The following is a 144179-nucleotide window of genomic DNA, read 5'->3' as shown; positions in this document are numbered from 1 at the left end:
GGCACTTCAAAGGGATCTGTTGAGGCTGGGTGAGTGGGCGTCAACGTGGCAGATGAGGTTCAATGTGGCCAAGTGCAAAGTAATGCACATTGGGGTCAAAAATCCCAGCTACAAATACAAGTTGATGGGGTGTGAACTGGCAGAGACTGACCAAAAGAGAGATCTTGGGGTCATGGTAGATAACTCACTGAAAATGTCAAGACAGTGTGTGATTGCAATAAAAAAAGGCCAACGCCATGCTGGGAATTATTAGGAAGGGAATTGAAAACAAATCAGCCAGTATCATAATGCCCCTGTATAAATCGATGGTGCGGTCTCATTTGGAATATTGTGTACAATTCTGGTCACCACCCCTCAAAAAGGATATTATACCATTGAAAAAAGTCCAGAAAAGGGAAACTAGAATGATTAAAGGATTGGAACACTTTCCCTATGAAGAAAGGTTAAAACACTTGGGTCTCTTTAGCTTGGAGAAACGTGGACTGCGGGGTGACATGATAGAGGTTTACAAGATTATGCATGGGATGAAGAAAGTAGAGAAAGAAGTCCTTTTCTCCCTTTCTCACAATACAAGAACTCATGGGCATTCAATGAGTTAAAATGGATAGAAGCAGTCGGGTTAAAATGGATAGAAGAAAGTACTTCTTCACCCAAAGAGTGATTAACATGTGGAATTCACTGCCACAGGAGGTGGTGGCAGCTACAAGCATAGCCAGCTTCAAGAGGGGGTTAGATAAAAATATGGAGCAGAGGTCCATCAGTGGCTATTAGCCACAGTGTGTGTGTGTGTGTGTGTGTGTGTGCAATCCTCATTTTAGTTCTGAAACAGCAGCCTCCCCTCTTCCCTTGTCAGGTGGCAAACCAATTTTGAAACCGGGGTCTTTCACAATCAGTTTTATGCTGTTCAGAGGAAAAATTAAAAAAAAATACTATTGCATATACCTAATCCTTTGGGTCCCATTCACTGGTATTGGGAAAACACAATTCAACTGGCCACTGTGGACACTAAGATTCACAGTGCTACCCTTAACAGAGTTATGTCCATCTAAGCCCATTGACTTCAAGGGACTAAGAAGGGAGTACCTCTCCTTAGGATTGCACTGTTAAGAGTGCTTCTTAGAACACGCTTGGATCCTCAGCAGTGATCAGTGGCACAGCTTCCATATCAGTGGTCATGCCATTTTATGACACCAGCAATCAAACTGTAAAGAGGGTGATTTCATGAGAGCTGGCACCTTCTCATTTCACCTACAGCTGTGTGAAAGTTCTTTGCCACTTCTTCCCTGTTGTCTTTCTCATGTTGGTGGAAAGTGCCATGAAGTCACAGCTGACTTATGGCAATCTTGTAGGATTTTCAAGTCAAGAGCCATCATACATGGTTTGCCATTGCCTGCCTCCAGGCCTGAAGCTACAGGGGGGGCCTGTGGAGGGCCTGCCACCTGACTTCCTGTCATGGTCCAAACTCAGGTGTCCTGACCTTCTCTCCTTCCCTCTGCCACTGCCATAGGGGTGAAAGATGAGAGGCTGTGGGCCACCCCTTCTCTCCCCACATGATTTAAATTGCACGGGAAGGGTACCTAGGAGCAACTGCTGCTCCTCCCGGCCCTTTAAATGGCATAGGAGAGGCAGCAGCTGCTCCTGGTAGACTTGCCAATCCCCAGGTTCCAGCAGGGGTTCTTCCACTTTCCCAGGCTCCTTCCCGCCCCCAGTCAGCTGGCCAGCGGGGGGAAGCTCCACCCCCAGAGGACCATGTGCCTTTCCCCCTCCGGAGGCTTCAGTCTCCGATTGAAAGTCTTCCTCTTGGGATGGTGTGTCTGTGTTACTTGGAAGAACTTGGTAGCAACTCGTGAGTAGAGAGGCCAATCTCTCGCTTCAGAGTCACCAGAAACGGGGTAGGAGGGGGGAAGGGAAATGTCTGCTGAGCACTTCATTATTCCCTATGTGGAGATCAATTCTCATAGGGTATAATGGGGAATTGATCTGGAGGATTTGGGGGCTCTGGGGGAGCTGTTTTTTGAGTTAGAGGCACCAAATTTTCAGTATAGTATCTAGTGCCTCTCCCCAAAATACTTCCCATGTTTCAAAATGATTGGACCAGAGGGTCCAATTCTATGAGCCTCAAAAGAAGGTGCCCCTATCCTTCATTATTTCCTATGGAAGGAAGACATTTAAAAAGTTGTGCTGTCCCTTTAAATGTGATGGCCAGAACTCCCTTGGAGTTCAATTATGCTTGTCACACCCTTGTTCCTGACTCCGCCCTCAATGTCTCCTGGCTCCACCCCCAAAGTCCCCAGATATTTCTCGAATTGGACAATTCAATATTTCTCGAATTGGACCCTAGCTCCTGGGTACCCCTCCCATGCAATTTAAATCATGGGGGAGGGGAGGGGTGGCCCCTGGCTCTCAGTTTCACCCATGTGGCCCCTCAAGTGATGGTAGTGGCAGGGGGCAGGAGGGAAGGTCAGGCAGCCTGAGTCAGGTGCCCTGAGTCACAGTGGCAGTGGTCAGGGGAGGGGAGCCATTAAGTGTTCCCTGACTTTTTTACATGTCCTGCAGCTTTTAAAATCCTGGCTACAGACCTGCCTGCCTCTGCACAGCAGCCATAGTCTCCCTTGATGGTCTCCCATCCAGCTTTGTAGTCTTACCAGAAATATCTAGATTGTAGTAGTGTCTTGGTAATGCACAGATTACCTTACTGATTGCCAGGGCTTTGTTTGTAGAACAAGCCCAGCAGGGACTAATTTGCATAATAGGCCACAACCCTGATATCATCACTGTTTTACATAGGGCTTTTTGTAGAAAAAGCCCAGCAGGGACTAATTTGCATATTAAGCCACACACCCTGACACCAAGCCAGCCGAAACTCCATTCCTGTGCGTTCCTACTCAAAAAAAGCCCTGCTGATTGTCATTTGTGGGGGAATCACTTAGCTGTTGTTACCAACAGCAAGGTATCAGACTAGGATCTGGGAAACCCAGGTTTGGAGCCCCATTCTGCTATGGAAGTTTGCTGACTGACCTTAGGAAAGTCACACAACATTCACCCTAACCTACCTCTGATGAAAGGAGTTTTGACTCTCGAAAGCTTATACCCCCAAATCTTGTTGACCTCTTAGGTGCTGCTCTTGGTGCCAAATCTAGCTACCTCACATAATTGTTGTAAAGACAATTAAGCCACTTTGGGTCCACATTTTTGGTGGAAAGTGGAGTATAAATGAAGTAAATAAATACATTTAATGGAAACAAGAGCTCAGCCATTTGCTATGAAAATATATAACAAAGATAACTTTCCATGGAATATAAAATATGACTTAACCACTTCTCACTGGCTTTGTATCAACTGTAGTCTCTTTGTTTGTTTCACCAGTGAATTATGCACTGGTAAAAAAATTTAAGTGACAAATTTTGTATTGCACAATATCCAAAACTAAAAAAAACTTGGCTGAGATGTCTCTACAAATCTGTCATTGCTATTACAAACAGTTGACACCTGTACTTACAGTTTCCTTTCCAGTGCCATTTAAGTGGCTTTCAGAGCAATTTGGCCCTGTTTAACTCAGTCAATGCTCTACTGTTTGGGGAATCCTGGCAAAGCACCCTAAGTTGCTGAGTGATTAAGTGGCTCACCACTGCAAGGACCTGGCATAATGCTTCTTTCCACAATTTCCCCCCTGTTGTTCCCCACATCTTGCTTTACAAAAATGCCCAGAATGCTCTTATTAAACCCAGGTATCTTCAGAGGATGCAGCCCCGTGGCGCAGGATGGTAAAGCTGCAGTACTGCAGTCCTATGCTCGGCTCATGACCTGAGTTCGATCCCAGTGGAAGCTGGGTTCAGGTAGCCGGCTCAAGGTTGGCTCAGCCTTCCATCCTTCCGAGGTCAGTAAAATGAGTACCCAGCTTGCTGGTGGGAAAGTGTAGATAACTGGGGAAGGTAATGGCAAACCACCCTGTAAAGTCTGCCATGAAAACATCACGATGCGACGTCACCCCAGAGTCAGAAATTACTGGTGCTTGCACAGGGGACTACCCTTATCTTTACCTTTATGACCTTTTTTAATCTTTGCAGGAGCTGGTTCAGACATCATGGCGATTGTTCATATTAGGAGAAACATACTCGTGATGTTCGCAGTTGCTGGCTTCTCAATATGCACAGATCAGCATCTGAAAAGAACTATTTTTGAGGGGATGTTGACTTAAAGCTTTAAATATACACTTAAAAATGGGATTGGTGAGCATGCAGATGCCATTGAATCCAACAACTGTTTGTATTGCAATCTAGTGGACAGGATTTTACTTCATAATACAAGCTGAGTTCTTGAATATTCAGGAATCCAGCACTTCAATTGGTGTCCAACACCAGCCATTTTCATGCCTTGCTTCTTGACTGTTATCTGACATGATCAGGAGAGATGGATGTCAGCAGCGGGAAACCAGGAACTCTCTTCCATAAAAAAAAAAAATACTTCTTTAAACTGCTGATGCATTGTGACATTGTGTCACCCTGCATCAGAGCACTCTCTGTAAGCCAGTTCTCTGTGCCTCTTGGGCGTTGTCCACCATCAGCTTGGTATTAAACTGATTTAGATGCTGCCCAAACAGACCCAAATGGACATTTACACTTGCTGCCCTCTGTATACAAGTCCCAGGGAACATTTACATGATCCCCTGCTAAACTGAAGTTTTCTAACATTTCTTTTCATTTGTCTGATACTTGTAACAGGAGGGCATCCCTACAGTTCTTCGCCAACCATATTTTATGAGTATTTGAAGCCAGCTATTGGTGTGATGACTGAAATCCACACAGATCGATTCAGGGGGGTAGCTGTGTTGGTCTGGAGCAATAGAACAACGTTTGAGTCCAGGGGGCACCTTTAAGGCTAACAAAGTTTAATTCTGGGTATAAGCTTTTGGCACACATTATTTACTTTTCAGCCTTCTTTAGATTGGTTCCATGGAACTTCTGCTTCAGCTTTTACTGGGTAAATCCAAGTGGGCAACCTTATTCCCTCGTCTGAAGAAGTGTGTTAGTCTTAAAAGCGCAACTTGACTCCTGCTTTGTTTTACTGGGTAAGTTTTCTAATGATGAAAAAAGCTTTTGAAAGAAAGCAATCTATAAAGTTGCTCAAATTGTAGCAGCTGCAGCAAAAAATGTGTTGTTGGGGGCCAATTAAACATTGCCTTGACTACGTTTCCTAAACTGTGTCTCTTACTGTTTTAATATTTTGCTTTTTTTGTATTGGTGTGGCCCTCCACTAAATTCACTCTGCAGTCCATAATTACTAGTGCAGAACAGCATTCCATAATTCTGTAATACTTTGTGCCAGGCTCCCCTGTCAGTGGGCCAGAGCCTGAAACTGGTGTTGGCCTAGAATGAGGCTCAAAAGTGTGAGAGAAGAGGGTGTTCAACTTTACTCCTCACCCCCTCTCTTTAGATGCCCTTCTCCTCTCCCTGAAAGCCTTGAGAGAGGTCTGGCCCTTCCTCCCTGGCTTACCCTAGGACAGCTTTTTAAAGATTCGCCTAGACCCAACTACCCTTGGTGACATCACTTCTGGTGTGCATCAGAAGTGATGTCATTGCATCACTAGTGATGCAGAATGCTCTGGTATTTGGGCAAAAACTATGATAATAATGGCTGGGCTTGCAGAAAGGGCAGGACCCAGTGCCAATGTCTTCTCCTCTGTGCTTTCTGCCCCACCCACCATCTAATGTGCCTAAAAGGTCAGTGTGTTTCACCCATGCAGACTCTTGCCCCTCCCTTCCACCATGATTGACTTTTCCCGCCATGCCTCCCTTGAGTGTGACTGCTGCTGTGACTCCTGCTTCCTCCTGGAACTGGAAGATTCCTCTTAGAAGCACTGCACAAACAGCTAAAGGATTTGCAAAGGATTGCAAAGAGTGCAGAGATCCTTAGTCTGGTGTGGTTAGAAACTGCCTTTAGAGACCTTAAGAGTCAGTCAAAAACTCAAGACAAGTCCTGGCATTTCAAGAAAATGGGTTTGGGTACTAGAAAGAGTGTGCCAGCTTTCTGAAAACCAAAAGAGTCAGAGAATACTCAAAGAAAATGTGCTGGAATGTTTGGGGAAAACAACAAAAGCCTCTCAACAGAAAGATTTAAGTCATTGTGAAAAACTTAAGAAACTCATTAGCCTGAAATATAAGAACTCAAGTATGTGCATGTTCTGGTTTTACCTCAGAGTTATCTATATTGAGTTACCTCAGACATCTTACCCCTGATTTCACCTCTATGTTGAATAAAATATTTTGTTATTTGGAATATGTAAAGTACTGGGGTCGGCGCAGTAAGAGACCAGAGTCGGAGAGTGATTTCAGCAAGCTTTACTTCAGGAACACCAACACAGACTGAGCTCTATTCAAACCTCCCGCTCCTTTTATACAATTCTTGCCCCCTTCTGATTGGACCTTAACTATGTACATGGATTGGCTATTTACAGAGGCCTAAGGGCCTATCAGGGTACAGTATGAGCCTAGATGTTGATTGGCTACTTATGTTTCAATCCTTCCCCTGATTGGGCACGCTTAGGCCTTCTCTGGAACCCTGGTGTGGAGTACAAGCTTGGCTTGTTCAGCTTCCCTCCAAAAGTAACAGTTCCCTCCAAAAGTAATAGTTCTCCATTTGAACCTAGGACACAACACCCCTCCCCCCATAGTTCCAGCTATCAGGTGACATAGTCCTGGAGATATGCCGGAGGGCGGCGGTCTCGTGTCGAGCGTCGGAGCTCCGAGGGGACTGGGCGTTCTGACTCGGTTGGTGGTTCCGCGGCTGCAGAGCTGGAGACATCTGGGACGGCGGCCCCGGAAGACCTGGGTTCAGCTGCGCGGTCGGGGGTCTCCTCCTGCTGGGCCGAAGCGGGCTCCACGGAACCCTGTTCTGTGTCAGGCTCACGGGGACTTACGTTGTCCGGATCTGGAGCCTCTGACCTTGGCTCCCCGGCAGGCAGGCGACCACGGAGTTGGTCGATGTGTCGCCTCAGGAGATGTCCACCCTCCAAGGTCACTGCATAGGAGACCGGTCCTGTGACGTGGTCCACCTTTCCAGGGAGCCAGGCGGGGCCAGTGGTGGCATAGTTCCGTGCCCACACTGTCTCACCTGGGTAGAACCCTCTGGGGGCTTTAAGGTGTTCCGGCGCCGGTCGCCTGTCTGGGGCTCGGTCAGGGTGCAGCTTGTCCAGCAGGGTGGTGATGCGGCGGCCCATGAGGAGTTCGGCTGGACTGCGACCTGTGGAGGCGGTGGGTGTGGTCCGGTAGGCCATTAGGAAACACGCCAAGTCTTTTGGCCAGTCTGAGGGGCCCAGACGGTTCAAGGCCTCCTTTGCTGTGCGCACCATCCGCTCTGCCTGGCCGTTGGTGGCTGGATGAAACGGGGCAGAGCGAATGTGCCTGATGAGGTTCCTGGCTAAGAAGTCCTGGAACACTGCGGACGTGAATGCTGTGCCGTTGTCGGTGACGATGGTCTCCGGCAACCCGTGGGTTGCAAAGATGGCCCTCAGAGCCGTGATGGTTGCCTGCGATGATGGCGAGGGCACCTGGACCACCTCCAACCACTTGGAGTATGAATCCACTAGTATGAGTAGAGTCCGCCCATGGAAGGGGCCAGCAAAGTCCATATGCAGTCTTGACCAGGGGGTTTTGGTGGATTCCCATGGTTGCACTGGGCCACGTGGGGGGTCAGGCCTTGACACCTGGCATGTCGGGCACCTTTTAACCCAAGCCTCAATTTCTGCATCGAGGCCGGGCCACCAGACATAGCTTCGTGCGAGAGCCTTCATGCGGACTATGCCCGGGTGTGCCTCGTGCAGGGCTCTAAGCACTTGGTCTTGCAAGGGTTTGGGGATGACGACTCTGTTGCCCCATAGTAGGCAGCCTTTGTGGGTGGATAGTTCGTCTTTCCGGGCTGCAAACGGAGTAAATTCCGGCCCAGTTGAGCCCTTGGGCCACCCCCTCCCCACCCAGTCCAAGACACGGGAGAGGACTGGATCACGAGCGGAGCGGGCAGCAACGTCGCGGGCGAGCAATGGCCTGTCCGGAAGCATGTCCATCAGTAGGATCTGATGAGCCGGGGCTGGATCGGGATCCACGTCAGGCAAGGGCAAGCGGCTCAGGGCGTCAGCATGGCCCATTGCCTTGCCTGGGCGATGCACTAGGGTGTAAGTGTAGCCGGCTAGAAAAATGGACCAACGGAGGACCCGTGGGGACAACACCTGAGGGGTCTGCCGGTCTGATGCAAAGAGGCCCAAGAGGGGTTTGTGGTCCGTATAGAGGGTAAAGGGCCGGCCGTAGATGTAATCATGAAATTTTTTGACGCCGGCCACAACTGCCAACCCTTCTTTGTCGATTTGGGCGTAGTTCCGCTCCGCCGACGAGAGGGTCCGCGAGTAGTACGCGATAGGGACTTCGGTCCCATCAGGGAGTCGGTGGCCCAGAACTGCCCCCACGCCATAAGAGGATGCGTCGCATGCAAGGACCAAGGGCAGGGTCTCGTCGAAATGGGCAAGGACGGAGTTGGACATCAGGAGGCCCTTGATATCCTGGAAGGCTTTAGCGTGCTGGCGGCCCCACGCCCAGGGTCGGTTCTTGTCTAGAAGCCGGTGCAGGGGTTCGGCCACCGCTGCCTTGTGGGGGAGAAAAGCATGATAAAGGTTTAGGAGGCCGAGGAAGGCCTGGAGTTCTTGCTTGTTGGTGGGCGCTGGAGCATCTCTGATGGCACGCAGCTTGGCGTCGGAGGGGTGGACCCCCTGGGCATCGATGGAGAACCCCAGGAATTCCACCCGATCCACGCCCAGGAGGCACTTCTCCCGTTTGACCTTGAGGCCGGCTGTTTCAAAACGTTGTAGGACTCCTCTAAGGCGGGCGGCGAATTCTTCAGGCGAGGCTGCAGCGATCAGCACATCATCGAAGAATGGAGTGACTCCGGGATGTCCTTTTAAAAGAGAGTCCATGAGTTCCTGGAACAACCCCGGAGCCACACTCACGCCAAATTGCAACTGCTTTACTCTAAAGGCCCCCCGGTGGGTCACAATTGTTTGGGCGTTGGCCGTGGCCTCATCCACCGGCAGCTGTTGGTAAGCTTGGGCCAAGTCCAACTTGCCAAAAATTTTTGTGCCAGCTAGGGTGGCTAAAACGTGGCTGACGATGGGCACAGGGTATGCGTGGGCCTGAAGAGCCTTGTTGAGGGTGCACTTATAGTCTGCACAAATCCGCACTTCCCCACTGGGCTTGACTGGAGTCACGATGGGCGTTTCCCAGGCTGCATGGGTGACAGGCTCTAGTATTCCCTGTGCAATCAGTTTATCCAGTTCCTCCTCAATTTTAGGCTTGAGCGCGAATGGAACTCGCCGTGCTTTAAGCCTAATAGGCCGCACTGTGGGGTCGAGGTGTAGTGTAACCGGGGGACCCGTGTAGCAGCCCAAGGTGCCATCGAAAACGGCCGGGAACTCTTCGCAAACCTTGTTAAAGTCCACTCCGACAGTCTTATTGACCCCCCTGATCTCTATTCCCAGGGGCTTGAACCAGTCGAGACCCAAAAGGTTTGTAAGGTGGTTCTTGACCACTAGCACTTGTAGCTGGCCCTTGAACCCCTTGTATTCGACTGGGACCGGGCCCACTCCCAAGATAGGCACCTTATTCTTCTGGAAGTCCACTAAGGTAAACCCCGGGTCCCTGAGACGAGGCCTCAGCCTGGTGGGGATTTTAAAAAATGTCTCTGCCGCTATAATAGATGATGCTGACCCAGAGTCCACCTCCATTTGGCAGGGCACCCCCCCGATCTCTACATTGACCCGGATTTTGGAGGGCCTGACTGGCGAGGGTAGGTACTGTACCGGGTATTGGTGGGCGTGGAGAGCGTCGGTCTCGAAGTCTGGCTGGCCTTCGGAGTGCGCAGATCTTTGCGGGACGCGTGCTCGGGATGTGGATCTGCAGGCGCAGGCGATGTGGCCTTCCTTGCTGCAGAGTCGACAGGTGGCATTCCAGAATTGGCAGGTCTTTCGCTCGTGCTGGCCCCCGCAGCTTGCAGATGCAGGTGGTGTCTTGTGTCTCATGCCCTGTGGGGTATGGGTGGTCTTCCTTCCTGCTGAACGATAGCCGGTTTGTAGAGCTTTGTCCTTGTCTGAGTCCTCTGTAGATGGCTCAGGGTTGATCTGGTGTGCCGCAGCCTGTCTTGTCAGCCGTGGCCCTGCTGATCTGCCCTTCTCCCAGCTGGTGGCCACATCAATTGCCTTTGTTAGGTCGCACTCGGAGAGGGACAGGAGTTTCTGTACTAGTTTTTCGTCCCTCAAGCCCCATACAAACTGGTCGAGAAGGGCTTCGTTGAGGTCTGTGAAACTGCATCGGCTTGCCACCCGGCGCAGGCTTGTCAAGAACGCCATCGTGGTTTCGCTTGCCTTCTGTGTCCTTTGTCAGAAGTCCCAGTGCCGGGTGAGCTTGGTTGGCTGGGGCTGGAAATACTTCTCCAGAGCGCTGATGATGTCGTCCACCGGCGTCTCTGAGAGCTTCCTGGGTTGGAGAAGAGCCCTGGCTAAGTCCACGGTCTCCGTGCCACACGTACTGATAAGCAGAGCTCTCTGCATGGTAGTCTCTGTAATCTTCCGGAAGGTCAGGTATGACTGGAAGCCTTCGACCCACGAGTCCCACAGCTCGGGGCGATCGATGCTAAAGGGCTGCAGGAGGTTGGCTGGAGCCTCCATTCTTGGCAGCGTGTCTGGGCGGCTTGCGAGATGGGGTGTGCGCAGAGCGGAGGTGGGGACCCAGATGGCTTGGATTTAGCCACCTTTCCGTGTTCCTGGTTCTGTTGCTGGTTCTTACTGGCATCCCATCCTCGTCGCCAGTGTAAAGTACTGGGGTCGGCGCAGTAAGAGACCAGAGTCGGAGAGTGATTTCAGCAAGCTTTACTTCAGGAACACCAACACAGACTGAGCTCTATTCAAACCTCCTGCTCCTTTTATACAATTCTTGCCCTCTTCTGATTGGACCTTAACTATGTACATGGATTGGCTATTTACAGAGGCCTAAGGGCCTATCAGGGTACAGTATGAGCCTAGATGTTGATTGGCTACTTATGTTTCAATCCTTCCCCTGATTGGGCATGCTTAGGCCTTCTCTGGAACCCTGGTGTGGAGTACAAGCTTGGCTTGTTCAGCTTCCCTCCAAAAGTAACAGTTCCCTCCAAAAGTAACAGTTCTCCATTTGAACCTAGGACACAACAGAATATAAAAACTTTTCAAGTGCCATTTAAGTCACATAAGTTAAAGGGGGCTTCCATTTCTTCCCTCAGGTTCCTGGGCTGAGCGAACAGCCAAAAGATTATACTGGGACAAGGTGGGACAGCTAGAGTTCTTCAGCAAAGAAGAAAACACACTATTAGGGTAGCTCAGTATCAGAAGGGAAATAAAAATGGAGGGGAAATCTTGCATCTAAGGGAATAAAGTGGACAGGGCTGTCATATACCTCCTTCTAAGGTTGCCAGTCTCCAGGGTATGGCTCTAGGATCTCCAAACTCTACTGTTGCAACTGATCTCCAAACAATAGAGATCAGTTCCCCTGGAGAAAATGGCTACTTTGGAGGGTGAACTCTATGGCATTGTACTCTACTCCCCAAACCCTGCTTTCCATAGGCTCCACCCCCAAAATCCCCAGGTATTTCCCAATCCAGAGCTGGCAACTTTAACTCCTTTGCAGACTGCCAGGTTGCTTCCTGGAGCCCCCAACAGGCCAGCTGTGGTTACCAGGGTGCTTGAGAGACTTTGGATTTCTGATATTTCTAGATGCCATTTCAGGTTTATTCTTTCTCAAAATATCAACTATGACTAAACAAACTGTAGAAATGGACTAATCTAGAATCAGTAATCATTGGTCCTGTTTGTCAACATATCTTTTAATGGCATCAGTTTGGTTTTTAGTAGCTTGTTTTAATTTTGTCATTTTGTTTTTATTGCCAATTTTTTAGTGTTTTTGCTTTTAGTTTAAAACATTCTTAATCATTTCTTTGGAGAGGTAGCTTATAAATTTTCTAAATAAATAAATTGGAAGAACACGAGGGCATATAAAAAGTTGTAATCCCCCCCCCCCCAAAAATATAATTTTTATGCAGATGTCACATTCTTTGACCAGTTTCCAAGAGCAGCAAAAATACTACAGCAGTTGCATATCAAAAGTATTACAATGTCCACTAGTAAATGCTATCAGAGTTAGCAGTCAAATACAAAATATCATTGCATATCTATTGTCAAAATCTGGCAGATACTATTGTAACTAATCTTAACTGTATCCTAAATAAGCCTGTTATCTAGTCCTAAATAACTGGCATTTCCCTGTAGAAATTCTTCTACAAATATAAACTGAAAAGACAATGATTGTTTGCAAGGACTGGTTTAAACCTCCTTTGCTTTTAGCAGTGGCTGAGAAGAGGTCAAGGAGTTACAAAAACTGATTATCTCCAAAGAATTATTGCCAAATTGGCACTGTCTTCCGGCCAAAGATAATAGGCTTGGCAGTGATACTATCTATCGCATTTTCCCTACTTTCAGGTGAGATAAAAGTTATGGGAATGGAGAGGGGAGAGTTATGTTCATCCCTCACTGAAAGGAATGTTTGCTTTTCTTTCCAAAAGTTGAATCCATCGCACATCATAGACTTCCAGGGCTGATTCTCATGACTTTCTGGCACTAGACTGGCTGTTTCTTTTCTATTTGGACTGCCACTTTTTACTAGCTTACATTTTGATGTGACTATGGTGGAGTGATTTGCTAAGTTTAAAATGTGGTGAGCTTTATTCATCCAAACACATGCCACCACTTGTCTTTCAAACACATGCTCCGCTTATATCATGAACATGTGAAGCTGCCTTATCCTGAATCAGGCCACTGGTCCATCAAGGTCAGTATTGTCTACTCAGTCTGGCAGCAGCTCTCCAGGGTCTCAGGTAGAGGTCTCTCACATAACCTATTTCACATAATCTTTCACAAACCTACCGAGAGCCAGTTTGGTGTAGTCGTTAAGTGCACAGACTCTAATCTGGGAGAACCGGATTTGATTCCCCACTCTTTCACATGCAGGTGCTGAGTGACCTTGGGTCAGTCACAATTCTCAAAAGAACGGTTCTCTCAAGAACAGTTCTCAAAAGAGCTCTTTCAGCCCCACCTATTTCAGAGAGTGTCTGTTATAGGGAAGGGAGGGGAAAGGAGATTGTAAACTGAGTGACTCTGAGTGAAGAGTGGAGTATTAATCCAATCTCCCCCTCTTCTTCTTCTTCCTTATCCTTTTCACTGGAGATGCTTGGGATTGAACCTGGGGCCTTTTGTATGTCAAGCAGATGCTCTACCACTGAACCACAGCCTTTCCCCAATACATACCACTTCTACACACATATTCATAAACCTGATTCTCTCATACACACCCAAACACCTTTCCTACAATTCATGCACATAATTTACATACTCAGGGTTAGTTCAGAAATTATGTCTGATTACAAAAAAAAACTTAGAATAAACCTCAAACTTAGAATAAACATACCCTTCCCTTCAGAATTGCCAACCAAAATCAAATAGTGCTGTGGCATTATGTATGAATCAGTGTAACAACTGCTCACATTTTTTGTTTACCTGCCTCCTTAACAACCTGCATCCTTTTCAGTACCTAGGCCTTTGCCCTCAACATTTAATTCTTTAAAAATTAGAATGTTCATGAACATTCTCTGATGACACAGAAATTCAGCCAATGGCAGGGAATTTCCTTAGAGTGACCACACCTGCCCCAGGGTTCTGTCTTTTGGCCAAATAGTGGTAATGTGGACACTTTATTTACTTTAGTGTTTGTTCTTGTGACATTTAGAGACAAACTAGCAAATCTACTGTTTTTAGTCCATCTACATGTTCTGTGAATTAATCAAACTGCTATAGGCATCTCTTTGTAACAACAGTACGTTCCTTCAAATGGAACTACATCCTGAAAAGAAGTGGCATGAGAAAGACTGGGAGAAAATATATGTATAAATTCTAGATATCCATGCTGTAATCAGCAGTGGCAATTAAAACAAATGATAATGATACTAACTTGTGTGCCTTGAAACCTAGCTTTAATAAATATCATGCGTCCTTCGGGGAGACCTGTGTGGATCAGATAAAATCTCCCAGCATTGCAGAAATTCCTTAGAGGCAATACCAGTCCTTTGCCTGCAATATTTTATAAATGCACTTGATGGAAATGTGAAGGAAAAGGAGGGGCTTCTAGCAATCTCTCCACCAGATTCTTCATAATGAACACTATTGTGCAGATTGCCTGGCTAGAGTTTAATGGGATTTAATAGCATCCCTTGAAGGAAGAACAGCTCCCTTGGCATAGATAGACACTTCCTTGTGAATCTGCACAGAAATATCCTATTCTGTCATGTAAGAACTGAATCATCTGTTAAAATTTGTTTCAGCTATGTATTTTGAGCCACTAAATATTCAGTTCCCACTAAGTGTAATAGACAGTGAGAATCTATTTCCTGAACAGGGCCCTGAAAATTAATTCCTTGGGGTCAAACTTCATAAGGACACACACAAAAAAATGTTCCTTGGATCTGAAGTCTTGAGAGACATATGTCAAAACAGAAAGTGTCTATAAAAGCCACAGTGCATCTTCTTGGCTAATGCATATTTTATATTATGAAGACAACAAAGAACAGCCTGTGACTAACAAGCCAAATCTACAGTTGCAAAAAGGGAAGGGAAAAAAAAGTCCCCTTTCACTTGCTTTACAAACAACAGACTGTATCATCTGCAGACTGCAGCCTGAGCCACCAAATGAGACTGCTCACACAATGATCATGTGTCAGCTTTGTCACATGACAGGACTAATATACTTTTGTCCAGTTCTGATAATAAGCATTGAACATGCAAACAGTTGGAAAGAAGGTTGCTCAAGGTCACTACCTTGACATTTGCTTACTGGATTAAACAGAACATCCATTGTCTCTTTGGGGGTAAAACAGTATACGTCTGGGTGCTCAAACTCATTAAGTCTTACGAGCATGTATGGAATTTTGAGAACAGGGAGTAGACAATAGCACAAAATGGCAGCCATGTGGTTTTTTGGGCCCAGGACAAAACTGTTAGGAGGCTGCAAGCCAAGTGTCCTCCTGTGATGGGGACACTTATTTTGGAATTGGTACTCCTTAAAGATGTCATCTGGCACCACTTCTGAAGCACCTCTTGCTCCAGGGAGGTGGAGAAAAACCAGGACCAGTTGTTTGCTTTGGAGAAGAAGGCAGTTGGGATAGAACCAGTCAGTTAGTGCCACGGCACTGATAGGCACTATGTTGACCAATGTCATAGCCTCTGCCCCTTTCCATCTGGAATGGGAATAGATATTGCTCTGAAACCTTTGAAAGAGTTCATCACAACATTTCCCCAAACTCTTGAAGAACCAACAAGCAAAGTCCCTTAAGGGCTAAAACAGGGTTTTCAATTCCCAGCTGGAGGCAGGGGATCCTGCCAGCATCTGTCAACATTGCAGAAATTCCTTAGAAGCAATGCCAGTTCTTTGCCTGGTTTGGAGGTCCTCCTCCCTTCGAGTTAGCAGAAAGCAGAGAGTGGGGGTGGCTCAGTGGTAGAGCATCTGCTTGGGAAGCAGAAGGTCCCAGGTTCAATCCCTGGCATCTCCAAAAAAGGGTCCAGGCAAATAGGTGTGAAAAACCTCCGCTTGAGACCCTGGAGAGCCGGTGCCAGTCTGAGAAGACAATACTGACTTTGATGGACCGAGGGTCTGATTCAGTATAAGGCAGCTTCATATGTTCATATGTCCACTGGGCATTCCATTATACTCTATTATACTCTATACTCTATTCCATTATACTCTATACTCTATGGAGTCCAATCCCCATAGTGTATAATAGAGAATCAATCTTTGGATATTTGGGCTCTGATGGGGCTTTTTTTGAAAAAGAAAAAAACCCCACCAAGTTTCAAAAAGATTGGACCAGGGTGTCTAATACTATGAGCCCCCCAAAAGGTGCCCCAATCCTCCATTATTTCCAATGGAATGCATTTAAAAGGAGTGTGGTTGCTTTAAATGTGATGGCTAGAACTCCCTTTGGAGTTTAATCCTGGCTCCTGGCTCCACCCACAAAGTCCCCAGATATTTATTGAGACGGACCTGGCAACCCTACTAAGGAATAATAGTTTCTAGGGATCAAAAAATCTTCAGTAAGAGGCTCCAGGGACCAAGGATTTAGATAAGGACAGATAAGGTGAGAACTCAGCTAAACTCCATCACATTATGACATATCTCTTGTGCAACATAGCACTGTAGCTGGAAATGCCTCAGGCAGGGCAGAAGCCAGCTAGAACAGAAAGACGAAGTGCACAGACAATGGCTGCTCTTTACTAGTTTTCTTTGGTGTAAGACTGCTAAATTGGGGGACAAAATTATGGAGACCCTGATCACCCTGGGGGTTTGTGGAACTAGGCAAGTCAAGTAATTTGCTTCACATTATGTTTGGTTGGGTCTGAGCAATGAGAGGGGAGGCAGAAGGAATCTTTGTTTAGAGTCCATGGTGGTTCTTGGCAGTCTTGCTCTAGGGGGAGACCTGTGTGGATTGGATATAATCTGCTAGCATTGTAGAAATTCCTTAGAAACAACACCAGTTCTTTGCCTACAATATTTTATAATATTGGAAGGGGTCTGTTCTATGCAACTTTTTGCTCCCTGCCTGGGAAAATCACAGAGTTCTGTCCATACATGGAAATTATTGGATTAAATGTTTTTTAAAAAACCCAAAACACACCATTTGCCTTGGAAGCACAGAAGTTTTCTTTGCGGTATCCCTTATTCTCCACATTTCCCGGTTAAAGAGAACATGCTGTTCAAACAATTTATAAAGATGATCTGATTCCAGTGGTAACAAGAGAAAGAAATTTTACTTACAAAAATCAAGGCATATCTTACATGATATTTCCTTGTAGGTATATTTAACTTATTGTGAACAAATTAACTTTAAAAAGGTTAACTTGCTACAGCTCAAAGCCCATATAAGAGAGAAGAAGAAGAAGATAAGTTCTATATAAAACAGAAAGCAAGCAATGGCCAAAGTGGCTCAACATCTATCCTATGAGAGGGTGGGGCCAACTGCAAAATGTACCTGAGTGAGAAAATTCTCTTAACCCTTTGCCTCCCAGATCCTCTTGCATTGCAGAGCTAGAATATCCAATGGAAACAACACTTGTAGCTTGACTTCCTACTGCTGTAGCCCTTCCCAGTCTCTTTTAGGGTTGCCAGCTCCAGGCTGCGAGATTCCTGGAGATTTGGTAGTGGAGCCTGGGGAGGAACTTCAGAGGGGTAAAACTGCACTGAGTCCAGCCTCCTAAGCAGCCATCTTCTCCAGTATTCTGGAGATCAGTTATAATTCTGGAAGATCTCCAGGCCCAACCTGGAAGTTTCAACCCTATTCTGTTTAGTAAGGAGAGGGTACATACCACAATGGTGTCACTCTGTTCTCGCTTGTGACCATGCCACTTCCAGCTAGGGTTGCCAATCCCCAGGTGGGGGCAGGGGATCCTCTGGTTTGGAGGCCCTCCCCCCGCTTCAGGGTCATCAGAAAGCGGGGGGGAGGGGAGGGAAATGTCTGCTGGGAACTCTGTTATTCCCTATGGAAATTTATTCCCATAGAAAATCATGGAGAATTGATCCACGGGTACCTGGGGCTCTGGGGAGGCTGTTTTTTGGGGTAGAGGCACCAAATTTTCAGTATAGCATCTAGTGCCTCTCCCCAAAATACCCTCCAAGTTTCAAAAAGATTGGACCAGGGGGTCCAATTCTATGAGCTCCAAAAGAAGGTGCCCCTATCCTTCATGATTTCCTATGGAAGGAAGGAATTGAAAAGGTCCCTTTAAATGTGATGGCCAGAACTCCCTTTGGAGTTCAATTATGCTTGTCATAGCCTTGATCTTTGCTCCACCCCTAATGTCTCCTGGCTCCACCCCCAAAGTCTCCTGGCTCCACCCCCAACTTGGCAACCCTACTTCCAGCCCAGCCTTATAAACTTCCAGCTGAGTCAGCTGGACTGTGCTACTGCCAGTTCAGCCCTTGTGTCCTGTTCCTGTAAGGTTTTGCTCTGAGTATCACTCAAGGGAACTTCTCAGGATGAATGCAGAAACAGCTTCATTTGAGACAAATCAGCAAAGCAAATACTTATGGCAAGAAAGCCGTTCTTTGCCAGAACTGAAGTAAAATGAAACTTAGCTAATATACATACAGTTAACCTAATAGCCCCAGCCTTATGTACCAGAATTCTGGGCGTGCAATTCTAGCGCCAAAATATATTTAAGATTTCTCAGGTCCATAATGTTTTGGGTAAGTCAAGGTTGCACATTCCAGTCCAAAGGTACTCTACCTTGTCTCTGTCTTCTGTTTCCAGGGAGACATGATAACCAGCAATTCTTTCTGGGTCACATTTCCCTTTTCTGGGCCCCAGCATGATCTCAAGCAGATCATGCATCATTTCACATTTTGAGCACATGTGCTGCTTTTATGCTTGCACAGTGGGAGGCACCAATCATTCAGCAGCACTCACCTTGTTGATGCATGTTCACTGTGGTTAGGATCAGGCTACAGTTTACAGCCGGCCGTGCAATAATGCACAAAGCATTTGTATTCCAATTTAGAACATTCAGCTAATGTAAGTGTTGGAAGCGGAGGACTGTATGCTGTCTCCCGCCTCAGACTTCAAAGATGGCACCATAGATTTAGGGACAGAGAGAGAAGTCAGGACAAATAGAGAGCATACGTTCCTTCCTGCTATCTGATAGTATCCCTTTGAAGTAGAATGCTATTCTTAGCGACAAGACTTCCTCCCCCCCCCCCATACACCAAGAAGGAGCAAACTTTCCATCTTTGGCACCATGGATGCTGGACATACATTCTGCATCTGCATCCATCCAGCTAGTTAGATTAGATCCTATCTCTATCTCTCATTTATACTATCTGGAATGGAGTTCCCTAATAAAGAACTATTTTATTTGTTTGAAATTGACAATTGGCTCAGTGTAACTTTGCATCCTTGCTAGCACACACACAGGATCGAGAAGCTACTGCTGCTGCTGCATGAAGCCTTGTGTGCTCTGTTACATAATAGAGATTCCTGGCTATACCATACCAATGAATCTAATAATAAAAACACTTGGCTTTGGGTGGCAGGTAGACAAGACTGGTAAGATTGTAATACTAGTAAGACAAGTCACACAACTTTCTCCCCTCCCCTCCAGAAGGATAGAAACAGAGAAGAAAAGTAACTCATTTTGTAAATTTCTTCTTTTCTGTCTGGTAGGTTGAGCAGATGGTGAGGGGGGCAGAGGCAGCTACAGGAGAAGAGTGCAAAAATGTACATATGCAAAATGTATGCAATATAGTTAACACTAGTGAACAATTTTTGAGTGCTGCTTACAATTTGTGATCAAATTATGATTCAGGAATGCAAATGTTCACTCAACACTGGCTATAATGAAATCAGCACTGGTTTACTTACCTTAACTGCTTCCTGGTTCCATTGCTTTCATTCTTTCTCCTTTGGCTTATTAATGCAGCTGGGCAGGCAACATGCTCTGCATGGCAGATCTCCATTCCTCTTTCCCAATGGGTTGGGCATCACAAACTTTTAAACTGTTTGGCATGCTATTTTTCATGTGGCAAGAAGTATTTCTGACTGGAACAATTCACCCTAAAGCCAATGTTCCCCCTAATCCCCCCCCCCCCCGCACTGAGCAGAGCAGTTCACATCCTGAGCAGAATAGAACTGTTGTATGTGATGTTATCCCAGAGTTGGAAATGACTGGTCTTGCACAGGGGATTACTTTTACCTTTAATCTTAAAATGGGCAGTGGACAGTTCAAGACCCTGCATGGCAACAAATTGCTGCTGAGCAGGGCTTCCTGTGTTAATATGCAGCTTAGAAAGAACACTGCCTGCAGTCAAGTAAACATTTGTGGTGTCATGATAACAGATTTCCCTATATGACAGCATTCCAAACAAATGCATCAGAAGAGCCATATGGGATCAAACCAGTGGTCCATCTAGTGCAGCATCCTGTATCACACAACAGCCTACCAGTTGCTCTGGAAGATCAGAAGACAAGGAACAAAAGCCAAGACTTCCCCTGGTGTTGCCTCTAATCTTAGCACTGGTTTTCAGAAGACTCTCAATATGGAGGTTCTTCTCAGTATGAAGGTTTGCTTTGGTTAGCATAGCTAACAGCCACTGTTGGTGATGGCTGATGAAATGGTAACTAATTGTTTCCATTACATCTCTGCTGTACTATTGCTGAAAGTGCCTTCCTCTGGCATGGGCTGGAATGGATTCCAGCATGGACACCACCTTCTAATTCATGCCTCCTTGAGTATGACAGAAGAGCGCCAAGACTTCAGGCCAGAACAGGCAGCAGCCTACTCAGCTGGGGTCAGAGAGGACCCAACTATAGCGACAAAGGACCTATTGAAATAGCATGTGTTTCTCATCCTGGATTTCCTGATTTCACCACTATTGCTACTACAGTAGTTGCCTTGACATTGCCAAATCATACAGGCCAACCCTCCTCCCACACACACTTCCAAGGACTGAGACTACTGAGGACCAGCTCTTCATGATTTCTGGCAGGGGTCTTTCATATCACCTACTGTAAAAAGGATAGGACCTTTCATCTGCTGTAAAAAGGATAGGCACAGGTACTCAAGCTAGAGTGCTGATGAAGGGTGGTTGCCATGTTAGGGACTCCATAGATGATTATGGGTTATTTATTTATGTTAATTTCTAGTCCACCATATCCCGTGAGTGGGCTCAGGGCAGATCACAACAATTTTGGGCTATTACTGATTTTTAATTTGAAAGAAGAGTGCAGGGAGGCTGGAAAAGAGCTACAAGCCTTTCATGAGAGGCTGTATGGCTTTGGAGTGTGGGATAGTAGGATGGTCTAGAGGTGAGGTTGGGTTCCAGGTTGCAAGATGGATAAGGTGGGAATGTGGTTTCTCATGGCCATTCCCCCCACCCCTTCTGTATTCCCCCATTCCTTTTGGATGTTTGATATACCTAGATTCCAGAGTGTTACATATTGTGCAAAACTATGACCACCAGTGAGATCTGGATCTTAAAATCAAATCTGAAGTGCATGGAATGTGCACATGTGAAAATTGTATGTTGCTTTCCCTCATTTTTCCTTTGCCACTTTGCATTTCGTCCACTATGAAGTGATATAGCACTCTCTCCCCCCCATTTTAATTATTTATGTTCAGCTATCCTAATTTTATGCTGCCTATTCTAGTACTTAGGAATGTCAGAGTCACTTAAGATTAACGTCAGACTTGCTTGCTTCTTTCCCTAGTGTGTTGCTTTGCACGAAGAACTGCTGCCTGCATAATTTAAACTTCCAGAAACAAAAAGAGAGAGATTTAAAATAAGCAATACCAATAAAAGGGACTATTCCAGGCATCAGATGTTGCAGGAGGCTGTTGGTGGTTGGCAGCACAACATTTCTAGGAAAAAGTTACCAAATACTGGGTATCATGTAACTGGCATATTTTCTTAGGACAACTGAAGGGAAGAAAATGCAAGTCATAGGAGCTGCAATGCATATTGACCAATTACTGAATGAGAAAACAAGGTTTTTGAAATGTGGCAGAAACAGCACAAAAGACAAGAGGAACAAAGGTAATAATCTACCCAACTCTGGTGTCCTGCAACTCCCATTCATTTCAATGGGACTTTTGCAGAAATAGCAGTTGGTGGGCTATGCCTAAAGATGGGAAGAGGGAATGACACTTCAGAGCAGTGCCTGAGGAAATTAAGAGACTGTCACAGCAGGAATCCAGGAGGTTTAAAGGCCTGGCACTGTAAGGTTGGGAGGAAAATAATTGTATGAGTAAGATTTCTGAATTGGTTTTCTCTTACTGCAAGGAAAAATAAAAACCTTTGGATGCAACCTAAACTTTGTGATTTTCTGATTTTTGAACACTCTTCATTTAGGTTATTTGAGCTGGTGTGGCACAGAAACCAGACTTAGGGCTTGGAGCCAAGTATCTTGGTAGGGTTGCGAACAAGCCTGTCCCTTATCAAAGGCCAAGTGAGTGGGAAAAAGTGGATGAGGTTGCCCAGCTCCAAGTGGGGCCTGGAGATCTCTGGAGTCTGAATTATGACTGATCTCCAGATTTCAGAGATAGTTCCCCTGGAGAAAATGGATACTTTGGAGGATGAGCTCCATGGCATTATACCCCACTGCAGTTTCTTCCCTCCCTAAACTCCATCCTCCCCAGGTTCCATCCCTAAATCTCCAGGAGTTTCCTAACCAGATCTAGTAACCCTGTCTGTGGAACATGGTAAAATTCAGGAAACCATGTACACTATTCCTCTACTCAGCACTGTATGAGCTCAGTAACTCTTGAATCAAGTGTACATGGGGGTGAAATGAAAGAAGGGAAGTCGAGTTTCAAAACAAGAACAAAACTTTCATTTTCTGGCCCTGTTTTCTGGCCTGTATTTTGAAGTGAACCAGTAAATCCTACTGTAAACCACTACAATTTGAGGAACTTTGTGCACTTCTCTTTTTGTTCTGTTTATGGCTTAAAACAAAGTGAAAGTCAACATTAACACTTGGTTGTTGTGACATATACTGATATGATGAGCTTTGCCACCTGGTTGCCAGCCTGGCTACCTCTTGGATTCACAAGTGTCCCTGCTATATGAGGTTCAGGCTCTTCTCTGAATGCTTTAAATAGTTAAGGCACTGCAAAATTCCCTGTAATGTAAAGGGATTTCTGTGACAAAGCCCAGCAACTGAAGAGGAAACGTTGACATCACTAGCCAGCTAGATAGAACAAGACAAGATGAGGCGTTCATGCTCCATTAGTTAAAAATAATAGTTTTGTAAAGTTATACCTTTTGAGATTTAATCCAACAACAGAGGAATTAAAAAGAAAAAAAACTATTTGAAACATATGCTAAATTAGGATTGCCAGGTCTGTGTTGGAAAATACCTGGAGACTTTGGGGGTGGGTCCAGGAAAGGGCAGAGTTTGGGGAGGAGAGGGGCCTCAGAATGGTACAATGCCATAGAGTCCACTCTTCAAGGCAGCCATTTTCTCCAGGTGAGCTGATCTCTGCCAGCTGGAGAGCAGTTGTAAAAGCGGGAGATCTCCGCGCCCCAGCAGGAGGCTGGCTACCCCATGCAGCTAAATGCCAGCCTAAGAAGCCAGCAGTACAACCCTATGCTGATTTACTTTAGCCTAAGCCTGTTGAAATCATTGGGCTGGAGTAACTCTGCCTTGGGACTGTGCAGTCAAGCCCTGTTGAACATATCTAGCTCTAGATCTATAAACTCTGCATCTACTGAAGTAGAATTCATTTATGTATCAGCCAAGTGCCTCCCTTTCAGAACAGAAGCTATCAATAATTCCATGCTGTGGACCTTCTGATAGAAAATCAGCCACTGGCATCTGGAATGCTAGCATTCCCCACTGCTCTGTTTTCCCAGTTGTCAGCTCTGTTTATAAATTGTCCATTTATAGCAAATCCAGCACCTGCCATCAACACCTCATCCTGCCAAATGCATGAGAATAACTCAGAGTGAGCCAATACAACATATTCAAGTTAACTGTTATAATTCAGAAGCTATGCTTGAATTGAAATATTTATTCAGGATTTCTGGGGATATACCCAAGGAATACTTAGAAGACAGTAAGCAGTAACATGCTTTTGTACACCACATCAATTAAAAATGCCTCTTCCTAAAACATTTTGGCTTGTGAAACAGAAGGTAAGATAGTACCACAGTTTGATGTAGTTGTTAAGTGCGCAGACTCTTATTTGAGAGAACTGGGTTTGATTCCCCACCCCTCCACTTGCAACTGCTGGAATGGCCTTGAGTCAGCCATAGCTCTCACAGAGTTGTCCTTGAAAGGGCAGCTGCTGTGAAAGCTCTCTCTCAGCCCCACCTACCTCACATGTTGACTGATTCCCCACTAGCCTTATGCCACTCTCATGCGCCTCTTCTCCGCGGGGCTTCCTTTGGATTTCACACTAGCTGCCCTGGGGCTGCAACTCACCCACTTCCTTCCCATGCCCAGGAAGGAAGTGGGGAGGAGGCAAGGGCAGTGCCGCTCTTTCAATGGGTCGCTTGCCACTGCTGCCACGATTTCCCCCACCGATCAGCTGATTGGCGGGGGTTGGGGTCAGCCTGGGAGGTACTTCATGGCCCCTTCCCCGGTCTTAAAATGGTGAAAATGGGGGAAGGGGAGGCACCATGAGGGAGGGCAATGAGGCTGCATGGCCTTTTTGGAAACAGGCTGCGGAACGGTACCCATCCACGGCCCAGGGGTCGGGGCCCTCTGCTTTAAGACACAGAAAAAGGAAACAGAGAGAAAACCATACACACAACCATTTGGTTTGCCACACATTTTCAGTTGATGAGTAGTAAAATCACCCTTGATGCTTTGTAGGATACTACATCAGCCAAGCAGGATTGCCAACTTGATTATATACATTAAGTCAATGGTGTCTTGAACCAACGAGTCTGTCATGAGTTGTGTTATTTTTTATTTATAAAATGTGCATGCAGGGGAAGCTGCTGCCATGAATAACCCTCCTCCTCTTGAGAGCAGTTATATCTTTTGAAGGCATAATTCTATCTAACGTGCAATTGTGTCTAATGAAGAAGAGGTTTTTATATCCAGTTTTTTTCTACCTTAAGGAGCCTCAAAGTTGCTTATGATCACATTCCCTCCCTGTCCCCACAACAGACACCCTGTGAGGTAGGTGGGACTGAGAGAGTTCTGAGAGAACTCTCAGCAGGCTTCATACAGAGGAGTGGGGAATCTAGGGTTGCCAACTCTGGGTTGGAAGATTCCTGGAGATTGCAGTGCTGTTGGGGAAGGTGGAATTTGGGGATGTGATTCCAGAGTCTAACCCCACCCCACCTCACCCCCAGTTGCCATTTTCTGCAGGGGAACTGATCTTTGTGGTCTGGATATCAGTTGCAATTCCTGGAGAACTCCAGGTACCACCTGGAGGCTGGCAACCCTAGGGGAATCCAATCCAGTTCACTGCTGTTAACCACTGGACTACACTGGCTCTGGTGAGGGTGAAGATTTCTGTGAAACTCCAAAGCTGAAACGCTGTTCTACCGACAGCAGTTGGTTCAGTAAAAAAAGAATTTTCCCTGCTCTGCTTCTTCAAACCTATTTGCAAATTTAAGAAAAACAGAGACAGTTAAGGCAAAGGACAGTGAAGCAAAATTGCTGAAACAATTCACCCGAAGCCTTTTGAAATATGGTTCAACATAAGTGTCTTTCCATTGCATTTATTATGCAATGCTAATTGGAAAATAAATGCATTCAGAAAGTAATAAGACAACATGTCATCTTTGCCATTCTAATACACCCTTTATCGAATTTTTTTCAAGCTAAAGCTGATGGCATAGGAATTAATCACTCTGCTCCAGCCTCAGATCTGCCTTGTTCATGCTGCTATAGTAAGTAACATAACAATCCGATTGTTAAATGGGTCTGTCATGTGTGTGCCATTTTTTAAAAAGAAAATCACATTCATAAGCATAAAAAGGAAGTTTAGTCTCTTGAAAAAGGCATAATTTATTTCAAAGTCTGGACTAGTGGTGAGGAGAGATTATGCAGATCCAAATGTATATTCTTCTACCAAATATAGAAAAGAAGGAAACCTTTAAAGTCAAAGTACAGCTAAGAATAATTGTCGGGGGAGGGGTGTTGTTTTTAATGGAGTTACTTTAGAGGAAGCAATAAGCAAGCTTGTTTGCTTGCTTTTTTTCATAATACCAATTTTCTGTCATATAGTCAGCAAATATTTTCACTTCTGCGAACCTGCTTAAAATACATCAGAAGTTGCACCAATGAGAAAGCTATATTTCCCAGACTTGATAAATGCTGACTTTGTTGTCTTTTCTCTGTAGCCTAAGAGGACTTCACTAGAGATCAAGCTGGGATAAAACTGTGATGAAGCTAGGATGTCACATAGTCATAGTTACAACTAACTGTGGTTAAGAGCCAGTTTGGTGTAGTTGTTAAGTGCACAGACTCTTATCAGGGAGAACAAGGTTTGATTCCCCACTCCTCCACCTGAAGCCTGCTGGAATGACCTTGCGTCAGTTGTAACTCTCTCAAAGCTGTTCTATCTAGAGCCACTCTTGGAGAGCCCTCTCAGCCCCACTTACCTCACAGGGTGCCTGTTGTGGGGAGGAGAGGGGAGGGGAAGGGAAATCACTGTGAGACTTAAAGTGAAGGATGGGATATAAATCCAATCTCTTCTTCCTCTTCTCAATAAACCAATTTCGGGTCCTGGCTTCAGATCCTGGTGAGAGTGAAGGAGGCCATGGGAGCCATATGTTAATCCTGTACAACCTCTGGATCACTTCCACTACTTCTGGACCAGATATAAACATGGCCAGGACAGGGGCAGGGCTAAGAGAGTGGGGTGGCCTTTCTTCCTCCAAGCATGGGCCCAATGAAAGAGGAGGGTGGCAACAAGACATGAAGGTTTCCAAGGGGAGCAGGTTGGAAAAATCTCAGCTGGAGTTGTCAAGAGTTACTCCATCTTGTTCCTCTTATCATGTGTATTCAATTGTACAATGCTAGGCTGTGCTGTAATGCCATGCTGCGCTTGCTATGCCTTTGATATAACTAACTTGTTGCTTATCTGGAGGGAGGATGGCATGTCTGGGGATTAGCTAGTTGCTAGGTAACCAAGGGCATGAGCTGGAGGAGATGCGAACCACGGACAGATAGCGAGCACCTGCAGTGACGAGAGCTTTGCAAAAACCCCGCGTAAAGCCCCCGCTTTTGCTTGGCGTGCTTTGGTTTGAATTATAACGGTCAGGGCAAAGGTTTATAAGTTGGGGGAACTGACAGAGAGGTCAGTTCCGACAACGTGTGTGCATGCCCATGAAGCTGGAATAAAGATTTTGAACTTCAGCTGTCTTTTCCTTGACTCTGGGTCTGACATTTTGTTGGAACTGACTTTCCCCCCTGGCCTAGCCTAACCCCAGACTCACGATGGCTGGTGAACAGGACCAGGCTATGAGAATTACTAAACCGAACAGTAAGGAAGAACCCAAGCCCGAAGGGCCACGGGTCACTCCAGTCACCGTGACAGTGTGGAGGAAAGACTGGGGCTCCATGAATTTCCGGGAGAGTATTATTGGAGATCTGAGAGAGGATCCCCAGCAGTACCACCAACTTTCGGGATTGCAATGCTCCTACCACCCATGGGGGTTCCAGGGTGATGAAAGTCGAGAGGAGGACCCCCGGTCTGGTGGACTGGGGGACATGACCACAGAGTGGATGCAAGAAGCTTTAGCTACGCAAAGCACCCAACTCCAGGAAGAAATGCAAGCCATGCACGCCTTCATGATCCAAGAGATGCAGGACCTCGCCTGGCAAATGCGAGCGATGGGGGAGCGGATCGCAGCTGCACCCCCACCCCTGCAACCAGCTCCTGAAGGGGGAGAAGACCACCAATTCCCACTGGGGGGGATCCCATGTGGGAGGCAAACAATTTGTGGGTGGCGACCGGGTGCCACAACCTCAACCTGAGGCAGAGGAACTGGTGGCGGTGCCCGGGGGGCTCCAGTCAGTCAGTCAGTCAGTCACATTTTATTTGTATCCCGCCCTCCCCGACCGAGCGGCTCAGGGCGGCTAACAGCATAAAATTCGATACATACATTGTATAATAAATAACATTTGAAGACAGTTAATTAAAATCCATAAAATTCTAAAAACATTAATACATTTAGTGATATTCCATCGGCAAGTTTACTTGGCAATTTAGTAGTATCAGCTGGTGAAGGCCATTTGGAACAGAGTGGTTTTGCAGGCCCTGCGGAATTGTTCAGTGTCCCGCAGGGCCCGCATTTCCTCTGGGAGTTGATTCCACAGCTGTGGGGCCAAAACTGAGAAGGCCCAAGTACGGGTACTCTGGAGTCTTACCTCCTTTGGGCCAGGGATAGTCAGCAGGTTCTTCCCTGCTGACCTCAGTGCTCTCTGGGGTTCATACGGGGAGAGGCGGTCCCTAAGGTAGGCAGGTCCTTGGCCATATAGGGCTTTAAAGGTAATAACCAGCACTTTGTAGCGAATCCGGTATACAACTGGCAGCCAGTGCAGTTCACGCAGCCCCGGCTGTATGTGCTCCCGCTTTGGGAGCCCCAGCAACAGTCTGGCAGCCGCGTTCTGCACTAGCTGCAGCTTCCGGGTTCGGCACAAAGGCAGCCCCATGTAGAGGGCATTACAGTAATCCAGTCTCGAGGTGACCGTTGCGTGGATCACTGTTGCCAGGTCCCGACGCTCCAGGAAGGGGGCCAACTGCCTTGCCCGCCTCAGATGAAAAAAGGCTGACTTGGCAGCGGCTGCTATCTGGGCCTCCATTGATAATGAAGGCTCCAGTAGAACTCCCAGGTTTCTAACCCGGTGCGCCGCTTTCAGCGGCGCCCCGTCAAAGACCGGAAGAGATATTTCCCCTCCTAGAGTGCCCCGACCCAGGCAAAGGACCTCTGTCTTCGCCGGATTCAATTTCAGCCCGCTCAGCCTTAATCAAGTTGCCACGGCCTGCAGTGCCAGGTCCAAGTTCTCTGGGACGCAGTCAGGTCAGCCATCCATTAGTAGATAAAGCTGTGTATCATCTGCATACTGGTGACACCTGAGCCCGTACCTCCTGGCAATCTGGGCAAGGGGGCGCATATAGATATTAAATAGCATCGGCGAGAGAACTGCTCCCTGAGGCACCCCACAGTGTAGTGTGCGCCTCTGGGAGAGCTCTCCCCCGATTGCCACCCTTTGTCCCCGATCCTCAAGGAAGGAGGAAAGCCATTGTAAGGCCAACCCCCTAACCCCAACATTGGTGAGGCGGCGGGTCAGTAGCCGATGGTCGACCGTGTCAAACGCGGCCGGCAGGTCTAACAACATCAGCACCGCCACACCGCCCCGATCCAGATGCCGCTGGAGGTTATCCACCAAGGCGACCAGCACTGTCTCCGTCCAATGACCCGGGCGAAAGCTGGACTGGCAAGGGTCTAAGATGGAAGCGTCATCCAGAAAACCCTGTAACTGCAACGCCACTGCCCTCTCTATGATTTTACCTAAAAACGGTAAATTCGAGACCGGCTGGTAATTTGCCAATTCGGCCGGATCTGCTGTGCTTTTTTTCAGGAGGGGGCGAACCAAGGCCTCTTTTAAGGGCGTTGGGAAGCGCCCCTCCAAGAGGGATCTATTTATGATGTCCCGTAAAGGACATCTAAGCTCCCTCAGGCAAGATTTAATTAGCCAGGAGGGGCAATGGTCTAAATCGCAAGTTGTTGGGCGTGCAGAGATGAGAATTCTGTTGACTTCCTCCAGGCTGAGCGGGTCGAAATGATCCAGGACTAAACTTGAAGACAGGCACGGAGCCTCCAGTTCATGTACTGTATCCAATGTGATGGGCAGGTCTTGGCGGAGCGACGTGATTTTGTCTGCAAAATTTTTTGCAAAAGCCTCACAGCCTATTTCCAATTCTTTAACATTTGGCCTGCCCTGGGACAGTGTAGTTAAATCTCCAATTATTTTGAACAATTGTGCCGGGCGCGAATTTGCAGACGCAATCCTGGCCGCGAAGTAATATTTCTTCGCGGCCTTGAGTGCCATCTCATAAGACCTCATAAGCGTTCTATAAGATGTTCTCGCCGCTTTGCCATGAGTGCGCCGCCACTGCCTCTCTAGTCGTCTGAGTCCTTGTTTCAGCTGGCGTAACTCCGAGGTGTACCATGGAGCCAGCTTCGAACGAGGGCACAGAGGACGTCGAGGTGCGATCTCGTTGATTGCCCCAGTTAGCTGATCTTGCCAGGCATCAACTAGGGCGTCAAGGGAATCGCCAGGGAGCCAGGGGTCCCGAAAAGCCATCTGGAACCGTTCCGGGTCCATCAGGCTCCGTGGGCGAGCCAAAATAGGCTCTCCGCCCTTACAGGGTTGGAGTGACGCCTCCAAACGGGCCTTGAGGGCTAGGTGATCCAACCATGGCACTGCCTCCATTGCAATATCGCTCACCCGAATCCCAGACGCAAAGATCAGGTCTAATGTGTGTCCCGCCTGGTGCGTAGGAGTCGTAATAAATTGAGAGAGTCCCAGTGTCACCATGGAAGACACTAGGTCCATTGCCCGACTGGAGGCCACGTCATCGGCATGGACATTGAAGTCACCCAGGACCACAAGCCTCGGGTGCTCCAATGCCCAGCCCGACACCGCCTCCACCAGACTGGCTGGTGCGTTAGGCGGACGGTACACCAGCCAGATCGCCAACCCCTCTCCGACATCCCACTCTAGGCCGGCACATTCAATGCCATTGATCGTTGGGGCCGGGAGAGCCCGGAAGGAGTAATCCTCCCATATGAATAGCGCCACCCCCCCCCCGCCCACTAACCCGTGATTGATGAAAGACTGAGTAACCCATTAATAATAAGACCTCTGTCCTGCGAGAGTTTCTGACCGAACAGGACATGGACCAGGCTTGCGTGACCGAGACCTGGGTGCGGGAAGGGGAGACGGTAGCTCTCTCCCAGACCGTTCCCCCGGGATACTCGGTCTTCCACCAGTCACGGACTAGCGGGCGGGGGGGAGGGGTGGCTCTTCTCATACGAGAGGCTTACTCCTTTAGGGCACTTCCGGCCCCAGAGATTCCAGGCATAGAATGTGTTGGCCTGATGTGGGATGTTGGGGAGGGGTTGGCGATTTGGCTGGTGTACCGACCGCCTAACGCACCGGCCAACGCCTTACCGTCCCTGGTGGAGGCCGCGGCGGGCTGGGCGTTGGAGCACCCAAGGCTTTTGGTCTTGGGTGACTTCAATGTCCATGCTGACGACGCGGCCTCCGGCCAGGCGACGGACCTGGTGTCATCCATGGCGACACTAGGACTCTCCCAGGTTATTACAACGCCCACTCATCAGGCGGGACACATGTTAGACCTGGTCTTTGCGGCCGGAATATTAGTGACTGATATTGCAATGGAAGCAGTGCCATGGTCAGATCACTTTGCCCTTAAGGCTCGTATGGGAGTGTCACCCAAAACCTGTTTAGGCGGAGAGCGTATTTTAGCTCACCCGCGGAGCCAGATGGACCCGGAACGGTTCCTAATGGCTCTTCGGGACACCTGGCCTGCTGGCGACTCCCTGGATGATCTGGTAGAGTCCTGGAACGATGGGCTCTCCAGGGCCATCGAGGAGGTCGCACCCAAGCGCCCTCTGCGTTCCCGCCCGAAGCCGTCGCCCTGGTTCAACCAGGGGCTGCGGCAACAAAAGCGGGGACTCAGACGGCTAGAGAGGCAATGGCGGCGTACTCGAGACGAAGTGACCCGAACATCTTATAGAGAGAATTTGAAGGCCTATGAGATGGCAATCAAAGCCGCAAAGAAAGCGTTCTTTGCGGCTAAGATTGCGTCCGCAACTTCGCGCCCGGCCCAATTGTTCGACATAATTAGAGGACTTACAACACTGCCGCAAGGCAGACCAAATTCTATTGAATTGGAAATAGGCTGTGAGGCTTTTGCGAAATTTTTTGTGGATAAAATCGCGTCACTCCGCCCCGACTCCTCTGCCAATTTTGAGACAGTTAGTGAACCCGAGGCTCCGAGCCTGTCTTCGGATTATACGCTGGATGACTTCGACCCCCTCAGCCTGGAGGAAGTTGACAGGATACTCTTAGCTGCTCGCCCAACTACCTGTAAATTGGACCCATGCCCTTCCTGGCTTATTAAATCTTGCCAGGGTGACCTTAGATATCCTATACGGGATATCATAAATAGATCCCTGAGGGAAGGGCACTTTCCAACGCCACTCAAAGAGGCCGTGGTCCGTCCCCTCTTAAAGAAACCATCTTTAGATCCGGCCCAATTGGCAAACTATCGGCCGGTTTCAAATTTGCCCTTTTTGGGCAAACTTATTGAGAGGGCAGTGGCGAAGCAGCTGCAGACTTTCCTGGAGGATGCTTCCATCCTTGACCCATTTCAGTCCGGCTTTCGCCCGGGACATGGGACGGAGACGGTGCTGGTCGCCCTAATGGATGACCTTCAACGGCATCTGGATCGGGGCGGCTCGGCGGTGCTGATGTTGTTGGACCTGTCGGCGGCGTTCGACACGGTCGACCATCGGCTACTGAAGGGTCGCCTCGCCGACGCAGGGATTCAGGGGTTGGCTTTACAGTGGCTTTCCTCTTTCCTTGAAGGTCGGGGACAAAGGGTCGCAGTTGGGGGGGAGCTGTCCCGGAGGTGCACACTTGACTGTGGTGTGCCTCAAGGGGCGGTTCTCTCCCCGATGTTATTTAACATCTATATGCGACCTCTTGCCCAGATTGCCCGAAGGTACGGGCTAGGGTGTCATCAGTATGCTGATGACACCCAGCTCTATCTATTGATGGATGGCCAGCCGACCTGCGTCCCGGAAAATCTAGACCGGGCACTATATGCCGTGGCTGAATGGCTCAGACTGAGCGGGCTGAAGCTTAATCCTGCGAAGACAGAGGTCCTTTGCTTGGGTCGCCGTGGTCCGGAAGGGGGAATCCCCCTACCAGCCTTTGACGGTGCGCCGCTGATAGCGGCGGACAGGGTCAGGAGCTTGGGGGTGCTGTTGGAGCCTTCCCTAAAGATGGAGGCTCAGATAGCAGCCGCTGCCAAGTCCGCGTTTTTTCATCTTAGGCGGGCAAGGCAGCTGGCCCCCTTTTTGGAGCGCGACGACCTAGCAACAGTGATCCACGCTACGGTCACCTCGAGGTTAGACTACTGTAATGCCCTCTACATGGGGCTGCCCCTGTCCCGAACTCGGAAATTGCAGCTGGTGCAGAATGCCGCGGCCCGGCTGTTATTAGGTCTCCCAAAGCGGGAACACATTCAGCCGGGTCTTCGGACCCTGCACTGGCTTCCAGTAATATACCGAGTCCGGTACAAGGTGCTGGTTATCACCTTTAAAGCCCTATATGGCTTGGGACCTGTCTACCTGAAGGACCGTCTTTCCCCGCACGTTCCCCAGAGAGTACTGAGGTCGGGAACACAAAATCTCCTTACTATCCCTGGGCCGAAGGAAGCCCGGTTGAAGTCCACCAGAGAAAGGGCTTTCTCTGTTATGGCCCCTACATGGTGGAATCAGCTGCCGGAAGAGGTGAGGGCCCTGCGGGACCTTGTTCAGTTCCGCAGGGCCTGTAAGACGACCCTCTTCCGGCTAGCCTATACTTAGCTTGAGAATTTTACTGTAACTTGCTGGATTCCTTTTATATATAGCTGAAATATTTATGTGTATTAATAACTAGGGTTTTATCTGTTTTATCTGTTTTAAATATGGATCCCTTTATATGTGTAATTTTGATGGATCTATTATTGGAAGCCGCCCTGAGCCACTTGTGGGAAGGGCGGGATATAAATCTTAAATAAATAAAAAATAAATAAATAAAAAAACCCGGGGGGCCATCTGGGAGAGAGCCACTGTCTCCCCCTCTTGCACCCAGGTCTCGGTCACGCAAGCCAGGTCTGTGTCCTGCCGAAGCAGGAAATCTCTAAGAGTCTCGGTCTTATTATTTATAGACCTGGCGTTGCATAACACCTATGACGGGCGTGGGCAAATCCTCCTGGCTCTACTACCTGTCACCGTCGGGATGGGAAGTAGACTGGAAGGGGGCCGAGCCCTGTTTTGTCTCAGTCCCCTTCCCCCACTCTTCTGTCCCCTCCCACCGCCATATCTTCCCCTCCCCAGGAGCACTGGAATCCCCTGGCCAGGCATCCACAGCTGTGCTCCAGTGTACTCTAAGTTGTAATAATATGTCCGTGCCCACCTAGCTGGTTGTCTAGTTCAGAGCGTAAATAGACCCTAATCCACCCTCCGCTCTCTGTTCCCAATCGTCTGACTTGCTATAATTTAGTCAATAATTCCCAAGACCCTAATCTTCCCTCTAGTGATTAGTCTAATAATACTATTTCGATAGCACATTAATAAAATAAGTAAGTGAAACGAGATTTGATGGGGATCCATTGGAACTAGCCTACTTCATTGTGACTGTACAAGAGCACCTCAGTGTCTGGGCTTGTAATTTCCCGACAGAGCAGTTGTGAGTAGTGTACATTGGCAGCTGCCTCCGAGGCCTTGTGGCCCAGTAGTATGTTACCCTATTCGAGAAGCGATCCCCTGCGCTGAACTCAGCCACGGACCTCCTGAGGGCTCTATGCCGCCACTTCGAAGACCCTCTACAGGAGACCAATGTGATAGCGGCATTACAAGACCTGAAGCAGGGCACTGGATTGGTCCAAGAGTACCTCAGTGAGTTCAGAGAGCTGAATTCCAAAGTCCAGTGATGTGACAATGGGGCCAGGATCAAGCAATTCAAGAGGGGCCACAACTCTCACATATATGGAGAAGACATGAAACTGGGGGAGCCACGAGACCTCGTTGGGTGGACCCAGCTAGCTTGCGAAATAGAGGATCACAACAAGATGATTGCCCTCCATAAGAAACAACAATGGGGCCCTCCCAAAGAAGCGCGGGAGAAGACACCCCGACCCAATCTACCCAAGCGTGCCCCCAAACAGCTGTCATGTGAGGAGTGTGACCGGAGAGCCAAAGTGAAGTTGTGCTTCAAGTGCGGTGGTGGTGGGGGGAATCATATCGCCAGCGAATGCCCCAGCAAGCCGAAGGAGCCGCAGACCTCCACATCTCCGAAGGCGGAGGCTAAGAAGAAAACCACTGGCGGCGGAGCCCCAATGGCCAAGGCCAAGTCAACAGTGCTGCAGTTCCACGAGCTGGTCCCCGAGGATTCCAAAGAAGATATTGGATTTATAACTCGCCCTCCACTCCAAAGAGTCTCAGAGCAGCTCACAATCTTCTTTACCTTCCTCCCCCACAACAGACATCCTGTGAGGTGGGTGGGGCTGGAGAGGGCTCTCACAGCAGCTGCCCTTTCAAGGACAACATCTGCCAGAGCTCTGGCTGATCCAAGGCCATGCCAGCAGGTGCAAGTGGAGGAGTGGGGAATCAAACCCGGTTCTCCCAGATAAGAGTCCGCACACTTAACCACTACACCAAACTACACCAAAGAGGAGGACGGAGAGGCCCAGCTGCCGGGAAACGACCCAGACCTGCTGTGAGGAGTGCACAACAGCAGGTCAGAGCCACGGCTGTGCCACTACGGGTGAGATTGTCCGGGACTTTGTATTATGTACCCATAACACTAGTAAACCCTGTTACAAAACGATTTTCTTGCATCAGAGCCCTACTGGACTCAGGATGCTCCAAAGACTTACTATCCCCGAACTTGGTGGAAGCACTAGGATTAAAGACGGTGCCTCTGCAAGAAGCCTATGTATTTGAGCAAATGGACAGGAGCCCAATGAAGGGGGAGCCATGTAGGACAGGGACCGAAGTGTGTGCCCTAGGGGTGGGGGAGCATTGGGAACCTTGCACATTCATTATCGCCCCAGCCGCCAAGTTCCAAGCCGTCCTCAGCCTGGAGCGGCTGGCCAACCACGACCTGCTGGTCCAGTGGAATGGGAGCGCCATTTACTTCTTGGATCCAGTGTGTGAGAGTCACCGGTGGAATAAAAAATGGGGCCCACACCCCCCCTCCCCAGCTTGAGAAATGTTGTGTCACCAGAGTTGAAGTGCCCAGTCTGCCCCCCGAGTATCGAGACTTGCAAAAGGTGTTTGATGCCTAAGAGGCGGATGAGCTTCCCCCCCACAGATCCACTGACTGTGCTATTGAACTGGTGGAGGGAGAGCCACTTCCCAAAGCCAAGCTAAATTCAATGAGTCAGAGGGAGAGGGAGGAACTACAGAGATTCCTGGAACTTAACCTGCGTAGGGGGTTCATACGACCTGCCAAGTCCCCAAATGCCGCTCTGGTGTTATTTAGAAAGAAAAAAGACAGCAGTTTACGGCTTTGCACTGACTTTCGTGGCTTGAACGCGATTTCCATGAGTAATGTGTGCCCCCTCCCCTCATACGGGATCTATTAGGGGAGGTGTCCCAAGGGAAAATCTTCACTAAACTTGACCTCAGAGATGCGTACTTCTGGGTACACATCAAGGAGGGAGACGAGTGGAAAATAGCCTTCAACACACCCCTGGGCCAATACAAATACTTGGTCATGCTGTTCGGCCTTAAGGGGGTGCCAGGGGTATTCATGAACTTAATCAATGAAGTATTGCATAAATACCTATATAAGGCTGTGGTCTGCTACCTGGATGATGTTTTGATATACTCGCAATACCTGCCCTCACCCATCCAGTTGGGAAGGGAGGTACTACAAACACTGTATGAGCACAATTTATTTGCCAAGTTGTCCAAGTGTGAGTTCCACAAGACAGAGCTCGACTTTTTGGGATACCGCATTTCCACGGGGGGCCTGGGAATGGATCCTACTAAAGTACAAGTTGTGGCTGAATGGGAGCCCTCTCAAACCCGTAAACAACTCCAGAGTTTCCTCGGGTTCGCAAATTTTTATAGGGGGTTCATCAATAACTTTGCTGAGATCACCCTACCCCTCACAGAACTGTTGAAAACCAAGCAGAAGTGGCCACAAGCCACTAAGGGGAGCTCTAGCCTCCTGTGGATGGGAGAGTGCCAAAAGGCATTTGATGAACTTAAGGCCCTGTTCACCTCCAAGCCCTGCCTAATACACCCCGATGAAAACAAAAGGTTTGTGGTCCAATGTGATGTGAGCTACGTTGCCCACGCAGCTGTCTTACTCCAGGAGGAGCCAGATAGCCGATTGCATCCCTGCCCATACTTGTCCCAAAAGTTCAGCCCGGCTGAACGCAACTGGTCAGTGTGGGACAAGGAAGCCTCTGCCATCAAACTGGCGCTGGAAAAGTGGAGGCACTACCTAGAAGGGGCACGGGAACCATTCGAGCTCTGGACAGATCATAAAAACCTGGCTGCCCTCATTGCCACCCAGAACCTCAACAATAAGCAAGTAAGGTGGGCGGGACTATTCTGGCAGTTCAATTTTAAGCTGGGGCACATCCCCAGGAAACTGAGCTTTTTGGCGGACACGTTGTCCCACCTCCTTCAACATGATAGCAAGAGGGAGAAGGTTATCGATTCATTGTTCACGCCCTCATTGGTAACCACGCATTGGTAAACACGCGTTGGTAATCACATGTTGGTAACCACGTGTTGGTAACCATGCGTTGGTAAGTGCATTGGTAACCACGTGTTCGCAGAGCCGGAAGGAAAAGGAGCCCCCTGATGGGCTCCTAACAGAACTGAAACAAGCTTTCCGCAACAGTTCCCCGAAGGAGGATTTACAGTTAACAAAAGCAGAAGATGGGTTTTGACGTCGAGGGGAGAAACTCTACGTGCCCCCCGCTTTACATAAACGAGTGATCCAGAGGGCGCACGACTCCAAACTGGGAGGACATTTGGGGTTTGTAAAGACAGTCCATTTGATTCTGCAACAATTCTGGTGGCCAGGATTGCGTAAGGATGTGGGAGAATATACAACAGGGTGCCCCGTGTGTATCATGGCTAAAAAGGGAGGGGGTTGCCGCCGGGGCATTTGCAACCGCTTCCCCCCACCTCGCGCCCCTGGGAATGCATTTCCATGGACTTCATAACCGACTTACCCCCCTCGATAGGGAAGACAGTGATCTGGGTTGTAGTGGACACTTTTTCTAAGCAGGCTCATTTCATGCCGTATAAGCAACTCCCCACAGCCAAGCAACTGGCTCAATTATTTATCCAGCACGTCTTTAGGCTATATGCCTTCCCAGCTAAGGTAATCTCCAACTGCGGCCCACAATTTGTTGCTAAATTTTGGTCGCATCTCTGTGAACTAGCGGGAATGGAACAAGGGCTGGGCTCAGGTCAGCCTACCACCCACAGACAGACAGACGGAACGCACCAATGCGGTGCTTGAACAGTTCTTACGTTGCTATACGTCCTTCCAACAAGACAATTGGGTGACTCTACTACCCTTTGCAGAGTATGCTTACAACAACAGTGTACATAGCACCACTAAAGTGAGCCCCTTCCAAGTGGTGTATGGATATGAAAGCAAATCATTCCCTGAACTTGCCTCCCCCTCATCAGCACCTGTAGACTTTACGGAATGGTGGCAAGGGAAAGTGGGAGGCTGGGAAATTATTAGTAAACAACTGCAGAGGGCGCAAGAAGCCTACAAAACCCAATATGACAAAAAACACTCTGAACTTTGGGACCTAGCCATGGGAGATAAGGTGTACATTTCAACCAAACACTTGCCTAATGCGCAAAACTGCAAAAAATTGGGGATGAAATATTTGGGTCCTTTCCCAATCAAGAGGCTTATAAATAAGGTAACTGTTGAATTGGAACTGACAAAAAACCTTAAGCATGTCCACCCTTGTTTCCATGGTAGCTACTTGAAGAAGGACCCTGGACCCTCGCGTTGGCACCCTCAGATGGAACCACCACCCCCGACTCTGGTTTGTGGTCAGATTCATCATGAAGTGCAAGAAATCCTGGATGCCAAGATCAAACGTGATGAACTGTTCTGTCTCATCAAATAGACTCATTTCCCATTAAGTCAGGCCAAGTGGGTCAGTTCCAGAAATACCAACTGCAAGGCTTTAATTAAAGACTTTTACAACAAACATTCTAATAAATCAGGGGGAAAGCGGTCTTAGGGGGTGCAGAATGTCAAGAGTCACTCCATCTTGTTCCTTTTGTCATGTGTATTCAATTGTACAATGTAGTAGTTCTTTATTCACGGTCATCCGATCAGCTTAATACAAACAAAAACAAAATCATAAAAACAAACCCATCACCTCTTACACAAAATTCCTGACTCTTACTATTACACATATTGTTAAAACTCATAACCAAGATTAACATTCTCAATTTCCCTCCTTTCCAACTGAGCAGCATAACAGAAACAGGCAATCTTAGATGAAACATCAGAATGAGCGTCAGACAGGAGGAAGGCAATTTGCTCATCCTCCTGCCTGCCCGCCAAGGACCCAAGAATCGGAGAGATTAATCTTGCCCTCAAGTCATTGTAATTTGGGCAGTGCAAAATGATGTGGAGAGTTGTTTCAACCTCATTGCAATTGCAGGGGCACAATCTTTCCAGATATGGGTACCCAGCGTAACGTCCCAAAAGCACCGAAGAGAAAAGTGCATTGAATCGTGCTTTTGAGAAAGCTATCCGATATTTTGGGATAGTGATGTTGAAAAGATACCTGGCTGGGGACAGTACTTCGGCTTGCTTCCCTAGGAAAATGTGTGCAGAAAGACTAGCTCTAGCAGATCTCAGTTCAAGCTCCACCAACCTCAGGCGCAGAAGTTCTTTCGCATCCCTCACTTCCATCATTACTAGGGACTCAGGGGAGAGATCACAGAGTCTAAAATGATCTAAACACCTTTTCTCCCAGGTTCCCACAAAAGAGTCGAAAAAAATCAGATGGGGAAGGCCACCTGGCTTTGAGAGAACCTTCAAGAAGTAAAAATTGTACAATGCTAGGCTGTGCTGTAATGCTATGCTGCACTTGCTATGCCTTTGATATAACTGCAACTTTTTGCTTATCTGGAGGGAGGATGGCGTGTCTGGGAATTAGCTAGTTGCTAGGTAACCAAGGGCATGAGCTGGAGGAGATGTGAACCATGGACTGATAGCGAGCACCTGCAGTGATGAGAGCTTTGCAAAAAACCCGCACAACCCCCCCCCCCCCCCCGCTTTTGCTTGGCGCGTTTTGGCTTGAATTATAACAGTCAGGGCAAAGGTTTATAAGTTGGGGGAACTGACAGAGAGGTCATTTCCGACAATTCATGTGTATGCCCATGAAGCTAGAACTTCAACTGTCTTTTCCTTAACTCTGGGTCTGACAGGAGCACTCTCAACAGCAGGGACAGAGGAGAATCTGGATTTATGAGAACATGTGGAGAAGGAAAACCCATCTGAGGGCTGCCACAGGCTGACCCAGCTCCTGAAGGTGAGGGGGAACTAGTGTTGGCTGGCTCCAAACCAAATGAGAGAGCAATGAGGATTTGGTTTAAAAGGTCAGTATCCCTTTAAACCAAATCGTCATTGCTCTCTCTCATTTGGTTTGGAGCCCGCCAAACCCAACTATGAAGGGAGAAGATCTATTATAATTATAGCTTGTTTAATTAAACCACGGTGTCATGCAGTGTCTCAGCTGAGCCACAAAATGAGCAAGCTTCTATAGATTCTTTAGGCACATTAAAACAGCACTAGAGTAATGCCTTCTGCCTGTTACCAGAACTCTGTTGATACTGTGCATGGTTGCTGTTATAGAAACAATACTAATCTGATGTCCAATAGTGAAGCTGGCCATATACGCAGGTATACACATTAGATTCTTTTCTGCAGGGAAATGCTATTCAGATTGCACTGGAAACTTAGTGATTTGCCTCCATTCAGCAAAGTTTGAAGGCTTCTGCCAGCCTAAAGAGATCTCCTTAAATGTAAGCAGTTTTTCTGTTGGGCCAAAAGCCCTTGGAATTCAGCAGCCAAGTTGTGTGGTTGATTGATACAGTACATTTAGGACATCCTTTGTTTGCTGCACTGACTGAGCTGTTATCTGTAACTGCCATCAGTTTGCACAGACATGCACGTTTAGGGCTTTAGCGGAGAACATATGCCTTCTGAGGCAAGCCTATTGCCTATGGCTTTGGCTTTGAGCCAGCTTCTTGGGTCATGAAGGCCATGTGACCCAGCAAAGTCCTTTTTTAAGAGTTTAAAGGCTTTTCTCATCCATACATCAGTTATTTGTAACTCAGTTTATGATTCACAATGGCAGCATGAAGATAATTTTGCTCTATGCTCCACTATGAGCAAAATCTCCTGACCTCACTGGTTGAAAGACAGCCGATTTCAGTGAAAGTGTGGGCAAAAGATTTTCAGCAAGGTTTAAATGACCTAGCCTTTGGACAGTTTCCAAGTTTTGCGGTCAGTGCGTAAGGAAACCTTCCTGTGGGAATGTGTGCTATCTGAGATTCAAATGACAAAGGCTCATGGGAGAGCCTTTTAGTTGTGGAAGTCCTTCCCTTAAGAGGGGTGTGTGGCACCACCATGATAGACTTCCTGGGTAAGTCAAAGATATTTTTATTCTGGAAGGCCTTTCAATTAAGTTGGGAGTTCTTATTTTAACTAAGATTTTGGTGCTATTAGTTTTTTATGATGTTTTGAGATTTTCAACTTAATGTGTTGTTACCTCAATAGATTGTGAGCTGTCTTGACTATTATTTCAGGGGCAGACTAGCCAACTAAATAAATGTAAAATTCAAATCACCAAATTCAGTGTATTTTGCAGACAAGGCAGTAGCAGCAGGCACAACCCCTTTTCCTATCAGCACATTTGCTTTCTGAATATTTAAAGATGCTCCAGAACAGGGTTGCTGTGATTCACCTTGCGTCCTACAGTTGCCATCTTGGGGTTGGGAAATGCCTGGAGATTTAGGGGGTGGAACCTGAGAAGGGCAGGGTTTGGGGAGGGCAGGGACTTCAGTGGGGTGGAATGCCATAGAGTCCGGCTTTCAAAGTAGTCGTTTTTGCTAGGTGCACAGAACAGCATAGAGATGCTCTATTAATTAATTAATTAAATTAAACATTTATTATATAATTAATTAAATAAAACATTTATATCCCACCTTTCCTTGTGATTCAAGGCAGCATACAATAGTTAAAACTATTTTCTATTAACACCAAAAATAAAATAGCAAATCCCAAATCTCCCCCCCTCCCCTTACCGATAGTCTGCCACACAAAAGAGGCAAGTCAGCCAAGTCCCCAGATGGTGGTGTTATTTTCTATGATGGCACATCATTGCTTTTTCATTTTGTCACAGCAAACTAATACAGCTACACCCCCTAGAATCTGTGTCTATTACTGTTGAGCTTCATTGCTATCTACCCGCATGCAAAACCCACTCATCACATTATAAGAACTTGAAGGATCATGCTATCTACTCAACTTGTGCAAGGATTTCACTAGAACTTAGCCAAAGAGTTTGTTTTCAGTACAAGCTGAGTTGTGGAAGAAAAATACTTCCAAGCACACCTTCCCCATAGAACTGGAAACTGCAATCTTTTTTTCTTCATGCACAGTTTAATAATTCAGCAGCACACTTAAAGATGCAAAGGAAACTGCAGAATCACTGAACTACATTTTTAAATCCTTCTGTAAAAATGTGGGTAACTTCATATGAATAGGTCTGTCCAATCCAATAATGACTATAAAGTCTGTCCAGTCTAGCATCCTATTTACCACACTGGACAGCCCAATGCTTCGGGGAACCACACAATCAGGGATAAAAAGTAACAGCTATCCCCACAAGTGAACTGCAAAATTGGCATTTAAACATATAGAGACTTGCCCAGTTCCCGCTGGGGGTGGGTGACTCCCATTTCTTACCTCTGCTCCAATGACTGGTGGGAGGGGAATTTTTTTTAAAAAAAATTGCTAATTGGCTTTACCACAGAGTTTCCAGCAATTTCTAGAGAGGTGTGATATATTTTCCCCCAGAAGAGACATCATGTCATTGTCTGATGCCCATCCTCCCTCCTGGACTTCCACAGACAGGCAACTGTTGGTTTTGATATCCTGTTTTTGTCTGCATTAAGAAGTATCAAAGTGGCTTACAATTGCCTTCCCGTTCTCTCCGCAAACCTGAGGTAGGAGGGGAGGGGGTGAGAGAGTTCTGAGAGGACAGTGGCTGGCCCAAGATCACCCAGCAGGCTTTGTGCGGAGAAGGAGTGGGGAATCAAATGTGGTTCTCCAGATTAGAGTCTGCCGCTCTTAACCACTACATTATACTCGCTCCCAGTCTTTTTTTTTTTCTTTTCAGTCTTTTTATTTTTTACACCATTCAGTAATTTATAAGGGGGTTGGGAGTCCTCCGGCCTCCCACTACAGGCAGAACAAGCCTTTGGGCCCAGCAGTTCATGTAACCTAGACAGCAGTGTTACAGCCATGTCTGGAGCCAGGAATGCAGACCTGGCCCAGCAGAAGGATAGGGATCAGGAGGGCAATTATGGGGTTAAGGCAAGGAAGAAAGGGGTTAAAAGAGGGAAGTATGTGACTGGAGCAACAATCCAATTAGCACCGCAGTTCTTGGGGGAAGGCCCATCCTCCTATGAGAGCCAGGAAATTCCAGGGGGACCCACTTCCTCTTTAGGGTGGCCTTTAAAGTCAGGGATCAGTCAATGAGGACAGAGGAGTCTGGGCTTCAGACAAGAGATCCTGCCAAAAATGTCCTCCTCCTCTGTCTCTCTCGGCTTGGCTTCGCGAACGAAGATTTAAGAAGGGTGCAATAGTCCACGTTTGCTGCAGGCTCGCTGGTGGCTGACAAGACCAATGTGGGACAGGCAGGTCCGGCCACAGCGGCTGCAGGGAAAAGTCTGATTTAGGGTTGGTCCTGTAGCAGTGCGATTCTTCCTCAATCTCCTTTTGTCCTCAAGACCAGCTATGCGTGTGTTCTCAAAGGAAGAGACAGCCTGGTGGATGGTGTGCCTCCATGCTTTGCGATCTGAGGCTAGGTCAGACCACTGGTGATGGTTGATGTGACAGGTGCTAAGGGATTTCTTCAAGGAGTCCTCTGTCTAGTAGATTATCAAAACTCCTCTGTTCTCTGTGTACCAGCCCTTCATGATTGCCACTATATCATCTGTCGAGTGTTCTCTGTGTGAAACAATGGTGATATCAGGCCTAATAAGCAAATGAGTTCCTGCTGGCTTTTCCTACAAAAAAAGCCTGGTACTGCTTATTCAGTGCTGCTGAATGAAAAGCACCAGGATCACCAAATTTGATGTTACTGACTTCAAATTATTTAAGTCGTTTGTCATATGACACAAGGTTTTAATGCGCGCAGCAACAAAGTTGCATCTACAAAAGGCCAAGTATCAGATGTCCGACTAATATAATAATAAAAACTGATTACTTAGATGATGTTTAAAACAAAATTAAATCACCGTGGCGCAGAGTGGTAAAGCTGCAGTACTGCAGTCAGAGCCCTCTGCTCACAACCTGAGTTTGATCCCAGCGGAAGCTGGTTCTGGTAGCCAGCTCCAGGTTGACTCAGCCTTTCATCCTTCCGAGGTTGGTAAACTGAGTACCCAGCTTGCTGGGGGGAAAGTGTAGATGACTGGGGAAGGCAATGGCAAACCCCCCCGTAAAAAGTCTGCCGTGAAAACGTTGTGAAAGCAACGTCACCCCAGAGTCGAAAATGACTGGTGCTTGCCTTTACCTTTAATAATTAGTTAAGTAATAATTAAATCACTTCTAATAATTGGGGGGGTAGTTCTAATTACTGCTTGCAGACTTCATATATGCCTTAAATAAATCTTTTAAACGTCTGTTAAAAGCCATACACAGAAATTATAGTCACACACCTAAGCATTGGCACAATTAGTTTGTGCAGTTCCACAGATGTTGTGGGAATAAAATGGGGAAGGAACAATAATGTACACAATCCAGATCTCCTGGTATCATATATGGATTAAGCCACCTCTCATCCTGACTTGAGATAATTTCTGAACAAGCTATCACACAGGATCGTAATATAAATCTTTAGGAGACTCCCCTGTTTAATGTTCCTTACTGTGAAAACTGTGTTTATTCCTTCTTGCTGCTTTCTGTTTAATGACCTGTCTTTCTGTAAGAGGAACTGTTCTCTTATCCTAGCCTTGTAAAATGTTTTTTTTACTTTAACAAAAACATTTTGAAAGTTCAAGTACAGCATATAAAAATTTATTTTATGCTCCTATCATAAAGTTATTAGAATCCCATTTTGATATACCACAGTTACAGATTCACACGTTGATGCTGTATCCCATGTATTCTTAGGCAAGTGATATCTCTGTTTTTGATTTTATTCTTCTTTTAGTTTCTGTTTCATCTTCCTGTGCATCACCTCTCTCTCCTATATATTTCTTATATGTGCAATAAAATATATAACCAGTCCAATGAAAAGAAATCTAACAAATATATATGTTTTGATAACAATGTTGCAGAAAAGAGCAAGAGCCCAGTAGCACCTTAAAGATTAACAAAAATTTTGGTAAGGTATGACCTTTCACGAGTTACTGCTAACTTCTTCTTGATAATAATGTTGTTATTCCATACATAAAATCATGTTACCAATGCATTTTGCTATCACTTCTTCAGGGGATCTCTTGGACCTGCCTGGTAAAAACAGAGTTCACAGTAGTGAGCTGGTGTTCTCCAAAGGTGTAGCCCTTTTGTTTTCTCTAATAAAGTTTTAAAAAATTACTGAGATCAATATAGGCTGATATCTTTGAAAACTCCTAGTTACCAAGAGCTCAGGATTCAGTTTACTGGAAATAAGCCTCCCCAGTGTAATGTAGTGGGTAAGAGCTGTGGACGCTAAATGGAAGCACTGGGTTTGATTCCCTACTCCTCCTTCATGTGAAGCCTGCTGGATGATTAGCACTGATCTTCCTCTTAGTGAAGCTTGTCTAAAGAAAAGTAATGAAGTGGGCGAAGAGGTGATGGATGTTTATTTTTAAAAGTAACAGGTGGAGTGGGGTGGAGGTTGGATCAGAGAAAAACTTGCAATGCTGTCCTAAGTGGAGTTTATACCCTTCCAAGCCACTGAGTCAATGGATGCAGAGGGCTCTCTTTTCTGCACAAGACTGCAGTTTTCTCCATTCATTAACCCATGCTGTGCTCCTTTACTCTACTTTATATAGATCTGGTGTGACTCAATTTTGACATACTAGTCCATAATTGTTAATTTTAGTTTGGTCCTGAGAGAAAGCAGAAATTATTACAAAATCTAAGCAACAAAGAATGTAATTGAATTTTCGTTGATCTCCCCATGTATAGAGAAATCTCCAGGGGATTAATTTTTTGGCATTGTTTCTGAGCACTAAGTTTTAAAGTGCAGACTTATATGCCTGTGAAGACTTCTAATACTTTTTCAAGAACAAGAGGATAATAGAAAGTGACAGTTCTGCCCACTCAAACAGGCCTCTGTATTATTCATGTATATATACCAAGGGATATAATGCTGGTTTCCGAAGCCTTCTGAGGGGAATAAGCATATGGTGATACACTTAAGAAATGGGTTGCTCCAAATTCTAGTCACGCAATACTTTTATCATGACCAGAATGGGCAGAATGCATATAAGGAAGGGAAATGCAAAGACCTCACAAGCCAAACTATGAAATGAATGGCAGTTAATTTAAATGAAATGAAATTAAATATGTTGCCCCCAAATTACTCCATGGCATTTGACAGTGGCCACTAGAATAAAAAAATTCAAGAAAGACCATATTGATAGATGAAAGATAACTCTACTAGTAGCGACTAATCATTGGTAGTGGTAGAAACGTCTGACTAATAGATATTTATTTGGTTCAGTGTGACACCATAGTGTAGTTTAATTATGACTAGTTTGTGAAATAAGGATTTGGCTCCAGAGGATTGCCCAAATCTTGGGCTGCATCTATGTAAAGAAGTGAAAATGCATCTCTGCTACAGCAAGTGGACCAGGGATGGGTGGGAAATGCTTCTGCACACACATGTTCCTTTTCTGCTTGTTGCTGCAGCTGTCCCACCCGTGCTCCTTCCCCCTTTCTCCATTGTGCCTGAGCAAAGACATAGACTCAATAGCCATTTTGACAGGCCCTGCAGCCTGGAACCCACCTTCCCCTCTTTTCCCTTGAAAGCCACCTTCATTTGCCTCAACAAATGCTCTGGCCTAGCATTCCTTTAGTCAGGGAGTGTGTGAGAGCTATTGCATGAGGCCTCCCAACACTTGCCACCAATGTTCCCTCTAAGCTGCAGAGTCTTGTGAGCAAAAATTCTATTTTGTGAGCTACTGACATTACAGTTGTGAACTACTGGCATTGAAGTTCTGAGCTACTGCATAAATTAATGTGCTCTGGGGTCATCCTTCCTGAGCTAAGACAAAAATGTGTGAGCTAGCTCACACTGACTCAGCTTAGAGGGAACACTGCTTGCCACCATTCCTTGCTGACTCTTCCAAGGCTGGCAAGAGAAAAATAGAGGTGCACACTAGGGTTGCTAGAGATTTTGGGGGTGGAGCTTGGGGAGGGTTGCTTTGGGAGAAGGAGGGACCTCAGAGAGGTATAATACAATAAAGTCCATCTTCCAAGTCAGCCATTTTCTCCATGGGAAATGATCTTTGTTGTCTGGAGACCAGTTGTAATCCCAGATCTCTAGCCACCATCTGGAGGTTGGTGAGTCTATGTGACTGGCAGCATTCCAGCACATCTCACTTCTAGGGCTGCCCGGGGGGGGGGGGGTCTTCTATGGTTGAGTTTTTACCCAAATTGCTAGAGCATCCCCGGCACAATGATGTTACTTCCAGATGACCTCATCATGCTGGGTAATGTCAGGTGTGACAGAGTTCTTGGGGGGGGGGGTCCCCTTGCTGGCCAGCTCCATGCTGACAAGCTGGGGGCTCCAAAACTGGGGGAAACCCCACCCCCAGTGGGAGGCTGGGAAATCACTTCCAGCACCACCACCCCCAACAACTACAACAGAAAAAACATTGTTATGTTAGGGATTATGTTTTAATTATCAAGTCTGAGGTGAATCCTAGAGCATCACCCCTGATGTGACATCACTTCCAGTTTTTGCCAGAAGTGACATTGCATGCTGCTGCACCTGGCCCTGCCTTTCAGTTCTTCCTCGGGGGTGCTGTCTGAGACTGGCAACCCTAGACGGCAGCCCTGAAGAATGAGGTAGGATCCATCCAGGATGTCTGTGTTCATATGTGCGAAAAATCTCTCGTTCATCATAGGGTTGCCTTGCCAGCTCTGGGTTGTGAAATACCTGAAGATTTTGGGAGTGGAGCCTGAGGAGGGGTAATAATAGCATAGAATCCACCCTCCAACGCAGCAACTTTCTCCAGGGGAACTGATCTCTGTGACCAGTTGTAATTCCAGGAGATCTCCAGCTACCACAAGGAGTCTGGTAACCTTTTTGAGCTGTTGGTAAGTGCAGGTGTTCATTAAACAACTGAGGGTATGGAAGATTTCCACCCCCCCTCAATCACACTGTTAATTTTTTACCTGTAATTGATGCAAACCTCTAATATTCTTGAACACGTTACTACAGGCACTGAAAAACGCTAAACCTGAGATGCAGCCAATGATGTAAATACCCAGTGATGAAGTTTGTTTTCTTATCAAAGATCAGGATTGGGCCTGCCTACAGCCTACTTCCTTTCTGTTGCAAAACCTTTCTTTTCTTGGCATTTTATCTCCTTGGGTCTCTTATTTTTTTTATCTCTTTCCACTCTGTCTCCCTTTCTTTCCCAAAGTAATGGGGCTGTCGTGTTTTTAAGCATCTCCAGTTTGCTGAAAGTCCTGAGGCAAGCTGTTGTCTGAAGATCTGATTGGATCTGATAGGGAGTTGTCTCTAGCAAAGCGATCACATGACTCTTCTGCTTCATGCAGGCCGCAGCTTCATAGAACTGCCCTTCTCTGTCCTTTGCTATCTCTCAGCCTACTATGTCTATAGTGCGTGTAGCACCAACAGACCTTGCTGATTATGAGAGAGGAGGGATTTGACTGGAGCACATCAGCAGTGCACAAGCCTTTAAGCATAACAGAATATGCAAACTAGATTAACTCTATTACCTGAACTGAATTACTGAAATCTTAGTTTCATGTTTATTTGTAGTTTATAAAACAATCTGTTTCTGTTCATAACAACTATCAGATTGCCAGTGTCTGTATCTAGAAACTGAATCTGTTGGCTGATCAGAGAACTTCTAGAACAAAAAGTAACTCTTAAGAGACTACAGCAAAATTGCATCTATATATAAACTAAGTAAACTACAGTTTACGCTCTCAGATTATGAGGGAACCTCCAATTTTTTTTTTAAATCAAAATTACTAAATTTCTGCTTTCTTGATAACAATATGGGATGTCTTCTTCAGGGAAAGCAGCACGGTATGGCCCGATCTTTTCAGATTTCAGAAGCTAAGCAGGGTCAAACTTGTGTCACCAGACAACCAGGAAGAGTTAGGCGAAGGGGAAAGAGGTGGGTGGTTACTGGAGCAGGAGTGATCACCGACATTGCATGATGATGTCACTTCTAGGATGACCCAGGAGCACCTACATTGCTCTGGAGTGATGATCTAGCACTCACCCCAAACTCCAGGGCTTCTGGATAGCACTTGAAGTGATGTCATCTCTCAGGGGCAACTTTTGGCCTATTTCCACTCACTGAACAGCTGAGTGTTAGCAGGCAGCAACCAGAATTTCTGGGAGGTTGCCCACCATAAGCAAGCCTACTCAGTACTTGGATGAGAGACCACCAAGAAGGATCCTGCAGAGGAAGGCAATGGCAAGCCACCTCTGCTTCTTACTTGCCTTGAAAGCCCTTGCTGGGGTTGCCGTAGCTTAGTTGTGACTTGGTGGTACTTATGTACTTAGGAGGCATCCTAACTCTTGACATAATTTAGGGCCTCAGTATCTCTTAATCTGTCCCTGGATGAAGGTAAAATGTAAAATGAGAGGCAGGGCCTTTTATGAGGGTAATAATTTCATGGGTTGCCTTACTGTTGTTGCTGGAGCTGTCACATGATGGAAAGAATTCAGTTCTTTTCAACATGTTTCCATCTTCCTGGTTGTCGAAACGTATTTCCTGAAAACCAGGAAATGATTATGACAAATGAAAAGTAGAACCTGGACAAGGAGGCAATAACTGTAAGTGTTCTTAGCATGAAATATTTTCTTGTGGAAGCATTCCTTCTTTGCTCACAGTTTTATAGAATTTAATGGGAATTATGTGCTTCAGGGCACCCCTAAAAGGAATCCTATCTGAACTATGGGGTCTCATGAGAGTGCATAAATTCAGGTCACATGACCTCTGATGCTGGCCCCTGGCATTTGCTAAATGTAAGCATTGAATTGTTTATAAATATGAGACTGTTGTGTATGTGGACTCATGTTTTGTTTCTCCAGTGTTCCTGCCTGGCTCATTGGAGCCTTTAGGACTGAGCTTGGGGACTCAGAAACAATGGGCAGTAGGATCCAAATCCCTGCTGCCATGGCCCAATCACAGGCCCCCTGTTGGTTTGAATGATCCAATGGCGTCCTAGCGTGGGAACCTTGAACTGTATATAGTTGGCCCTGTTGACCCAGTTAAGCAGTCTTCTTCGTTCAGCCATTACCATGCGGTAACTCAATAAAGAGCTATGATCACTGCAACTGCGTCTCCTCCTTGCACTGAACCCACTATATTATAGAGGCATTCTAACTGTAATAGGATAGCAATTTGTACACCTCTGGCATTGCTTTTTTGCAGGCATGATAGCATTGGAAGTTCTCATGTATGACTGCAAGCATCTTGGTCACCAGCCAGGCCCTGCAGCTAATGAACATAAAAAATGGCTTTAAAAAAGCCTTTGAGCTGCGCCCATTTCTTGCAAATCCTCTTGCCTATTTACGGAAAGAAGTTTTTACTAATCCCATCGGACAGGTTCTTAGACATGTTACTTTGATACATATGTGTCCTCTGCCAGTTACAGTTAGGTCTTTAACGAGCAGCTTTAATATTATGAATTTTGAGAAGATAATCCAAAAATGGTTTGTTGTCTCCTCTGGGCACATCCACGAGGCTCTAACTTTGACAGATTGGAGTTGTGTTTCAGTACATTCAGTCCTCCCAATCCGACAGTAAATGCAAAGTAAGGTTGCCAGAGATTGGCTGTGTACTCAAACTGTGGAAACTTTGTAGACCCAGTTTCTCCCACAGAGGCCGGCTGCTTTTCGCCCTCTTGCTATAGCAAGCAGAACTCTTAGTTGTGCTGCAAAGCAGATGGAGAATGGGTGCAAATAATGAACTGGAGAAACTATGGGCTTGGGGCAGAAGAGGAAGTCATTTCCAAGGAACAGAGCAAATTGCTAGGCTGGTAAGCTTAGTACACAAAGTGGTGCATCCCATGCTGGGTCCTGGACAGTTCAGGCTACTGATGGTATAAGGCATGGCAAGCTCAGAGTACGCTCCATAGTCTGTACAGCTGGCAACCCAGGATAGTGAAGTCCTGCTACCATGGCAACAAGGGCCAATCGGGGACAGAGCCATCCCTGCCGTTAAGCAAATTAGGCAATTGCCTAGGGCGCCGGCCTTCTCGGGGTACAAACTGGGTGCCCCATGTGGGGAGGGGGCACCAGAAGTTAGCCTTTCTTAGGGTGCTAGAGGTCTAGGGCACCCTAAGCAATGAGAGGGAGTCAAGAGGGCCATTTGGTCTGGACCTCAAGCCCAAAGGGGACCTCAAATGTCAACACTTAGGTTTTGTGGGGGGGGTTGTCTGCTTGTTGTTTGCATTTGATAAGTTTTGCAGATTGTTGTTATGTGCTTCATGTATTGTTGTGTTTAAATTTTAATTATGAGTAGGGGCCTCAAAAGCTGGAAGTGGCCAGGGTACCTCTGAACTTCTGGGAGGGCCTGATAGCCACTGCTTTACCAGCATATTTTTCTTTTGATGGCTTTTGGTAATTTTATCCAGGAGACAGTGCAAAAGGCATCGCTTGATGCAAGAATGATAAATGGAGCATCTCTCCGGAATAAATATCTGAAACAGAATAAGCATGTTTCATTGCCCTGTGCCCACATTTCTCTGCCAGTGCTTGGTTATGAACTTATATTTACATATGAGGTCAAAGTTTCACTCCCAAGGTTATAAGAAAAATAAAGTGATTACTGGACTGCGACATTCTAGAATATTTTGCATTTTGCAAAACTCTATTGCTGCAGAATGGATTGAATAGGCTTCATGCAGGCAATACAACACTCAAAGTACCGTAAAAGAATTAAAGGAAATCAGAGCTCCTATATTACCCAACAGCAACTTTTCCAGTGTATTAGATTAGTAATTCTTGATGTGGTACTCAGGGCAACATAACATGTGCCAATGTGTTTCCTGCTGCTTGCTTGATTCTTAAGTCTTGGGGATAAAAATCCAAGGAGTCTTTGAATGGAAAAATAACAAGGAGCTTAAGGTCATTTCCTGCATGCTGACTGACTGCCTAGCAAAATGCTGTACCCATTCTGTGCAAGTGCATCACAGCCATGCAGCCTTGGCTTGTCTATTGACACAGGCTTTCTTATGTTTCTGAACTTGAAAATCTTGTCCTGTGGCTGCATAGAAAGCAAACCCTCCCCTTCCTTTGGAATCCAAAGAACGTCTTTTCCCCAAAGCAAAGAACTTCCCTGAAGGCTCTCCTCCACCTCCTTGACATCGGAAGAGCTCCATCAATCAGAAGACGAATGAGATATAAATATTTTAAATAAATCAGCAAGCAAGCTCAGGAGGAGGCATCACCTCTGTGTTTGCAAGGAGTGCTTATTTGGAAGCAACTTGCCTTCATTGTTGGAAGATGTGTGGCTTAGAACCTCTTCAAAATATTGTGGTTGGCCCTACAATAGCTTCCCCCCTCCCCAATAAAACAACATAGGTAACATATCACTACCTAACAATAGCAGTCAAGTGTTGAAATATCAATTGCATGCTTTAAAAAAAGAAGCAGTTACTCAACACATAGGCACACACAAGTTTATGCTCAGATAAATGTATCAGTCTTTAAGGTGCCACAAGACTCTTGTTAATATTGGTAGTCTCGGAAGCCCCTCTGGATTTTCTGTATACTGCATTTTACAAAGCCTTCCAATGTATGTCATTAACTACAACCTATAGACATCCAGCTTCCACATTAGCTATGCCCTACATAGCATATATAGTGGCTTAGTGAGTTGTAACAATGTCGATTTTCTTTCATACTGTATGTATGTATCAGTGTATTGTCAGTCCACTCCTGACAGGGCACTACTAATGTGTCAAGGCTGCTTCTCCCTGCCCCCCATTACCTTTACACAAGTGAAACATTGCTCAAGATATGGGGAAATTTAAGTGGATAAAGCTCGAGACCGTTACTTTTAAACTTTGATTTCTTTTTCTTGGGAGCTTATTGTCGATTAACATATTCCATTTTGTCTTTAACATGTGATATTCAATGGTGGACCTGAATGCTTTTCCCTCTCTGTTATACATTCCTTAGGATCCAAGTAACATTTTTGCTGTCACTTTCCGATACTCAATCCTTCCTGGATTGACACATTTGTATCCAAAATAGATGGTCCCTCGGAAGACCTTTGCCTTCAGTGATCATTGCAAAATAGTTCCCCTAAGACATCCACAGCCACTGACCTTGTTTGGACGTCATGGGGCTTAGAAGGGTGTCACTCTGCTTTGGGTCACAGTGTTAGTGAATAGCCTGCATTCAGATGTTCATGCTAATACAGCTGTGATTTTTGCATTATGTCTGAATTGAAGAACTAGGGAGGTAGTTCTTCTATCTCCATCTTCTTTCCCTCTGCTGTTCGAGTTTTCTACTGGCAGGTATTTTTAACACATTAGGGAAATATTAGAAATATGGTTGTCAGGTTGTGGTTTGACGTGGTGCTTCCCCTGCCTCTGGGTGATTTCATTTGCTACATGTGAGAATGCTGCAGGACATGTACAAAAAGTCCAGCAGGAACTCATTTGTATATTAGGCTACACCCCCTGACATCACAGTGTTTCACACAGAGCTTTTTTGTAGAAAAAGTGCAGTAGGAATTCATTTGCATATTAGACCACACCCCTGACACCAAGCCAGCCGGAACTGCGTTCCTGTGTGTTCCTGCTCAAAAAAAAAAGCCCTGAAGAAAGGCAGCATTAAATAACTGAGACCCATCCACATTGCAAAAACAACACACAAACAAAACAACAACCCTTGTTTTAAGGAAATATGATGACACTTTGGGCCTAGCTGCTAATGTGTAAAAGATTCCAGCAGTTGCCTCTGGGCTTTATTTTAAAAGCCGGCTGATTTGATTCCACAACCTCTGCAGGTAGCTGTTTGAATTACTAGTGCAACAGAGCAAGAGAGAACTGACATGGTCTTGGCAGCAAAGCACTGCATGATGGACTAAGGCATTAATATGGTGGCTGGTTTTGCTTATTGCCCTTCACAGTTATGTGGGCCTCAGTGATACATATTCAGTGCCTCTAAGAGTGAGACGATGCTGTTGCTCTGGCTAGCAGTGGAGGCAGGGGATCTCAGGCACAGGTCTGAGGCCAAGGTCTTAGTTGGGCCAGTCTTCCAGGTTTAATTTTAAAAAGATGAAGACGTTATCATAGTCATGTAGCAAAAAGAGATCAGGAAGTGTTGGTATTTGCAGGGCCGGAGGACAAGAACTAGAGGCAGGGGGTGGGGTTGGGTGGGATGTACAAACATTGAAGCGAAAGTCAAGAGTGCAGAAATGACCATTCCAAAATATGCATTGACCTGAAGCTCGTATGAAGACTCTGCTGAAGGCTGCTCAGAGGGTGAGGATCCTTCGTCGTGCAAAAAACTGAGCACTAAAAGGCGGTGCTTGTGGATTCAGTCATTTGTATCCTGCTCTGCCTTTAATTTACTGATTTTGTACCTATTTATCCGGAGCTTCCTTATAGGACCTCAGAGTGGTTTACATTGTTCTCACTTTCCACCTCTCACACAGTTCTCACATTCTCACCTTATAGCAACCCCCTGAGGTGGGAGGAGAGAGGCTGATTCAGGGTCACCCTGTGAATTTCATGACAGAGTAGGAAACTGTACCTGCTTCTTCCAGATCCCAGTCCACTCAAACCTTCTATCACACTGGTTCTCTAAGGCTGATATCACACACTTACTAGGGAGTAAATCCCACTGAATGCGTTGACTGTACATAGTTAGGCTTGCATTACATCACAGGACATAGAGGTCAAGGCCATTGACCAATGTCATCTCCTACCTCTGGTATTCAGGTTTGCTGCCTCTGATTGTGGAGGATCTTTAGTATCTATGGCTAGTAGCCACTGGTGGACTTTTCCTCCATGAATCAGCCTAATCCCTTTTTAAAGCCATCTCTGACTGTGGCTGTCGCTACATCTTCTTGCAGTGAATTATGCATTTTATAATCACACTTGTTGAATAAAGAAGTACTTCCTTTTGTCTTCCCTGAATCCCTTGCTCATCAACTTTATTGGGTGCCTTCCAGCATTCCCTCTAAGCCGAGTTGGTGTGAGCTAGCTCACAGTTTTTTAGCTTCTGGTTCATACATTTTTGTCTTAGCTCAGGAAAAATGGCCCCAAAGCAAACTAATTTATGCAGTAGCTGTAGCTCATAGCTTTAATGCCAGTAGCTCATGAAATAGAATTCTTGCTCATAAGACTCCACAGTTTAGGAGTATTGCCTTCAAGTTTCTTCCGTGCTCTCCCTGTCACCTTTTTTTTTCTGAGGCTCTTGGGTGTAATGATATGGAAGCAGAAGACTTGCTGCAGTTTACTCTGTAACAACTGAATGGCCACAGTAGCTGGGACTATAGATTGGAATATTAAATGCAAGAGGAGCATCAAATTTCTTTTAATTATGCAATGAGTAATGTTATTTTGAGAAGAAATATAGTTGCAATTGATATTCCAAAACATCTGGGTGAATTTCTGTTTTTCACTTGGCTGAAAACTGTTTCAGAAGTTGTTTGTGCAATGCATTCTGTATGCATTCAGTGTTGCAATGCTGCACGGTTGGATTTTTAGTTCATAGTCACAGTGTGGCACACCACTGAGACTTGGCCTAATTTTTGTGTTTACTACCGCTTGGGGGTGTGTGCTTTCCCTTCCTTGTTATCCTGTGGTTGATGCAGCTGCTCTTGGTGATGGTTTCCTTGCCTAGGCTCTGTTCTGACCAGTGTCATCAGCAAGATGAAAAGGGAACAGCTGAAGGAACAGAGAAGAAGAGTAACACTTTTATAAGGATCAGTTTAGCCTTTCTTCTTAAGAGCAGCGATTGTGGGACTGTGGCCTGTTATTCTCTAGACTGCAAATCACAAACATGTTGCTTTCAAGTGGCTTGGTAGGGCTGATTCCTATATACACGTACATCGCTTGACATGCTGACTTGCAAGGGAAACATATCAGCTGTCTGCACTGAAAAATGTCATGCTTGGTGTAATGTTGGATTATGTTGGAGCCATGATGGGTATTTAACAGATGTTACATATATCATTTAATGTTAATGTCTGTTTGTTAAGTGCCATAAAGTAACTTTTGACTTATGGAGACCCTATGAATTAATGTCCTCCAAAACATCCTATTGTTAACAGCCATTCTCAGATCTTGCAAACTGAGGACCATGACTTGTTTAATTGAGTCAATCCATTTCATGTCAAGTCTGCCTCTTTTCCTGCTGCCTTCAACTTTTCCTTGCATTATTGTCTTTTCTAGTGAGACACTGCATAATGTGACCAAAATACAATTGCCTCAGGTGGGTCATTTCATCTCTAGAGAGAGTTTAGGAAGAACCCCTTCTTTATTTTTTGATGGGCCATTATATCTGTAAAATTCTCCTCCAACACCATAGATATACTATGAGTCTTGGTGGACATTAAGGTACCAGTAGCAAGGTTTGACCTCTTTTACTCTCCCAAAAGGAGGTGAGATATGTGTCTGCCAGGGCAAGAATGTTTTCTGTAGTGGCCCCAACCTTATGGAATTTAGCGGTCAATTGAAATAAGGGCTGCATCTCTTCTCTCATCTACCTGATTTAGACAGACATGTAAGTTTGGTAAGACATGTAAGATTAGGTCAGCTTTTTCCTGGCTTCATTTTAATGCTACTTGTGTTTTAATATGTCAAGTTGCTGGTCAGCTTTAATTCACTTGTTTTATTATAAACTGCTTTGAGCAATGGGGGAAGTTGGCATACAAATATAGCAAATATTATAGTTGGGAGGTCAGTGTCTGATTACCATGCATATGTATTGTAGTAAGCAATCTAATGGGTTCTTACCAAACCATAGAATGGGAGGTGTCCCAGGAAGGACATCTCCACATTCAGAATCTTTGTAGATCTCATACTTAAATGAACTACAAGGAACAGCAAAGCTAAAAGCAACTTAACACTTCTAATTTAGGATAGACTGGAAATGCTGAAATATAGCACACAGTCCACCGAATCAGAATCGTTTGAATTGGAAACAAACCATAGTTAACAACAGAGTGGAAAGAGTTGTAAGAGATGCTTGGCTTCTTTCCCCCCTACAGGCCATGTAGCGCTCGACTGGGTCTTACTAGCAGTTCTGTTTTGGAACTTCCACTAGAACTTGGATGAATTTTCTCACCCTACTTAAAAAGCACCCTACTTAATAAGGCTAATGAACAAAAAAAGGAACCTGAGGTCTTCCTGTTAGAAACAAAATGTTTCTCAAGGATGCACATGGTCTTGGCCAAGAACCATTACCAATCCAATAGTCAATTTCGACAAAAATTTTCTAAAACAGATTAATTTTGCAGGTTCTTTCAAGGGTTAGCAGACAAAGAATCACATGTATAATCTCAGGGATGTTGCTCCATAATGAAGGAAAAAGCAAACTGAAAAATAATTGATTTCTGCATGAGACCCATGTGGAAAGGACCACTGTTGGTTAGGTCCAAGAATATAAGTTTCAGATATTATTCAGTGGAACTTCAGAAGTTCTTCAGTCTTTTGTCTTATTCTGTTTCTTTAGATTTAAAAAATTCCTTTTAAAAGCAAACATAGGGTCTTTTACATTGTAGAAGCCTTTATGAAAAGGTGGACTCCAGAAGGCTGTGTGATTTGAAGTGTGTAATTTTTTTTTTAAACTCAAATTTTTTTATTTTCAATAACATCATACAAAGGGCAAAAACAATACAGTAATACAAAGACCTAGATTATAAATTAACCCAAATCAAAAATAGAGAGGGAGAAAGAAAAACAAAACAAAAAACCCCAACCCTTTACAACTTCACTTCACAGCCAAATCTTGAAGCCAGTCATAAGTGTTAACAGGTAGGTTAATACAAGATAAGTTCAGATACTTTGTTGGCATCCTACTCTTCTTTGTCAAATTAGCATTTACGAAATCTAGAAATGTATACCATTTCTCAACAAAATTTTCCCCTATTTTGGGATTATCACTAAGGATAAGTTGAGAGGCGATTTTATCTTGTATTACGATGTCCCATACCTTTTGGAACCACAGGGTTATTGAAGGGATCTTTGCAACTTTCCAAAATTTAGCCAAAAGAATTTTCCCTGCCAGAATCAATAAAGAGATGAGTTCCGTTTTTTGTCTAGAAAACTTATTATTTGGCCAGTAGTTAAGCAAAATAGATTCCGAGGTATGAGGAATGGTTTGCTTCACAATGATTTCAATTTTATTTATCAAGGTATTCCAAAAGGTTTGAATTTTCTGGCATGTCCACCAACAATGAAGAAAGGATCCAGTCTCACCACAACCTTTCCAGCAGAGGGGATTATAACCTAGTTTCACATGATTTAAAGAGAGAGGAGTTAAATACCAACGAGAAAATAATTTATATTGTTGTAGTTTAAAATTTGTACATCTGGATCTACAAAGTGGAGATAACCAAATTGTGGACCATTGTTCTTCTGACAAATTAATCAAACAATCTTTACTCCAAGCATTTTGTTGTGCTGAAATTTGCGACCAATTTTTCTGGTTTAATAAATTATATAGTTTTGAAATTACCCCTCTCATATTTGTTAATTTTTATTAATTTTATTAATTTTTCAAAAGCATTTAGTTGGTTTATGGGCGTCATAACAGGGAGCACTTTATTCAGTACATCATAAAGTTGGTAGTATTCATACAAAGTGTGTAGTTTTAGCATACTGGATGCTTGTCTCTAGCTAACTAGCAAGCTGAGGAAGCAGAAACCAGCCATCTAAATAGGACTGAAGCCTTGCTCCTATTTGTTTTAATAGCAGCGGGCTGCACCAAATAGCATTTAGATTTGATCAACCTCCAGTAATTCCTTTGTATAGTAAAAATGTATAGGAGAAATGAAATCAAATATCTTGATAGGCTCTTTTGACTCAGGGCACTCTTGGAACCTAGGAGGCGGGGAAACCAATAGAATCAGAATAAGGTTAATTGCAGGGGCCTTTCTGAATTGGATTGAATGCACTGTGGCCAAAAAATGCTCCATAAACCGTGTTTGCTTTTAAATCTGTTTCCGATGATGCAGTGATTCATAATGGGAAGATCAGAGAACAAAGCAGGTTGTTGCAGTTGTGGCATTCTAAAGCAAAGACATTCAACTGTCTATAACATCTCTCCTCTCTTTAGCCTATAATACAGCCCTTTCAGGAAATACCTGTTGCCATCAAGCACACTAGATTCTTGGTTTTAGTTTATGTATTGACACAGTCAGCTGGCTTTTTGTTGAAAGATGTATGGTACATTTTAGGCAGTGCTCCATATACATTTTGAAGAATGGCATTATGGGCTGTGAACCTAAAAACCCACTTCTTTGCGAAGTTGGTCTCATGGAAACAAATGGAAGTTAGTCTCGTATCTGTGCCGATGTTAGCATGCTCCTGAAATAACTTTCTCTCTGCAACTGCTGCTATGTTCCAAATGTTGCATGACACCAAGCTGAGGCTGCAGGCCAGCGGCTTATGTTACCCAAACAGCCCCGGGTGTCGCCACTTGTAATTCAGAGGGAAGTTACATGTTGGAAGCGATTTAAAGTTTCATGTTACTCCTAGGTACTATATTTGAAGTTTAAATCAACCATCCAGAGATCAAGACACTGAGAGCCCTTGTAACTGCATTGTTTAGAAATACAATATTTAAGGGTCCTAGGACTATACTAATCCTCACACATTCAGGCCTCAGATTCAGCAGGAGCTCACAGGAGCACAGCTCCCAAACCTTTCTGAGGGTTCCCCCTCCTCCTCCCCACCTTGTCCATTGAATAGTAGGTGTGGCTGCATAACAATCCCTGGATGAGCTCCACCACCTATTTTTCTACAAAGCGACCTCTGCACACATTATTGCGTAGGACTTGTACTAGGGAATCTTAAGAACAGTTCCCTGGGATAGATCAAGATGGTAGTCTGTCTGTAGCAGTAGAAAAGAGCATGAGTCCAGTAGCACCTTAAAGACTAGCAAAATTTGTGGCAAGGTGTGAGCTTTCGTGAGTCACTACTCACTTCTTCAGATACAGTTAGGGTTGCCAATCCCTAGGTCCTGCTGGGGGTTCCCCTGGGTTTGGGGGCTTGTCCTTGCTGCTGGCCAGCTAGCCAGTAGGGGAAACCCTACTGCCCCCAAGCAGCGGCATTGCTGTGCAGTATCCCCAGTGTGATGATATAACCCAGAAGTAATGCCATCATGTCAGGTCATCACATGGTGATGCACTCATTTGAGGGAGAGTTTTAACCCAAAACCAGAGTGTCACTGTGCAGCATCCCCAGTTTGATGATGTCACTTCTGGGTGACATCATCACATTGGAGACATCCTGGGATGCCTCCCCCAAATCCCCCCGTTGGAGCAATGAGAGGATCTGGCAACCCTAGATAGAGCTAGCTACCCTGACACGACTTTGGTTAGTCTTTAAGGTGCTACTGCACTCTTGGTCTTTTCTGCTACTACCTTGGGAGTAATCCTAGAAGAGTAATCCTGCACATGAGCAGGATTCTGAGACTTTAGGATGGCACTGTATGTAGGGTGAGGGCAATCCTAAGCAGCTTCATTCAGAATCGTCCCAATGTGATTTGCTCTCAGAAAATGGTTCTTATGATTGCAACCCAAATCTGCTTTTATTATATGTAATATAAGGGCTTGATATCTAAGCTGTTTCCCAGAATATACCAAGGTGCCTTATTCCAAGCAGGATATTGACTTATTTGGTATGCTACCTGGCAGTGGCTCTTCAGAGTCTTTCCCATCACCTACTATTTGACAACTTTTAACTGGAGACATCAGGGACTGAATCTGGGATCTCCCGGATAATAACATGCCATTGAGTCATGCTCCATCTCCATAAAAGTATCATTCAGCCAGTGCTTTTTCAAACTTATGTCACCTATGCACAAACATCCTGCTCTAAAGGCAAAAAAATGAATCGTCTTGGAGCTTCCAGAGGCACCAGAGGAAAACTGCACAAATGTCGGAGCCTCTGCCTGCTGGGATAATTTTGTAATGGTCTGTGGCACTATAGAAGAAACACAGCCTTTGGATACCCTGACTTCCTCCCTGGCTGGTGGCTTCATTTGCTGGGAGGCAGAGATGTTGTTTGGAAGCTCAGCTGAGCTGGCAGGTTAGTGGTTAATCTGATCTGATGTGGAATGATTACCCACTAACCTGCAAGATCTCTCCATACAGCACTTCTTAAATCAGAAAATCTTTGTGGGATGTTACTTACTACCCAAGTCATTTATTTTCATATTTTTAATGCTTGATAATAATTTTGAACGTTGAGATGCTGCTTTTAATTGAAGTTTATTTCAGCTGATGATAATTTAATGTAGGTTTTTATGACACTGTTAAGAGGACAATTTTACAGAAAATTTTACTGTTAAGAGACTTTTTACGGGGTGGTTTGCCATTGCCTTCCCCAGTCATCTACACTTTACCCCCAGCAAGCTGGGTACTCATTTTACCGACCTCAGAAGGATGGAAGGCTGAGTCAACTTTGAGCTGGCTACCTGAACCCAGCTTCCACAAGGATTGAACTCAGGTTGTGAACAGAGCATGGACTGCAGTACTGCAGCTTACTACTCTGCGCCATGGGGCTCGTGCAAAAAAAAAGTACAGCATGTAGTACTTTTCCCCTTTTTTCCACCCTCTTATTTACATGGTTATCTGCTAATGGCAAGAGAGGAATAAGGAGAAAGAAAATTCTGTGATTTCAGAAGTGCAAATGCATTCCAACCATGTTATTTTTCAAGTAGTTCTACGTTTTAGATAATGTAAAAAGATACAGAATTGAATATGTTCCTACATATTGTAGTTAATATGGTATACTTTTCTTGGTATGCCAAACTATTACATATTTTAGGAATTGCCCAAAATAATAAGCTTCCAAATCAGTGGGGATTCTGTAGATTTTGATAAAGCTTTCCTGATACACCAAGAGTGCAATCCTAAACAAGTCTACTGTAAATTCTACAAGTCTACAGTCTACTCAGTGGGGCTTACTCCCTGGAAAATGTCCTTAGGATTTGCACTGTAACTTGGGAATGGTCCATAAGCAGGCCCTTGTCAAGGATAGATTCTCCTTATGCTGCTGGATTGAATGAATTTCTATTAATCAGTGGAGCAAACTCTTTACCTGTTAAGACATTTGGAAAACTGTGCTGAGCAAACTGATTGGAAGATGCTGAAACCCTTCACTTTGAGGCTAAGGACAAATGAGACACACCTCATCACTGTTTCTCTGAGCAGATGAGAGGAAAGGGCAGAGGAGACTATCAAACGACATTCCAGAGAAACTAAGAATGGGATTGGCATGCACAACACTTTAATGTTGCATTACATGATTGCTGAGTTGCAGTGTCAGGATGCCACTCTGCCTATTCATAGGTTTGTGCAGGACTCATCAATGACAGTGGCTTAGCAAAGTTCAAGGATGCAAATATGCTAATTAAGAGGCACGCAAAGGCTTTGATGCGTGAATACCGCTGAGGAATCACAAAATTGTTGACAATATATATGATTTTTATCCTTGGTGACACTGGGGTGTCTTCTTGTTGCAAGAATAATAATGATTCAGTTTTTTAGCTCAGAAGGTAAGTCAACTTGATTCGACTTACTCTAAGGGTCTTATTACATGAGATGTGAAATGTGAGTCAGGTTGGGGGTTTCCTGAACCATACTCACATTTCACGTCTGACCTGGACTCACCTTCAAAATACTGTGTATGTGTGTGGAATTGGCTGTGGAGCACAGTGCAGTAGCAGGAGGGGCTTAAGCATTCCCTCCCTTCTATTCCATGCTGCCTTCAAAAGCAATTGGGAAGGGGAATGTCCCACTGTGTTAGACGATGGGATCTCAAATTGACCAGACCTTGAATTGTTGCAAAGTTGGGCTTTATTTGATAATCCATAAGCATCCAAACGAAGGAAAATTGAGACTGATACATTGTAGCATTAGGTGGCAGGCTATATTGGGGTACATCAAAGGGGAACTATACAAAGCCACAATTCTAAACATTGCTGAGGTGAGGTGCACAGATTCACACCGTCTCTCCCTCTTATTGTTACTGTTAGTCTTCTGGGGATGGCCAGGCGGCTGTCCCTGGAGGCGCTTTATCTTCAAAGGCGGGAATTTCTGTCTTTGTTAGTATCAAGGGAAAGAAATGTTCACATCAAGCATTGGCAACATCTGCATTTTCTACTTTGATATGCAAGATTCTTTCTCATGGTTAGTAACAGCGTTTAAAGATGGCGACAGTTCAGCTAAGCATTTTATTCAGTAAAGCTGACACACTGCTAGTTCCATGTTGGCCTATGCTGTGAGCATATCCACTGTCAAATGTTGTGGGCAGGCACATAATGGAACCAGCAGTGGGACAAGCAGCCCCCTCCTGCGCCATTTTTTTTTCTGTTGAAAATGGTGCAGGATGAAAAGATGAAGCCCCTCCTCCCAGCACGCTGTACTCCGCAGCCAATTTGGGTCCTCTTCCCCAACTATTTAGGAGAGTCCAGCTGATACATGAATTGCATATTCTATTTTATAGAATAGGGTGACCACTGTAAAAAAAGGGTTGAACAGCAAAATTCTTGAAAAAACTATTTCCAAAAGCATTTTTCAATCCTTTAATATATATAATCAAAAAAGGTAACTGCGTTAGATTGCAAGCCTATACAGGTTTACTTGGACAGGGGTCGTTTTGTAGAAAAATAGGTGGTGGAGCTCATCCAGGGATTGTTATGCAGCTGCACCTACTATTCAATGGACAAAGTGGGGAGGAGGAGGGGGAACTGTCAGAAAGGTTCAGGAGCTGCGCTTCTGTGAGCTCCTGCTGAATTCAAGGCCTGCTTGGAGATAAATTCAATTGAACTCAGTGAGACTTATTTTCAAGGCAACATGTATAGAATTTGGCTGCATGCCTGTCAGAGGTTTAGCTAAACAATTAACTCCTTATTTATTTTAGAGATTTACATCCCAATTTTCACTCCGAAGGGGACCCAAAACAGCTCACATCATTCTCTGCTCCTCCATTTTATTCTTACAATCATCACCCTCTGAAATAGTTTGGGGTGAGGGGGAGTGACTAGCCCAAGATATCCCAACATACTCCCATAGCAGAGTGGGGATTTAAATGCTGAAAGTCAGCCTCAGGCCTTTCTGAAAAAACTTATTTATGTGGATCAAGGTGCACAAACTTGATAAGAGTTCTGACTATATAGAATGGATTGTACCACTTCAGATTGCAGTTGGGGGCATCATGTGTGCATGCCACCCCTACTTCAAAGGAGACAATTAGTATAGCTGGCCCCCTCCTTTCATACTAGTTTAATAGCCACAGGATTTATTTATTTTTTTTTGCAGAATGAAGCATTCAATAATGTGATCTCCCACTACAGTCCCAAATGTCCACTCTACGTGCTTGACTGTTCCGCTTCATTCTCCTGCATGCTGGATCCACTGTAAGAGTCCTTTAAGGCAAACTGGTATTACAGCAGGAGCTTTCTTCATCAGCTGATGTTCAGATGATCCTATTATTCACCTTACCCTGGGACTAATTCAGTCAAAATGCATACATTCAACATAACCTATGGTAACTGAATAATTTTAACTCATTACCAATCTCCAGATACACCAGCCTCTAGCAAACAGTCATTGCATGCTGCGACCATGTGCTGAATACAGCAGTGCCAACTTCTACGATGCCCGTAGATATACTCTGTGTTTGTAGTGGCATACTAAAAGCTGCTTCAGGGTCAGCTCAGTATGTGGTAATACCATGCACAGCACCTACTTGTCTTAAACTGTCAGGGCAGGAAATCAATAAAAACCTTACTGAACACAGTCACACACTCATCCAGTTAGACAGCTGTCTGATTCTGCCTACAGAAAAGCACCAGGAGGTACAGGAGAGGGAGAACAAGATGTTGTATTTGGCATGTTGTTAGAATTTATTAATTGCCTATATCTACTAGTCTTCCATAAGGCAAAAGGCCAGGAATGGGTGCTGGATTGAGTGTGCACAGAATAAGGGAAAATTTCAGTCACAGGCCAATACGGTAGATCCTTAAAAGATTCCTTAAAAAAGGGAAGTGTATATACCCAGACAACCTAATAAAAAGAATACCTAATTTCCAGAATAATTCATCCAGCCTAGTGAAGAATTCTGGGGCACTTGAAAGCTTGCTTATTGTTTGTGGTATTTTGTTAGTCCAGATCAAAAGATACAAGAAAGAAGATTACTCGAAGGAACGTCTGAAACTGCCAATCCTAGGTTTCTAAACTGCATGAAAAAAAATTAAATGGATGAACCTGTTCCAAATCTCCATTTAATTTTAATTTTACTTCTAATCTCCAGGTCTATTTTATCAGTGGTGTTATCAGAGCCCAAGCATTTGAGGGAATAGACACGAGAGCCAGTTTGGTGTAGCAGTTAAGTGTGTGAGTTCTTATCTGGGAGAACCAGGTTTGATTCCCCATTCCTTCACATGCACCTGCTAATGTAACCCTGAGCCAGTCACAAGTTCTCACAGAGCTGTTCGTCTCAAGAGCAGTTTCTGTTAGAGCTCTCTCAGCTCCACGTACCTCACAGGCAGTGTTCCCTCTAAGCTGAGTTAGTGTGAGCTAGCTCAGTTTTTTAGCCTCTGGCTCACAGATTTTTGTCTTAATTCTGGAAAAATGGCCCCAGAGCAAACAAATTTATGCAGTAGCTCACAACTTTAATGACAGTAGCTCACAAATTTTTGTTCACAAGACTCCACAGCTTAGAGGGAATATTACTCACAGGGTGACTATTGTGGGGAGGGGAAAGGAAAGGGGATTGTAAGCCGCTCTGAGACTCCGAGTAAAGAATCTCTCTTCTTCACATTTTGCTGGGACCTGGCTTAATATAACTGCTTATAAATCAGTTCTCCTGGAGGAAATGGCAGCTTTGAATGGCAGCATCTATGGGCCAAACTACCCCCTCCTGTGGCCACCAGTGCCATTTTAGAAGAATTTACATTTCTTTTAAAATTACCACAAGGCCAAAATCCAGAGCTCCCCCCTGCACTGCCTTTCGATTGTCAAAACTTTCTGTACCTGAAAAAGTGGTCAAGGGGAGCCAGTGGGACAAGAACTTCCACGGCTGCAGCACTGTGCACCAGATCTAGATCAGGGCCTCACATTAAATTTTAAAGAACAACAAACACTGCGTCCAAAGTGGCTTACATCATTCTTTCCTCCATTTTCATAACAACCCTGTGAGGTAGGTTAGGCTGAGAGTGTGTTGCTGGCCCAAGGTCACATAGCGAGCTTCCATGGCAAGTGTGGATTTGAACCTGTGTCTCCCAGATCCCAGTCCTACACTCTAACCACTACACCACACCATTTCTCTTCTAAAATGTGCAGGTGTCCACAGGACAGACTTCTTTGGCTTTTGCTTGCCTTCTTTTTTCATCTTATATAGGACCTCTCTTCTCTCTGTTACATGGGCTTGGAGCTGTAGCATGTTAAATTTTCTGAATTGTTCACAGTAAGTCAAATATGTCAAGTGAGATGTGCTTCTATTTTTGCAAGTAAAGTTTCTTTTGTTACCCTTGAAGTCAGGTCATCTTTGTAATTTGTTTCCCCTCCCCCTTAACCGGGAAACGTGGAGGATCGGGGATATTACGTCGAGCTTCTGTTGCTTCTAAAGTAGTTGATCTTTTATTTTTTTCATTTACCCAATGGATTCTGCCTCTACGAGATTTCAAAACGGGACGGTTATTTCCAGCAGGAAGGAACTCCCCTCCCTCCCACTCGCTTGCTTGCGTTTCTTGTTTGGTTTGGTCCTGACACAAAGTCAGTTTCGGCTGTGGGAACGGCGCAAGGAGCGCGACACATATTTCTGACGCGAAGGCCGCCATCGAAGTACCTGGCTGCCCAGGGGAGGCGCTAAGGGAGCCCCACGCTCAGCCGCGCCTCTCAGCCCGTCGGGTTACCTTTCGCCCCCGCCTCCTTGCCTTGCCTTTCTTCGTGCTTCCCTCCCTCAACCTGGGCCCGCCCAGCGGCCCAACCCCCTTCACGCTACGCATCTTGCGTAATGCGCGTCCTTTGCGTGGCGGCGGCCGCCTGGGGAATTCTCTGTCTCTCCTCAGAGCCCGGTATGCGACTGAGGGAGTGCGAGTGTGGGATGTGATGTGACCCGCCAGAGAAAATGGCGGCGGCAGGAGGACCGGCGGCTGCTGCTACTGCGAATCGCATCTCCTCTTCGGTAGGACTATCCTCGGGGAACGAAGCCGCCGCTGCCTTCTCCTTTCCCCCGACGTCTGCCGCCCGGAGCCCGAAGCTGGTGAGGAACGGCGGGAGCAGCGGCGGCGGCGTTGTCGGAGGGCTCCTGACGAGAGACTCGGGCGGCAGCAGGGAGCCGCGCTCGGACTGGAGGCGGAAGCAGCTGCGCAAAGTGCGGAGCGTGGAGCTGGACGGGCTGCCGGAGCCCGCCGAGGGTTCGGAGCTACCCCTCTGCCTCTCGGGAGCCGCCGCCGCCGCCGGGGGCGCCAGCACGACCACCACCCCCTCCTCTTCCTCCTCCTTCACGGCCGTCCAGCCCGCGCCTCCGGGGCTGCGCTCCACCCCCTGCAGCCCCGCGGCGTCCCCCAGCCGCGGCTTCATCCCCCTCGCCGGCTCCCACGAGCAGCCGCTCTCGGACGCCGCGAACCAAGCGGCGGCGGCCGGAGGAGCCGAGAAGACCATGGAGCCTCCGCCGCCCTACTCGGCTGCAGGGTGAGCCAGACGGCGGGCGCTTGAGGCCGGGTCGGGGGGAAGGGAGGCATGAGGGCAGCCGGGCGGGAGGCACGCACGGAGCTGCTTTAAGGTGACACTTGAGACTAGCGGCGGGAGCTCCCGGGTGTGCGTTTAGGCCTGTCGGAGGGGGTGGGGTGGAGGGTTGCGGCTAGGAAGGTGGCTGCCGGTGCCCTCTGCATTTCTCCCTCGGCTCCGTGGGCAGGTAGGGCGGGTGGGAAGGGGCTGCATGGTCGGGGCTGTGCGGAACTCGCCGGGCTTTACCGCCTCGTTGGAGTTGGAAGGCGCTGCTGGGGACTTGTCAGCGGGAAGACTGCCCAGGGGTCGCTCTTGGGTGCAGGTCAATGTGCTTCTTAGCATTGTTTTGGCACCAAACCCTTCCACTTCTCGTTCGTCGTTTTGTTCCCTTTCTTTTTTGTTGCTTTGGGGTTTTTTTACTTGGAGCAATGAGTGTTTGGGGTTTTGTGAGGGAGGCGCTTCGTATCTGCTTAGCGACTGCAAAAAAGAAAAGATCTTTGAAGTTTAAATTTATCCTACGGGTGGTGGTGGAGTGGAGGAAGAGGAGGAGGACCCAAGACCGGATGCATCAGCCATTCAGTTGCATTGCGGCTAAAGCCGCAGATTCTTCAAGCGGTTCTTTTTGCCCGTGGGTAGCACCCGGAATTGGGGTTTCTGCAAGGGAAAGGCTTTGAAATGAACAGTTAAGCAGCCTGATCAGTCTCCTGGAATCGACAGTTTGGCTTAGGTATACTCGATACTTAACTTAAGGGAGTCTGTGTGTTTTTCCTGTGCCTTATTCCGCCTCACTGCAGCTTGAAAATGTGGAACTGCTTTATGTGGGTCCCCTGAGAGGACAGTCCTGTTTAAAAAGATAGTCAAAATAAATTGCAGTATGTTGTCAGGTTACTTGAGTTTTACGAGATGGTATGCAATCCTTTGGTTAAATTTACCGGCCAGTTTGCAGTGTTCTTATTCTTGAAAGCCACATGTTTCAAAGGGTGGTTATTAAACTGAAAGGCACCTGTTTAATAATCAGGTGGTTGAATTCCTTTGCTACTTATATTAAGCTATTAAATTTTTGGTTGCCAGTTTTAAACATGCATCCTTGCTGCTTTGTATTTACATATTTGTTTGATTTGATACTGTGAAGTGGTGCTATTACCATCAGTGCGTGCTTGGGAAGAATTTCATGAGAGAGCTGCAGACTGCAGATCTCATAAAGAAAGACTTGCAGTCTGATCGTAAATGCATTCCTTCAGAACATGCTTCTTCCCTCTGATTTCAATTGGACTTTTAGTTTGCATGCTTAGGTTTATGGCCTTAGTGTCTGTACTGATGCTATTTTTAAAACTACCATACGACTAAATGTCGTTTTATGTTTCCAGTGATAAATAAAAAACCCAGACTTCACTAGTGCCTAATGTTTTATCAATGCGCACTTGCTCAAGAAACCATCGCAACTAATTAGTGGGTGCAAAGGTTTTCATGGTAAAGTTATGCTGTTTGTATAAAACAGGTGAATTCTCATAGGCAGTCTGTAGATTGTGTAAAAAATAACTTCAATAGGTAGAGAGGGCAAGCTAAAGGGAACTAGTTCTGAAGTTGATCAGAATTCAGTTTTTCTTTACAAGGTGAAGTGAAATCAACACATTTCACATCATTTCATGCTATATCTCACAGTGCCCATGGATGTATTTATAAGTAAACCTCTGCAACAGAAAGATATTAGGATTAAGCATTTTCAGAAACATGTATTTCAAATGGAATTCTCCTTACTTTCAGTGGGATTTATTTGTATTTTGTTATGCGTCAAGTTGCATCTGGCAATATCATTTATGCTGAAATAGTGACACTTCTTAATTACATACATTGAAGGCATTTCCTGAGTGTTCCCCTTCTTATCCCTTTTGACAGATTTCTGTGGAAGCCATTAATGTGGTATGTTCTTCAGGTTTATATGCATTAGTTGTAATATACGAAAGGCCTTGAGAGTATTTGATGCTTTTTTTATGGTACTTCATAGGACCATTGTAAAGCAAATGATGCAAAGTGCAATTATATTAAGTGTCAGGTGCATTCGGATTCCGCAGCGCAGGTAGCAAACCGTTGATAACTTCACTATATAACATATTTAGCATCATTTACAGATCTAAAATCTGTTTTCAGTTCTGTATAATTTAGACATTGCCTTTGTGAGATAACATAGAGCATTCTTCAAATTAAGATATATTCCTAAAATGAATTCTGAAGAGAAGTGTTTTATAAAAGTTACTTCTGCTTTAAAGCAACTCAGATATTTTACCTGTGCCAGTTCATTTGTGCACTATAGTATGCCTTGTCTTTCTAACAGGTCATGCAGTCCTGTAAATGAGTAATACACTGAAATAAGTAATACACAAAGGCAACAATGGAGTACAAAGTACAGTTGCTATATGCTCTCATATAGCACTTACATTTCCATTTATATTTTGCTGATATTTTTAAGTATTACTCAACCTTTGTCATCAGCGCTGTCTATTTACTTGAAATAAGCAGAGATAATTTCACCACTATGTATATTTTCCTATTTAGTTTAGTGTTACACAACTGACTGAAACAATTATATTTTGAATATTTTAGTATAGATATGACTGCTAATCATATCTATAAGCATAAAAATATAAACAAATTGTGGCAATCTACCTGTTTTTGTTTTGTGTGACTAATGTACTCCTAGGTTTGTGAATTTTTTTACATGACTAGATGTGGGAAAGAGGTTGCTCTCCTTCTTTCAAGCAGAAGCTAAGCATGGAATGCTCCTATGAAATAGGAATAGAGTGAACTTGTTCCTGTTTGTTTCTGGCATTCAGCATTCAACAGTGTTTATATAGCTACCCTTATGTTACTTTAAATGTGAAAATCAGAATATTCTTGTAGATCCCATAAAACACTGAGATTAGTAATTTTTAAATGTATTCAGTTCCCATATGATAAAAAAATGATTAATCCTTTATACAAGACAATGCTAAATCGATGCTTAAAATGTAGATAGTTTTTCAATTAACAGGGGAAACAGTCTTCTGTATCTTGTATAAATATATTACCTGCACGCTTTTGAAAAGAAATAAAGATCTTCAATTAAAAAGTTTGTGTGTGTGTGTGTGTAAAAATAACTAGGTGAATGATTAGCTGGTGTTCTCAGAACTAAATAGGAAATCATGTCACTGTCTTTTAAGGAAAGCAAAGTAAAAAGTGCTGCCATTCTTAAATCATACATTTCCTTTTTACTGACAATTTCATCTTCAGTTTCAGTTGTGGGCTACACATTATGAACTGCTAGTTGTAGATCAAAAGACATATCCATCCAGTACAGTGAGCATCTCAATGTAAATATTCATGCAGTTATACCTTGAACTTGCTGCGCATGGTGATAGATTCCCTTATCAAATAATGCACATTTTGCTATTTTACAGTAGCATCTTAAACACAAATAGCCTTTTGCAGTGGTTGCTCTGTATTGAATCCATAATTTTAAAACTATGAACAATCATACTTAATAATTTAAGCCCAAGTGTCTACTAATGCATGCAGTCTGGAAAGTCAGCCTAAAGAGAATTCAAGGAGAGCATACCTTACAGTTTGCTGTTTGTCAATTTTATATTTTCATAATGTTTTAAAAAACGTTTCTTCTGTTTCACAATGTTAAGACAGTGTGGTTTTAGTAGATAGATTCTCGGAGGAGGCTTGGAATCTTGCTGGGTGACCTTGGTCCATCATATGCTGTCAGTGTAACCTACCACACAAGGTTGTTGTGAGGATAAAATGGAGGAGAAGAAAACAGTCACTTTGAGTCTCCATTGTGAAAAAGGTGTGGTATACATGAAATAAGTAACTTAAAATTAAATTAGGGAAACAATATCCTAGGATCTTGTCTCATAAAACTAAATATGTTGTTCAGTGTGGTTAGAGGGATTATATCCTGGTACACATCACACCATATTAAAGAAATGGAGAAAGTTTTTTAATCACTCCCCATGGTGAGGAGATAGGAACATCAGTCCTTAACTGGAGTCCATAGTGACAGAGCCCACACCACCCACTCCAGGTATGCCAGTGATGTCCTGTGTGAGACATGGAAACAGTCAATCAGTGCATGGGAGTTCTGGCATGCCACCTTGACATCATCCTGTTCCCACCCACAGATCACAGCAAGGAAAGTACCATAGGAAAAACACTCTCCACTGTTTGGAGGACTATGATATCCTTGGTAGGAGCACTGAAACTACCACATTCTTGGAAGCTCTGTGAATTAGGGTATGAATTTTCATCTTCAAACATTCCCTTTGATTGGTAGACTCATGGGGAAAGAACCATGGCTATTCTGTTTTGCCCTTATTGGACGTTAGGGCAGCAACAACATTAGGATGCCTAACTACACATTTCCAGAAGGTATTCTTCAAGTGAAGAAAGGGAGTTCAGAAGGTGAGGGGCAAGCTGGCATTCGGTGCCATAACAAGGTGATCAGTAGCAGAAGGCATGATCTGAAAAACTCACTGGCATTCCTACGTCTACAGTCAGGCATACAAGGAAAAATATCAAGTGAGCTCTCTCTCTCTCTCTCTCATGTTAAACAGTCAGTCAGGGCTGGGAAGTTATAGTGGGTGTGTAATAGCACAGACTTAGCATGTCTAAGGTCCTGTTTCAATACCTTCATGGCACTGGCTACCAGATAACCCTGGAAGGAATTCCAGGCACAGCTGAGATTTTGTACCATTAGATCTAGTGACTGGAGATGGACTGCTCATGCTGATTGACTTATCAAGCTCCATTCATTTGTTTAGGCACCTTCTTATGTAGTTATCCCTCCTCTGCATTCCTGTGTTTAATTACTGTTGCCATTCGTCTCAGCAACTTTTGTTCTCTATCTCCCATTCATATTAGGTAACTGGTGCGGCTTATCAAAAACCAGTGGTATTCAGGGAGATTGTGAAGATGGAGGAGTCTGTGCTATCTCTTACTAGACCTCGATTTTCTAGGCATTGGAAGACCCTCTCAACCACCTCTCATGATTCTCATGGTGAAAACACCTAAGAGCATAAGAACTCTGTTGGATTAGATCAGTGGCCTGTTTAGTCCAGCATCCTGTTAAACAGAGACAGATCAGTTGCCCTGGAGGACTAACAAACAAGTCATTGATGCCAAAACCTTCCCTTAATGTTGCCTTCTAGCAGTGGGATTCAGATGAGTGCTGCCTCTGAATGTGAAGCTTTCTTTTAGTCAACATGGCTAGAAGCCATCAATGGATCTATCCTTCATGAGTCTATCTAATCCCCTTTTAAAGCCATCTGTGCTTGTGACCATCACTATGTTCACTGGCAGTGTATTTCACAGTGTAATTACTCTTTAAATAAAGAACTATTTCCTTTTGTCTGCTGTGAATCTGTTATTGCTCATCAACTTCATTGGATGCCCTCAAGCTCTAGTATTATGGCAAACAAACTTGAGGTTAAAAATGAACAGGCATGTAGGAGCTGAACCCTGTCTATCAAACCCAGAGATAGCTGAGAAACAATCCAAACATTTATTAAACAGCACCAAGGAATAGAGTTGTGAAGGCAAGTCAGGTGAATGGGATTGCCAGCTCTCTAGGTCTAGTAAGGATCCTGTGCCTTTGAAAACTGCTTTGGCAGACCATAAAGCTTTCCCTGTCATTTCATGCCATTGACAAGCAGAACTGTACTGGTAAAAAAATTATTGTTAAACAGCTTGAAATGGTGCAAAAGCCAAGTAGAAGAAGAGGATTGTCAGTCACAATCTTAGATGCACATTGGTCCTTGTGGCTGTTGTAGGCTTAGGAGGTAGTTGACACTGTAGTGAGTATGGGAACCAGCCTGTCTTCTACCCCGTTGGAGGGCTGGCTGGAAAGAACAACAACAAAACCCCCAGTAATGAGTAACATTTTGCAGTAGTAATAGGCAGCAAGTAAGGTCAGGCATTCTGCACATTGTTTGAACTATGGATTTGAGAGAGTGGCACCTACATTTTGCTCCTCCAGCTCCTAGAGTGCTGCCCTTCTCTTAGGGGTTTTCTTATGCTGGGATTTACCTATTGGGACAGAGTGGCAATTAGGCCACAATATCCATTCCTTGAAAGCAGTTGCATTGGTTTTTGTCTGTTCCACATGACTCTGATGCTGTAAGGCAAAAGGAGGTGTGAGTGCTTGCCTCTCAGTAGCTACAGGTGGAGTGTCTGGTAGCAACCCAGAAATGTGCTGTGCCCCCGTGTTTTCTCCCATTTTGTATGTAGGAAGACGCCAACATGACATCATGCTGATATTTTAAAAATTTAAAGTAGTTTTATCCTGTCTTTCCACCCAATTGACATTTATACCTCACCTTTCTCTCCAGTAGGGACCCAAAGCAGCTTACCCCCTTTTCTTCATGTCATCCTAACAAAAACCTGTGAGATAGGCTGAGTATGTGTGACTGACCCAAGGTCGCTCAGCAAGCTTCCATGACAATGTGGTGGTATCACCCTGGTTCTCAGGATTCCTAGTCTGACACTGTGCCCACTAGACTGCCCTCACAGCCCACAAGGTGGTGAACAATTAAAAAGACATTTGAAAGCAACAATTTAAAAATTCAGGAAGTAGGATTAGTAAGGGTACTCCAGATGAAACAAAAAGGTCTTCACCCATTGGTAGAAGATAATGGTAGAGAGGAACAGACAAATCTCTCTGTTGGGGTGGAATGCCACAGTTTTGGTGCCAAGACCAAGAAGGTCCTTCTCTAGTGGCTTCCCATCTGGACTTAGATAATGGGGCACCTGAAACTAGATCTCCAATGATGACTGTAATGGTTGGGTAGGTTCCTATAGGGGTAGAAAGCCCTTAAGGTATGTTGGTCTGTAAAGGTCAATTCCATCACCCTCAGTTGGGCCTGGAATCAAATTGAAAGTCAGTGGAGATAGAACAAGACTAAAAAGATATAATCTGAATGACTTACTCCAGTCAGCATTCTAGCTACAGCATTTTGTACCAGTTATAGTTTCTAGACAATCTTCAAGAGCAGCCCCATATGCGATATGTTGTAGTAGTCTAATCTAGATGTAACCAGGGTATGCAGCACAGTAGCAAGATCTTTTATGCAGTAAAGCCTGCAGCTGGCTCACCCACTGCAGCAAGTGAAAGGCTTTCCTTGCTGCCGCCACCACCACAACAGGAGGCTTGGATCCAGCAGAGCCTCGTAAGGTTCAAAACTGCTCTTTCCGGGAGACTGCAACCCCATCCAGAACACAACATGGCTTAATACCTGAATCACACCTCCCGTCCATCCGTAGGACTCTTGTGTTGTTTGTTTAAAATTTATTTTATTAGTCTTAATCCACACCAAAAATTCCATAATAGTGTGGTGATGTTATGTCAGTGAATTTCCAAAGTAAGGCCTCTTTCTGCACTGTATAAACTTGCTCTGTGAGAAGAAACACTGCTAGCAGCTGTTGAGGGAGCAAGGGTTGTTGAGTTAACACCCAGTGGGTTGCATGTTGTGGATGTGCTAGGGGTGTGCTGTGTCAGAGCCAAGGGGGATCCCTTTTTACTGATGAGAGCTGCCTTTTCCTTAGATTCCCTGTTGTAGAAGTGGAAGATCCAGGTCAGTGTTTGTGTCCTATGATGAAGTATCTGCAAGGTTTCTGAACAGAACAGCATCAGCAATATGCTGTACAATGCTTTTCAGTCAGACGTGTTGTTTTTGTAGAGTTATCAAAATCCATCCATGTGCCTATCACCTGAAGTATGGGTGTCTTGGCCAGGGTTATCATAATACTTAGGAGAGTGTGATATCCTAAGCTGTGTCATGGCTTCAAAGTGTGGCAGAAGACTAGGGTAATGAGGTAGCTGTTCCGGTGTTATGCTAAATTAATGTTTTTGTTCTCTACTGAGAAATCCAGTTTCTCTATCTGTTGCATTGTATGGTTCTCTGTTTTTGTGAGAACAATGGGAACAGGTGTTTTAGGAGAATACTGACGTTTTTGTAGTAAGTTATCTGAGATGGCAAGATGCAGGAGATGCTGTCATGTACCAGACCAGCATTATCACCTAAGTACATATGGGTGATTTATTTACCTATTTTATGCTTTCCAGCTTCCTGAGCCACTGTAATATGCTCAGTTCCCATATGAACCCTTATAACATGGCAAACCAAAACATGTTGAGTGTTTTCTACTTAATGAAGAAACAATGTTGAGCCATCCCATGTCAAATCGCTGAAGAAAGTTGTGTCATAATAATATATTCAATTGATAAGAGAAATTCAAAACAAACCTCTGTTTATATAACTTAAACACAAAACTATAGATAGTACAGTGTTTTCCTTGAGTGTCCATCATTTTTGTGGAAAATATGAATAGTCATGCAGACCAGCCATTTCTTTCTGCTGGACAAATGTGAAATTCTGTATAAAGCTGCATCAAATGCAGAAGACAAATCTTTTTCTACATATTTCCACTAGGAGGAGGTACATATGCTATCAATGAAGGTGCAGGATATTGCTTTTTGAAAGATATGAAGTATCTGAATGCTGCAATTGTTTGGTTTTTGGGCAAATATGTGGGTTTTTGGGGTGGCCGAACTTGCTTAATGTAAGAGCCACATTGAATAAATGTCAGATGTTTGAGAGCCCCAAGACAGGAAGGAAAATAGATGGGGAAGGGGGAGAGAGGGAAAGAAAGCAACTTGAACTTTAAATGCATTCTCCAAGCCAGCCGAAGGGGCAGTGGGGGCTTCAAGAGCCACATGATATGCGAGAAAGAGCCACGGTTTGGCCACCCCTGATCTAGACCTTGTGCCTTCTCTTACAAAGGCACAAAGTATCATATGAAGAGGTTCAGCTTTTCTGCTTACTTATTGAACTTTATAATATTTTTGTTGTTGAGGTGTTCCTTTGAAAACCAAATGTTTGAAATTACATGCCTAAAATAAACAGTTTTTATCAAAAAATGGAGAAATCTGTGCAAAATTACTATTACTGATGTAATACACAAAAGTGAATGATTTGCATTACATATGGAATTTAAATTGCGTCACATATAATGTGTGTGCATTCACTCACTTGACTTTGCACTGTATACATCCAGTAATTACTAGCGATTTGGTAAGTCTGAGGATGTGTGTGTTACATGCTGTCAAGTTGCTTCTGACCTATGGCAACCATATGGATTAGACCTCCAGAATGTCCTGTTATTAACACCCTTGGTCATACCTTGCAAACTGAAGACCATGGCTTCTTTTATTGAGTCATTCCATCTCATGTTGGGTCTTGCTTGCTCTTTGCCTGCTACTTTAAACTTTTCTTAGTCTTTATTGATTTTTCCAGTGGTCTTCTCAGGTCTGAAGGCCAAGTATTCTTAAGGTATTTCATTTTTTAAAGTTTTTAAAATAATGGATTAAAATATTCTTGTTCATTTTTTGTCTTCTATGTAGTCTATGATTTGAAAACAAATCAGCCAGTATCATAATGTCCCTGTATAAATCGATGGTGTGGTCTCTTTTGGAGTACTGTGTGCAGTTCTGGTTGCCGCACCTCAAAAAGGATATTATAGCATTGGAGAAAGTCCAGAAAAGGGCAACTAGAATGATTAAAGGGCTGGAAAACTTTCCCTATGAAGAAAGGTTGAAACACTGGGGACTCTTTAGCTTGGAGAAACGTCGACTGCGGGGTGACATGATAGAGGTTTACAAGATAATGCATGGGATGGAGAAAGTAGAGAAAGAAGTACTTTTCTCCCTTTCTCACAATACAAGAACTCGTGGGCATTCGATGAAATTGCTGAGCAGTCAGGTTAAAACGGATAAAAGGAAGTACTTCTTCACCCAAAGGGTGATTAACATGTGGAATTCACTGCCACAGGAGGTGGTGGCGGCCACAAGCATAGCCACCTTCAAGAGGGGTTTAGATAAAAATAGAGCAGAGGTCCATCAGTGGCTATTAGCCACAGTGTGTGTGTGTTTATCTATCTATCTATCTATCTATCTATCTATCTATCTATCTATCTATCTATCTATCTATCTATCTATCTATCTATCTATCATCTATCTATCTATCTATCTATCTATCTATCTATCTATCTATCTATCTATCTATCTATCTATCTATCATCCATCCATCCATCTATCCATCTAAATTTTTTGCCACTGTGTGACACAGAGTGTTGGACTGGATGGGCCATTGGCCTGATCTAACATGGCTTCTCTTATGTTTTTATGTCCCACATTGGGACTGCACTAGCACAGGCTAGCCACCAGAGGCTCTCTCACAGCTGCTGTGGTATTTCTTTAACAATCCAAGGGGAGCCCCTCCCCTTCAGAGCTCATTAGAGGTCATCTTCTCACCTATGGTCATGTACTCTGCAAGGAGGAGCCTCCCCTTTTCTGTCCTTTCGTTGCTGCCATGTTGTGAAGACGTGTTCTCTTCAGCTCTGGCTGTCATTTTTGCAGTTTTCTTTGCTTCTGGGGATTCTCTTCACTTTTTGGGGAAATGTCGCAGAAGGCTTTGTTTTGAAAATGTGCCCAGTACAAAAATGACCCATTCAGATGAACGCCTTCTCTGCCTTTTCTGCTTGGGTGAGGCCCATAATACATCTGCTTGCATGATTTGCCTCCAATTTATCCTGAAAGCCTGCTCAGATCAAGCAATGCATTTAAAGGCAAGCTTTGCTCTATTAGCCCAGTAGTGAAAACATCTGCCCTAGTGGATCAGTCAGTCCTTGCCTTGAAATCATCAGCAAGAAATGACCAACTTGCAAGCCTGCTATTGAATGTCTTAGTTCTGGGGACAGAACCAAAGTGTTGGATCCAATTGCCTGCCCATTCGGTTGAATGTTGCACATTGGAACTCCCACTTAAGAAAGCCCATTCCAAATCCTAACATAAGGAGAAACTTTGTTCCAATTCCAAGACACTCTTGGAATCAACTCTTCAGTTCCAGCCAAACCGTCCTTGGTTCTGATGGAACGGAGAGAAGTCTTCCCACCATGAACACCTTCTCCACATGCCTCGCCAGGCTCATTCATTCTCAGAAGGGGAAATAGCTTTACTTTGTGTACTGCTATTAGCTTTACTTTGTTTACCCCTAGGAGCTTTACTCTCTGTACCTTTACCTTGTGCAGCACTATTCCTTTGTTATCAAGAAGGCAGCCACCCATTGGTAATAAGCCTACTTATTTTTCAGCATAGATATTGAGCTGTTAATATCTCTGTTTCTGCCTGTGCCTGTACTTTAAGTGGATGGGCCTTATGGGACTGGCAGGGGGGGGGGGGGAATCTGCATTTGAATAAGGGGCAATGATATGAACAATTATAGCTGAACATTTTCTGTTCATGTGCAAACTTCTGGATCCCAGTGCTGTGAGGCAGCATCAGATGGGCTTGGCCTCTGTGCCCTGTTGTTAGACCTTGTTGGCATCTCTGTGAGACAGGATGCTGGACTTGATAGACCACTGGGTTGACTTTTGTAGTTGCGTGTATTATTTGAGATCAGTTCACAAAATTATAGTGTGTGTTCATGGGGACCCCTGTCTACCATGTAGTACCTTGTGTACTTGCCTCCCAGTACTTTGCCTTATCTAAAATCTCATTAATTATCAGAATTTTTAAAAGCCCTGCTATTTGTATCACTGTAATGACACATAGGTCCAAACTAGATACGATGGTGTCTTTGTGGCTATCATAAGGATGCTGTTGCCATTCTTTAAAATGTCACGAGGGCCCAATCCTGGTAAGCCCTGCTGGATGGCAGACTGAGATGTTCTTATCCCCCCCTTACATGCTGAAATGACCCCCCCAAAGCTGTTTCAACACTTGAAAATGTACATGTGGAAGGGAATAAGAACACCACACTGTGCACCTGATCCTCATGACTTTAAAATACCAACATCCATGAGGCTACTGTCCTGTCTAGCTTGACCCTTAGTTCTTCCTCTCAATAATTATTTGGACAGATGGTTTTACAGGTCCTTCTGGCCCAGCAGTTACCACATTTATTTAATATGTATGAAATGTGGTGGCGGTCTTGGATTCTTATATACTTGCTGCATATAGTGGTTGAAGAAGCAATGGAATGGGTAGGGAAGCAGAGTTCTAGGATCAGGAAGTGAGCAACCATTCCTGGAGATACTTTTGACATTCTTAATGCACCTTTTGTGCCGTTTAAAGAGTAAATATGTATATATGATTCTGATGATATGTTTAAACATGGCTTCAACATGTACTTCCTGCATCAGTTACAGCATTAAAAACCATTCCATGATGTCCATTTCCCCAAGCACATACAACTGCATGAAGGTGTTACTCCTTCGGGGCTTGGGTTTTGCAGCATTGATTCAGCATTAAATGTAACAAATTTAACTAATATATACATAAAGCAAAATGCTTCTTTTTGTGCCTTTTTGACTCTTTAGGGGGAAGGGTTTGTTAGCAGCCTTTGTGTGGGCATAATATTTTAATGGGCAGCCAGAACATATGGACATTTTTTATAGAGTAGCTTGCCTTATTTACAGGTGTTATGCATTACAGAGTAGTGGGGGGAGGGTTTTAGATGTGCATTTAATCTTTTTTTAATAGTCGAAAGACAGGGAAAGAAGGTTTCTTAACTGTTTGTTATATGTATCTGAAAAAGCTTAAGCTAGATTAATACAGTGGAAGTGTTGGTGGGTTTTGTTGCATTTTCCACTTGTTTCTGCAGTTGTTCTGACTTGCAGCTAGTTAAACATCAGCTGTATTATGCTGATGTTTGTCCTAGTAAAGCAAGAGCCTTAGCTTGAACATAGGAAGGGAAATCTCAGCGGCCTACTCAACCTTCTGACATGCCCTTTCTTCCCCCATAATACTGGCCATTGCCTCTACCTTCCCCCCAAAAAACTACTTCCGACAACTTCAGCCATTTTAGCAATGTGTACAGCAGGGGTGGCCAATGGTAGCTCTCCAGATGTTTTTTTGCCTACAACTCCCATCAGCCCCAGCCAGCATGGTCAATGGTGTACAGAGTTTGCTAGGCAACCTTTTCCATTGGTGACTGAAAGCTCACAGCATAATATTGTGAGAGCTCACTTTTTAAATGTGAGTTGCAATGTTTGATGTTTGTACAAACACAGACATCGCTTCAGTTGCTCCCCCCATTCTCTGATTTATTTTTTGTTTGTAAACCTGGAGGATTCCCTGCTCCCATTTGTAGAAAATTTCCCCTTATTCTCCTTTCTGTAGATTTTAACCTGTGCAGAGGAGCCATGCTTAGAATTAGAGCTATAGATTAATTCAGTGTCTGTCCATTCTTTGTGTTTTCCAAAATCAACCTCAGGTGATCATCTATATGTCAGTAGTATGTAAAAGTATCAAAACCTTTGAACTGTGGGTGTAATTATCTCATCTGCTCTCTCCAGACTTATTACATTTGTCAGTCAACTATATGTTCATTACGTCTGTCAGAACTGAAGTTAGCAGTCTGTTTAACATGTGGGTGTCAAACATACGGCCCGCAGGCCGTTTAGCCCCACAGAGGGCTCCAATCAGGCCCTCCAACAACTGGCTGTCACCTGCTTCATTTTCCCTTGCCTGCTTTTTTTGGTCACCATTTTGTGTTTCTCCCCAGACAGGCCAGAGCAGCAAAGCAGCCTTTCCCTCTCCCCCCTCCCTTTTCCCAAAGGGAGGAGGAGGGAGGAGCAGCCTCAGCCAATTCAGGAGCTTGGCTCTATAGCTCTGCTGGGTGATTAAGTTTGCCAGGCTCAATTAATCACCCTGCAGAGCTACTGAGACAGGCCTCTCTTACTTCTAACGAATGGCTGAGGCTCCTCCCCCTCCTCGTGCCCCAGAGAAGGAAAGAAAAAGCCAGAGCTTCTTTTGCCAGTCCCCACCATCAGGAGAGCTACAAAGAGTGCTTTTAAGACTAGCAATGATTTAGTGAAGGTATGAACTTTTTGCCTTGCTACAAAGAGAGAGAGTTTTGTTGGGCTTGTTATGGGTGCAACTGGGTTCCCCTCCTCTTTTTCACTGTACTCATGCCCTCCAGTCTTTCTCAATAGGAAAGCATGTGAACTATTTAGAAAAGAAATATCAAAATTAGGCTGAGAATGTGTTCCACCCCAGGTTTACCCAGCAAATTTTCCTTAATTTTCCTTTCACATTTTCCTTTGATTCGGAGTCTTGAATTTAGACTTCCCAGATAGTAGGCTGACACTGACCACTGTACTGGCTCTCTCTCTGTTCTTGTAGTTTTTTTTGGGGGGGGGGGTGTGGGGAAGTTGTATTTTTTTTTTTAGTTGACATTTTTCTGGGGAAAATTATAGTTTTGGTGACAAGCACATATCCCTCAGTCTGTGCCATCGTGCCTTCACTTGTTCGTGACTAGTGCGTGAAACAACTTCTGTACAAAAGCTCACAGTGTCCAGCTGCTTCATGTTCTTCTGGGTCTTAGCCTCAAAGCATTGACCATGAGATATCTGTAATGAATGTCAATGAATCAAAAGTAGGTTTGCAACTTACAGGTGTGTACACCTGAACAGCACATATTCAAGACTGGTACAGCACAGACATTGTCTGCAGTTTTTGATGCAATAATTCATAGCAAGAGGTGACATTTATCAGAGACTGTGAAACAAAATATTGCAAGCGTGCTAATATTTTAAGCATATTTTAAGTTTTAAAAAAGCTTTAATTGTGTTGTCTGTGCCCTTTATAAAGTTTATATGTCTGCTACCTGGCATTACATTTTATGATACATATGGCCCGACCCAACAATTTATGTCAAGTTTATGTCAAATGAGTTCGACACCCCTGGTTTAAAATATTTTCTTGTAAAACTAGATTTTATTCTAGTACATGTGTGATCAAAACTATATAAGGATTATTTTTTCCATGAAGCTGGAAATCCTGGCCTTTAATAGAGAAAGAAACCTTCTGTAATTAATTTACTTTCATTTATACTAAGCAGAATATCTGTTTAAGAAACTCATCCTCCATTTCCACAGGGGGATAAATCATTGGTATGTGATGTTGAAACCCTAAAATGTCACCACAGAGGAAGATTGAATGATATGGAAATACCTGCCACTGCAGTACTGAATCCAAGCTTGTGTGGGTTAGACCAGCACTTGTGTGGGAGGATGGATAGATAGATAGATAGATAGATAGATAGATAGATAGATAGATAGATAGATAGATAGATAGATAGATAGATAGATAGATTTTTGTCTTTCTGTCTGTCTAAAAATGAAAATATGAAAAATGGCAAAAAGAAGACTACTGGCAGGCAGAAAGGGCAGCAACTTTCTAATTCATTACTAGCAAGGCTTGTTTGAATTGTTAGACTGACTGCCTTCAAAGACCAGTCACATTTTGTGCTGGAAACATTATATACACCCTGAGAATAGAGAGAAACAGGTTCAATGGCTAAAGTAATAAAACTGATCTTATAAGCCAGATAGTTAATAATGGTTGCCACAAAGCTCAAAACAAGCATATTTATTTTTCTGTGTGCAGTTTGTTTGAATAGTCCTAACCAATCACAGCAGACAATTATTGCATTCACTATAGACGAGTACCTTCAAAGGTAATCCTATATTCTAGTGTGGAGGAAAAGGAAATCCTTACAGCTGTCTTGTCCTGCTAAAAACTGGGAGCTGGAAATAGACTACAGTTTCCTGTCTCCTCTTCAAAGGCTCCTTGGTAAGCTCAAGAATCATGGAGTAAAAGGACAGGTCCTCTTGTGGATCAAAAATTGGCTAATTAATAGGAAGCAGAGAGTGAGTATAAATGGGCAGTCTTCGCAGTGGAGGACGGTAAGCAGTGGGGTGCCACAGGGCTCAGTACTGGGTCCCATGCTCTTTAACTTGTTCATAAATGATTTGGAGTTGGGAGTAAGCAGTGAAGTGGACAAGTTTGCAGATGACACTAAATTGTTCAGGGTGGTGAAAACCAGAGAGGATTGTGAGGCACTCCAAAGGGATCTGTTGAGGCTGGGTGAGTGGGTGTCAACGTGGCAGATGAGGTTCAATGTGGCCAAGTGCAAAGTAATGCACATTGGGGCCAAGAATCCCAGCTACAAATACAAGTTGATGGGTTGTGAACTGGACTGAAGAAGAAGAAGATATTGGATTTATATCCCGCCCACCACTCCGAAGAGTCTCACAATCTCCTTTATCTTCCTCCCCCACAACAGACACCCTGTGAGGTGGGTGGGGCTGGAGAGGGCTCTCACAGCAGCTGCCCTTTCAAGGACAACCTCTGCCAGAGCTATGGCTGACCCAAGGCCATGCCAGCAGGTGCAAGTGGAGGAGTGGGGAATCAAACCCGGTTCTCCCAGATAAGAGTCCGCACACTTAACCACTACACCAAACTGGCTCTCCAAGAGAGAGACCAAGAGAGAGATCTTGGAGTCATGGTAGATAACTCTCTGAAAATGTCAAGACAGTGTGCGATTGCAATAAAAAAGGCCAATGCCATGCTGGGAATTATTAGGAAGGGAATTGAAAACAAATCAGCCAGTATCATAATGCCCCTGTATAAATCAATGGTGCGGTCTCATTTGGAAAACTGTGTACAATTCTGGTCACCACACCTCAAAAAGGATATTATAGCATTGGGAAAAGTGCAGAAAAGGGCAACTAGAATGATTAAAGGTTTGGAACACTTTCCCTATGAAGAAAGGTCCCTATGAAAAACGCTTGGGGCTCTTTAGCTTGGAGAAACGTCGACTGCTCGGTGACATGATAGAGGTTTACAAGATTATGCATGGGATGGAGAAAGTAGAGAAAGAAGTACTTTTCTCCCTTTCTCACAATACAAGAACTCGTGGGCATTCAATGACATTGCTGAGCAGTTGGGTTAAAACGGATAAAAGGAAGTACTTCTTCACCCAAAGGATGATTAACATGTGGAATTCACTGCCACAGGAGGTGGCGGCGGCTACAAGCATAGACAGCTTCAAGAGGGGATTGGATAAAAATATGGAGCAGAGGTCCATCAGTGGCTATTAGCCACAGTATGTGTGTATATATATGTGTGTGTGTTTGTGTGTGTACACACATATATTGCCCACTGTGTGACACAGAGTGTTGGACTGGATGGGCCATTGGCCTGATCCAACATGACTTCTCTTATGTTCTTATGTCTCTAATATTGGCCCCTTACTTGTTAAGAAGGGTCTGGTTTTTCAACCTTTATAGAGTTGTCAGTTCAGTGTGTGTGCAGATCTTAATCATTCCAGCCAGGAACTTCACTAGAGATTGCTCTGTCATTCAGATACAGGTAGTGGATGAAAGGTATTTCTGATAATGGGAGGCATATAATGCTGCCATCAAGCAACAGTCTGCTTCTAAATTATATGTTATCATTGAAGGAAGTGTGAGAAAAATTGGAGACTTAGGGAGCCTTTTTGCCTCAGACCAAGTATAGCTGAAATATGTCCTTTTATAAAGTGTTAAGAGAACATCACTTCTGAGACCTCCTGTCATTTCCTGGAGATACTACAGATACTAATTCAGCCTTACTCAAAGACACCACAGGAAGTTCCTGTTAATGTAATGATGGTTGAAGTTCTCTTCCTGTTTGCAGTTGCTTTAGCCAGGAGAATTTGGGAATTAGGAAGGCCAAGGTTTCCCCCAGTTGCTGCCTCCCAGCCACTGATATTCTGTATATGGAGGTTCCCATTAGTCACTATGGCTAGTACACACTGATGGACCTTTTTTCTGTGAACTTGCTTTTAAAGCTGTCTGTGGTTATGCCAATCACTGTGTCCTCTGGCAGTGAATTGCATAGCTTAATTACTTATTGAGTAAAGAAGCATGCATTTTTCATAAGCGGTGCTGAGATCTGTTCTTACTTTCACTCATAAGTGGCCTGTCCTCTGTACTCATTTGTTCTCTCTCTTTCACTTGCTGTCAAGTTCTACCTGAATTGATGGGGATCATTTAGGTGTGCTTTTGTGTAGTAGGCCTGGAATTCCTTGGTGGTCTTCCATCCAGATACTGACTAGGGCCAACCCTTCTTAGCTTCCAAGATCTGAAGAGATCGGATTCTCCTGGGTTCTCATACTACTGCCAAGACAGGTCTCCCCCATCCTATAATTATGCATTGGGTTTTTCCTACCTGAATGCAGAACTTTACATTTATCCCTGTTAAAATTCATTGTATTGGTTTTCTCCCAGCTTTCCAGCCTGTCGAGATCAACCTGTATCCTGTCTCTTCTACTGTATTTGTGATCCCTCCCAATTTAGTATCGTCTGCAAATTTAGTAAGCATTCCCTCTACTCATCCATATCATTTATAAAGATGTTCAACAAAAAAGGTCCCAGGACAGATCCTTGAGGCACTGCACTTGTCACTCCTCTCCAAGAGGATGAGGAACCATTAACAAGCACTCTTTGGGTGTCATCTGTCAACCAGTTACAGATCCACCTAACAGTAACAGGATCCAAACCACATTTTACCAACTTGTCAACAAGAAAAGTATGTGGACCTTATCAAAAGCCTTACTGAAATTAAGATAAGCTATGTCTACAGCATACAGATAACATAAGGTAGTAACTTTCTCAAAAAAAGATATAAGGTTAGTCTGACATGACTTGTTCTTGAGAAACTCATGCTGGCTCTTAGTGACCAAAACCATCCCTTCTAAATGTCCCTGGACTGACTGACTGATTATTTGTTTTAAAACTTTTTCAGATATAGATGTCAAGTTGGTTTAGATCCAGGTAGGTAGCTGTGTTGGTTTGAAGCTGTAGAATAAAGTTAAAGGTGCCACTGGACCTGCAAAGTTTTATTCAAGGTATGAGCTTTCGTATGCATGCACACTTATTCTGAAGAAGTATTGGTCTTAAAGGTGCCACTGGACTATAGCTTTATCCTGTTGTTCTGGTTTGTTTGTGACTGCCGTAAGCCTAGATTATTAGCTGGCTATAAAACTAATAGGATCATGAGGGACTGAAGGAAAACTTTGTGAATATAAACACTAGGTATCAATTTTTAGAGTGCAGCATGCAGTATTTGATGAATGAAAATTTATTGTTAAAAACTTTTTCACATTCATATTGCATATAGTGAAGTAGAAAAGCATGCTTGCAGATTCTTTTTTCGGGTTGTCAAATGTTATTATATACTCGCTGGAGAAATTAACAATATAAGATAATGAAACATGAACAAATGTGAGCAAATTTAATTTCTCCTCTTATACCTTGGTATACTACTTCATCCTGTTAGGGTTTTTTGGTGCCATTTATTGAATAGGACATGTATGTTTAAATATTCTTGTGTTAACACTGAAAAGGTCTATAGAATAGTCATTCCATAAATTAAGAGTACTTTACTGTGGCATGTAACTATCTAAAATTATTAAAGTATACATGAAGCTTGCTGCTAAATACATACAGAGCCTGTGTAGTGAGATTTCCAGATGAGTGCCTAATTCATTCTTTGATTATAACTTCACTTGGCAGTTCTGCTGTGCATTATGTAGGTTGCACACTGTGTCTGCATCCTAGTTGCTTTCAGATTTGTTTGAACTTCGGTCCAAGAAGTGAGGTGTTCTTGCATATATTACACAATTTATCCAGAAGCAGTGCGTACTTTGCTTCATATGCAATATATGACTTGTGAAATTTCAAAATGAAGAGGCAGCCAATCTCACTTTTAATCCCAAGGTTTAGTATGGGGCCCATTTCAATCTTCTATGGCTTCCCAAGCGTACAAAGCGTCCACCTTCACTTTTCCCCATTAGCCTTAGTGACCGCTCAAAGCCAAAGCTGAGAGTTGGGGGGAAACCTGGTGAGGAGGGGGAACTGTGCAAGTCAGTGAGGAGGTGGAATGGTGCAAAATCATTTCCACTGTCCTCTTTTGCTTTGGTTGTGTAGGAAATAGGCTTTTCCAAGACATGTGATACCTACCAACCAGAGCCAGGTATCACCAGATATTTTTTGTTTCTGGGATTAGAACTTTCCTTTCCCCAGACAAGGTGGCTCCTGGCTCTTCTTAGCCACAGCAGTGAATAGTGACAGCACTAAGGAAACAATGATGGTTGTGGGAGGTTTATAGCACACCGTGCAATCTATCCTACCCAAGGGGTTCAGAGTAGTGTACACAGTGATTAGTTCCTCATTTTATTTTCACAACAGTCCTGTCAGGTAAATAAGACTAAGAGAATGTGATTTGTCCCAGGCCACCCAGCAAGCTTCATTACAGTGAGGATATGAACCTGGGTCTCCCATACCCTAGTTCAGGGGGTTTCAACATTTTTGAGCTTGTGGATACCTTTGGAATTCTGACTCAGGTTGATGAGCATAACCACAAAATGGCTGCTGCAGGAAGAAGAGCCAATGACGAAATGACCACTACAGGAGGTGGAGCAAATGATTAAATCTCAGTGAGTGAGATTATGCTTAACTATAATAGTAGCAGTTCTTCAGTATTGCTGGTTTAAGTGCTGCTTAACAGGATGCCTTCCCCCCCACCCCCAATTTAAGTTTTTATTTTTTAACATCCAATTCCTGCCACCCTTCCCCACGCCCAACTTGACTTACACATATATTACATACATTTAGATTTTGAATAACAGTATGCCTTTAAAAATGAATATATTATTTTAAAATATTTTCTTGTGTATACACAGCTTACATTCAGTTATACAGTGAAGATCTTTCTACTGTCATGTCTTGGAATGTGCACTTGGATATAACCAAGCTGAATATATATCTGAAAAATACCATGAACCTAGGATAAGGGAGACCCAGGTTCATATTTCCACTGTAATGAAGCTTGCTGGGTGGCCTGGGAAAAATATCGTAACAGTATTTTTGAGGTATAATTGGGTCCCCTGACTATAGCTGGGATTTTTTAGAATACAAAAAGAAATGACCCTGAAAAATCTCAAAGATAGTCTTGTTAACCAGGAAAATCAGGAGCCAGTATTTGCAGGCTCCCAGGACTGTCTCCCCCCCGCCCCTTTATCCCCCCTTGTGTTTAAGAGTTCCTTCTTTGGAATTAGTTTGTGTCAGAGTCTCAAGTTTTTGTGGATTCTTATATTTTCCATTGATATTTTTGTGTTTTACAGATTTACATTTTTACAGTTTCAGATTTTTGCATGTTACATAGGTTCAGATTCTCAAGTTTTACATTGGTTGGACTTCATGGGGGGGCGATTCTCATGTTTTACATTTTTGTGGTTTCCCCTCCCCCCCCCCAAAAAAAAAGAAGCAAGAGAGGATGGCTGGGGGCACCTTGCTCAGAGGCCCATAAAATTGGACCCCTTGATCAAATTTAATTGACTTGAAATTTAAGGTTATGTAAAGGTCAGGCCCAGCAGCTCCCCTGCAATTTTGGTGCCAGTACCTTTAAAAACACCCCTGAGCTTCCTCTGGAAAATTCCACATAAGGAATAATGGAGCCAAAAAATATTGGAATCCTGAAAAAAACTTGGATCCATACTGGTATTCAGAACTCATCAATTTGGGAATATTGATTTTTTTTTTTTATCCAATATATACAGATCCAAAAAATACTGATTTATTTTTTTGCTACACACCCCCAGCAGTGTGTCAGATCTAGACATCAGATCTAGACAATCAGTCAGGAGCTCTGCTTGCTAAAAGCCCCACTGACCCCACCCATTTTCTATAAACAGATGTTGGTGGGTGCTATGGGGCCCATGGGCATGGTGCTGGGGGATCCTGTCTCACATAGATGTTGTAACCACTACATTGTGCCACTTATTTCACTGTCTACTGTGCATAATCTATAGAGTGTGTTGGCACTTCAGTGTCTTTTGCTGCAATAAAATTATTAAGTAATTTTTTTATCATGATAAAAAGCTAGATATATATTCAAGGTGGTATTTTATTCTGATCAGATATCAGTTTTTCTCCTAGGCTATTGAGCTGTTTACTTTGACTGTTTTCAAACAATACTTTTGACAAAAGCTGCCATTTACAATAGAAATTGGTGTAGTTTTGTCAATTATATATCTGTGTCATATGGTTCACATGTCAGAGATTTTAACATGCAGATGTGCCATCCAAATATGAGATTTCTGTCTTTCCTGTTAGTGTGTGTAAGTAATAGTGTTTTGTTCCAATCCTAATGTATTTGAGCATTTAATAATGTTGGGCTACATGTGAGGTAGAATTGAACTTTACCATATGTAATTTCCATAACATCTGTTGTGGAATGCTAGTTTCCATAAACACAGCTGTACCTATAACCAGTTGTATTAATAAAAGTTATTAATTCCTAAGAATGAATGTAGCTTTGTTAGGTAGTGTGTATGTGGAGATACAAAGACCTGGATAATTTGGGGCATTTTTTCCCTTGGAACTTTTTCTGTTTTTTCCAATGGGAAAATTTGTAAATTTGGGGAGCTCCCGATAACCCTATTTTTTGTTTTTTATTTTGAATGAAGTGCTTTTCAAGACAAGGGGTTGGATCCAACCAACATTTCTGCTACTGAAAACAAAAGGCTGAGTTCCCTTTAATCATTAAAAAAGGCTAGTCTCAAACAGGTACAATGCCATAGACCAGGGTTTCCCAAACTTTTCTTTCCTGTGGCCGAGTTATTTTTACACTTCTCCTCCATGGAGAAACTTCTGTTATTAAACCCAGGTATCTTCAGAGGGTTTATTCGTGTACATTGATATAGACTCCACCTTCCAAACTAGCCATTTCCTCCTTGGGAACCATTGTGGTGAGGGCTGGAGATCACTCAGAATTACAACTGCTCTCCAGATGGCAATACACTGCTGAAGAGTTCAGTGTTTTCAATACTGTAAGACTTAATTTGATATCCAAATTTGTTATTGCTTCTGTGACTGTATAAGACTGCTGTCCAGTAAAGCATTCTTTTATTTATTACAAAACACTGAGGGGGGGGAGATTTGATCATTTTTAGCCCTCATTTCACTGGTGAATGTTGTGTTGAATCTTTATTCCTAAAGTAGCTGGAGAGTAACACTTTTTATGAACAATAGTTTGAAAGCTCCAGAAATATTTTAAAAATCAATAGGGCACACTGTACTTTATCAATTTGCAGTCAAAGGTCAGAGCCATAAGCTGTGCCAAAAAAGCAAAAGCTACATTGGCAGAACTCCAGGAAACCAATCGCTTCTGAGGTATCTGAAATTGTGGCAACCATCTGTTCCATGACCTTTCTCAAAAAGTAAAGACTCAAAACAAAAGAATAACTGGCATCAAAATATAGGATTTTGTGCTGGCCTATACAGCCTGTTGCCCTACTAAAGAAGAGGTGTTGGCTTGGATCCAGTGTTCCAGGAGCAGAAAGGAAAATGTACTTAATGTAGTTCTGCTTGCAAAAAAAAAATAGTGCAAGGATTGCAGCAACACATAGTACTCTATTATAGTTTTAAACAAGGTAGCTATGTGGCATGGAATGTGCTTATATCTTGTGCATACAGGAAAAAAAGTAGGAATACAGTCATTTTGCGCTAACAGCAGGTTGGATCCTGACTACAGTGGCAATTTCCCCTGATTTCCTCTTCCTGCTGTAGACCCACCTCATGGCCTTTTTACACTCCAGGAGCAACATTTTGTGGAGTTCAGTGGGGGGGCAGGGAGAAAAGTTCCATTGTGGAAGACTTAGTCTGGATCCAGTGCAGCAAAAGAGTGAATTAGCCTTTCCACTTATACATGGATTCTGTGCATGTAAAAATCAGTTCCAGTCAGTAGAGAAACCAGCTTTTGTAAATTTATTTTAATCAGGGTGGGTACAGGTTTAGCATACAAGTGGGAACCTGTTTATCTGCAAGCTCCTCTTCTGCTTTGGTAGGCATTATCAAGAGAAAATAAGATAAGACCAAGTCTGATTCCTCAAACTGAGAGTTTGCAGATTGCCAGTTCCCTGTAAATAAGTTATGACAACCATTCTAATGCGAAATGCCATTTAGTAGACTGCTAGAGAGAAATTTGGTTTTATAAAATGTATGGTGTGCATGTGTATTTAGTAGCATGCTATCTTGGATAGCTGGCACTCCTTCCCTTGAGTGCAGAATGAATTATCCTTCAGATAATATATTTTTTGCTTTGAACAGTGGTGAAGAAAGTCTTGCATAGCCAACAAATGGCTCATGCTGCTTTTGCCTTGTTGGTTTAAATTTTAGCTGTAGTTAGTGAATAACAAGCTTTGTATAGACATTTCCGTTCATGTTTAAACTCGCCTCTTTTAATCCAGGTGAAACAAATCTGCAAAATATTCTAGAGGCAGTAGGGCGTAGTGCAGGGGACCCAGAGTGGTGTTTGTGGGTGCCATGGTACATGCTAACACCTTTTCTGGCACCCAAGCGTTTTTTGAAAGTGAGTGAGGGTGAGCCCCGCAGGACTTTTGAATGGCCATTGGACATCTGATTGACTCTACAGATTAAAATAATACTGTTTTCAGTGGCAGGTGCCATTCGTGTTGATTTGATTCTCTCAGTGCTCTTTCCCAGCATATAATTTTAAACTGCCCATTTTCTTCCCTGTACTTGGACTTCCTGTGTGTGTGTGCTTCTGCATGACTGTGTTTCTTGTGGTGGCCACTCTGTGTGTGTGCCTACCACCCTGTGTCAACTTAGGGTCTCTGAGGCTGGTGAACAATCAAAAGCATTAAAACAAGCTTTTAAAAATAAGTTAAACAAAGCACTTCATCAAAACACAAAAACAGGAAGGAGCATCAGTGAGGGAGTGCCCAGTGACTTCATCTGCTGGTAGAAAGCAATGATGGAGGGGGACAAATCTCCCCAGTGCATGACTGAGAAACCCTTTTTTTTATTGCTGTTCCCCTAGCCTCAAATGGCACAGGCATCCAAAGAAGGGCCCTGAAGATGACTGCAGTGATTGGGGTAGTAGGTTCATATGGGAGTAGGCCTTTTAAGGTATATTGTCCCAGACCATATAGGGCTTTAAAGGTCAATATTAGCATCTTAAATTGGGCCTGGAAGCCAGTGTAGGTGAAACAAGACTGGAGTGATGTGGTCCCTATGACTCACTCTCATCAGCATTCTCGCTACAGCATTCTGTACCAGTTGTACCTTTTGAAAACTCTTCAAAGGCTGCCCCACATAGAGCACATTGTGGTACTCTAATCCAGATGTTTTTGGAGACTCTTGAAAGGAAAGTAGAGTTCACCTCTACTTTCATAAACTAGATTGAAAATTCCAAAAACATTTTGAAATTGAAAATAATAGAGCAGGCTTCTGTACAACACACTGCTACTGAAGATCTATTGTATAGAGTTTTACTTAATGTTTACAGTAGAGTAAAAGAAGAGGAGAGAGATCATTTAGTGTTGTGCTATTATAGTCTGCTAAAAGAGAACTTCAGTACAGAGTTATGCAAATTCACAGTTAACCACTGTGTAAACTTGCTAGCACTCTAAAATACAAGGTTTTGACAAGTTAATCTTCCTACTTGGAACAGAAAAATATGTTTACTGAAAGTAGAAAGGGGAGATAGGGAAAGAACTAAAAGTCCCACATTCCAGTAGCCAGTTTGGGCAAGGCATGCCTGCCAGTACACCTCCTGTACTTTCTCCTTCCACCTATGTTCACCTATAACTGTACATAATCTAGACTCCATCTAACACAGAATCCTGTAATCCTCGCAATGGTCATCTCCAGGCTAGAATACTGTAATTTGCTCTGTGTAGAGCTAACCTTGAGGCTGACCTGGGAACTCCATCTGATCCTCAAAAGATGGCATCGGGCCCGTCGGTACCGATGGGAGAGGCTGCGGCCCCGATGGTCACATCGGCCAATACATCACCGATCAGGACCGAGATGCCAGTCGAGCCTGGCCTTCCACAAAGCGACCTTTTGAAGGGTCAGTGGACACCCCAGCTAAGAAGTGTCGGGATGACTTGGGGACCCGATCATCTGCACCAAAGAAGGTGAAATCTAAGGAGAAACGGAAGAAGAGATCGTCCTGCACTCCTTCCCATCTCATGACGCTTCGACATCGATGTCGACTGCTCCACCGAGGAAGATCTTGGCATCCCCACATCGTAGCCCTTCGGTGTCGAGAGGCAGTGCTTCGCAGAAGTTGTGTCTATCGGCATCGGAGCAAGAGATCGACCTCACTCAGCGCTCCCATTCTTCGGGGTTGAGGCATCGCAGTGAGAGCAACTCTGTCTCGGAGGTGGAGGTGTCAGCACCAATGGAGCCGTTGGCACCGCTGGATCAGGCAAGAGGTCGGAGAGAGCTGGAACCGGCCAACGTAGCTCGCCGCTTCCCACCGCGGGAGCAGTGCCAGTGGCCTACCTGTGCCTATCCATTCCCGCCGTACCAGTGGTACCCCCCTCGGGAGTTTGCAGACTGGGACCGGCAATCAGAGGCATCCCATATGTCGAGGCTTTCCCAGCATTCTAGGCGGCGTCCCTCGGCATTGTTGTCTGTCCCGCCTGAAAGATGCGACGTGATGGTGGAGGAAGTCCAGCCTAGGTCGTCAGTGTCGATCCGGTCACTCGTCAGAGAGTACTGATTTTTGTTTCTTTATATCATATTACCTGCAAATGCCATAAATAAATAGCAGAAGCATGGTTCCCAGGACCATTGTACCATATTTTTCTTTGATATTTTAAATTGTGAAAACAAGCTGCTGAAGAGACTACTAAATTAGAATGATGAAAGGCTTGCTTGAACTTTTCCTTGGCTTGTTACTTGGTAATTGTTATAAATCACAGATTCTCTTATCACTTTCAGGCAGCATTAAATTTGTGCAAGCAATATCTTTTGGCAGGTATTAGGTGATTATACACTGCAATAGCACACTGTTTAACTTTTATGAAGTTGAATTTAAAGATCAAATAATGACTATCTAAAAGTTTTATAGTTTATTGCTTCTGGAAATTAAGACTAAAATTGATTATTGTTGTTGCCTTTAGGCTGCCCTAACCTGAAAAATAGGGCTCAGAGCAGTGTCCAACAGTGATAAAATTACAAGTCTAACAGTGATTTCAAATTCCTCTGATGCACTTTATATTTTAAAACTCTTTGGACATAAAGAAGAATGTAGGTGTACAGAAGAGGCATGTAGAAGTGTAGAGAGATTTTTATTTTCTGTCCTCTGCAGGTATAGATCCAGGTGGGTAGCCATGTTGGTCTGAAGCAATGGAATAAAGTTAGAGTCCAGTGGCACCTTTAAGACTTTCAGATATGAGTGAAGCTTTTGACATAGAGGGGCTGCTATCCACAATTTCAACAGTACTTTTCTATGTTGGTCTGCAGTTTGAGGAAAAGAAGGTCTAAAGCTGTTTTGGACTGACAAAAATAATTCCACGTTTCGTTGGCTCTTGGTCAGTAACTAAGGTATTGGATTACCGTACTACTTCTTTTTAAACCCAAGAATTAAGATATTCTTACATTCTTTATGCACGATTTGTAGTAGTCATTTCTACATGCATACACTGACCAGGCAGTTCCCACAGCTGTCATAATGGGGCCTCACTTGTATAGAGCAGTGTTATGTTAGCTTTAATGCCTCCATGGCGCATGTATTATTACAAAATGCAGGTTGACTGTGCTATTGCTATGGGAAGTATAACTCTGGAGTTTCAGGCATGTGTGAAAAATCTCTTAACATAACATCACTATTATGATTACTTACATTTAGATTAACTACTTTGTAAAGATGGCTTATGTAAAGATTTTTCCATGTCTGTATAGATTAATATTAACTCCAAATTTTTTTTAAAAGAGGCTTGATTAATAGTATAACATTTTAATGTTGTTCATTGAATTGGCCTCCTATGTTGGCTTCTGCTGTTTATAATTTTGTATAGGAACATTGTTTTAGTGAGAGACATTTCAGTTCACCGTGTATTCTAGACGCTTTATAGCATTAATGAATTGTATTTGTAGCTGATACTTAATTTGGGTTCTAGTTGATGGTTGTGCTGTAAATTGCAATTGCATTGAGCTATTAAAATTATATCCTGCACTTTATATATTTTGTTGCTGTATGTGAAGAGGCCATGAGTACAGGAGTCTCATAAAACTAGTCTCATTACTCTTTAGATGAAAAGTAGAGCTATAATTAATTGGCCCATCTGTTCCTAGAGTCTGTTTTACCTTCTTATAACATCTTCCATCCTTTCCTGCTTCTGCTACTGTTGGATGGTGCGAATCATGATGAGCAGGTGAATAATCCAACAAGAACAACCAGACAGAGAATGGCAAAACCAAGAGATATAAATCCCCCCTCCCCAGTTCACTCAAGTTATCTTGCAAAGTAGAGGAAATATATGGATTATCCTGCAAGTGTACATGGCGGGATGGGTCACTGGATAATATAGCAACTGTTACAGCAAATCTCAGATACTTGAAGGATGTGATAGAAGCAAGCTCCCTGAGATCTGGGGTTCAAGAGATAGTCTTGAGGTCTATGTGGATTCTGTAGAATTGAGACAGTGAATCATATATTTGATCTACTAGTCCACTTTGTGGTGAGGAACATCAGATTTCATTATATTCTTACATAAAGTTTGCCCAGTGATCCAAAATGCTTTTGCCTCTAGTGAGAACTGTTCGCAGGATCTAGGAGAGTCCTATCCTTCTCCTCTAGTCCCATGAGAAGTGTGATGTATCACTAATCAAATGATGAACCTCTCAAGATATGTGCTGCTTTCTCTTTTAGAGCCAGCATGACAAAATTGAGCCTTTGGTCCCTTGCCTAAACTGTCTAAGTACTTCTGAAGCTCATTGTGATGTCTTTCCTCTTAGATAGCTGTAATGACAGCTTCTGTTGCTGTAAAAGAAAATCAGCATCAATGGATTCAGATGGTCACATTAACTACAGATCATGTAACTAAGCCATCATTTTTTGCAATGTCTGAAGTGAGCCTGTGTAACCAAAATGTCCAAATTTGCCCAAAGAAATAAAGCAGTTTTTAATATTAGCTACTGAATAGTTTGCTGTAATTTTATGAACAAACTTCCATTATCTCTGAATTTGTGTGTGTGTGTGTTTTTAAAAAGTTCTTGCTCAGTGGGTTTGTTAAAGGGGAGATTCTAATGCTGTTTTCACTACTGATTTATCCATGTATATCCTGCCTTTCTCCCCAGTGGGAATGTAAAGCAGCTCACATCATTAAACTCTCCTCTATTTCTTTATCACAACCCTTTGAAGAGGATTAGGCTGAGAGGGTGTGATTGGCTCAAAGTCATAAAATCATAGAGTTAGAAGGAACTTCCAAGGTCATCTAGTCCAGCCCCCTGCACAATGCAGGAAACTCACAAGTATCTCCCCCCTACACACGCAGCCAGTGACCCCTGCTTCAAGCCCAGAAGATGGCAAAAGGGGGAGGGGGTCTCTCCAGGACCCTGGCAAAACTGGGCTGGAGAAAAATTGCTGCCAGACCCCAGAGTGGTGATCAGCTTTTCCCTGGGCTTTTAAGAAGGGACCATGAGAACAAAACACTGATGCAACCCTTCCTGCCCTTCTTCTCATGATCTGCCTCGCAAGTTTCCATGGGAGAGTGGGGATTTGAGCCTGGGGTCTCCCAGATCATAGGCTGACACTCTGCACATTATACTACACTGCCTTTGTTTTCTCTTGCTTCCCTTCCCCTGGCAGTCTCTCTCTGGAGAAGTCTGGTGATGTTGCTAGTGTTGTATGGCAACGAGTTATTCAAGTGAGTTGTGTTATGGCTGCTGCCAGGCCCAGCCAAGTTTTGCAAATTGTTTGAAGGCTGTTGTTGGACCCAGGCAAGGTGTGTGGCATCAAGGCATCCATTATCCACTGTTAAACCTGGGTGAATTGTGCATATTGCATGGTAGGCAAGTGGCTTGGTGCTTGCCTCTGGGTTCTTAGCCCCCGTTATTTTTGATAAAGGAAAACTGCATCTTACTAATTGATCTGAACAAATGTTTTTACTCAGGGCATAAGGACTAAATCATAGTGCAGAGTATTCTATTAAAGATAGTACAGAATTATTTCCACAGAGATCTGTAACAAAATATAGGTATCACAAGTTATGAAATCCTGTTTTGTGCTGAGCTCTAAATTTTCCTCAAAATAGCAACAGATACATGGAACTCCATTATATTCTTAGTTCACAAGCACAAAAGTTGATGAAGCAGGAGTATTCTATTTATGTGGAATCTGTTCGGAGTATGGTTGTCAGAAACTCAGTTGGCTACTCAAATAATAATGTAGTTTATTTAATGAAGCTCATTTAAAGCAAGATAAAAGTGAATAAGTAACATGAGTCTATGTTGCAAAACTTTGCAACATATCCTTTGCTGTCACATATCCTTTCCCATTTTGTTCCAGTGATGCTTACTTGCTTCCTTCCATCTAAGAACTTAAAAGAAGCTGTGTTGGATCAGGCCGGTGCCTTATCCATTCCAAAACTCTGTGTCATACAGTGGCTAAAAACAGGTGCTATCAGGAGGTTCATTAGCGAGGCCAGAAATCCAGAAGCGCTAAGAATACAGAGCATCACTGTCCTAGACATAGCGTTCCATCTATACTCTGTAGCTAATAGCCACTGATGGAACACAATAGAGTTCCAGCAACATATGTTTATCCAGTCCTCTCTTGAAGCTAGGCTTGCCAATCCCCAGGTCCCAACGGGAGTTCTCCCAATTTCCCAGGCTCCTTCCCGCTCCCAATCAGCTGGCCGGTGGGGGGTAAACCCCGCCCCCACAGCCACCATGTGCCTTTCCACCTACGGAGGCTTCAGACGCCACTTGGAAAGGCTTCCTCTTGGGATGGTGTGTCAGTATCTTTAAGGCTGAATGGGAGCAGAGGGAGCAGGCAGAACAACATGGCTGCTCCCAGTGGCTGTGAAAGCAGCTTAGACCCTCTGTCGGGTGCACAATCTTTTCAGAGGTTGTTTGCATAGTAAAGGATAAACTTGAACCTTTGGTTGCTATGTGTTACTTTGAAGAAGTTGGAAGTTCAGCAACTCGTGAGTAGAGATGCCAATCCCCAGGTGGGAGCAGGCCCTCCTCCGCTTCAGAGTCGTCAGAAACAGGGTGGGGGGAGGGAAATGTCTGCTGGGCACTTCATTATTCCCTATGGAGATCGATTCCCATAGGGTATAATGGAGAATTGATCTGGAGGTATCTGGGGCTCTGGAGGGGCTGTTTTTTGGGGTAGAGGCACCAAAGTTTCAGCATAGCATCTGATGACTCCCCTCAAAATGCTCTCCAAGTTTGAAAAATATTGGACCAGGGGGTCCAATTCTATGAGCCCCAAAAGAAGGTGCCCCTATCTTTCATTATTTCTAATGTAGGGAAGACATTTAAAAGGTGTGCAGTTCCTTTAAATGTGATGGCCAGAACTCCCTTTCGAGATCAGTTGTGCTTGTCACAACTTTGCTTATGGCTCTACCCCCAATGTCTCCTGGCTCCACCCCCAAAATCCCCAGATATTTCTTGAATTGGACTTGACAACCCTACTTGAAGCTGTCTATGCTTTTAGCCACCACCACTTCTTGGGGAAGTGAATTCCATGTGTTAACAACTCCTTAGGTGAAGAAGTACTTCCTTTTATCTGTTCTAAGCTTACTGCTCATTAATTTCATTGAGTGCCCATGGGTTCTTGTGTTATGAGGAATGCAGAAAAGTGCCTCTTTCTCTACCTTCTCTATACTATGCATAATTATGTAAACCTCTATCATGTCACACCTTAATCATTTCTTCAAGCTAAAGAGCCACAACCTCTTTAACCTTTCTTCATAGGGAAGACGTTCTATCCTCTTAATTTTTCTGTTTTTCCTCTTTGTGCTAAAGTTGAAATATTCTGACATTTTACTAAGAAGTAATGAGGGGGCCTCATCAAGGCAAAATGAAGATGAAAAGACAAATGGTGCAAAGGAAAGAATCTTTAAAGACTGCATAACCCAGGGGTGTCGAACATGCAGCCCGGGGGCCAAATCAGGCCCTCAGAGGGCTCCTATCAGGCTTCCAAGCAACTGGCTGTCATCTGTTTCCTTCTCCCTCTCTCTTGCTTCCTTCTGCATCACAGCTTGCTTTGCCAGGCTTGCTCAGTTGCACAGGAGCAAAATAGAGCAAAGCCTCTATTTTCTCCATTGGCTCAGATTCCTCCCTTGGGGAGGAAGAGGGGAGAGGAATAGCTTGCTTTGCCAGGCTCTCTCAATCGCGCAGCAGAACTACTGAGCCAAGGCTCACTTCCTTCTACTGACTCAGGTTCAGGAAGGAAGGAAAGGGTCAGCGCTTCCTTTACCCAGTTCCCTGGATCGCACAGGAGAGATACAAAGAAATCACCTTGAAGCCCAAAAGAGCTAATATTTTAAACATATTTTATTTTAAGCTTTTAAAAAATCTTTTGTGTCTGTCTGTGCCCTTTATAAAGTTTATATCTTTTACCTGGTATTACATTTTATGACATGCATGGCCCGGCCCAACAAGGTCAGATCTGGCCCTCATAACAAATGAGTTCGACACCCCTGGCAATAACCCCTATGCGTTTTACATGCAGCTTTGTTAAAAGGAATCTTACAAATTCTTTTAGTTCCGTTCCCAATATAAACTTTAGCAGAGGCTCTGCTGAAGTGTATATCAGGAACAGAACTAAAAGAATCTGGAAGATTCTTCCTTCTGAAGCTGCATGTGAAACACGTAGGGGTTATACGGTCTTTAAAGAATCTTTCCCTTTGCACCATTTGTCTTTTCATCAACATTTTACTAAGGTCAAAGAACAAAGTTTCCTCAGCAACTTCCTATACAGGTTAAATTTTACTCTGCCTGATGGGATGCTTTTTGCCAAACTGTAGGTCAGTCGTATATGATCCAGCTGACTATTGCCTGACACCATGCTAGTATGCATTCCAGGAAGTAATTAAACTTCAAAGAATTAGAACTGAAACAAATAATGCCTTTCAGCTTATAAATAATAAACTTTTAGTTTGATTTTGAACCTTGTGAGTTGGCTAAACCTGGAACCCTTGGAACTGGCCAAACTGGAAAACTCAGAAATAGAACCGGAATGGCATTATCTCTAAATTGTCATTTTAAATTGCCACCTGTATTGTTTAGAACGGATGTTTTTAAAGTTTTAATGGAACTACTGTTATAAAAAAAAATTATGTAACCTGCCCTGAGTCCATTTGCGGGGAGGGTGGGATAAAAATTAAATAATGATAATTTTGAAATTTACTCTTGGTTTCACCTATTTTACAGTTTATTTATAGCTATTAAAGATCACACTTTTCAGTTTCTGATGGTAATTTTCCACCTGCATTTAAATAACTTTTCTTTTGTTGTAAGCAAGAACAGATCAGCTTTACTGTCACATGAGAGGAAGTGAGTTGCTTCTTATCTTTAGAAAAGATCAGTTAGGCTTGTGCTGCTGAAGTACATGGTTAATAAATGCTTGTGCAGAGCCCACAAGGAAACTTTTAAATATCAGTTGGTGATACTTGAACATGTGGAAGAATCATCTTGATTTTTCTGCTGCTTACTGGTATTTTATTCAGTAGAATTCCTCTGCACAGATCCAATCTTTTAAAAATGCAGCTATTTCAAGGCCCAGTTTTGATTTGGGTGGGCAAATAAGGATGTTTGTGCTAGTTCCATTGACTGCTGATCTTAAGTTTATGGTAATCCTTCCTTGCAGTAGTAAAATGAGTATGTTTTCTGTATATATACTGAGTAATGGCATGGGTCAAGGGTAAGGGTGGGTTCCTGTGTACCAGGACAATTCCTCGGGGATAAAGAGAAATTGAGTACATTTGAAAGAAGCCAGCAAAGCAGTCCTAGGCAGAATTACAGCCTTCTCAGTTCGTTGAAGCCACACTTACACCCAAATCAAATAAGGCAGTCTGCAAACTACTTTTAATTTTGTCTTGAAATGTTAGCAGAGTGGGGAGTGCAAATGCAGTCTTTGCTGCGGTTGTTTGGAGGCAGCCTGGTGAAGCCATAAGCTAGCTGCAACTTGAAAATTAATGATAAAAGTAAATGCCTGTAAAGCTAGCTCTGTGGAGAGGCAGCACAGAAATCATAAATAAATAAATGGTTGTTCCATTGAGAACAATTTACTGGAGATAAATGACTTTAGCATGTGCATGTCGATTGCATGTGCAGTTTCTGATACAGCTAACATTTAAAATCAAACTAGGTGTTTTTTAAAATACTTTTGGAAGGGTGAAGCTACAGGTGAAAGAGAATGTAACAAAAGAGAAAGGAATGCACACTTGTGGATATTTTTTGCAATTCAGCCGATGATATTAGTTGTTCTCCTTCGATAGGCTCAAAGTTGGATTGCTGTGTTACACATAAACTCAATTAATGACATGTGTGTATGTGTGAGGCTTATGAGCAGCCCCATGTGGAGCACTTTACATCTTCATTAGTCTCAAGATTGCAGAAACGTCAGTGATGATAATAGACGTTGACAACAGTGATTACAGTGGTGGTTTGTTGTTGGCAGTTTTAGTTTACTTCATTTGGTGGTGCAGGCTACACAAACAAAGTATTCATATCCTGATTAAGGTAGCTGATAAAAGTATGTTTTTCCTGTATAAATTAGTAAATAAATTGGTAGTATTCTAAGAGCTGAAGAAGCAACTGGCTCTTTGCAATAAATTAATATTTTTCATATATCGGTTTTAAATACATTATTCAAATCAGTATCAGGTCTGCTAATGGACTGTTTGTGTCACTAATTCTTGCTCTCAAATGTGTGTGTGTAGGGTGGGGTGGGAGTCTGCCGGTGGGGGAGAGGTTTATTTATTAATTTGTGTATTATTGCTAGCCTTTATAACAGACACTGTTTTGGTAGCTTTGGATCATAGCCTAATACAATTCCTGTTCCTAAATTAAAACTATTTAAAGGTTTGTCATAATTATCTAGAAAGGATTGCACACAGCAATCAATTCAGAAGATCAAACTTCTTCTTTCAAGGCTATCTTTGTTAGCTTATTTTGAATGTTTTTCAAACATTTCTTGTACAAATTTGCTCTTGTGGAAGTGCAGGGCATACCCATTGTAGTACCTTCCCTACTTATCTAAGGAAATTAAATTTATCAAGAACAGCAGTTCAGTTAAAAGACAAAGTCTGCTCAGAAAGTTCCATGTCCTAAAGGATGTGTCTTATCACAAATTCTGCTGTGTTAGTAGCTGAAGGGCTTTCTTTCTCAAAAATGATTTTAAAGGGCTTTCTCCTGTTCCTTAATGGTTAATATTCACAGTAATTACACTTCCAGTGGGGTAGCACATTACTTATAGAGAGGCTTAAGCAGTTTGTCCACACCACTGTCTTTTAGCAACTGGGGAGATAAAGAAAAAATGTATGGAGGTTTAAGGGTTAAGCATACTACTGTCTTAACTGACAGTCACATTTATGGCTTTCGCCTTTTCCTTACTGTAGTCGTGACATGGAGAATAAAGAAACCCTCAGGGGGCTGCAGAAAATGGATGACCGGCCAGAAGAACGCATGATCAGGGAGAAACTCAAGGCAACGTGTATGCCTGCCTGGAAGCATGAATGGCTAGAAAGGAAGAACAGGAGAGGTCCTGTGGTATGTAGCACTGAAAAATAGTTGTATTACAAGTGGAGTTGCTGAAAGAGCAGCAACTTTTTCTTTTTTGTATTGCATGACTTTTCTTTTTTGTATTGCATGACTTTAAAAATTTTAAAAAGGAGAGCCAGATATTAATGAAATTTCTTTTGTTGGTATTAGCTGCTGATTACGAAGCTTAGAATTCCAAATAATGTACAGGTCTGCAGTGCCTTGCTGAAGTCAAAGTCAGATATGTGTTGCTCATCACAATACTGCCCTCTGTTGGCATTAAATGTGTTTCTGAAGAAAAGTATTTAGAAGAAAGGAAAGTTTAAAGTTAATATTTTAATATTTTGCTAAGATCAAAAGTAGGTAGGTCCTTTACTATGATTTAAAAAAAAACCTAAGATAAAGTCCTCGCTTAAAATGCAAAAAAAGAAACACAACAGGAAAAAAGATGAGCAAATGGCAAAAAACCAAAATCAGAAATACATTCTGATGAATATGAAAGCAAGGGGTCAAAGAACTGTCTCAAGGCTTTGGATTTGTGTGTATTGTACAGTAGCATTATTCCTGTAAGACACACAGCTTTTCAGATTGATCGAGGTATACATGGATACGAAAGCTTAAATTATGAATAAAATTTGGTTGGTCTTAAAGGGGCTACTGGACTCCAGCTTTTCAGATTGAATGGCATTTCAGAAATATTTTGTGATATGCCATCGTGGCTCACTGTTGAAAGAAATGGTCAAACTCCATTGGATATGTGAAAGTGTTAACCGCTTGGATCTTGAATTTTACAATGTTTGGAACTTCCTGGGAATTCAGACCCTGTGTTTTCAAATTAGAGTATTGGTGATTCTTTTCATATGTTGTGAAAGCTCATAGTCTTTGTGTAGGAAGTCACACAGAATAACCAGGGATTTTAACAGGATAGTATGATGGAATCCACAACCATCCACCAAAAATGTATCTACTATGAATATTTCTTTTCCCTAAAAAAAACTTTAGATGGCTGTAAATAATTTCATTTTTTTTCCAAGGTGGTAAAGCCAATACCAATAAAAGGAGATGGCTGTGAGGCAAATAAACCAACAATAGAAGCTCCTTCTGAAGGGCAACCAACTGCTACATCGCCTACTCAGAAGGGAAGACGGAGCCCTTCTCCTAGTAGTTCTTCCTCTTCTAGGACTGTTAAATCTGAATCACCTGGAGTAAGAAGAAAAAGGATATCTCCAGTGCCTGTGAGTTTGAGAGCTCTTATGTAATTGGGTAGGGGAAGAGAATGACCAATATCTGGGAAAAGCTGCATAGGCATCATAAGTTTTGAAACCTTATGGTCGAACAGCTGAACGCCTGTATTTTCAAAATACAGCACTCAGGGAAATCTGCAGCATTCTGTGATTTAATGGAGACCACATTAATGAGTTTGGGGGAAGGAGTGAACTCATGACAAAATCACTAGAAATTAATGGCAATAAATTGACTTAAGTTTCAGAGTGGAAGAATAACACCGCCTCGAAGAGCTCCATCTCCAGATGGCTTCTCTCCATATAGTCCCGAGGAAACCAGTCGCCGAGTCAATAAAGTCATGAGAGCCAGACTGTACCTCTTACAGCAGATAGGACCCAATTCTTTCTTGATAGGAGGAGACAGCCCTGATAATAAATACAGGGTTTTCATTGGGCCTCAGGTATATATTGCACACATTTATTATTGATTATAAAATCACTGCTCTCTAGGAGAAATACGTTGTTTATCAAGCTTAAGAGTATGTTCTAATAGGCTTTTCTAAAATTGGAAAGTAGCAAAACAACCTTACTTTCTAGATATTTCTGGCATATTGTATATTTAATAGCTACACATGGTCCTCTGTACAGAGCAAAAAATTCATAGGTTGAGGAGAGCTACACAGGACTATGGTAGAGTTTATGGTTCCCCTGTAAACTCGGGGGAAGCCCCAAGTCTGAAGAAAAAGGTGACCAAAAAATGTAAATGGGCTTATCATGCCCTAACAGTTTGTGTACACGAAAGAGAGAAGTTCTCTTAGTTGGTCTCCTACACACTCAAACATAAGGAGGCATTTTGAGTTGCCTGGGCAACCCAAAATGCCAACAGAAAAAGTGAGTTTGTGGGGAAACAAAAGTAAGGAGAGTTCAAAGAAGGGAGAAGAAACTGTGAGGGAGAGAAAATGAGCAAGCCCAAACAGTCAGCAGAAGTACGAGACAGGCTGTTAAACTATGGGAAGGGAAAGGAGGATTGGGCAGGTAAATGTGCATTCTTTGCCCTGTGTAAAATCTTCATAGCCATGGTAACAAAAACATTTGGGGAGGAGGTCATTGTTAGTAACAGATGTCTTAAAAGAACAAACAAGCCCAAGGTATAATCATGACTCTTGATTAATTTTTAGCTCCTGAAAGAAGCATGCAAAAGATCCAAAGTAACACAATGAACACCTTTGTGTTTACAGACCTGCAGCTGTGGTCGTGGAACATTTTGTATTCATCTTCTGTTTGTTATGCTTCGAGTGTTTCAACTTGAACCTTCAGATCCAATGCTTTGGAGAAAGACCTTGAAGAACTTTGAGGTAAGGCCATTCTGTCTTGGTTATTGTGCTTTCAGTTTCTCGAAATTTAGAATTTTAAATTAGTAAGGGCTCTGCCTTTTGCTTGCTATGTTACTTTTAAAATCCTTGTTAATAGTAACAGACTTCTACAATGGACAGGCATTAAGCAGATTATAGAGTTCATAGAACAATATACTACTAATGTGATACGATCTTCCACTTTAATGACTGGAGTCTAGTGCACAGTTAACAGGGCTAATTATGATGAAGAGACTGGGAATCTTGCAGTTTGGAATGGGTGTTTTTATGCATCCCTTCAATTCTTACGTTAGCTAAGTCCTGTTTCTGAACTTTGTATGTCTTAATTGCAGTGTTGATGTACCTCATGATAAGGTGGGAGGCAAGGGAGTGCATGCAACCATGTCCCATCTTCATCCGTTAATTGCAGTTAGATGGTCAGTGCTATGCTCAGCCTTAAAAGCTGCAAATAATTAGGGTTACTAGGTCCTACCTCCCTGCTGACAGGGGGATCCTGGTGCTGCTCCAGGAGTCTTGTGGCTCATGCAGCATGATGACATCACCTGGAAGTGATGTCATTGCATCGCTGCCACTGCACATGACAGTCTAGGTTTTGGAGAAAAACGCTATGGTTTTTTGCTTCAAAACCATAGAGTTTACCCCAAACCCAGAGCGTCATCATGCAGTGTCCCCAGCACGATGACATCGCTTCAGGGTAACATCATCATGTCAGGGACATTGTGCAGTGACATCCTTGTATGGGGGTGAGGTTTCCCCAAGTGGCCACTGGCCAGCTGGGGGCTGGCAGATTGAAGTCTCCCAAAGCAAAGGAAGCCTGCTTGGGACCTGGGATTTGGCAGCCATATGAATAATGAGGATAAAATCAGGATAACGATTTTATTAAGAAAATATGATATTCTCATCATTCTTAAAATTAGTATTCCTTTTCCCCTCCCTCCTTGTAGTTTGTAGAGATGCAGTAGGTAGCATTGATGCAGAGCATGATATTAGTGCAGTGTGGATCTCATTGAGATTCAAGGATCCATGTCCACATATTTAATTAAGGCTCTTTGAACAGCGGCTCTTATATTCTTTTTGCTTGACTACTTTGAAAATTGATGTATCCTTTATTAGTGGTCTTATCTTGATATCTCTCATTGGCTTGAATACTGTTGAGTATGAATATGCCACCACTCGTGGACTGCAGCCCCCCATGTCTTGTGATGTTTTTTCTCTATGATGCTCCTGAAACCTCCAGCATCAGTGTTATGGAGGTCTCTGGAGGCTGTTGGGGGAAGAAACATTGTGAGTGTCTTTGTGTTTGCTCTTGTAGGACTCAAAACACTAATGTTATATTTATTATATAGTATAGGCTAAACTGAAAGTATATTTTCTACTTGAAATGAGACATTAATGTTTTCTTCCAATGCTAGGTTGAGAGCTTGTTCCAGAAATATCACAGTAGGCGTAGCTCAAGGATCAAAGCCCCCTCTCGTAACACCATCCAGAAGTTTGTATCACGCATGTCAAACTCTCATACATTGTCATCATCTAGTACGTCTACATCTAGTTCAGAAAACAGGTTAGTACTTTTACTAAAGAAAGTAGTACAATTGTACATAGAGCTATTGTGAAAATTCTCAGTTATGGATAATAAGATGTGCTTTCACTTGTCTTGTTGAATTTCTCTTCATATACAAGACATCCTCCATTACAAAAGTTCTGCTAATTTTGATTTGCCAGATATTTGAGGCAAGGATCTGTTTTGTTTATTTTTCTGACTAGTCAAGTTTGCAAAACCCCCTTGTCTTTCTCAAGTTGCTTTTTCCATAACAACATCTCTTGAAAATGAGCAGATTTATCAGAATGTGCTGGGAAGTAACAGATGCTTTAGTAACCGGTGACATATCAGGACCGTGTCTTCTATCTCCTACCATAGTCTTGGAGCCCTAATACATTCTTGCAAAGGATCACCTTTTAAAACAAAATTTTATTTTTTAATATTCCTGAATTATACACTGGTCTTGCTGGGGGGAAAGGGTAGATGACTGGGGAAGGCAATGGCAAACCACCCTGTAAAAAGTCTGCCGTGAAAACGTTGTGAAAGCAACGTCACCCCAGAGTTGGAAACGACTGGTGCTTGCACAGGGCACCTTTCCTTTTCCTTGATTATCAGATGGTCAAATTTACCAGGGGTAGCTAACAGCCAGCCAGATGGCTGAATCAGCATCTCCCCTGCCTCCATTTTTTATTTGGCTCCAATAGCCTTACCAGATTTCAATCAAGGTATGGCCCTTGTTTCACTTGTAAGAAAAATGCATGATGCTTCTAATTTGTAACAGAGTGATACGTGTTCTTTCTTTAGGATTTTATATGTATTATGTAAATACAGTTTTTTATGCCTAAGTATCCAGGTTGTTTGCTGTGGAGCTCTCATAAAGGGCTCCAAATTCATTTTGTGCCTGTCTTTTCATGGAGGTAAGCTTGTATGTCAGAAGACAGTTGTGACTTCTGGGCAGATATGGAGAACAAAGTGGCACCCAGGATTCCAGACTTGGTTATCGTTGGCCTGTAAAATGTCATTGTTTGTCTTGATACACAGCAGGTGGTTTTAAAAACTATCCATTTCTCATGTTATAAGCTTTTGTACATAAAGATCTCATGCTTGTGTATAGAAGATACATATTGACTTTCAAGTGTCTCTATTGGACAAAAAGATAAAATTTCTGCGGCATTTATTCATTCTGCCATTCCTGATACACCAGACTTTTCCAGTGTGCTAATTTTAGCTTTTAAGACAACTATACTGAAAACTGCAATAATATCTGCATGTCTTCTGGTGGTTAACTTCTTACCTTGGCTTACGTACCCTTGGAGACTTAGGAGCCGTACCTGTTTCATAATGATTTGTAGAACAAAATCAGGTAGCAGTAGTTCAGGTTCTGCTTTTTCAGTGAGGCTTGCCCATTGTCAAATAATTTAGATTTTTATAACAAACAGCTCCTACATGTAGACTCTGTTCATCAGGAAATTGTAGTTTATTCTAACTTGCAGGTTTTGAATTTTAAAAATTCCCAGTTTTAGGTACACACTGACGGGGTCTGAACTTGCTACATCTGAAAGGGAAAGAAACCTTGAGATCATAATGGATAGTTCAGTGAAAATGTCAATTCAGTGTGCAGGAGCTGGGGATTATTAGGAGGAATGATTGAAAATGAAATAGCCAATATTATAATGCCACCGTATAGAATTATGATGTGGCTTTATTTGGAATGCTGTGTACAGTTCTGGTCACCATATCTCACAAAGAGCATTGTATAGAAGAGGGTAACTAAGATAATTAAGATGCTGAAGCATCTTTCCTATGAGGAAAGGCTTCAGTAGTCTGAGACTTTTCATTCTAGAAAAGAGATGACTGAGGAGGGACATAATAGAAGCTTTATACGCAGCAGGGAGAGAGCTGCAGGAGAGAGAACTTCTCCTTTCCCCAAAATACTAGAACTTGGAGGCATCCAGTGGAGTTGATGGCCAATAGATACAGAATGGGCAAAAAGTCTACTCAGTGAGTGATTAAAATGTGGAGTTTTCAGCCAGAGTTTATAGTGATGGCCACAGACAAAGATGTCTTTAAAGGGAGATTAGATAGATTCAAGGAGGATGGGTCTACTAGTGGCTACTAGCTGTAGTGACTAAAGGAGATGTCTGCAAAGGCAGTGATCCTCTGAATACCAATGTCAAGAGAAAACATCAGTGCCTTGGCCTCTTTGCTGTGTTATTGGCTCTCCAGAATAACTGGTTGGCCATGGTGTGAAACAGGATGCTAGGCTACATGAGCCACTAGTTTGACCTAGCAGGGCTCTTCTTACATTCTTGTGACTCCAGGATTTGACTCAAATAATCACTGAAACCATAGTTTTGATTAATTCTGTTCTGTCATAGCCAGCAGAGTGGTCTGCATCCAGACATTTATACTACTCATAAACGAAAACATGGTTTCACATTATTTCTCAGTTTTATTTTGTATATACCTGGAGTGGAAATGGATGTTAAAAAGGAAAGGGAAAAGGATGAAAAATAACTGAAAGGATTTCACAACCCCTTGTACTCTTTCTCTCGCTCTCCTTTAATAGTATCAAAGATGAAGAAGAACAAATGTGCCCCATTTGCTTGCTAGGCATGCTGGATGAAGAGAGCTTGACTGTCTGTGAAGATGGCTGCAGAAACAAGCTTCACCACCATTGCATGTCAATATGTAAGTCAACAATGATATTAATTGCTTGCTTGCATTGAACTGGAACCTATTCTTTCATTCTTGCCAAGTTCACTGATGTGTAAACTGGCATCTTTTAAGAATGAACTTATCTGAACGAAAAGCTCATGAGAAAAAAAAATGAATGTTCAGTTCATATTTCAAATGTGCAAAATGAGAAGGAATTGTGAAGTCATTTCAACAGCTTTTATCCCCTTTCAGTTATTAAAAAAAAGTATTGGATTTTGGTTTTAGTTATATTTATGTCAGTCCTAGATGCATTAACAGGATATTCTCATTCTCCTCTGGAACTGTTTCTATGTATGCAGAGAGTTCTGAACATTTCTCCATGCGAAGAAAAGAATGATAGTATTACTCTTGCAAGTTGATATGTTTACCATGGCACAGTTTTCATCACATATGTAAATCTATAATTCTCCATATGTTGTATCTGACATTTGCTTTCGTTCTGATTTTTGATTGTTCTACTACAATTTTAGGGGCAGAGGAATGTAGAAGAAACAAGGAGCCTCTTATATGCCCCCTTTGTAGATCTAAGTGGAGATCTCATGACTTCTATAGGTGAGGCTTTGTTTTACTCAGTGTTTTGGGATTTCCATTTATAGGAAAGTGTGTACAATATCTAACATACTAAGTATGTACACTATCTGACATATTTATTAATGTTATATTTTGTGTTTGTTTGCAGTCATGAGTTGCCAAGTCCTGTTGATTCTCCTCCTGTTCTTCGTGTGGTCCAGCCGCAAACTCCACAGCCCACAGCTGGCTCACCAAGGAGGAGTCAAGATAGTAATTTCAACCTTACTAATTATGGGGTTCAGCAGATTCCTCCCGCCTATAAGGAGTTAGCTGAACCATGGATTCAGGTATATTAAGTTTATAGAATAAGTTTTACTTGCTGTGTACTTTCAGGTTTTCAGAATTTCTTTTGGCAGAGAGGAATGCCAGTTTGGTGACTTTCTCTGGGTCAAACAAATTTATATTTTTCTAGAGTAAGTGTGAGTGAGAGTGAATGTGCCATTGCTGTTCGCACGGTAAATGAATGACCAAACTTCTCCTAAAACTGTGGCAACTCAGTGTGCAATGGATATTCTGTACTCACTGTAGTTGGAATAGCACTAAATGGTTTGCACTGCTGCCATTTTAGTAGCATTCTGCCCCTTCGCTAATAAATATGTACATGGATTTGTGTTTGTTGCTTTATTCTGTAAGCACCTGTGGTTTGGACGTTGTGGCTGCCACTTGAGTCTGAAAATGCTTTGAACACTGTCTGTATACTGTCTGCATATTTGTGCCATGGCAACACCTGCATGACCACTAGGCTGGCACCTCTGTAACTTCAGGTTGGAACCATATGCCCCAGTCTTTACATCTTCTGTCAGCCTAACTACCACTCATAGGATTTGGCCTGATTTTTTTTTCAGGAATATTGCATTTGGGTCTTTAAATTCCCTTCACAAATTAAAGCGAATAGGAGTCCTATATCTGTATTTTAACTCCTTAAGAAGGTGTTTAAGAGCCCTTAGCATGAGTTCATGCTCTTTATACTTCACTGAATTCTGTCTGCATAAACTGTCTACCAAATGACATCAGCCAAAACCATTTCTTTTAAAAAAGAATCCTAGACAGGTGGACCTCAGTGTACTTATGCTGTGTACTATGCTGAACAGTGAATGGAAAAACTTAACTGACCTGTGTTCCCTGAGTTAGCATGAGCTAGCTCACAGATTTTTATCCTCCAGCTCATGCATTTTTGTCTTAGCTCAGGAAGGATGACCTCAGAACACGCTAACTTATGCAGTAGCTCACAACTTTAATGTCAGTAGCTCACAGAGTAGAATTTTTACTCGCAAGACTCTGCAGCTTAGAGGAAACATAACATAACCACTGCCTTATAACTTTGAAGGTATACTAAGTGTTATGACATTAAATTAAAAATAAAGAATTGTTATGTGGCTTCTGACATGCATGAGAAGTGTGATACTACCCTTTGCAGATTACTAACCGCAGTAGGACATTGTGGTTTTCATTTCATTTCAGGTGCTTCAGCTCATTGAGTACTTGCCATCAGCTTAAACGCTTTGTTTTGTTTGTTTGTTTTTTAAAAGGTATTTGGAACAGAACTAGTTGGCTGCTTGTTTTCTCGAAACTGGAATATACGTGAGATGGCCCTTAGACGCCTTTCCCATGATGTTAGTGGTGCTCTGTTATTGGCCAATGGGGAAAGCACTGGAAATTCTGGGAGCAACAGTGGGAACACCACAAGTGCTGGAACTGTGGGAGCAGCTAGCGGGTCAACGCAGACCAGTATCTCAGGAGAGGTTGTCGTGGAGTCCTGCTGCAGTGTACTTTCCATGGTCTGTGCTGATCCTGTCTACAAAGTGTATGTTGCTGCTTTAGTAAGTAGCTCCTTCTTTTCTAATAATGAATTTCCAAAAGCATTTTTATGGTTTGGGCAGATGTTGGTGGGGAGAGCGCTCTGTAGGCATTTAGTAAATAGGTATAATTGTAGCAGAATAACCCTTAAATGTCTGGTATGCTTTGGGGAAGATGTGTGGTTCTGCAACTCACTCTGCTGTTGTTGTTTTTCTGCAACAGATTATATTTTATGTTATTTGTAGTCTACTTTTTTGCTGAGATTCAAGGCGGGTTACAAGATTTAAGAGCAATGCAATAAAAACCAGTATAAGACATGACATACTATAAATAGCGTGGAATGGATAACAGTTGTATAACAATGGTTTGGTTTTCTAACAGAAATAGAAAACAATAAAAAAAATTAAACACTGATAAATATGTACAATAAACAGTGCAATAAATGACAACCATGTTTCCTTTATAGAAGTGTCATCCTGACAATTCTGTTTTATACATCTTCAGAACAATATAAGTGTCAGATAGGTTTCTTGGCTTAACTAATCCATTCTGTTCTATTGGAATTTATACAGAGTTTTCATTAATGGCTTGTCATTGCAAAAACACTTTTTTGTTGTTGTTTTGTAGAAAACATTAAGAGCCATGCTGGTATATACACCATGTCATAGCCTAACAGAAAGGGCAAAGTTGCAGCAGCTTCTAAAGCCAGTTATAGAGACTATACTGGTGAAATGTGCGGATGCAAACAGGTATTGTTTTGGTCTAGTGGTCTTGGCTTTTGAAATGTGCTTTTCCCCCTTAAAACATTAGCAACAAATACCTTTGAAACTTGTTTAGTCCGTTGATAGAAATGCATGCCGTTCCTTTATGAAAAGTTCCTTTATACAAGTCCTCAAAGCAGAAACATTAAGGGGTTTTTTTGTAGTAGGAGCTCCTTTGCATATTAGGCTACACCCCCTGATGTAGCCAATCCTCCTGGAGCTTTCAGTAGGCCCTGTACTAAGAGCCCTGTGAGCTCTTGGAGGATTGGCTACATCAGGGGTGTGTGGCCTAATATGCAAAGGAGTTCCTGCTACAAAAAAAGTCCTGGAAAAATTAGTAGAACATGGCAAAATAAGTACCCATAGCACATTACTTTAGCTAGGTTTAGAAGATGATGAATACGTGAGTAAAAACTGTGTGTTATGCAGAGGTTCCAAAGTGGGACAGTTTTAGCTTCTGAGAAGCGCATACTTTCCTCCTCATGAAGAGCCTGAGCTATTCCAAAGCCTGCTTTAATCTCTTCCTTGCAACAAAAGCAAACTTTAGATCCCAGATGGACTTCTAGAGGGCACCAAAATAGCAGTAGGCAGTATGTTGCTCGGAAATGCCTGGTTCTGCCAGTGCCAAAGCAACATGTTGATGCAAGGTCAAAACACATCTCCAGAGAACAAGAAATCTGAATTCTGATCTGCAAATATTATCACATAGGTTTTTTTAAATTAGAAATTTCAAAAGATTTTTTTTTTCAGGCTTTAAATTTGTGGCATCAGCTTTGGAAGGTGAAATCTGAAGTAGCTTTCAGCAATAGGGACTCCACTGACTTCAGTATACACAAGACCTCACTCCATAGCACCATATGGATCTGAGAAAGTTCTCAGGTCTATGTAATTGGCTTAGTAATCACCATCCTTCTTTATGAGCATTTGAAATTACCATCAAAGCCAAGCCAACCAACTATGGAAAAACTGGGTGGACTGGATGGAATTCATAGTAGATACCACCTTAAACTAAGAACAATTATAATTCCTAGATTTAGGATTAGTCATTGTTAAGTGGCCCATTTTCAGAAATAGCTGTAGGAAGTTTCAGATTGGTGTCAGTATAATTTGTCTGCGATCTCTGCCAGTAGGCGAGTTAGAATTGTTTTCTTGAAAAACTCTTATCCAGCCTTCAGTTGCCTCTGTTTGGAGGCATGAAATAAGGCCTGTTAAGGTGGTCAAAGGAAATATGACTTTTGCCAGTCTTACTGGTTGTGAAAGCAAAGAAAAGTACAGCAAAATGATGGCAGCTACCAGTTAAAGGAAATGGAATTAATGCCGTGTGCTCTTATAGAAACTCTAGGGGTCTTTTCTTCCTGTGTATGCACAGTTTCATATGTATGGCTGCACTGTGCAAAGTACTGTGTCAGGAACAATAATTACTTATCAGTGTACCCTTGTTTTACTCTCAGTTCAGTCCTAAGCAGTGCTACTTATTGACTTCAGTAGACATAGAAGTGTTTTACGCACTATAAGACTGCACTGTTAAGTATACGTAGAGGTATACGAGTAGATGAGTCTGAGTAAAATACTATTAATGAACAATGGAAATTGTCCACCCTCAGATGTTGCTATACTGTCGCTTATGAGATGCCTCTCAAAATATAATAATGTCTTTAATATAAAGTTCAAGTAATACAATTTACTTTTGATTTTTACTTGTTGTAGTCGCACGAGCCAGCTTTCAGTTTCTACGCTCCTGGAGATGTGCAAGGGCCAGGCAGGGATGCTGGCAGTTGGTAGTGAAATATTTAAGTCTGGTAAGACTTTTTGTTTTTCTATTTATTTATGTAACACTATTGGAATTCTCTGTGTTGTGGTGGAGATTTATCCATAATTTGAATTTCAGCATGGAAGAATTTCAGCATATGAAAAAGACAGTTAACGATAAACATGCATGTGAACATGGAATCACACAATATTTTTTTTAAATACTGGTCTTTTTAGACTCAAGGTGCCTAACAAAGCAACATGTTGTATGAATATAAAACAATGAATTACATAAATTTGGACTATGTTTGGGTTGGGATTAAGAAACAATGTATGTAATATGAGGTTTGAAAGGGGGAAGATGTTAAAATTAATGTTTATATATTTGATTATTATTAGAATATATGACCAGTAATTTTAATTTCTATAGAAGCTGTGTCAAATTCTAGCATGTTCAAGATTTGATCATAGCGGAAGCTTTGTTACATATTATGAAGAAAGATGTCAAGGGGTATCAGATTCTATCATTGATACAACAATAAATGAAGAAGGCGCATGTCTATGGTAAAAGCATTAGCACAATCCTAAGGGGGCATCTAAGGCAGAAGGGGCTGGTTACCAGTACATCAGTGGCTCTGCTGGTCTGTTCCCTAAAGAGAATCCGTTGAGGCTGAGAAATAGACAGATGCTCCTGCAGTAGGGCTGCATGGACTGTGTCCTTGCCATCGTGCTGACAACTACAGCATAGTGCTCACAAGACTTCATAGGGGTATGATGGTGTGGCTGTGATGGAGGGAACTTACCAATTACAGTGCATCAGCCATAGAGACCAACCCCACCCCCCAGCCCCAGGGGCATGGGAGCAGAGGAGCTGGAAGGGGTTATGTCCATGGCAGCTATCCCACCCCTTAAAGGCACAGGCCTCTGCCAAATGGAGCCAGCCTCAGGTGTCTGGCAGTCATCAGCAGGGGCACTTGCTAGCAGAACAGTCATGGCTTAGTCATGAACAGTCAGAACAGACACTTCCGCCTTAGACCCTCACCAGTCCGGCTTTCGTCCTGGTTATGGGACGGAGACAGTGCTGGTCGCCTTGGTGGATGACCTCCAGCGGCATCTGGACCGAGGCGGCGTGGCGGTGCTGATATTGTTGGACCTGTCGGCCGCATTTGATACGGTCGATCACCAGCTACTGGCCCGCCGGCTCGCCGACACGGGGATTGGGGGATTGGCCTTACAGTGGCTTTCCTCCTTCCTCGAAGGACGGGGACAAAGGGTGGCCATTGGGGGGGAGCGGTCCCGGAGGCACCCACTAGTATGCGGGGTGCCACAAGGCGCAGTTCTCTCCCCGATGTTGTTTAACATCTATATGCGCCCCCTTGCCCGGATTGCCCGGAGGTTTGGGCTTGGGTGCCATCAATATGCTGATGACACCCAGCTCTATCTACTAATGGATGGCCGGCCTGGCTCCGTCCCAGAAAGCCTGGACCTAGCATTGCAAGCCGTGGCAGGTTGGCTCAGACTAAGCGGGCTGAAGTTGAATCCAACGAAGACAGAGGTCCTTTGCTTGGGTCGCGGTGCCCTGGGAAGGGAAATCCCCTTGCCGGTTCTTGACGGTGTGCAGCTTAAAGCGGCACATAAGGTCAGGAGCCTGGGGGTTCTTCTGGAGCCTTCATTATCAATGGAGGCACAGATAGCGGCCGCTGCCAAGTCCGCGTTTTTTCATCTTCGACGGGCGAAGCAGTTGGCCCCCTTCCTGGAGCGCCGTGACCTAGCAATGGTGATCCATGCTACGGTCACCTCGAGACTGGACTACTGCAACGCCCTCTACATGGGGCTGCCCTTGTGCCGAACTCGGCGGCTGCAGCTGGTGCAGAATGCGGCGGCTAGGCTGTTGCTGGGGCTCCCAAGATGGGAGCACATACAGCCGGGGCTGCGCGGGCTGCACTGGCTGCCAGTGGTATACCGAGTTCGCTACAAAGTGCTGGTTATTACCTTTAAAGCCCTATATGGCCGAGGACCTACCTACCTGAGGGACCGTCTCTCCCCATACGAGCACCAGAGGGCACTGAGGTCATCTGGGAAAAACCAGTTGAATATCCCTGGGCCAAGGGAGGCCAGACTGAAGGCCACCCAGGATCGGGCCTTCTCTGTCACTGCTCCACTACTATGGAACCAACTTCCTGAGGAAGTGAGGGCCCTAAGAAGTTTAGATCAATTTCGTAGGGCCTGTAAGACCCACCTTTTCAGGATGGCCTTCAACTAGTGACAGAATCAATGACAAAGCTAGGCATGCTGCTGGAAATGTTTTAATGTCCTTTTTAGAAGTCTACCAAATCTAATGTTTATAACGCCACATTGTTATGTTATGTTAATTTTAATAATTTATAACTGTTTTAACCATGTTTTATAATGTAAAACCGATGTAATGTTTATTTTATGTTGTGAGCCGCCCTGAGCCCGCTCCGGCGGGGAGGGCGGGATAGAAATAAAAAATTATTATTATATTATTATGGTGCTGAGCCTGGCTCTGCTGCCTCTGGTGTCTGGATAGTTTTTCTCCTATTGGGTGGCCTGGCTTACCTAAAGGCTGGCAGTACAGCTGGTGGGTAAGTTCTTGGAAAGGAGGCAATGGGTTAATCTGCAGGTGCTCCCCTGATGAGTCATGCTCCCCCGTATTGTGTGTCCATTGTCTGAGTGCATGTCACCCACCACACATGGTCTGAGATGCTAAATCCCAAAAGTCAACCAGTGTTGCCCTGTGCTACACACCTTAGCTCTTGGCCTAGCCTGCCCTTGCACAAACTAAAGGTTATATTATCTGCTGAGTCCCACCTTTGGCAGTGGCAGGAGATGCAAGAGTTGGAGGCTGATGGGTGCTGGTCATGGCACCCATCAGACTCCTGTGGTTCTTGGGGCACCAGGGGATGTGGCAGTTGTTGGGGGGGGGATGCTTTTTCTCAACTCCATGAGAGTCTGGGGGCTACATGACAGGTCTTCCTGGTATAATTTGCCACCAGTTCTTGGGGGACATTTCCAAGCTGGAGCAGGTTAGAGAGAGGACTAATTCTCACCAGGCCCCTGAGCCTGCTCCTTATGCTGTTGGTACAGGAGCTTTGCACTGGTGGTGCAGCAGCAGTGGCACTTGGCACCGCAGCTCTGTGATAGCATATCTCTTGAGTTATGCTGGTGTAGTGACTGATCAGTTACCTGAATGCTTCCCACCCCCAGATTGTGCTGTCTGGGGGACTTGAAGCCTAAATTTGCAGCTCTTAAAATTATGATTGCACTTAATGCTTTTCAAGAACCATTAAAATATCACACTGAATGAAAAATCTTTTAATGTTGCCCTGGCTTTAATAAATGCATGTTAATACTAGCAATAAGGTGTTTTTTAAGATTTATGTAATATTTGTGTGATGTGTGTTGTTGCTCTAAACTTGTATTGGTTAGCAGTACAGGTGAAGATCAAATTTTTCATTTTAAAACTTCCACATTAATTTAAATGGTGTGAAAGTGGTTAGCATGGCTGAAACTCAGCTAATTTGGGCATTCTGAAAAATATCTACAATTTGTAGCCATGAGAAACCATGGCTTCACTTGCTAAAGGAAGCATCTGTCTATTCAAAATTCATGGAAGACAATCTGTTTGGGACTGTGAATAATTCCCACTGTTAATTTTTGTTTTGTTTTGTAGGGCCAATTGGTATAGGTGGCATTGATTTCATTTTAAATTGCATCCTTGGAACACAACCTGAATCGAACAACTGGCAAGCACTTCTTGGGCGTCTTTGTCTTATTGACAGGCTGCTTTTGGAGTTTCCTGGTGAATTTTATCCCCACATTGTCAGCGGGGATGTTTTACAGGCAGACACTGTAGTTGACAGGTACTGTTTCAGAAAGGTCTTGTGTTTTTGTTGAAACATTGTTTTACCTAGTGTCAAAACTGCAGTCATTTCAGAGAATTAACACTTTATGTCAGAAACTATTGGTGGGGGTGGGGGTGCTTCACCATGCTGATTTGTTGCTTTAAATGTTAAGCAATATGCTGCTTTTGGAGACATAGTGGTAATTAATTATGTTTGTGTTTACTGCTAGGTACAAAAAGCTGCTGTCACTGTTGAACTTTGCTCTGCAATCAATTGACAATTCCCATTCAATGGTTGGCAAACTGTCAAGAAGAGTATTTTTAAGTTCTGCCAGAATGGTTGCAAGAGTACCCCATGTGTTTGTAAAACTGCTAGAAATGTTGGGCATGACAAGCTCAACACATCACACAAGAATGCGTCGGCGGCTGATGGCCATAGCAGATGAAATGGAAATAGCAGAAGCCATCCAGCTTGGAATGGAGAACATGCATTCTGGTGAATGCAGGCGTGACTTTGCACAGCCTTTGGTTCCTAATAACTCCCCAGAGTCTACAGAGAGCAATACTCCCAATAACACAATCCAGTTATCAGGGAAAAATGGTAAAAGTTTAGGTGATAAAAAACCAAGTGCCAGTACAGAGGACATTTCTGATGCAGTGGCTGGCATTTCATTAGGTCTTCCTGTTTCTTCAGGAACTCTGGAGCAACCAAAACCAGCCATTCAGACAAAAGGTAGACCCCATAGTCAGTGCTTGAACTCTTCCCTCTCGTCCTGTCATTCCCAGTCAGCATTCCCAACCCTTCCTTCCCAGACTGCTCCACCTGTACCAGCAGGAGCAGATGTTTCTAAACTCAGACCTCAGGGATTTGTTCCCTGCAAGCTACCCTCTGCTTCTCCCCAAACGCAACGGAAGATGTCTCTCCAAATTCAAAGGAACGGTGTTGAAAATAAAGAATCAGAAAAACTTTCCCCAGTTTTCACACAGGCCAGGCCTTTGCCTTTCAGTCACATACACCGGCCAAAGCCATCTCGACCCACTACATGTGACTTGAACAAACAAGGAGAAACCTGCAAAAATAACATGACACTTAATTTAAATGAGATATCCCAGTGTGATAGTAGTGCGGTTATCCCAAGCGAAGAGACTGTTTTCACTCCCGTAGAGGAAAAACGTCAACTGGATCTTAATACAGAGCTCAATTCCAGTATGGAGGACTTACTTGAGGCATCCATGCCAACAAGTGATGGAACAGTTACTTTCAAGTCTGAAGTGGCAGTTCTGTCTCCAGAACGGGCAGAAAACGACGACACGTACAAAGATGACGTGAATCACAATCAGAAATGCAAGGAAAAGATGGAAGCTGAAGAAGAGGAAGCTTTAGCTATCGCCATGGCAATGTCAGCATCTCAAGATGCACTTCCCGTAGTTCCTCAGCTGCAGGTTGAAAATGGTGAAGATATCATTATTATTCAGCAGGATGTGAGTAAATCGATCTTTGTTTTATAAGCCTTCTGCAAGTCTTGTTTGGGTCTACCTCCTATGTAGTACATGTGGGAAACTGAAGGTGAAACAGATTTCCCTTTTGAAATGGTACTCTTCATATAGAGCAGATCAGCTCCCTGTATGAGTTTAAAGTACCAAAAGTCACTGATAATGTGGAATTTATGCTGAGTGATTAGGAATACACTTGGTTTTTATTAAGTGTACAGCTAAAGCATGCACTTAGCTGAAAAAATTATAGTGAGGAAGCAGTCAGTTTAGAGACTTCTTTCAAATTCATGTGTGGGTTTCAAAAATGCTTGAACATTACCCCTCCCCCCCCCCCGAAACTGTTAAAACAGTGCAGGTTTCCTGCGGCATTCTGTGATCCCTGAGAATTCACAATTTCTGGGCTGTGAATCCTGAGAAGTGAAAGTCCTGTTTTTTAAAAAAACTTGCTAATCGTTTTCTGTCACTACTAATACAAACAAACAAAAACAAGGCATGCAGATGTTCTGAGTTCATTGACCACTAATGGTTTACTTTGTAGACACCAGAGACCCTGCCTGGGCATACCAAAGCAAAGCACCATTACAGGGAAGACATAGAGTGGCTTAAAGGTCAACAAATTGGCCTTGGTGCCTTTTCTTCATGTTATCAAGCTCAGGATGTTGGAACTGGGACACTAATGGCAGTGAAACAGGTAAATGTTGTTGTCTGAATCCTTTTGAAGTGTTGAATGAATGGAAAATAGACTAGAAGTGTATAAGTTTTGTACTTGCACTTTTAAAAAAAAATCAGACAAGGCTTTTTTTGAGGATTTCTGAAATTCATTTTGTCTGGTGCTTATTCTTTTGACAAATGTGCTTGTGCAGTTCGGCCTCTCCTGTGCCTTCAAAGGACCTTTAATGTGGCTGCACTTTCAGCCCTAAGAAGTGAATTTGAACCTAATTGATGTGTCTCCATGTGATCTCTAGAAAGATCACTCTTACTCAGCATGTACTGCTCTGCACAGCTCATTATGTAAGGATAGCAAAGGATTTGCCACTTACGTGGACAGCTTCACAAAGGGGTTGTTTTTCTTCACAAGATTTTAATTCATGAAAGACAAAATATACACGATGTCATTTGTAATGAGTTTATTTTGTTTCACTTACATTTGATAGAGGGCACTTTTTCCTCCGTGGTTTTTTTTTGGGGGGGGGGGTGTAAAGAAAACATTTTACCTGTAAATGCATGTAAGAAAAATGTGTGTGAGCTGCCCTTACGTGGCTATGTAAAAGAAGGAAGAAAAGAGACTGTCCCCCCAGGGCCCCGAAAATTTGTTTTGGAAGAGATGTGAAGCAGTAAGTAGAAAGAGTGAGCAGCAGGTATACAGGAGGGCAGAAGGTATGGCGCATACTGGATAGAGAGAGGTCCATGTGTGTCCAGAGTGTCCAGCCTCTTCCATACACTACTCAGCAAGGCATGTGGCTTCAGCAACAGTTGTACCGGTCATTATTTGTGCTGCTGGGATGAAATGTATTTCAAAGCACTGTGTTTAAGGAACTGTTGAAGCGAAATCTGACCCAGTTTTGTGCAAAACAGGTGACATATGTCAGGAATACATCATCAGAGCAGGAAGAGGTTGTAGAAGCCTTGAGGGAGGAGATAAGAATGATGAGTCATCTGAATCACCCTAATATCATTCGAATGTTGGGTGCTACATGTGAAAAGAGCAACTACAATCTCTTTATAGAATGGATGGCAGGTATGTATATCCCATTAAGGGAGCAACTGTTTCATTGTATGTACTTTTCCCGCGTCTTGTATGCCTTGTCATTGTCAGCCTTCTTCTGAATCACTTTGCCTGTTCTGATGGTACATAGACTAAAGAGAGAGAATTGGGAAACTCGTGACAATATACAATACTTAGTAGACAACGTGTGACATATAGTAGACAATCCTTTCTCTACCCTGATATCTTTATATGTTTAGAAATGCATGCATCTAGCAGGCAAGGGATTTTTCTGGTACTAATAATTCAAGAGTGCCCACAACTGACAGGCTTGCATCTTGGCATAAGCAGTCTTGCACTGTTAAACCTTATAGTCAGTTCCACAGCCAACAGGGAACCATTTCACCTGCATCCCTCTCATTTGTAGGTTGACTTGTATCTAGTTAAGTATACATGATTTTACTACGTAAAGCACATGTCAAGCTCATGGGAATGAAGAAGAAAAATGAGAAGCTTACTATGAATGCTGAGAGACATGTAAGACAAGACATGGAAGTGTGAGTAGCAGTACAGACAGTGCTCTGAAAAGCAGTGCTTTTTTGTAGCAGGAACTCCTTTGCATATTAGGCCACACACCCCTGATGTAACCAATCCAAGAGCTTATAGGGCTCTTAGTACAGGGCCTACTGTAAGCTCCAGGAGGATTGGCTACATCAGGTGTGTGGCCTAACATGCAAAGTAGTTCCTGCTACAAAAAAGTGAAAATCAGCAGTTGAGAATATTTCCAGACCGATTTCCATCATAGTGTCATAATAAAAAGTTGTGTTTATTACTTGGAAGAAAATAATATTTTAGTTTTCCCTTTCTTCCCAGATACAAATATAGATCCTTTAAACATCCTTTTTCCCCCTTACTGAACACATAGCAGTGCTATTTCAAAATTTCAAAGATGGCTTTGCTTGTGTAAGCCTCAATTTCACATGCAGTTCCTTATCCAAAAGAGATTTCTTGCGTTCAGGTATGCCCTGTGGATAAATTAAGGCAAGTGCTATTCCAGCAGGACTGTCTGCTCCTGTATACTTTAATCTTCAAAGCAATACTTGTTACTGACAGAACTATTACTTTTTAAATGCAGTTAGGATTTCCAGAAAAAAAATAAGCTTTGTTCTAAAAGTTATGTATAAAAATTTTTTGTCCCTGTTAATAGATATGTCACATAAGAGGAAAAAATATAAGGGATTATTTTGGAAAGTTCACTAACTACTTTAATTAAAAACAAAACTGTTAGTTAAACTTTGAGTTTAATGTATGTAAGGGACTGTATTATGAGGTGTTAAGTGCTGCAAAATAGAACAGTAAGTGTTTAGAGAAATTCAATTGTCAAGGTACAGGAACTTTATAAAATCTTAATTTTAAATAAAACACAAGCTTTCCAGCTGCAATACAAGCTGTCCATAAAATAAAAACTTGTTAGTAAAATATAAAAGGTTACTATCCTCTCTAAAGGGCACCATATTATTAAGCATAAGATCTTCAAAAATGAATGTACAAAGCTGCCTTTAAAGCTGTTTCCTTTCCAGCACTGTGTTTCAAATTTTGCAAGTCTTTCAACTATGTAGCTACATTCAAAGGTCTAGATTAGATTCTCTTCATAAGGAGTGATAAGGCTTACAAAAGTATATTGTTATCTTCCAGGGGGATCTGTTGCTCATTTGTTAAGTAAATATGGAGCCTTCAAAGAGTCTGTAGTTGCAAACTACACAGAACAGCTGCTTCGTGGCCTTGCTTACCTTCATGAGAATCAAATCATTCACCGGGATGTGAAAGGTAGGAACAGTGTTTACTAACAGTTGGCCAGACAGATATTGGCCTCTCTTCTGTTCTTTTGAACCCTCTAGTGGAGGGGGGGTTGGAAACTATTTTCAGTATCCCAGTCTCTTGTACACTCACTTTTGTGACCTTTAAATATATTTAGACTTCCTTATCTTGAATTTGTTTGAATTGCAAATTGTTTTAAAAACTAATGGAACTAATTCTTGGAGTGTCAGTTGCAAGGCTCGTTGTTCTGTTTAAATTCTTTGGGAGTTTTAGTATATATACTTTTGCTGGAAACTGCCTCCGGAATTTTTTTTAACAGAGTATGGCATGTTATTTTTTTTTCAAAAAGGCACACAGTTTTAAAAGCCACCCTTCTTTCAACAGCTATTATGTTCAAAAAGTTTCTCTGATGGCCTGTATTCATAGCTCTGAAAATGTGAGATGAGAGAGGTGGGAACCTTCTAAGGTGCCCTACAGATGTGGTCTTTAAGTCCAACTGTGGTGTACGGCTGGATTGATCCAGGAAGCAAGAGTGCTGACCTGCCATTTCCAGTTAGTATGAGAAGATGCATAGGCAGCAGTGTGTGTGTCTCCTTACTGCATCGGCAGTTCTTTGTGGTGGGAAGGTTCATTCTTATCCCAAAAATGTTTTGTGCCTGTTAGACTTAAAGATAGCTTCCCAGTAGTCAAGGAACCACTTGATCTGCTATAGATATACAGGAAATAAGCTCTGGCATTCTACCCAGAACAAGCATGGCCTGCTTGGATGTTGTTGTTAATTCCTCATCTGTATGCTTTAAGAATTGAGCAAAGCTGCTTCCTCTGTGAGAACAAATGATCTTCTTCGTGGTCTCTGTGCAGTCCCACACATGGGTTTTCCCGTCAGGACGAACCCTACCTCGGAGATTTTAAAAGCTAGCCTAGGCGTTATTTTTGGCGCGCACTCCCTTCGGTCCTGGGGAGCAGGCATCCACTGCGCATGCCTGGAACGGGAGGGAGGCGCCCCACCCACCCAGTTTCTTTCCAACCGTCGCCCAGGATAGTCTTACCTCGCTGCGCTCCTCTTTTACCTCAGAGCTTAGCCTTCATTCTTCCCCGCTTTTTCTCTTCTATTCCGCATTATTATCCACCTTCCTTCTTATATTCTTATATTCTTTCAAAAAAAAAAAAGAAAAAAAGAAAAAAATATATCTTCCCTGCTTTTTACCTCAGACCTCCCTTCCCCTACCCCCCCCCCCCCCGGGCGTATGGAAGGAAGGGACAGTAAAATAACCTTTAAAAGGTGTTCGCGTTGTAGGGCGAAAATCCCTACATCAGACGGACATTCACTTTGCTTATTTTGCCTGGGAGAAACTCATAAAGTGGACGCCTGTGCGCATTGCCTTCAATTCGGCAAACAGGCGCGAAAAAACAGAGCCGCTAGACTAAGAAGTCATCTTATGGAGTCTGTGCTTCACCCTGAGATGTCGCAATCCTCCTCCGCAAGTAAGTCGCCTCCCCTTCTGACTCCCCAAGGGGACGGCGCAAGGTCGGCAGCTTCAGTGGCCATTGTTCCCAGCAAGCATAAGCCCGGCGATGCCGCGAAGACCGGCGACGGCGCGAGAACGTCAGAACAAACGGCCGCGCCTATTAAAATGAAAAGTGGGAAGCACACCAAGAAGCACAAGCACTCCGATCCGAAGGGCCCGAAGGATTCGAGAAAACCTACCGACCCGAAGGACCCGAAAAAACCTACCGACCCGAAGGACTCGAGGAAACCCACCGACCCGAACAAACCTTCGGAACAGCAGAAAGCCCACGAGCCTGACAGACAAGGTGATCCGTCCACACCCGGATCCAATACCCAAGAAGCGGCTACGCCGCTTACGGAATCACCGCATCAGCAGACGGAAGAAGTTATCCCGATTCCGTCCCGATCCCCTTCATTGCAAGGATCCATACAAGACCCTTCGCTTGAGAAGATCCGAGACCCGATCCGAGACCCGCTGCAATGGACTCAACAACACATCAACCCCAGATCGTTTCGCGATATGTCGAATCCCATCCAATATAGACACGACGCTCATCGGTACTTTGATACTCATCGGTTCCCAGCCAGATCTCCGAGCATTGAGAGACATCGGTACCATCATACGCGTTTCCCAGAGAGATCCCCTAGCAGGGGGAGGGACCGCTATCGCTACAATCCGAGATCTCGGTCTCCATCCATGTCCCCGAGAAGACGCTACTACGCTTCGAGGTCTCCATCAATGGATTCTCATCAATGTTGCGGTTACCACCACTCTCGGTACCGTACTGATTACCACAGGAACCAATCCAAGGAAGCAACTCCCGTCCAACGGAGTAAGCAACAAACGAAACAGCCATCTCCGACTCCTTCCACTTCGACTTCTAAGCCTAAGAACACGAGTCCAACCAGACCAGACCCACAGGCACCCGAGCCTGACAACTCTGATGCCGAATCCGAGGCACAATCATCGGAGTCGATGCAATCGATGTCCTCTCCTGGGTCCCCAGCTTCAGATATTGCGAAGCCTGCAGATTTGTCACCATCCGACGGAGCCAAAACATATCTGGACTTGGTCGCAAACATGGCTTCTGCTCTTAATGTTAAACTTACATCGGACGCACCCAAGGTCACGGATGTGGTTCACGATTTGGTCCATTCAGACCTACCCGCTGGTTCCTTTCTGCCGATGCTCCCGGTACACCTAGATGCCATTAAAGAAGCCTGGGACAAGCCGGCATCTATCCCCCCCACTTCAAAGCGCATCGAATCCCTATACAAGATTCAAGCTACGGAGTCAAAGTTCCTGTTCAGTCACCCGGCTCCGAATTCAATGATAGTTCACTCTTCCTCCAAATCGAAGCAGACCCGTCATCCCGTACCCCCTGAGAAGGAGGGCAGGAAATTGGACACTCTGGGAAGGAAGATGTATTCCATCTCCACAGCAAACGCCAAAATCAATAATTATTTGGCATACTTTGCTGCTTACTCCCACAATCTATCCTCCCAGCTAAGCACACTTGTCTCGGCCCTGCCAGAACCTTCTCAAAAACAGGCATGCACATTATTACAAGAGCTCAATAGAGTCTCCAAACAGCAAATAAATACCATTCGTCACTCAGTGGGGTGCACCTCCAAGGCGATGGCTGCCTCAATTGCCTTGAGAAGACACGCCTGGCTTCGCTCCTCCTCGCTACAACCCGATATTAAATTCAAAATCGAGGATCTCCCTTTTGACGGCCAAGGCCTTTTTAATGCTACGACAGACGACATACTCACCACAGTCGACGACAGCCGCAAACGGGCAAAAAGACTTGGTGTGATTCAACAGCAGCAGCAGGGCTACAAAGCCAGACCATGGAAGCCAATACCATTCAAACGCTCCAGGTCCCCTCGACAATCGGAATACTGGAAGCGTAAGGCTCCTCCATCCAAGCAGCCTTTCAACCAAAGGCAGCAAAGACCACAACAACCTAAGAAGACTGCAACTTCATCCAAGCAGTCTCTTTGACTCTTTACCTCTAGCACTTCACCACACTTCCAGACTCCTACCGTTCTACGACAACTGGAAGTTAATTACCACAGACAAATGGGTCCTGAATATCATTCTAAGAGGCTATTCAATAGAGTTTCATTCTCCCCCTGCAAGACACCACTTTGTTGCAACCCCTCCATCCCCGCCCCTCCAAGAAGAGATCATCACTTTAATGGCCAAGGCGGCCATAGAACCTGTCCCAGATCAGTACCATCGGACGGGCTTCTATTCCCGGTACTTTCTAGTTCCCAAAAGGGATGGAGGTCAGCGCCCGATTTTAGACCTCAGGGCTCTCAACAAGTTCATCCACCACAAAAAATTCAGGATGGTTACCCTTCAATCCATTCTGCCCCTAATCCCTCAGAATGCTTGGATGGCGCTGGTAGATTTACAGGCTGCCTATTTCCACCTAACAATCCATCAATGCCACAGAAAGTTCCTGAGATTTGCCGTGGGAAACAGACATTATCAGTTTCGAGCGCTTCCGTTCGGACTCTCCACAGCACCCAGGACTTTTACAAAGTGTATGGCGGTGGTCGCTGCATCCCTCAGACAGCGCGGAATTGCAACTTACCCGTACATAGACGATTGGCTCCTTGTAGGAGCTTCAAAGGCACAACTGGAAAAAGACATTGCTATAACTCTTACACTCTTAACAGACCTGGGTCTCCAAGTCAACCAGCAAAAATCGAATCTAATCCCCTCTCAGGACATTCAGTTCATAGGGGCTCGCCTCTGCACCACGGACCACAAGGCTTACCTCCCAACAGACAGGATAGCCTCTATTCATACACTAGCCACAGAAATAATGCAACAGCCCAGACAAACAGCTTTCATCATTCAACGCATGTTAGGACTCATGGCAGCGACAACGGCGGTCTTACCACATGCGAGACTCCGGATGAGGCCCCTACAAATCTGGTTTGTCCGTGCATTTCGTCCCCAACACCAATCTCAACAAACCCTCCTAACTGTCCCAAACAACGTCCTTCCCTCCCTGGGATGGTGGACAGTGCGAAATCATCTGCTAATAGGTATGCCATTCTTAAGACCAAGCCCGTCAGCAGTAGTCACAACAGATGCATCAAGGTGGGGCTGGGGAGCCCATCTGAACACCCTCTCAGTCCAGGGGCAATGGACGGCATACGAACAGTCGCTCCATATCAACTGCCTGGAGCTCTTAGCCGTCCACAGAGCCCTGAAATCATTCCTGCCATCTCTTCACGGCCGTCACGTTCAAATAGCGTCAGACAACGTGGCGACCGTGTTTTATATAAACAGGCAAGGAGGGACTGCATCTACCCGTCTGTGCAAACGAGCAATGCATCTCTGGCACTGGAGTATTGCACATCAGATCCATCTCACTGCAGTACATCTCCCCGGTGCCCAGAACACTCAAGCGGACACATTAAGCAGGTACCTCGTCAACGACCACGAGTGGTCACTCCACAGGCAGTACCTCCTACCAGTATTCCGGAAATTCGGAACACCATCAATAGATGTGTTTGCTGCACCAGACAATGCACAATGTGCTATCTTTTTTATGAGAGGTCCGCCCTCACCACAATCTGCAGGGGATGCCTTCATCCAGAACTGGACAGGTCCACTGCATTTTCTCTTCCCACCTTTTCCACTGATAACACGATCAATACAGAAAATTCAACTGGACAATACAAATTGTATTCTAGTCACACCGTGGTGGCCTCGCCAACCATGGTTCACAACGCTCCTTTTCCTATCGGACAATACTTACCATCACTTCCCCCGGGCCACGAACCTCCTCTCTCAACAGAACGGGTTCTTCACCACGACCCGGACAGACTTCGCTTGACGGCTTGGAGGATACTTTCTCGGAATTCCCTGAGGGAGTGAGAAATGTCCTATTAAATGCACGGAAACCATCAACGAGAAAATCATATTCCATGAAATGGAAAAGATTTTCCATCTACGCAACCAAGCATAACTTCAAACCTCTATCTGCTTCTATGCCTCAAATCTTGGCCTATACATTGTCTTTATCGGAGAAGGGGCTAACTCATTCGTCTTTAAAGGTGCACTTGGCAGCGATCTCAGCTTTTCACCCTCACATACAGGGCCGGTCTGTGTTTTCACACCCCGCTGCTAAATCCTTCTTGAAAGGAATCTTACACTTGCATCCACCATCACGGCAACTGTACCCCAGCTGGAGTTTATCTTTAGTATTGAGCCAGCTAATGAAGCCACCTTTTGAACCCATGGCTTCAATATCGCTGCATCTTCTCTCATGGAAAACGGCGCTGCTAGTCGCACTCACCTCCGCCAAAAGAGCCAGTGATATTTGTGCGTTTAGAGCAGACACACCTTATACCATTTTTCATCATGATAGGGTAGTGCTACGACCAGATCCTACCTTCTTACCTAAGGTAGTCTCCACGTTTCACCTGCACAGGATCACAACTCTGCCTGCTTTCTTTCAACGTCCTACAGATAAGGGCCAAGAAGCCCTACACTGCCTCGATGTTAGAAGGGCACTCGCTTATTACATACATAGGACAGCATCATTCAGGAAGGACTCCAGACTTTTTGTGGCCTATGGACGCCACAATAAGGGACAAAAGATATCTACGCAGAGACTTTCGAAATGGTTGGTTGCTGCTATAACGCTGTGTTACAGACTCGCAAAGCAGCCGGTTCCAACTGCATTACGAGCTCACTCTACAAGAGTTTTGTCAACATCATCTGCCTTAGCCAGAGGGGTCTCCATGGAAGACGTCTGTGCTGCTGCCGCCTGGTCTTCCACCTCGACCTTTGCTATGCACTACGCTCTGGACGTTCGTGCTAGGCAAGATGCCTCCTTTGGACAGGCAGTACTCCGCTCTATCTTCGACTAAAGATACGACCTGGGTCCGGTAAGTACCAACTTACCTTGGAGTCCAATACTTGTTTGACTGATTTGCATTAACTGTGCATTAAATTTTCTCTCCTACTCTAGTGCCAGCACCCACCGCCGTGCAGTTCAGCTTATCAGTCACCCATGTGTGGGACTGCACAGAGACCACGAAGAAGATAAACAGGTTGCTCACCTGTAACTGATGATCTTCGAGTGGTCATCTGTGCAGTCACACACGCCCGCCCAACCATCCCCGCTGCTGGCTACTGGTCCTCTACAACCGCTCATCTATTATGTCAGCGGCGGGGAAAGAAACTGGGTGGGTGGGGCGCCTCCCTCCCGTTCCAGGCATGCGCAGTGGATGCCTGCTCCCCAGGACGGAAGGGAGTGCGCGCCAAAAATAACGCCTAGGCTAGCTTTTAAAATCTCCGAGGTAGGGTTCGTCCTGACGGGAAAACCCATGTGTGTGACTGCACAGATGACCACTCGAAGATCATCAGTTACAGGTGAGCAACCTGTTTTTTCCTTACATAAAACTTTAAGATGTCAGTCTCCAAACTAAAGCATAATCTTCTGAATTCATTAAATTATATACAAAAGCTGTATATACCCTTTATTTCAAAGGGAAAAAAAAATAAGAGTCCAGATTTCAGTGTGTTCTTGATATATGGGAGAAAGGGGAGTGGGTAGGTTTCTGTATTGCCTGAACTCTTAGGAAAGAGTTATTGTGGAAAGAAAAATACCATGATATTTGGGGTTCTGTCTGTGTTACAGATGCACATATGGTAATATGTGAGAGAAATATGCAAGCAGTACTAAATGATAGCATTTTTCATGCAATTGACAGGTGCCAACTTGCTAATTGACAGTACAGGTCATAGGTTAAGAATTGCAGATTTTGGAGCTGCAGCTAGGTTGGCGTCTAAAGGAACGGGTGCTGGAGAGTTTCAAGGACAGTTGTTGGGGACCATTGCATTTATGGCACCTGAGGTAAGAATTCACTTCTTCAGCTTGGGGAGAGGCCTTATTTTTGTCCTATGCTTACGCTGCTGCAGCAGTGCAAACAGTTCTATAACTTGTATAAGTGCTTTATAGGTTTAAAAAATCCCACAGTACATCAACTCTAGAAGTATGTTCCTACCATAGCGCTAGCACTTCATTTGTGTCTTCCGTTTTCTCTCATGCTGAAAAGACTTCTTGCCCTGGCAATATAAACCAGCACCAGAATTCTGTTCTTTGCTGATGTAGTCTATTCAGCCCTTTGTCAATAGTAGGCTCTTTGGGGCTATCTGCTCAGCTTTCAACCTTGCGTCCCCCCCATCCTCCCCTTTGGGCTGTGCCTTACAGTCATACAATAGCCAGGCAGGTCACTTGATGGAAAACTTTTCAAGAGCTTTGGAAAGGCCACTTCCCCACTTCATAGCACTTGGAAGTGTCAGGGGTGGCAGATAAACTGTATGGGAGGACCTCACACTTGTATCTAATCACTGGATAATTAGCAGTTGGTTGTATAGGGATGGCTTTCAGGAAATGCCAGTCATCTATTGGCTACCTTTATAACAGCAAGAATTGTGCTTCTCAAAGAGCTGTTATCCATAAAATGTTTAATGTTTTTAACTTGCCCTGTCATCTTTTGGCACTACCTGTCATCCTCCTTGGGTGGCCAGTTTGGGGTAAATGCCATTTCATAACGCTTTGATACAGGTAAAGGCTTTGACTAACATCCTCTGGCAAGGGAACTTGCCAGTCATGACAAGTGTGACACCATTCAGAAGAGGGGGGCGGGGATGTTTATAACTATTGATCAAAGCACACATACTACTTTCTGTATCACACTTGGGTTGTGAAAAGAAGGGTGATCCGTTCTCACCTTGTTATATATAGCTGTAGTTACTGGACACTGCTATAGGGTAAGGTTGGATGTTTCCTAAAATTTTGATACTGCTGTTGAAGGATTTCTCACAGATAACAACTTGACTGACCAACCACCTGGGTGATGGTGGCCAGGGCACCCTTTAATAAAGAGCAATGGTTCAGGCCAGCAGTGTGGGTCTGTCGAACAGTATATAGAAACATACCTAGATTTGTTGATTTTGGGAGCTTTTCTTCTGATGTTTAGAATATGACTTATGTTATTAAATTGTTCTTCAAAGCAAAGAGCTACTGAAATTAATAAGTGCGATATTTTGCCTCAGGGCTGAACCACAAAAGGCCCGTTCTCCCTTTAAGATACATTTCTGTGGCCAGGAGACCCTTGTTGAAATTCTTTAGATGGATTTCATATTTAAAAAAATAGTTTTTAATTTAAGTGGATGCAAACATAAAATTGAAATATGCAAAATAAAAATACATAATGATGGCAAATGAATATGAAAATAAGTAGTAAGATAATTCAGCCTGTTTTTGGAGCCTATGGAATTTTTAACTCTGAGCAAAAGATAGTGGTTTGATGCATACAGGTTATGGAGTATTTCCACAAAGTTATTTTGTTATACATGCAAATCTGAACATGCTCCCCACCTCACGGAACTTTTACTGGGAGCACTATGCCAAATTGCAAGTACTTCTCAGTAATATTTGTTAAACTGCTAGTGATGCATGAGGCTTCTGTCAATATATGCTAAGTTGTTGGCAGAGAATTACGAGAAATTAAAGTTTTCTTTCCTTTAGGTATTGAGAGGCCAGCAGTATGGTAGGAGCTGTGACGTGTGGAGTGTTGGTTGTGCTATTATAGAAATGGCTTGTGCTAAACCCCCTTGGAACGCCGAGAAACATTCCAATCATCTTGCTTTGATATTCAAGGTATGGTTATACCTTAGTGGGAGAAATCTTATGGGAGCTTCCCTTTTGACCCCTCACAAATGGGAACAAGCAGGAAAAAATAGATGTAGACTTTGTGTTCCCTTCTAAAAAAATTCGTAAAGCAGAGTTAGTATAATGGTTTTGCATTGAGAAACTGTACCAAGTTGAAGAGGCAAATTCCAGATTATAAGACGACAGAAATATTTCCACTACCCAGCTAAGTAACGTGCGTTGTGTCCTTGTTCTGTAACCATTCTATTCTGATTTTGTGCAATTATGCAATAAGATATTAAAACACTTGCAAAGTCAGACTGACAAGTACATCTGGATGAATTTGCAACCCTATAGAATATGATATGAGAATGCAGAATGTGTGCTCCTGCTTGGTGTTCTGATGGATCCATCGTGCTGTAAAGCAATGCATATGTGGTTTAATCAAGATGTCCTGTTTAATGCAGACAGAGACATGCTTGCAAGTTTTTCTCTAGTATGCATCTGATGGGAGTCACCTTTGTATCTTATGTTCCCTGTGCAGATTGCCAGTGCAACTACAGCTCCATCGATCCCATCACATCTGTCTCCAGGTTTAAGAGATGTGACACTTCGGTGTTTGGAACTTCAACCTCAGGACAGGCCTCCAGCAAGGGAGTTGCTGAAACACCCCGTCTTCCGCACTACGTGGTAGATCTGTAAAAGTGGTGATACACTGAACATGATGCTACTGAATAGAGAACAATGCTGGTCTTCCTGTGCAGCTTGCACAGCAGTATGTGTTGACTGCTCAGCTGGCCTTAATTATACCTTTTGAGGACTTGAGGTCAGCAGAGGACCTATACTTAAGTATGTGACTGACAAATCGAGATCTCTTCCTAAGCTCAGTATGCAGCATTTCACAAATTGTGCAGAAATATGTAAACTGTGCCTTTCTCAAAGATCTGGGTCTTGGTGACAGGAAAGCAATTCGTCTTTTAAATCTGCATGATTATTTAGTGGAGAGGCAATTTTTAATTTTTTTAAAAAAAAATTGGAGCACTTTTTCAGCAATATTAGCAGCTGAGGGGCTCAGGAGCCATTGGAGAAACTACAGTTGCTGTTCCATTTCTTACCATGCATACATCAGCAGTTTTGGCTCAGCAACCCAATTTTATTTGTTACATCACTGGTCATGAAAAATATTCAGTGTGCTTGTATATGGAGAAAGAAACTTTGGACTGTTTTGAGACCACATTTTGCCTTTTTAAGAGTCACTGACCATGGCAGTTGTGGTTCACTGTGCATTCATATACTTGCTAGCCTTGTAACTTCTCTGTGGAAGTTGCAGTTCTGTGCTTTTATTTTTTTTTCCTTTGTTTTATATTCAGGGAAAACTTTTTTTTTTTTAAAACATATCCAGAATAGCTAGAACGAGGTTCAAGCTAAAATGTTGCTGGATAGCTTGTTGTTCTAAGAGACTGTGATACAGATTGATTTGAAAATCTGAAATAAAATGCTGTCTTTGAGTCAGTGTTTTCAATCAAGGTGTTGGTGAGGGAGAGGGGACTGCTCAGTTACTTTGAATAACAGGACATATAACCAAGAGTCAGTTAACTGTTAGGTATTTGAGCCTTTTTCATGTAAAAAAATCCTCTTGGTCGAACTGTGTAAAGAAGTTTCATGTGTCAAGCCTGCTGCCACCCACTTCCCGCTGTTATCAGCCTTTGGGAGACAAAGCTTTAATCCAGTCTTACTCTGTTTAGCACTGCATTACATGTCTACTCTTGATACCGTTTTGCCTGCTGTTTTCCTTCTGCCATACATCATTTGTTTACAGTCAATTTATAATTTATATGTAAATTTCCAGAAATTTTGAAGCCATGAGGAAAAGAACTGTTCGCCCCTTCTCCCAGGTTTTGGGGGGAAATCGAAATTTTGGGGAAAATTGAAATATATATGCAATACTTTTCTATCAAAATGAAACTTATTTTATTGCTTTAACATAAAATGCCTCATTTATAATTCAGTTAGCACATGAAATTGTACTAATTGGAATATTTATGGAATTTACAAGTATAAATGCCTTCGTTAACTGCAAGCATACCAAACACTTGAAAAAGTGCTGCAAACTGCTGTAACCCATGCCATCACAGAACACCTATCTAAAATTTTGTTATCTGGGAGGTAAGATGTTGATTGTCTACAGCATTCATAGGAAGTATCTGGTGCTGTAGGTTGTCTTAAATAAAAATGTTCATGTTATAAATTTTGTGTTAAACCTTGTCTTGGACAGGTTTTTCAGTGTTCCCCAAAATTTTCCAATTTTACACTTAAAAAAAACTTTTTAAAAACTCCTTGGGCAAAATGGAGTGTTTTCTTGGGATTTTTCCAAGCCTTGTTACATAATTGGGCAATCTTTCTAAAAAATTAAATCAAATCCCTAATTCCATACCATACCAAACCTTTAATGGCATAATAGATTCAGATAAAAATACACAGAATATAAAAATTTAAACATTGGAGATAAAATCAAAATAAAACCGAGCTTACAGATACATTCAAACATGGTCAGAATTAAATTTAAGGATGTCAACCAGAAATTTTGCCACAGCCTCACTAACCACCCCCTCAGTATCACTCAATAAATAATAACAGGGTGGCAGAATAGACAAATCTGGAGAAAAAGAAAGCTTGCCAAATAAATCTTTACGGAGGTTATGGTAAAAAGAACAATCAAGCAATATATGCTGGATTGAGTCAGGGGTATTCGCTCCACAGGAGCAAAGTCTGTCGGCTAAAGGGACTCGCTGATATCTCCCTTGTAAAACTTTGGAGGGAAACGCGTTTAGTCTGGCCAGCATAAATGCCCTGCGATGACTTGGAGTGGTTAGGTCTGATAGATAATTGGGCATTTTGCCACAAAAAGCATAAAGACCTAAGGAAGCTGGAGAGCAAGTATAAGGGAGAGTTGGCCGTAATTTCGTTTCCTCCAATTCCCACAGTCTCAGTTTAATACATCTGAAGATATATGACTCTTCAGAGGTAGAAAAATCATCTACCTCTAACCCCAATTGATTGAGTTTAGACAGAAGCAGTGCTGTCCAGGACGAAATATATGGGTCTCTTTTCATACAATCAAGAAGGCTGTTGGGATCTGTTCTAAAATGAATTTTGAGCCAGAATTTAAACACTGCAATCCAGGCTTTTGTCTCCACCAAAGACTGACCCACTTCAGAGCAGAGAGCAAAGTAGGACACACATTTTGGCAAACCAAGAATTTGTCTAAAGAATGAGGCTTGAATGCCCTCCACTTTCCTGGTAAAAGCTGAGATCCATATAGGGATACCATAGAGGATTTGGGCAAGCGTTTTGGCTTTGAATACTTTAATAGCTGCTGGAACTAATTGGTTGCCCCTTGCAAAGAAAAACTGTTTGATTTGAGCAGCTGAACACTTAGCCAAGTTGATGGTGTTGTTACGATGTGAAACCCAGCTTAACTTGTGGTTAAAAGTGATCCCCAAGTATTTAAAATTTTTTGTTTGCTCGATTGTTGAATTGCCAATAAACCATCTCTGTGGGCCCCAGCAATTTGAAAAGACAACTACTTTAGATTTGGCATAATTGATAGAGAGTGAATTACAATTACAGTAGTCATAAAAGGCGTTCAAATACCTTTGCAGGCCCACTCTTGTACAAGAGAGGATGGTAGTGTCATCGGCATAAAATCCCTAATTCTTTAGAAGACATTTGCAGAAAAATATGAGCTTGGACTGGAGGGAGGGAAACCCCTTTAATACAATGTTACTAAATGTTTCACCAGCAGTGCAGACTACTTTTTTTTCAGCAAATGAGTGTGTTATGATGATTTTAATGATGAGCTTTTAGACTGATGCATGGAATACATGAAGGAAAATGGCAGCTGTTCTTTTGCTTTTTAATGAGTCTTTTAAAAATAAAGTACTGATTTGTGTTTCAATCAACTTTGTTAAATAACTGTTCATGTTTTAACTCTTCAGAAGCCAGTTGAATTATTGACCAGAAATTGGTTATGCTCAAAGACTCAGGACAAACTAAATAAGCTATATTACTGTACATTATTGACAATGTACAGCTTTGCAAATTGGAATCAAAACAAGAGGTTTACAGCAATGATCATGCTAGCGTTAACTAAAAGTGATGCCATGAAATGTGGATGTGTGTTTCTTCTTGAAATGTTACATTCCTTTTGCTTTTTGAAGATTGGCAAACTTTGAAGAGTTAAAAACAAAAATTGAAATGTGAAGTTTGGTAGTTCTGTTTTTGTTTTTTGACTTCTGTTTCTTGACAGTTTAGAGTTTTTCATTATTCTAATCAGATTGTTTCCAAGTCTCTCATGTGCAAGCTTTAAAGGATGCACTCTTGCCAATTCATGTACTGGAAGATCAGTTGTCAGATCAATGCTGTTTCTGACAAAAATGTCAATTGTACAAACTGATGAACCTCAGCTAATCAGTATTACCTTTTTAGATCACCATGCTACCACGTATCAAACTCAGACTGCCTCTCGGTGTCTAAATGCATTGAGTTTGTTTGCATTTCCCTCAGCTTGCTAGTAATTGTGGTGTGTTTTAAATGCAGATGTGATGTAATCTTTATTTTCTTTGGATCAAAGCTGGACTGAAAATTGTATTGTGTAATTATTTTTGTGTTCTTAATGTTATTTGGTACCTAAGTTGTAAATAACGTCTACTGCTGTTTTATTCCAGTTTCTACTACCTCAGGTGTCCTATAGATTTTCTTCTACCAAAGTTCACTTTCACAATGAAATTATATTTGCTATGTGACTGATTCCTAAGACTTCCAGGGGCTTAAGGGCTAACTTCTATTAGCACCTTACTGTGCAAGTAAATTTTAAAAATCTCTGGGTTAAGAAAATTTGGCTTCATTATATCCTTTGTTATTTTAAATATATCAAGATATTTTAATTAAAAGTTTTTACCCTGTTGAACCAATTTTATAGTATAATTTGTACCTATTTTGGTGGTTTTGTCTTTATAGTAAATAAAAGATTTTGGACAAAAGTTGTCATTATGTATAGTAGTGAACACTTATTGGCATTCATGCACACATACATTTTCTAGTATCTGCCATTGCAAGCTTGCACGTGTTTCTGCCCAAGCTTCTTTTGTCATTTTTGTAGCTTGAAAATGCCTGTAAATAATCCCTCTCCTGTACTATTACTTGGCATTATATAGTTCATATTTAGAATTAGGCTAAACACAAGAGAGGATGCAGCTTAATCCATACCATGTAGATGTGCACCATTCACAAAGCCAAGAGGTTGGTAAAATGTCCCTTCATCGAATGTTATAACAAAAATGCTATTTGGACCCAGCAGTTATTGCTATACTAAAACTCTATAAAAGTGTTGCAAATAGAATTATTGTTGATTAAATCACTTAAGGCAATGGCATCTCTTCAGGAGGCTACTGGAACACTATCAATTTAGTTGTATTTGCAATGCATTTAGTATGTGGAAGAATGCGAAACAATCAGGAACCAATTTAATAACCTCATCTATGTTGATGGATACTATTAATATGTTCTGCTTCCTTCTGCCCTTCAACAAACAGTGTTTTTTTTTCCTTAGTGGACTTATTGCTAGCTTTGGGGAATAGGCTAATGCAGAATGCACTTAGAACAGTAAAGCTATAGAGCAGGGTAATGGCCCGGTTATTTTTACACTTCTCCTTCATGGCCTAAAATTCGGGGGTGGAACCAGGAGACTTTGGGGGTGGAGCCGGGAGACAGGAAAGACTGTCTCTTTCTTCTATAGAGGTCTCCAAGGAAAACAGAGCCCACGCTTTGCAGCCTGTGTCAGTCTTCAAGCTCAGCTTTTATCTGCACAACACAAAGATGTTGGGGGATGGAAGGAAGGAAAACGGAGCTCAGGCTTTGCAGACAGTCTTCAAGCCTAGCTTTTCTCTGCACAACGGAGAGACGGGAAAGGAAGCAGAGCAGAGCTCATGCTTTGCGGGGGGGGGGGGGGGGGGCGGAGCTAGCTTTGGCTTTTCTTGTGACCCGGTATTGATGCTTCTGTGGCCTGATACTGGGTCACGACCCTACAAATGGGAAATGCTGCCATAGAGGATGCACTGCAAAATAGATAGGCAGTGCACTGCAAAAGAGATAGTTTTTGTACTTTTACATTTCTTTGAATCTCCAGCCACCATTGTTCTTAACACAAAGAACAGCCCCAATCTCAATTTAGGTAGATCAGGCTGGTTTCTTGGGAGATTTGGATGATGTGATAGAAAAGCCTCTTTCTTTGATGCATTTTGATACAATATCTATGGGTCAGCTATTTTGTGGGTATTATATTTGTTTCTTGGAAGACATCTGGGTAATTGGTCCCCACTAATTACCAGATTTTAGGCATTATGGGCCCTTCTCTTCATGTTCAGCTGCCTAGAGTAAGCGTCTACCATGGCATCCCTTTTTAACTTAGCTTAGATACTTTCAGTTATCTTCATCAATTTAATATATAATATACAGGGGCATAACTCTTTTATGTAAACATCTGAATATGGTCTCGCGTGATATTTCATCGTACTATATCTAAGTAAGCTGAGAGCCACTTAATTATCTTTTGAGATCCAGTATATAAATACCTTGGCTCTGCCAAACATTTTTGCAGAGGAAAAGATGTCCATAAGTAGAGAACAACTTCCTCACCTCCTTACTTACAAGCCCCAAATACCCACCCCTATTCTGCCCTGGGAGATGGGACCTCTAAGAAAAAGTATTAGGGGAAGGTTGGACGTCTACAGTGTGAAAAAATCAGCCCCCCACCCCAATCCAGTGGAAATCCTCTGTCGGCTCCAGCTCAGTTTTCCTTAAGTAAATGTCCTGGTAATGTCAACTCTATCATTGGAAGTGGGGAACCTGTAGGAACGTATAGGGACATCTCATTTCCCCCTCCCCATTTCCTCTTTCCCTTCCCTGAAGGCTCCCATGGCATCTTCCCTTTCCCTGCATCCTTCTTGTTTTCCCACCCACCAGCCAATCTACCTTTATCTGCTCCCCTTTCTTTCTGTCCTTTCCTTCCCTGGTACTTTCTTCCCAGGAAAACTTGGCCAAACAGCATGGTAACAAGTGAGCCAGGCCCAGATGTGTGGCAGGGAACATGGAAGGAATTGTTACAAAATGTATTTTCATGGACTTCAGAGAACGGAAGATTTGTATGAACAGGCCAAGCACTACTCTATTCTTTCATTTGTTAGCACAGTGGCACTTAGTGGCTTGAGAGCCACATGTGGCTCTTCAAAATACACTTCTCCAATATGGCAGCAATACTATGTTTCCAGAAAATAGGCAAGTCATTACCAGGCAGATTCATACCTTAAAATGGCCACCGGCAGAGACTGTAAGACAGGTAAGTAGCTAGATTTCCAGAGCTGTGGACCTCATGCCAGCAACAGAAACAAACAGCCCATTGTCTCCCAACAACTCTTGGTCCCTCATCTCCAGAGCCTCTGCACTCCCATCCCAACACATGGGCTGTCAAGTGGAGAGCAACCCAGCCTCAGAAAAAAAGAGCATCCTGCAAACTGCAGTATGGGTTTAGAAATATCTGGATTAATATTGCCCTCTGGCATGTTTTACAAATGTATGCATAGAAATATTAACTCCCAAAAACCAAGCCAAGATTTACCTGAAAAACAGTAAGTTTTTCTGAATTACCTTAGTTAATTTGCATATTACTGATCAGTTTTCATCTGAGAGCCAGTTGAAGTTCATGTTTGGTATTCCAGGAGCAGGGCAAAGCAAGTGTATGAAACAGTTTAAAAAATGTGTGCTTCTTAAGAATGATAGGTCAGAATGATACAAGACATTTCTGAGGCCCTTTCCATACAACCTTTTACCAACACAAAGATTTTAGACCCAAGTGAGTAGATGCATATCTACTTTAGGACTAAATGGTTGCGAGTGGATGAGCTCATTTTTTCCTGGTGTATCTTTAGTATCTATCTACTTAGTTATTTTAATTATTTATGCTGTGTTTTTCTCCCCAGTGGGTTTCCAAAATGACTTACAATATGCCTGACCCCAAAAATCCCATAACAGAAACAAACAGAAGGGGGTGTTTCTGAATACGGAGGGCTTCCCTTCCAGTGCTTGTGTGTGTGTTAAACGCTGTCACTTTTGCCGTACAGCAACCCTATGAATTAATGTCCTATCATTAATAGCCTTGCTCAGAACTTGCAAACAGAGGGTGGTGGCTTCCTTGACTGAGGCAATCCATCCCATATTGGGTCTTCCTCTTTTCCTGCTGCCGTCAGCTTTCCCTAGTGCTGTCTTTTCCAGTGACTCTTGTCTTCTCATAATGCGACCAAAGTACAATAGCTTGCTTAGACATTTTAGATGTTAGGGAAAATTCAGGCTAGAACCCATCTTTTTTTCGCAGTCCACGGTATCTGTAAAATTCTCCAACACTACATTTTAACTGAATCTAGAACCCATCTTTTTTTCGCAGTCCACGGTATCTGTAAAATTCTCCAACACTACATTTTAACTGAATCTACTTTCTTCATTGTAATCTTTCACACCCTTATATAGTAATGGGGAATACTGTGGCATGAATTAACTCGATCTTAGTCACCAGCAACGCATCCTTACACTTCAAAATCTAGTTCCATGGTAGCCCTTCCCAGTCTTAATCACTTTGGGATTTCTTGGTGCAGTCTCCTTGGTGCATGGTTGATGATTGAGCCATGGAACAGAAAATCTTGGAACAATTTCATTTTCTTCATTGCCAATCTTAAAGCTGTCCAATTCCCCAGTAGTCATTACTTTTGCCTTCTTGATGTAATCCTGCTTTGGCACTTTCTGGGCGTGGCCAAACATGCTAAGCAGTGCAGTTTCAATCCACTTCAGAAATTGTTTCAGTGTGGATTTTACCATTTCACACAGCAAAATCCAGATGGAAAGTGCCTTGAATGTGCATTATTTAGTGTGTGTGACTGAACCCTCTGTTTCAACCTTCAGCAGCAGTCATTTCAGGTCTTCACTTTTTTTTGCCAGTAATGCGGTATCCTTTGCATATCTCAGATTGTTAATATTCCTTCCACCAATTTTCACTCCACCTTCATCTAAATCTAACCCAGCTTTCCTTATGAAATGTTCTGCATATAGATTGAAGAGACAGGGAAATAAAATACATCCTTGTCTGACTCATTTGCCAGTTAGAAATCATTCTGTTCCTTCACATCGTGTCCTAACAATAGCTTTTTGTCCAGAGTACAGGTTGTGAAGATACTGTGGTTAACCCATTTCTTTTAAAACAACCATAGCTTTTCATGATCCATAGTGTCAAAGGCTTTGCTGTAATCTATGAAATTCAAGCTGGTTTTCTTCTGAAATTGCCTCATATGCTCTAGTAAGTAACATAACTTTTCAATATTATCTAGTGCCTCTTCCTTTTCTGTATCCCAGTGCGTAGCTCAGTTCATATTGCTGTATAGGCTTTCAAATACCTCCAACCACAGTGCTGGACCACAGCATCAGAGGAAGGCCTTGGCCTCTATGCCCTGTTTGGCAGCTGTCCCAAACAACTGGTTGATTGCTGTGTGAAACAGGATGCTGGACTACATGGACCATGTTCCATCAGGATCTGATCCAGCAGGGTCTACCTTTGTTCTTATTTAAAGGCCATTTTCAGGTTACCTTTTTTCTGACAATATTTGTAAACAAACAAAGAAATTGTATCCAGTGATGTGATTGAAACATACTTTTAATAGTTGGGAAAAGTAATATGGTGTTTCTACGTCATTACATTGAAATACCAAAAGATGGCAGTAAAATAACAAGCAAATCAACAAAGTTAGTCCAGAGGCACTTTTAAGACCAAAAAAGCTTTATTTAAGGTATGGGCTTTTGTGTGCCCGCACACTTCCTCAAATAGCAATGGAAGACAACCAAAACAGAGGCTGAGCAGCATGTAACATCATGAAGATATTTTAAGATATGCCAAGACAAAACAGGAAAAACAAGGTTATAGGGCTAATAGTTGTTTAGGTTTAAATAACTTGGCTGGTCTTAAAGGTGCCACTGGACTTAGACCCACATGGTTACCCACCTGGATCTTTAAGCAAATGAAGAGTTATGATATTGGATTTATATCCTGCCCTCCACTCCAAATCTCAGAGTGGCTCGCAATCTCCTTTACCTTCCTCCCCCACAAAAGACTCCCTGTGAGGTGGGTGGGGCTGAGAGGGCTCTCATAGAAGCTGCCCTTTCAAGGACAGCTCTGCGAGAGCTATGGCTGACCCAAGGCCATTCCAGCAGCTGCAAGTGGAGGAGTGGGGAATCAAACCTGGTTCTCCCAGGTAAGAGTCCTCACACTTAACCAATACACCAAACTCATCATCACAGCTGATTTATGGTGACCCCCCCTAGGGTTTTCAAGATGGAGATAAGCAGAAGTGGTTTCCCACTGCCTTCTGCAGCATAGCAACCCTGATATTCCTTTGCAGTCTCTCATCCAGGTACTAACCATTGCTGACCATATTTAGCTTCCAAGCTCCAACAAGATCAGGCTAGCCTGGGCTATTTAGCCTCCTTAATAGCCAATGCCTGAGGAGCTTTTCCACCTGATTCTATTGATTTATAAACTGCCCTTATTGGAGGTAGGGGACTTTGGGGTGGAGTCAGGAGCAAGGCTGTGACAAACACAATTGAACTCCAAAGGGAGTTCTGGCCATCACATTTAAAGGGACAGCACACCTTTTAAATGCCTTCCCTCCACTGGAAATAATGGATAGAGGCACCTTCTTTGGGGGTTCATAGAATTGGACCTCCCTGATCCAATCCTTTTGAAACTTGGAGGGAGTTTTGAGGAGAGGCATTGGATGCTATGCTGCAAATTTGGTGCCTCTAACTTAAAAAACAGCTTTGCCCCAGATATTACAATATTGGCTGTTGTGAGAATATTCCACTCTTAAGTAAAGCACACTGGCTCTGTAGAAAGCTCTTAAAATCCTTATCTTCAGTGTGTCAGTCCTTTATTCTATATTCAGATATGATACGATGTTATACCATTTTGTTGGGGATCCAAGCACAGAGTAATTGCAAATGTTC

General features: G+C 43.5%; 1 protein-coding gene across 2 annotated transcripts; it reads left to right on the top strand.

The window, feature by feature from the left end:
• Positions 1-67185: 67185 nt before the first annotated feature.
• MAP3K1 (mitogen-activated protein kinase kinase kinase 1) lies at positions 67186-134465 on the top strand. 2 transcript variants are annotated; one of them, XM_060235971.1, is made up of 20 exons: positions 67186-67766; positions 103121-103271; positions 104297-104497; positions 104752-104946; positions 105724-105840; positions 107271-107419; positions 109968-110089; positions 110587-110668; positions 110796-110973; positions 112216-112506; positions 113111-113232; positions 114952-115043; positions 118688-118877; positions 119089-120340; positions 120891-121043; positions 121928-122090; positions 123753-123884; positions 131134-131276; positions 132957-133088; positions 133624-134465. In XM_060235971.1, the coding sequence occupies exons 1-20, from the start codon at positions 67201-67203 to the stop codon at positions 133771-133773; spliced, it is 4581 nt and encodes a 1526-aa protein (XP_060091954.1). In that variant the 5' UTR covers positions 67186-67200; the 3' UTR covers positions 133774-134465. The 2 variants fall into 2 exon arrangements, with proteins under 2 accessions (XP_060091954.1, XP_060091953.1); XM_060235970.1 differs by having other exon boundaries at positions 104746-104946.
• Positions 134466-144179: the final 9714 nt, after the last annotated feature.

The sequence above is a fragment of the Heteronotia binoei genome, chromosome 4 (genome assembly GCF_032191835.1).
Source record: "Heteronotia binoei isolate CCM8104 ecotype False Entrance Well chromosome 4, APGP_CSIRO_Hbin_v1, whole genome shotgun sequence".
In the NCBI taxonomy this organism is placed as follows: Eukaryota; Metazoa; Chordata; class Lepidosauria; order Squamata; family Gekkonidae; genus Heteronotia; species Heteronotia binoei.
This window is presented reverse-complemented; position numbering and strand designations above follow the sequence as displayed.

What these genes read in the sequence shown, in the direction of transcription:
- MAP3K1 (XM_060235970.1), top strand. Translation starts at nt 67,201, where the DNA reads ATGGCGGCGGCAGGAGGACCGGCGGCTGCTGCTACTGCGAATCGCATC. An exon ending in AGACCTTGAAGAACTTTGAG is followed by an intron (nt 105,841 to 107,270) that starts GTAAGGCCATTC and finishes TTCCAATGCTAG; the next exon opens with GTTGAGAGCTTGTTCCAGAA. An exon ending in AGATCTCATGACTTCTATAG is followed by an intron (nt 110,669 to 110,795) that starts GTGAGGCTTTGT and finishes GTTTGTTTGCAG; the next exon opens with TCATGAGTTGCCAAGTCCTG.